Source organism: Amia ocellicauda, chromosome 15, assembly GCF_036373705.1.
Source record: "Amia ocellicauda isolate fAmiCal2 chromosome 15, fAmiCal2.hap1, whole genome shotgun sequence".
In the NCBI taxonomy this organism is placed as follows: Eukaryota; Metazoa; Chordata; class Actinopteri; order Amiiformes; family Amiidae; genus Amia; species Amia ocellicauda.
In genome coordinates, this window is record NC_089864.1 from 7,038,087 (window position 1) to 7,182,265 (window position 144,179).

At 37.6% G+C, this 144,179-nt stretch overlaps 1 protein-coding gene across 3 annotated transcripts; it reads left to right on the forward strand.

Annotated features, from left to right (window-relative positions):
* The first annotated feature begins 5,185 nt into the window (after window positions 1–5,185).
* On the forward strand, window positions 5,186–101,613 carry LOC136771849 (chemokine-like protein TAFA-5). Of its 3 annotated transcripts, none has more exons than XR_010822381.1 (5): window positions 5,186–5,941; window positions 65,400–65,549; window positions 90,633–90,760; window positions 97,290–97,440; window positions 100,013–101,613. XR_010822381.1 is itself a non-coding variant. In XM_066724391.1 (4 exons), the coding sequence occupies exons 1-4, from the start codon at window positions 5,830–5,832 to the stop codon at window positions 100,019–100,021; spliced, it is 399 nt and encodes a 132-aa protein (XP_066580488.1). In that variant the 5' UTR covers window positions 5,186–5,829; the 3' UTR covers window positions 100,022–101,613. The 3 variants fall into 3 exon arrangements, 1 of the variants encoding a protein (XP_066580488.1); XR_010822382.1 differs by lacking the exon at window positions 5,186–5,941 and adding an exon at window positions 40,163–41,147; XM_066724391.1 differs by lacking the exon at window positions 97,290–97,440.
* The last annotated feature ends 42,566 nt before the right edge of the window (window positions 101,614–144,179 follow it).

Below are 144,179 nucleotides of genomic sequence, written 5' to 3' on the forward strand. Positions count from 1 at the left end.
TTAGCATATGTTAAATGTGTGCCAAATACTGAAACTGCGAACAAAGCAATGCTCATTTAAATAGATTATTTGTTTTGACTTTCTCTTTGTTTCTAATGGTTAACGCATTTCCTATCACATAAAAAATACCTTTAAATGTATGGCTGATTATATTGTATTAATCAGAATAGCTATCCTTTCACAGCCCTGCATTCACAGACATGATACATACATGTTCTTATGCTGACAACAAAATAACATTCTGTAGCCATTAGTTCTGAGAGAAGAGCTTGCAAGAGAAATGTCTTGCAGTTCACTAATCGCTAATCAGTTTTGTGAGCTTGGGTTATACAAGCCAGAGATACAGATTATTATGCAATGTGTTGTGTTCAGGGTTTAACCTGCCATTTTACTCCTGTTGCATCTCAACAGCAATCAGAAATGGATTATGATCACAATTGCCATCATCTATTGTGTTTGGAATGAGAATCTGAGAAAATGACCCTTTTTTCTGAAGATTTCAATGTGTTTGTTTCCCTGGAAAGAATGAAAAAACTCTAACAGCTCACTCAGAGGTTTTGCATGTTAGCCCTCATACAATTCTACACAACAATTTGTGCTAAATTTAAGGTCTTGAAGGGGTTAGTTTATTGTTTTGCTTCTCCCCTCCACATTACAAACAGAATGACTGCAGAAGAATGAATCAATCCTTGATCGCTTGCCAGTCGCAGATCTCCTGCCAGTATCGTCTCCACTATCAAAGGAACAAGAATGGAAATAAAAGCCCGAACCTGTCACTGGTGCATTGCTTTTTCAACAAATGATATCCCAGGATCTACGTGTGTCTTAATCATATTTATAGCAAATTTAGTTGGCAGGCATTCAGCTGTAATCCTGAAGGTTTGCAAAGCATCTCTGGTAACATTTATTGTTATACATGTTCCTGGATCACAAAATGTTGCTTTATTTATATCATGTCATAAACACCTCGTACAGAATGTGTGGTTTGACATTATATTGTCATATTAACCACAGCAAAGGATAATATAGTATATCTGACACTGGCATCAGTAGATCTGTAGCTATTGCTAATGTAACAGAACTGTTTGAGTAAAATAATCCAACACCATACTGGGGTATTAGAGGGAAGTGGGAGAGAGACTGATCTGTTGCCCTCTTGTTTCCACATTGACACACACTAATGGTGGTGTATGTTCTAACAACAGGACCAGGATTGCCTGAAGCATCTCACAGGGGTTAGTGATTGTTAAGTGAGGGTTGTTCTGCAGTTTCTGTCTGACTCTTGATAGGATGTGGACACCAGGGAGACTGGTATCAGGGGATTGTGAGATAAGCTTGCTTATGAAAAGATTGAATAATGTGAATAACTTAATGATAAGAGAGAGTGGAAACACTTAATCGTGTGATTTAATATCCCACTATGGGATCCCAGTTAAGCCATATAACCAAGAGCATATTTGTGGCTGAGCTCTCAAGCATGCAGAAGATACACACCACAGCTCTATCGCCCCAGCATGATGCCAGGTGACAGGATATGGATCTATCCATCGTGCGCAGACCCAGTGTTCACCAGTGACTAGAAGTAATCCTGAATATACGATGTGTGCCTCTGCAATGTTTTGTACTGAGTATGGATGAAGGGAACATTGTGGAATATACACAATTAGAACAACACAGATTGTAAGTGCTAAATTAATTAAATGTCAGTAACTTATTTTATTTTTTCTCACTGATAAATACTTTCTAATCTAAGTCATTTGGATAGTGTGGAAGCATGTATATCTAATTCAAAACACAAAAGCACATCATGAGAAACATTGACATACCAAACAAATTCAACCACATCAACATTCCTCAAAATATGCATTCACTAGAACCTGACATAAATTCAACAATACATTTTCCTTTCCTTTCCTTCCATAAAACAGGGGAAAACAGGGTATATTATTTTCTGAATCAATATTGTGACTAAAATATATACTCTGATATCCCTAATGCAGTGTTCTTCAAATCTGGTCCTTATGGATGTGAGCACTTTTGGTGTTCATTCGACCTGAATTAATTTGTAATTAGTAAACCTCTTTCAGACGTCTAGTGCAGGTGATGATTTAGGATGGTCCATAAACCCACTGGACTGCTGGCACCGAGCACTGAATTTGATGATTGATACCCTGTTCCCTGGGCAGTTTTAGGCAGCACTCAGTAAACAGAAGTTAAGACTGCAAGTAACATTTCTCAGTGAAGGGTTCAAGCTCAATAAAATGGAGAGTTATCAATAGTCCCCTTGGTTTCACTATGTTTGCTAATTCCATTGTCTAAACTAGGGGTGCCAAAGTCCAATAGGCTTTCCCTGAACCATCAGTACATGAGAGCTTTTGTAAAATCGCTCTAATAAGCCAATAATAAATATACTTAGGTAGTTTAGAGCTCACAATTGGGTATTTAAGAGCCAGAAGGCACTTAGAATAAGACTTGTACACACTATACACTATATGCTATATTGGGCATTGTATGTACATTAAATCTCTTGAGTCTTGTTCTGCGTTAAGACAAACATTGTATTTTAGAGCCCCTACTGGTTATACTAATGAAATGCCACCGTATCTGACTCTCATCCAGTTGATTTGGCTGGGTGCCTACTTGACTTGGATCTCTCCATTCCTCAGTTAATCCAATTTAAATGTTAGCCTTTTATTGCTTTACTTTATAGTGGGAAGGAAGGAAGGAAATCTCTCTCCTTCTCTTTTGCTATAATAGCAATCATGTTTTTCACCTGGTTTTCTTCAAGAACAATAAATGCAGACGTCAGGGATAATTATTCACAATGTATAAGCAGATTACTTCAAATAAGTAGTATAAATATAGTTTATGTAATCTATTAATTTATCTTAATAACTTAATAACTAAAATCTGATACTTTACCATCAGCTGGTTTAGGATTGCATGCCCTACAGCTGTTGTTACAGAGTGTGGAATTAGTCAACCGATACTACAGGTGTATATGAAATTCATGAATTCAGAGTAAACAGACACATATTGAGTAGATACATATGTTTCCTAAGGACGCATAACTGGAGGTGGCTGCACATGATTTATAGAACAGCGTAAACTAATAGATAGAACAGATTAACCACAGGATTATATCCAACAATGTGATACTCGACAACTTTAAAAATAGTGAATGTAAAATGCCAATATGTAAGATGCTCATGAAGTGCATTTATTACTGTGGACAGACTCTAAATTAAAAGTAATTCATCCCTTTCTTCTCTGAAGTATCCATTTGGTAGAACTATATGTTGCACTTACTAACATTTACCTGTAATAACATGTTTGTCCTGTGTGTCATCCACAATTTAAATAAATGTTCCATTTTAGTTCTCTAGAATTTACTCCAATTTGCTCAGAAATAATGTTTATTTATTTTTTTATAATTTTCTTCTTTATGTAAATCTATTCAAAAATACACCAAAATACAATTTAAGAAATGAAAACGAAATCTGCAATTTAACAAAATAAATGTATTTGAAATAAAACAACAGCAACATAAGAAAGTATTATAATATTAATGTTTTACAGCTCCCAATATCATAATTTCTGTTTCATCTGAGATTTACATAAAAAAAAAAAAATCTTGGACTCAGCTATACCAGGCAGGATTTAAGAATGTTTCATCTGCAGAGACATACGGTTTCATGGCTACATCTAATTGATTAACCATCTGCATAGCTATTGCAATAGAACAATATCCCCCGGAGGATGTTTATGGAAAGCAAATCACATCAGGCCCAGACTGCAGACTACACCACACTGAACCCCCTATAAACAAGTCTGTTGCCAAAGTCTGACTGAAGCGGATCTATTTGAAGCATAATATCTGAACCAAAACTGAACACATTTCCGCAGACTGTCAATGATCCCTGGTGTGTTGATGCCTACATCTGATGGTGGCAATGTTTTATTTAATACCTTAGGAAGGGCTGTAAACCAGGTTGGATTTATTAAATGCAAGATATGTATTGAGTTGAATCATTAAATAAGCATAACATTGCATGGATTTGTTGCAGGTTTCTAACAATACTACAAGACAGACAGCTATTTGTGGTATTTAAAGCTGTTGCACCTTTGGTCGTCCCAGGATTCCTTGCGAATCTCACAGGCAGGCACAGGGTCAGACGGGAGTATGCTTGTGGGATGCTGTGTTCACACAAACTACTACGCATTGCATGTCGATATTTTTTACACTTATCTTATTTGGGACATGCTATATCCCAAAGTGAGCCGGTAATTACTGTCATTTATAATGTAACACGATTTTCTCCGCTGAAACCCCCTGCAGGACAGCACGTACAGCACGTCGTGGCGCTGTCCCCCAGCTGTGGTGCTGAAGTGACGACACAGTGCATAGCATATTAGTTTTTCATGAATAGTATAGTAAATTAGAACAGTTAAATTAAAACAAAATATATCATAAAGTAATCAACAAGTTTGACACAAACGAACAAAGATACAAGACTTAAATCAAACTATGGTTTATTTATGTGTGTGTGTGTGTGTATATATATATATATATATATATATATATATATATATATATATATATATATTAAAACAAATAGTTTAAACATAAGCCAGGATGCAAAAGATCTTAAAAGTGTTTTTTTTAAATTGATATCATATTATGTTGATACATCAGCATGAGTGAATTGATTAAAATTAATTAACTGTTGAATTAATCAAATTATGATTATTACTATTGTTGTTTTTGTTAAGATGATGAAGATGATTATGGAATATTATTATATTAACAATTATGAATGCCTCATAGACGCAATTGCCTGCTTACTAAATATACGCAGCTACACACACACACACACACACACAGTTTTGTGTCTCACCTGTGGGCGTGATTCACTTTGCCTGCTGGTTGCCAGTAAGGAGCTGCGTCAGAGAGCAGGTTTTATTCAGTGCAGGGCAGCAGGCAATGTAGGCATATGAGAGGAATGCCAAAATACACCCCAAACAGTGACAATATTTTTAAACTGCAAGGCCCTTGGAGAATACTTTAGGAATCCGGACCTTGTGGACTTGTTCCCCTCCTTCACTCTCTCTTTCTCTCTCTCCGTGCAGCCGTGCAGTGAGAGCTTGACAGCCAATATTTTTATTTTCTTTTTCATTAGAAGGGCTCTCACGTTGCTTTAGATCACCATTTCTGGTCTCTGTGTTTAAAGTCTGTCGCCATCCTCAGGCACTGGTGACGATTTCCTACCATCTGTGGTCGGATTTGAGAAGACCCCGCCGCCTTTTTTTTTTTTTCCTGTTGTTCTTTTTCTTTCTTTTTTTTCTGAGGAGTTACAAGCTGTCCTTCACAGATCTGCCGTGGCCCCAGGTGTGTCGGGTGAAATGCTCAAGGCTGCGGTAGAAACGGTCACATCCTACAGCTATTTGAATGATGTTTATGTTCTTGCCTGGGAAAAAAAAACTGGAGCTGAGTTTTGCATAACCTCGTAGGGATCTGAATGCCTGTCTGCATAAACTTGTACTGACACGACTTCTGTGGGATTATTTATTCTTCTGTATTTGCATCTAGGATCCATTTAGAGTTCTTATACGCATCCTGATACAGACTTTCTCTGCTGCAGATCTAGGCACAGGTTTTTTTCTCTCTCTAATACACGGTGGTGGTTGAGCACTGGGAGGCTGCTGATGGACTGCACCTTTTCAAGATGTCTTTTTTAGGGATTACACGTGGAGACCGGCGATCTGTGAGGGGGGGAGTTGGCTGGTGAAATTGACTGATTTATTTTCGTTCAGGGGGAACTGGCACCAATGGCTCCGTCTAGCAGGTTAAGTGACCGAAAGGATGCCAACGCCTGGCCGAGCATGTCCTCAACTTTCTGGGCGATCATGATCCTGGTGAGCCTCCTCATCGTCTTCTGCAGTAAGTACCCGTTTAAAAGGGAGACTTCAATTAGTTAATTGGACTGGTTTGGTTGGTACCGGTGCTGTAACGTCTAAAGTCATTCAGGTGGAAGATGTGACTCTGCTTTGCGTTTGGGTCAGTCAAAGCAATTCAAATTGTGAATGTTTTCCTTTTATACATGATCTATTATTTCAGGAAGTTCTGGAAATTAAGGTGGGAATGAAACAAACCAAAACAGTGATGCATTGATATCATGTGAAAGCAGCAGAGGTTGCATTGCCAAGAGTGTGATATTGGCTTGGACCAGAACCCATACATTTTAGCAGGCTGTCCCCCATTTAACTCTACTGATGACTGTCTTACTTGTGCAATGGTGGATTCCCCACATCCTTGCTAACATGGACAGTATATTTGTACACACTGATTAATAATAATTGAAAAGTGTCTTCTGAACATGTGGAGACTTATTTTCTTGCTGCTGTACTCAGTTCAACTTTAGCCAACAAGTTACTAGCTCTATTGTAATGAAGACCATCTCTTCAGCATGGAGAAAATCAAGACATCTTTCAAATAATGTCTGTATCAGAGCATCTTTTATAAAAGCACTATACCTTGTGTTCTGATGCACTTGCCCATATCTTAAATGTATACTCACCAAGATATATAGATAAAATGACAAACTATTCCTCTTTCAACTGTAGGGAAGATGTTCGCTTTTGTGACGTATGACGATTTGCAAAAGCTGTCATGTTGAGCACAATCTGTGTGAATCCTCGACTGAATGGTAAATGGTTTCTGGTTTTGAGTGGAAGCCTCATGCACTATCTTATCTTGTCATTTCTTCTTGTTGGGATTCTCGGGTTTACCCTCACTCAGCAGTCAGACAGATGAGATTGCAGTGGTCAGGTGCAGAAGTACCCTGTGATGTATTGTGATTTTGTATTGTCAAGATGATGATTGCAATTCTAAGAGCTGTAGTAGTAATAATAATAACAATAATACACATTTATTCAGAATTGTAAATATCACTTTATGTGGAGTGTGTGTCTATCAGAAAATACAATATTTTTCTCGATTCGTACATTGATATGCAATGGATGTACAGTAATAGTGAATTGTTACACATTAACCATATACATTGCATCTATTTCAATGCACAACAACACAACATTGATCAGATTTCATGCAGCATTACTTCACATAATCTTTTGTCACAGATAGCAGCCTGTTTTTTATTGCTGTGGAATGATTCTGTCATAATGCTGGTACATTTTGTCAGTAAAATCTCATAAAAGGTATTTCAAATCATCAGTTGCAAAGGTAAAATCAAATTGATTTTACATGCAATTTTAAAAACAAACAAACAAAAATATAAACATTAAACTTTCCTATCAAGTAAAGGAGGACATGCTTAAGATTTGTAATCTAAATGAGCTCAAATCATGCTTTTAAATGGAGTGCTGTGTGTTGTGTCCATTGGATTCATTTTAGTATGTTTAATGTTTTGTATTTCGTGTAACATCAGTTGTACAAGCTGGAATAATGTGAACACTAGTAGGTTTGATATTCAGAAACCTTACTTTAGTCTCAACACAAGTCATACATATTCATGTGTGTGCTTGCATGGGGTGTCATTTCCTTAAAAGGAATAGCTATTTTATATTAAAGGAAGCTAAAATATAATACTGTATGTATATATATATATATATATATATATATATATATATATATATATGTTATCTTAAAATATTTGGTTTGACCTGTATCTCGTAGGAACTTGACATACCTGAAATAGGTTGTAAGGGAATTTTGGAATTTCAGGAATAACATTTTTACTCAATGTTTCAAGTGTGGTCTTTGCTCAAGGCCAAGTATAGTTCCTTGGTTCTTCAAATACAACTTAATTAGAAAAATACATAGAACCTGACTGACCATTTCCTAGTGTACACAAACTCTGGGTTGTCTCTTAGCTTCACAAAGCCACAGGCAATGTAAACATATAGAGCTGAGCAGTATGCAGGCGGTAGTGAGCAAAAAAAACTGTAGACCAGCATTAGGGTTAGTGTTATGTCTTCAGCTTTGTATTCCTATTCTTATTCTAGCCTTATGCTAAGAAGGAATGTTCAAACAAGTTATTTGTGCACAAATTACATCATGCAAACTGGATTATTTGCATCATAAACATTATTTGGTATGTAGTGTTTTAAAAAAAGTGTAATTATGTATTTCATGCATTGATTGAAAGAAGTTAAGAACTCTCTGCCACCCATGAGTTAAAAATATCACAATTAGCTGTACATTTCTTGAAATGGTTTCTGTGGAACATACTGCCACAGTCACTAGAAATGTACCATTATGCCGTCTTGTATAATTTGAAAGCAGTGATTCATCTTCTGTTTCTTTCAATCATTGTAGGCTGTGGCATTCTTCAGGTCAGTAACCTGAAGCAAATACATACTCCGCTCGTTTTAAACTTTTCTTGGCCATTCCTGTAAGTTTTTTCTACAGTTGATCTTTAAATAAAGCCTTCATCAAGTTCTAATATTTGAAACCTTCTTCGGCACGTCTCATGAAATAGAAAATGTGACGTTTTGACTCATTGGCGAAGGCAGAAGCGATGTATTTTACGGCCGAGAAACCTACACGGCTGGACGTATAGGAGCAAAGCACGTATTGTAACAGTAAGCTTATCCTCATAATAAGGTAACGTCAAATCTGTTCTGGTTGTAAGTTTGACTTAATGTTGGGGGGGTGCCATTTCAATTTAATGAAAGGTTGAAATCTGTCCCATTAAAAATCAGTATATTTTCTTTGCACCTGAGACAGATACACCCAGTCCCACTCCCATCAGATACACACCTGCTTTTCATATTTATATTTCCAGGGTGACTTACAATAATTACACTATATGACATTATTTTTACATACAATGACTCATTTATACATCTGGGTTTTTACTGGAGTAATCTAAGTACAGCTCCTTACTCAAGGGTACAACAGCAGTGCTCCCCACCTGGGATTGAACCCACAACCCCTCCCCTCCCCTCCCCTGACTGCTACACCACAGTCTCAGCTTCAGACCACATTGTGTAGAAGGACTTGTCATCTAGCCTGGCTCATGGGCAAGACTATTGAGCAGAGGATGCCACTGATTATTTCAATGAAGGGGTGTATTTAATGTAGTGACTCATGGTATAATGTTGCCAGCTGGTTCTTAAATTTAGCCAGCAGTGCTTCTACTTTTTCTCTTTTTTTTTGGGCCCCGGCCTGAAATAAACAACAGGATTAAATGGGCATTTATCTCATGTAAAGTAGATAACAGTTCAATTATATTAAGTTATTGGCTTCTTCTGCAGAAATGTTGCATTTGCAGGTGCATTCATCCTCAGTGCGAATCGTGCGATTAGCAAGTTGTTGTTTCTCAGCATAATGACCTTTGTGTAATGGATAAAAATGAGAGATTTTGTGCTGATGGCATCTCGGTTTTATTTTGTATGCTAGCTCCCTCGTCTGGATGAAGGCAGACCTGCATTTTTATTTATTTATTTTATTATATTTATTTATTTTTAAATAAGTTTGTGTTGCTATAGGAACACAGGAAATATACCAGGCAGCATGCAAAGGTAGTTGTTGCAGTCTGTTAAGTGTCTTGTAGAATAAACCTCTGGAAAATATTGATATACTGTATATAGCAAATACTTGATTGCTAAACTTTATAATTGGTAGACTGTACTGAAAGTTGCCCAAGAAAAATATAATATTCTATAAAAGAGAAACCAGATGCATTATGCATATGCGTATCTCAAAAATATATTGAACAGATGTGTTTAAAATTCAGAGTCTGTTTATGTGGTATAATAGAGAATCCAAATAATGGCGCCTTCAAAGTAGTAAACAAAAAGCTAGAAAAATACATATTTTAATCCCCAGCTGAATTAGTAGGAGTCTGTTTCTCTTATTAAAATACAGCACGACATGTATTATACATGACTGTGTGTTTCATGGATATTTAATAGATAAGAGATGCATTTATTTTTAATGTGGGTTACATACACGTGTTGCTTTTTAATTTAACACAGACCTACTTGTAAATTAGTTTAGATGTTCTTGTAGATGCCACTGTCTTGTTGTCTTGTCATCTGTACTGTAATGTAATGCCAACCGGCTTCACTGGGGGAGTTTGGTTATGAGAAAGAATAGTTACAGTTACAGTTGACACCTCATTTATAAGCCTGTGCAAAGTGTATTTGTGAACAGATTGTTTACCCTATCCAGCTTCTCGAAATTAAGTGTAATCGTTTTTATAATGTGCATCTTATGCATATTCACCTTGATCACCAGCAGTGATACACATATGGTTGGTGATTTGCCATTTAAATTGTCTTTCCTACTTCATATTAATATTTGATCATAATATTTAATACAACTTAAATTCGCTGCTGTAGAATGTATTTGGATTTCACATCTACACAATAGGAAACTAACACAAACATTTGATAGGCATCTTTCTTCATATGACAATAATGGGACTGCTTGGAAGTTTGGCGTATTCGGCTGTTTACATGTAACACAGACCTGAACTCGTAGGTTCAACTCAGGTAGAACTGATGACCATAGTTAAATCCTGTTTGTCTCTCCATCTTCCAAGAGGAAATAAAAATGGAAGTAAGAATTGAGGGTGAAACAGATCTTTAATAGACCACTGAGATCTGTGTTTTTTGGTCTATCTGAGTTTAATGCACCCCTGTCTATTGTGTCGTAAACCTGCTACAGAAATGCTGGCAGGATAAAAAGAAAAAAGTATATTCATATAAATTCTTTACCAACCAAACCTTCTGAATTTTATATGGGAGCCCATAGTGCAGTGCTTTTAAGTGGATTCAGAAGCCAGCAACTATCCTTTACTTTTACCAGTTTCAGACATTTATAGCACTTTACAGAAAAGAAAGATGTTTTCTGCACCACTGAGTGGGGTTTTCAGAAGGACTGCCAGGACACAATGTTATGTCTAATCCACCGATGTGCCCAACAAAGATGACACAATAAGGAAAAGGAAAGAGAAAAAAAATAGTCTGGAGAGGACTACAGTATGTTATAGTTGCTGAACATTCACACAGCTGCTAGATTGTATGATTAAGTGTGATGTGTAATAGTAAACTAATTCTCACTGTGTTTGTCTTGAGAACATGCTTGTTGTTGTGAATGTTTGTGATCAAACTGAAAGTGAACATGAATGCACACATTTTGCCGTAAGAAAGGGCCATTCACTCCTTCGGAACTCACTGTTTTCCATGATTTATATACATTTAGTCCTAATCACTTCATCAACAAGCTCCCTCGGTTAAGATATGTGCCAAGATCAAAGGATGCCAAAACTAGAATGACACAAGGTTATTGTACAATGCTGAATGCTCAGTTTCATTGCTCTTAAAACCTTCGTGCTTTATACCCCAGTGGAAGCACTTTTGATGTTGCTGGGGTAACTTGTTTATTGGTTGTCACCAAAGCTTTTAGAAGTCTACAGTTAGCAGTGTAACCCCCCCCCCACACACACACACACACGTCAATACACGAGATGTTCCATACCACCATATTTATGTTTTGGAGACCCTGGATATTTACATATTATAGTGGATGGTAGTAACCAGTGATAAACTGCATCACCATCTGTTTGTTTGTGTGTTGTTTTATTTTTAGCTATATCTGAGGACAGGGGCAATTAAACCTTTCTTTCCGACGCAGGTTTATAAGCAAGGACTTCACGCTTGAGAGTGAGACCGTGTACTTGGGTTGGATATTTAATTTTCTCTTTATAAAAAGTAAAATAAATGTAAATATCAAGTTCCAAATCCAAATGCACCCCCAAGTTTTCTCTCTATGCATTAGTAATTCCAGATGCCTTTTCTCTTCCATGTATTATCAGTAATAAATTGCAGCATTTCAACCGCCTACCATTTTATGGCCCTGGCTCCAGAGAGAGGAGTGGAGTTTGTACTTGTTACATTTTTTTAAATGCATCAATTGGTCTATTAAATGGCTTTAAAAATAAAACAAAAACATAAGTGGTGACTCCAGATCAGAGACATTACACTGTTGGACTCAAGTGCCCCCCTAAGATGTTTTACCGGAGTCTGTCCTTATGAATTGGTTGTGAATGTTGCAGCTGTTTACTCTCTCTGTATTCGTGCTATTTTACACACCATGGGATTTTTAAAATGCTTTAATATTTCTCAATATGGAAAATATACAGTTTATTAATGTGTGCCATTAACTTATGAATTTGATTTCCAATCACTACCTATTGAGTCACAGAAAATAATGTTATATAATCTAATTATTAACAGACAACACATTATACATGTGGATCATCTGAGTTTGATGATATTATCATATTAAACATGATAAAGTCACAGATATTTAAAACTAGGTAAGGGTAAAATATCGACACATATGTCTGTAGCGCACTAATACTAGATTCTTAAAATCAAGCACATGAGATGTGAGGATGCCATCATAGTTTTAGAGCTGTGGACAGAGAGGGGTTTAAAAACATGCACCACCAAGAACAAGAGTTAAGAACATAAGAAAGTGTCCAATCGAGAGGAGGCCATTCGTCCCATTGTGCTCGTTTGGTGTCCATTAATAACTAAGTGATCAAGGATCCTATCCAGTATTTTTGAATGTTCCCAAATTGTCTCTTCAGCCACATCGCTGGGGAGTTTGTTCAGATTGTGACGCCTCTCTGTGTGAAGAAGCGTCTCCTGTTTTCTGTCTTGAATGCCTTGAAGCCCAATTTCCATTTGTGTCCCCGGGTGTGTGTGTCCCTGCTGATCTGGAAAAGCTCCTCTGGTTTGATGTGGTCGATGCCTTTCATGATTTTGAAGACCTGAATCAAGTCCCCACGTAGTCTCCTCAAGGAATATCAAGGAGTCTGCTTCAGTGATGTGCCTGGAGAGTTTGTTCCAGACCAGCTCAGCTTCTCAGAACAGTCTTCTGTTGTGATTGCCTTACTTAATTAGTTTCCAATTAGTGTCCTGGGTGTTTGTTTCATCGCTACTCTTAAAGAGGTCATCCGGATTGAAATGGTCAATAATTTTCCTGGATGTATAATAACATTTAATCGTTCTCCTTCCCAGGCTAAAACGATTCCATTCCCATAATCTGTCAGAGTATGACTTTAATTCCAGACTTGGGATTGGTGTAACCTGGTTGGATTTCATTTGAACTGCCTCTGGTGCAGCTTTATCTGTGTAGTGAGGAAACCAGCACTCACTGAACACAATATTCCCCAGGATGGACTGGTGCATTGTGCTCAGTTTGTAATCCACATCCTTACACTGAACTGGACTCCCACACCTTTTCATGGTAGGATTAGTCATCTGTGTTGAGGTTAATCCAAAAACATAATTGTGTAGGTCTTTAATTAGCCACTACTGCAATCTACTGTTTAGTTTAGATGTTCTTCTGATTTTTTGTCTTATTTTGTTTTCATAATTGTGCAATGTGTCTCATTGGTCTATTTTTGTGTTCTCATGGCCCCTTTAATACGTGGCCCTGTTTATGCTGATCTGTTAGGATTGTTTGCGAACCTGAGGCACGAAGATGAATTCATTATCTGATGAGGTCTTGCTATGCACCTGACCTGATGAAAGATTTAAGAGCTGACGTATTAATGGCGTTGAGGAGATGTAGATTTATTGTAGCAGTCCATGTAGTGGAACCATCTACCAAGAAGTACAAGTATCTGCATCTGAGCCTCGTGCAACATGTTTTAGGGATGTTAATAGTGAAGGGCTTATTGACTTCATGCCACGTAAGGAGAGAATTAAAGGTCAGTATTATGCAGGCTTGATTTGGTTCAGTGATTTAGGACCACTCCCTCATCTCCTCCCAGGGAGTTTGATCCTGCAAGTGTGACATTTGACTGCACAACCGGTGTCTGATGTAATTCCACAATCATTTCCAATTTAGTCCATCCCTTAGGCGGAATTAGTAGAAATAAAATAGAAGAAGTGGATTTGAAATTAGATGCACCCACCCACCAATTGCAAATTACAGTGACATTAATTGATAGCGGATTTCTGTTTGACTGAGACTCGTCCCTTCTACCTAATGCAAAGCTACCATTAAGAACTGAGGATTTAAATTGGCAGTGGATTTAATTAATTTTCATACAAAATGAATATTTAAATTATTTCATTATTTTAATGATTATTTCTTTCTATGTTCAGCATCTGGAAGATTCCCAGGTAATCCCACTTTTTCTGATCAGCACTGTGTGTGTTTTGCATAAGAAGCGTAAACTGTAATATATTTTTCTAAATAAAATCTCTCTCTCTCTCTCTCTCTCTCTCACTCTCTAGATACATATATTAAATAGGGCAATTGCTCAAGAAAAAACAACTACTTTTTTGATCATAGTTGTAATATGAAGGTTTTTTTTTTTAGTTTAGCAATTGCTTGAAGCAAATTCTTCTCTGTGTATCAGTTCCAAGAGGGGCACATAAATATATAACCGTGCTCTGTGTTATCGTGGTAATTTCTGAATAGTGAGGTAGCTGGGAGACAGGAGAAAGCACAAGGAGTAGGTAGATGAATGAAATTGTTCAGTCTTCACATCTGCAGTCAGGGGAATAAACTGTTTTAATACAATAAATAAGGGAGAAGGAGATTGGGAGAATTTTAAAAGTGGAAACTCATATTAAATCAAAACAGACAGGATCATTTATCATGCAACTTGAGAGGTATTTACTTTTTGAACAGCAGCATGGCTGAATTGATGTGTGTTTGTGAAAAGTTAATGGTATTGAACTCGACTCAATTCAGAGCTGTTCTCCATCCTAAAGCGAGTCTCAAGTGTAGCTTGTTTGTAAATGTATCCATTTCAAGTCGGCTCTTTCTGTATTGTCAATATTTCTTTATGAATAAATAAGTCAAATGAATGAAGAAAAAAGCCACATGGACATGAAATATGTAATTCAGTGTCTATCAAAACATCGTTTGTATACATTGCCAGAAGGATATATATAGTGTGTGTAGCTGTGTGATGGAAAGGCAGCTTTTTTAATGCAATTCAATTAACCAAACGTGTCATTCTGAGAGCAAGACTCCCACAACAAAGAGAGGATGCCAAAAATAAATACTGGTCAACAATCAATAGAAGAAGCTGTGGGAATTTAAACCAGATCAAACCAGACAGACAGAATCTCAGCTGAATTTCTGAATCAGGAGGGGAAATTCATTCAACTAAAATCTACACACAGTGAATACCCAAAATGGCATTGTCCTGATGTTTTATTTCATACGTCGTGAAAGTGGATCACAGGGGAAATGTTCTATATCTGAAGTAAAAAAAAAACAGGTCATCGTACTATGCTGTATCTGCCATGGGGGGAAATCTTTCCTCTATGGTTAGTACAGTACATGGTGAAATTCAAACTAATTTTGTTTCTTTTCAGGAAAATCGTATGTTTGGTCAAGTCACGGTTTAGTCACAGTCACAGTGCTTCATAAGCATTGTTTTAATGATTGGAAGATATTTGATGTCGTTTTTAGATAGCAGCTATATATGTGTCTTTTCTCTGTGTAACACTGTAAGATCGAATTCCAGAATCTTTAAAATTCCCTTTCTTATATGATCACAGTCACAGCTTATGGTTTTGTAAATATTGCCTCAGGCAAACACAAATAAACTAATTGCTAATAAGTTCTTTACCATTCAAGAGGATTTCATCTTTCCCCATCTGTTATCGAGAAGAAATAAACATCATTCAGATTGATGCTGTTGCTGCGAAAGATCATTGTGCCTGCGCAAAGACTGACCCGATGAAATACACCCCTAATGGCATATGTAATAGAAGGTAAAAAGAGTATATTTAACCTTGCCAGAGGGAATGATGACCTGGCCATGAGAATGAGGCCCCAAACTAGGTAGATATTTAATATTTAGTCAATATTGAATAACTTTGATATAATACATGAGTGATTGTGAATACTAATTACATTTCCGAATGCCAGCAATTTATGAAAGAACTACTGTGACAGACAACCTCTGCTAATTCACTAAAACTGGCATCAGTCATTAATAACTAATGGGAATGTTGTGTGTTGTTGTAGAGACGACAAATCTCAGATTCACTTTCAGTAAATTGAGGACTTCTGGTCAGGTGTTTTGGTGCTCGTAGGTGACTATTGAATTTGGACAACTTGCAGTAACTGGAAGCCCAATAATGTAATCAGTGTGCCGAGGATGTCTCTTATGAGAAAAACATTGATGTTTCTGCCTGCTCTCTTTGTTGTACCCTATCCGAACAACAAAGACAGCAGTGAGTACAACATAATGCACTGTAATTCAATTGATACCAATACATTCTGAAAATATTCTTCATGCTGTTGTTTAACATCGTATTCTACAACAGAGAGCGTATTTCACATGTGTACTAGTGGAATGAAAACTCTCACTTTTATGTGCATCTGCCGTGCTTTTTTTTTTAAGCTTTTGTCTTAGCTACATGACCTTGAATGCAAATAATGTCTTCCTCTCATTAATTAGTGTATTTTATCTCGGTGCTTATGAAGAAAGATTTTGTGAGCTATTTATAGTTTGAATAGTATTTGCTTTGTGTCAGTTACTTTCTCCACACTTCACAGCATGGACTAGATGAAGGAGCTTCTCTTCTGACAAGAGTTAATGCAATATGCAGTAAGAAATAGACAAAAAGACCTGCACAAAAAATGGTTTTGAATAGTTTATTGAGTTTGTTAATCGACAATTTTGAAAACTAGTACGGGAATGGTTCGGAAAGATTAAATTATTTAAAAAAATGTATGTTCTACATAAAATTAAGTGTCTGTCTATTTGAACTGCAGGTTGATGCATCTGCCAAGAGAACACAGTAATTTTAGTGACCCCTCCAGGCAGGCCCGATGCCGCGTGTCATTTTCTCAAAACGTTTTGACAAGACGGGGGAAGCAATCCAAGACAAGTGGATGTAGCTTTGGCACGATGTGTAACTAAGCATATTAATGTCAGCAGAACAAGTGTACATTATCCTTTTACCTCCAAAACCCAACATCCAAGGAGGGGAGGGGGGTGCAAGGACACTGTTTGGAGACACGCATTGGAAGATTTATCTCAGAGACATCTGTGAGCTTACAGGGTCTATGAGGAATTGTACTGCCGGCACCTTTAGATCAGCCACTTGTCAGGTAACAGATGGGCACTGTCCAGGTCTTGGGATGCATGGATTTCACCATCAGCTCTTATTATTAATCTGCATGTGAGAGTCTTGTTCTCTTGCAAGATCTTTAATATTATTCAGTCTGTCCAAACACTCTCTCCTCATACAGTTCTTGTGCTACACATACCAAACGTCATACAGAGCTTCACCATGATACCTAGTGTTGTGTTTGTGCTTTTTGTATGGATGTGATAGATAATTACTGATTTATAATCAATCAAAAACAAAAATCCCATTGGCAACAGTGGTGGAACGTGTAAAATTCAATTCTCACACATTCCATTCCAAGGTTGATAGCCAATCAGAATTGAGCCACACATTCAATAGCCAATCAGCAGTAAGGGCTTACAGTGATTTTGAAATTGTGGTCCTAATACCGTACATTAGACTTCCTGTTATAATACTATTATACTAATACTTATATGACTACTACTTATAATTATGTGTAATGCAATTAGAATATATGGGGCTTTAGTATTATTTAGTATTATTATTAACATTATTATTATTCCATACCAACACACTCTTATAACTGATGCACTAGGAAATGTGGTCAGAAGAATATAATATAATATCAAAAAACTGCTTAAACATGGTTTTAACAATATTTTACCATGTTTTTACTACATTTCCCTGTGATTGTACCACATTTTTACCATGTTCTTCCATGATGTTACAATTTTATAACATGTTTTTATCACGATTTTACCTTCTTTTTACAATATTTTATCAATATTTTTTTATCATGTTTCAAAAGGAAAAAATATCAAAACATATATATTTTGTGAAACATGCCGTCACATGCAGAGTATCTTCAGATACTTTACATTCCAAATATCATATTTTCCCCAAAATGCAGGAAATATTACTAAAACACACTCTCATTTCTGTGAACATTTATTCCCCTCCTCTAAGGACATTCTGTGAGCATTTTACTGTAAATGTTTCTTATGAAATTAGTTGTACACCTTTGTTATCTTCCTTATACTCTGAGTGATCGTTTGTGCAGCTGCAGCAATATATCACCGCCTATGAGTTTATTTGTAATTGTCTCCCTCATCAGAGTTAGTAACCTGTATGAGGAAATTGCATGATGTTGACGAAGCCTAAATAGTAAACAGTCTCCTTTCAGATTATATAATTGATGCAGTATAACGTAACATTCAGAACTTGCACGTTGACAGCTTTCCCTGGTTACATTGTTTTGAGGTCTGGAGGTTTTGATAACTATCATGAAGGTTGAGCTGATGCTTTGGTCATAGACTTCAATACATACTTTGGATCATTATTCTGCTGGAAAAGTCCAATTGCACCTAAGCTAGGACTGATTCTCACACAGCGCCAGGCTGTTGTCTTACATGTCTCGATCCACCCCCAGGCTTCACAGCGTGGATGGTATTATTCTTGACACTTGTTTAATTTTTGACTGCCATGTTATAATTTTTTTACAGCGGTTGTTGAAGGTTTACAAACCCCCTGTCTTAACTTGGTTCAATCAACTGAAATCTTTAGAGTCTTTTCCAGGCTGAATCAGTGATAAGTGAATTAAACTGCTTATAGTACTGATTTAAATATATATATCTGGGTGTATTGCACTAGTATCTGTACAGGATTGAGGACAGAAAGCTGATTTCTACCTGTATGATCTATAATAAAACAAACTCTGCTTGTATTAATTCACTACGAGTATGAACACAGCATAATAAGAGACTTAAAATAATAATAATAATTCCACGCACACCTGTAATGAAATAGTTGATGAAAAATTCTGGTTGGAGCCATATCAGTATAAGCTTATACTCATTCATTAAGAAGTATTATTTAATTAGTCAGTTGTTTCAAGTCTGCAAGGCCCTGACATTTACTGTGTTTACAAATCCTTTTTTAGCTCAGACGTGACGTTATGCTGCATTTCCCTGCGGAGATTTCAATGTGTGTCTCTTTTTACGCATCCGTTCTGGGCCCCTCGATTGCATTACCGTCCGTTCAGCTCCTATTAATCGAGAATCCTTTGTATTGACACTCCTTTAGTTCAGCTTGTCAGGCAGGGAGGTCTTTTCGATCTCAGCAGGACAGGATTGCAACGCCGACCCCGACGGTCTGGCCTTATTTAGGCAGCAAACTTCTGAGATGGAATTATTTTATGGCAGTTGCAGATAAGACAATTTCGAACTGTGGCTAAGATGAAACGCATATTGCCTTGTCAGACATAAAGCTCCTATCCAACTGTGCAGGTCATTAGTGCTGAACACGGCACTTATATACCGTGATGAATCAGGAGGGAAAACCTACTAAAAACTCGTTTTGATGGCCCCCGTAGGACATCAACCCTAAAGATATGTCTTCAAAAGTAACCGTGTCATTCCAGCCGATAAATGCATACATACCAAACATGGCTCCACTAAGCTTGCATGGCCATTTTTTGGAAAACCAAATCTCTCTTTAATAAAAGCAGTGATAAAGTATTTTATTGTGATGCTGACAGGGATGTGTGAATTATCAGAAGGGCACTTCAGAGTTGAAATATTCATTATGACTGTACCACCAAACCCCTGCTGATAACTAATAATTTGCCAAGAACATTAATGCAACTTCAGAATGTAAATGTAATGCATCTGGTGTGTTGCCAAACATTGGTCGTTGTGTTTCTTGTAGTTATCACCTGAAACTCCAAGGATTTATTTACTATTTAATGAGCAGCGGAATATGGTTAATGTTATATGATGCATACATTGAAATCATCATAATCAAATTTTTTGGTTTGTTTTTGCACATTTACTTGCATAAGATGATGTAAGGATGTCATTTATCTGGGGGTATAACTGTAAAGAGACCTACAATGCCTTTTTTGGGGGGATGTTTGCTATACATTTACACTTACATTTACACTTCTATCTAGTTTGCATTTTTGTTTTGTTGTAATTCTTATGGAAATATGAATGTAGCAGGACAAGGACATACATTGAATACTATAAACGCCAACTGAAACTTTCAGAAACGGAATACATTATTCAGTGGTGTAAAAACGCAGCACATGAAATAAATACAAGGGAAAACTTTTTGATCTTTTGCCTTTCATTAATATTGAAAGAAATTAAGTCTGAAAACAAATGTTTTGACATCTGTTGTGTGCACTGTTGTAGGGGAGGAGGTGATTATGAAAATTAGTTTCATTATCTGTTAATCCTTGACAACACTCAAGACAGATGTTAAAAAATTAATTACAAAATATGTTTTTTTCCCTCACCATTACTGATATTTTAAGGAAATATGTGAAGAATCATACTGTGGTGGTTGAAATGTGTACATCAGTGGTCAGATCTCTGGGAGAATCATACAGCACATGTGCACTTATACTGAAGATTGTATCTCATTTCCTTGATTGATTGTACAATTGCTTTTCCTGAAAAGGTAACCATCTCCTCTTTACAACTGTATAAAAAGTGGATGAAAATTAATCCTGCAGCTAGGAAGACCTGAGTGTTCGTCTTGTGCTACAAAAGCTGTCAACCTGTCCAGGGTGTTTTCTGATAAACATTCAAATAATCAGGTTTTAGTCTCTTTATTCTCCATGCATATCACTTTTGCCTTTCAAACTGTGTAAACAATTTCATTCTACTTTATTTGGCTGTGTTTACCAGCTGGCAGAAATGATTATAGGATGTATTTAAGGCGATTACGGCAGGTTGCAGTTCAAAGCAGTTTTTAGTTTAGAATTTAGTTTTAAAGCATTTTGAATATGAAATAAACAAAAACAACACAGCAGAACAAAACACAAAAGTCCGGAACAGAAATGGTTTCATTAATTGCATTTGTGTACAGTATTAGTATTACTTATTTGATGTATCGATATGCAGCTTTTGCATATGGCATGTATATTACTGTGATTTAGATTCAGATCAAATCAAATCATATAAAGATCTTTAATCTGTGGCCTTGAGGCCACTTCGGTTATACCACAATTCAAAAAATGTATGCACATATTTTCACATCTCACCCTGTTGTAAACGTATGCTCAGATATACACTCACCTAAAGGATTATTAGGAACACCATACTAATACTGTGTTTGACCCCCTTTCGCCTTCAGAACTGCCTTAATTCTACGTGGCATTGATTCAACAAGGTGCTGAAAGCATTCTTTAGAAATGTTGGCCCATATTGATAGGATAGCATCTTGCAGTTGATGGAGATTTGTGGGATGCACATCCAGGGCACGAAGCTCCCGTTCCACCACATCCCAAAGATGCTCTATTGGGTTGAGATCTGGTGACTGTGGGGGCCAGTTTAGTACAGTGAACTCATTGTCATGTTCAAGAAACCAATTTGAAATGATTCGACCTTTGTGACATGGTGCATTATCCTGCTGGAAGTAGCCATCAGAGGATGGGTACATGGTGGTCATAAAGGGATGGACATGGTCAGAAACAATGCTCAGGTAGGCCGTGGCATTTAAACGATGCCCAGTTGGCACTAAGGGGCCTAAAGTGTGCCAAGAAAACATCCCCCACACCATTACACCACCACCACCAGCCTGCACAGTGGTAACAAGGCATGATGGATCCATGTTCTCATTCTGTTTACGCCAAATTCTGACTCTACCATCTGAATGTCTCAACAGAAATCGAGACTCATCAGACCAGGCAACATTTTTCCAGTCTTCAACTGTCCAATTTTGGTGAGCTTGTGCAAATTGTAGCCTCTTTTTCCTATTTGTAGTGGAGATGAGTGGTACCCGGTGGGGTCTTCTGCTGTTGTAGCCCATCCGCCTCAAGGTTGTACGTGTTGTGGCTTCACAAATGCTTTGCTGCATACCTCGGTTGTAATGAGTTATTTCAGTCAAAGTTGCTCTTCTATCAGCTTGAATCAGTCGGCCCATTCTCCTCTGACCTCTAGCATCAACAAGGCATTTTCGCCCACAGGACTGCCGCATACTGGATGTTTTTCCCTTTTCACACCATTCTTTGTAAACCCTAGAAATGGTTGTGCGTGAAAATCCCAGTAACTGAGCAGATTGTGAAATACTCAGACCGGCCCGTCTGGCACCAACAACCATGCCACGCTCAAAATTGCTTAAATCACCTTTCTTTCCCATTCAGACATTCAGTTTGGAGTTCAGGAGATTGTCTTGACCAGGACCACACCCCTAAATGCATTGAAGCAACTGCCATGTGATTGGTTGGTTAGATAATTGCATTAATGAGAAATTGAACAGGTGTTCCTAATAATCCTTTAGGTGAGTGTAGGTCCCACTTTGATTTGCTGTCAATCACAAATTAAAACTTAAATAAAGCTTTTGTAACTGTATTATCTTTTAATGTTGTGCACAGTAGTACGACAATAAGACTATAGCTTAACTACACTATGGGCAAAGCTCGGTGATGTATAACCAGAACCTTGCATTTAATTATGTGAGCTTTCTGCACTTTTCTGCAAGTATGCATAATCATTTTACATTCTGTAATATCATCTGCTTAATGTGGTATTTTACCATACAGTTAAACCTAGGAGATAAATCTTACAGTGCTTTCCTTTAATAGAGCCAAGCTGAATGATGCTCACATTAGAATAGGGGCAGAATTCTGATGTGGAAGAAATATACATTTAGCTCATAAAGGATTCCCTGCGGAATAAGTCTGCAGCTTCAGCCCGTTTTTTTTGTGTCTGTTAAGTTCGCTGCGCTTTTCTCCGTTTGCCCTTCAAGTACTTTTGTTTGCGTCTATGTTTGTTTTCACTCAAAGCCCCCTCCCCCAAGAAAAGCCATGAAAAAAATCACACATAAATCAATGGAATATTAAGCAGCTGCTGGTATTGGTTTGTATAATAGGATGAATTAATGAAATGGAATAATAGTTGTTAACTTGAAAAAAAGTATCATATTGGCTGTGTGCAGCATTTGCTGGTAGTATCCCTATGGATGAATGTTGAAACAGTAGATTTAACAAATGGGAGCACATTGTGTTTTTTATTTTCTTTTAAAGTTACTTTCTGAGCAATTGTTAGGAATATAAATAATAAATACATGCATACATAATTGTGTCCTAGTAAAGTGCACTGTTATTATGCCTAAGGAAAAAGTTGTAGTATGTCTTAGAAATATGTACAAGGGTAAAATCATAATTTTCTTCTTATTATATCTCTACATGGACTCCAAACTGGTAACCATAAACCTCCAGAGTCTTCAGATGCATATTTTGCAGAAGACTAAAAATTGAAATATGCATTTTATTTCAGTTATGCTTCTCCTACACATCATCTTATGATTCTCCAGTACGAATATTGTAACCACCTCATTTTAATGTAACTATTCAAATTTTAAGCACTTTGGATTTTACATGAATATCCTTTTTCCTAAATCACATACCGAGGGTTGCAAAACAAAAGCAGAATTAAATAACCAGCTTGGATTGCAATGGCCAGACTTATTATTCAAAGCCCCAGGGTAGCCCCCTGTAATGTCAACACGGTCTCTGAGTCAGTGAGTCTCTGAGTTAGGCCTCCCAACCTAAACTATACTATTAATTTATGTCGAACTGAAGATCGCTGCTCCATTTCATGTTTGTGTCAGTGTGAGTGTCAATCAGGGCTGATTCACAGATCCAGCACTCTCACAAAAACCCCTCACCTTGATTACTGTTGTCAGCTACTCCTTGCTCTCAGATAATGTGGCGTGGCAGAGAGTAAAACAAGGAGCAATGTTAGCTGCATTTCTGAAACTATATCTACAGTAGCATCTATTGGACAATGGAAGTCTAGCTCAACAAGGAAAAAAGGACTTCAGTTGTGTCTGAAGCAAGTCAGCAAATGGACATGACAACAGAGCACAACCAAGGCTATTACACAACCATTGTAGAGCAAAGTAAAACGTTTATTAAACCAGATGGAGGCACAGAAGTATCTCCACAGTCAACTCCCTGGCTGCATGGATCCTTAAAGTGGAGAACTCTATATGTAACCCTCTTGAGAAGAAGAGCGTGCATCGTCCCTAGGGAAGAGAATTGAAGAGTCACCCTCTTTCTGTCCTATGAGACTGTGAGACTAGAAAGAATCACCATTCAGTAAAACAACCAGGGGAGAGCCAAGAGTAAACAAGGTAGAGATGCAATTGCAGAAAGTAAATACATCTCTGGCCAATCTCACACCTTATTGCGTTGAAGTGTCCATTGCACTCTGGGAACAGTGTCCACACAGAAGCGTTGGAGTGAAGTATGTAGACCTAGGCTGCATGTAAGGCTTCTGTAACAATTGTACTCAAACAACCCGGTCATTCCATCATAATGACCTGACTTATCATTCCCCCTGGGCGAACTTGTTTCTGTCCCTGTATTTGATTTCTGTATGCCTGCCACTGTAAGATTTAACAAGAACATATCATCCCTGTTGAGCCTGCGATATCTTTTTGCAAGACAGCTTTCTCTGCAAGCACTGCCAAACGATTTTGAAAATGTGTTAAGAGGGCCATATCTGAATAACAAAATCCCTTAATTAATGGCGAATGCTTGCTTTCTTTTACTTGGGATTCGTATGAAGTGTTGATACTTCAGATTCTGGTTTGTAAGCATTTTGACTTTCCCATACTTTAGAACTCAAAACAAAAGAACTGGCAATTTAAACTATATTCCAGGGTGTCCTCATATTGCCTTACTGTATTTATCATGCAGGATTTGTAGGTAATTTATACAGTACTGAGTCCTCAATAATGTTCCTTCTCCGTGTATATAAATGTTTTGTTTCTGTGAGATAATGCTGATTGGTGTCAAAAACTTTTTTGGAAAGTGTCAATCCTTTGAATTCATTTTCATTTTAAGAATAATAATTCTTCGGGATAAGGATTCACCCCCTTTTGCTACAACACTACTAAAGAAGCTCACTTGCAACCAATTGCAAACCAATTCACATAATGATTTGAATGAAGTACATCTGTGTGCCATGAAAGTGGTTCACATGATTTCAGATTAAATACACATCTCTGTTAGGTCCCACAGCTGGGTAGTGCATTCAAACCAAAGAAGACCAAGGAGCTTTCATAACAACTCCGGGATACATTCATGGAAAGGCACAGATCAGTGGAGGGGCATAAAAAGATGTCAAAGGCAGTGAATATCCCTTGGAGCAGAGATGGGGGACACTGTCCATGTGTCAACATTAGCTCAGGTACTCCACACATCTGGCTTGTACTGAAGAGTGGCAAGAAGGAAGGCATTTCTGAGAAAAGCCCATGGAAAATCCCGGTTGGAATTTGCCAAAAAAGTTGTGGCATATGATTCTGTGGTCTAATGAAACAAAAATTGAACTATCTGGCCTAAATGCAAAGTGTAATATCTAGCTCAAACCCAACACAGCACCATACCCTGATAACAATTTCCCTTCTGTGAAAGATGAGGGAAATACAGACAAATCCTTGAAGAAAACCTACTTCACTATGCAAAAGAACTAAGACTGGGAAGGAGGTTTACCGTTCAGCAGGACAATGACCCCAAACACACAGCCAAAGCCACACTGGAGTGGATGGAGGGCAGTGAATACTTCCTGTAGCCGTTGTGTATATAAAAGTTTTTGGGCCTAATATTGAAAAATACATTTATTTTCAGGGCAAGAAGTATAGTTCATTTCTTGGCTCTCGGTGTGATATGATCATTAATATGATTTTGAACAGTTCCACTGTCAGATACGGGATCTGATTAGATAGCGTTGGTTAATGAGTAATAAGTGAGTGTTGAATAGTGCTGATGAATCACGAGCCACAGGCAGCAATCCCTTTATAAAACACAGAAATCACAACACTATCTTAATTTATGAATGAATGAATTCATTTAATAACGTGGAAGTGTGAAAATTCAACAAGGAGACATTAACAAGCGCCTCTGTTGGGTACAGTGAGGCAGGGCATACGAGCAAAGCATCCTTTAATGTTAATGCGCTTGTACAATTCATTTAAAATATCATGATCCCTTTCTGTCAGCGTGTCAGAAGAAGGACACCGCTGCCTTGGAAAGCGTTCAAAGGAAAGCATTCACTGTTTCAAAGGAATGTCATACACGGACAGGTCATAGGAATGGGATCTTTAAGTCTTTAACAGAGGAGATTACAAGGGGATTTGATTCAAGTATTCAGCATCCTGAAAGGCAAGGACAAAGTCAACCCAGAGGACTACTTAGAGTCCAGCACTGGAAACAAAATGGACCAGAGATGAGATCATCAGACTTTGCAATAATTGCATGTAGGTGTGAAATGAGGAGACACTTCTTTATACTGTAACTGGATACAAAGCCATTTAGATGAAGCGGATGGCATATTGTAACAAATATTGTGGATGAAATTCTAAGTAAGATTAGCTAGAAACCAAACTGGTTAAAATGGATGAAATGGTGTCATTTGTACGATTTTTTTGTTCTTCTAATCTCATGTTCTCTTCATTAGTGAGACACACAGTGCACTACGCAATTTTTTGTGTCATTATTTATTTAGCTGGTCAGCAACATTGTCCAGATTCACACAGGAAATACAATTCTGCACCACAATCAGTTCTGAGATATGACAGGTTGCACTACCCTTTAGGAATTGCTTCCAAAAATCATCTCCCTGGTGAGCTGGCTGATCCTTAGGCTGTAGATGTGTCTGGCCTTATGTTGATAAACGAATGCTTGGATGTCCCAGCATGCCAAACGGCCGAGGCAGAATGTAAATGGCACTGAGTAGAAAACATGCACTGCCCCGGCCTTGAAAAAGACTGAGCATCTATGAGAGCAAGCCAGAGCTTTTCCCTGCAAATATAAACACGGAGGAAATGGAGGGCATCTATATTCAGAAACAAGAAATATTTGCTCTGTTGCTAAACCATGAAAAATTAGCTATATGCAGCCAAAATCACATTCTTATATTATGTTTTCAGATAAATGAAGTAATCTTACACATGTATGAAGCTTTCTATATAGTACTCCATAACCAAACTGAACTGCCCATGATTTCTGGCATGCAGATATGTATTCACATCAGTACATTATTAAAAATGCAGTGAATAACATTGTTAGGCTGATATAGACATCTATATTTTAAAGTACATTCACATAGAAATAGAGAGTTGTGTTCAGGGCGTGGATGGCAGTCAGATGAGCTTTTAAGCAAGGAGAGAATATAATCAACTGCTGGCATTTGGATAATGCATTTGCTGTGATAGTCAAAAATATACATTCAATTAACTGGAATCAAGGCTGAAGTAGTTATCTTCAAATGCAGAGACTTTTTAATTGATTAGTAAGTATAGCTTACTGGACAATATTTATTGAACTAAACGAATCATCAAATAACCTTGTTTCTACTGAAGGATAGGAATACTTCAGATGGCAATTCTACTTCATAATGTCCATCAATTAGTTAATGCAGCCCCAGCTTTTCTAGGACAGTGTCATGTGATGAGCACTATAAGCTTGATAATGAACTGCCCTTAATGTAAAGTCAAGGATGTTGGATATTGTCCCTCTTTTTATTACACTGTGCTGCATGTATAATTCAGCAAACTGAACACAAATTATCTCTCTTTGGTATCATGGAGGAAACCGAAATTGTTCATGCTTCATGCAGGCTGTTATGAGATCCCCAGCTGACCTTTTAGTGATATATGTGCTGTTAGAATTTAGTAGGAATCCAACCACAATATTCTGCTTCTCGTGATATGGATCTGAAAAATCCCACACCACGCAGAAATGAACCGTCCTTAAATAGGTAAACATTAATATTGATATACGTTTGCTCGGGCTTCAGGCATTCAATATAAAATTTAAATTATACCTTCATATTTGCTTTACAGAGAACATGTGTGCCTGCCCTGTGGTGTCTGTACCGATGGGAGCCCTTTTTGATCAGTGGCAGATAGTCATGGTTCAGTAGAGCTACACAGCCACTGATAGAGCAGGGAATAAACAGTCGACTGGCTTGGGATTTTTATCCTTGACACGGGAAACAATATGGTGAGAATATATAAATTCAGTATGGAATACAAGGGCTATACATATACATAGATACATAATCACTTGCACGACAAATTGAGTTGGGGATGTTGATTTACTTCAATTATGTACCTGTGTATGTTTTCTCCACGTATTCTAACGATCAGTCGAAGGTAGGGATTGGAGTTGCTCATGGCAGTAACACCAACACAGCAGATCAGTAGCGTACATATCTTGATTCATTCCGTCTTCTCCTCAAGGCCCTCCGTAATTAATTGGGCTAAGTCTGCGATTCCTTCTGACTAGTGGCACGTGATTGGCGTTCGATTTCGGCGAGAGCCCCCAGCCATCAGTCAGAGCCCGGCGCATGCCGCCCGGCCCCTCGGCACGATGCTGTCCTCGATGGCACCATGATGACTGTGTCTCGTGTCCCGGGGTTGTGAGCCTTACAGTAAGTGATGTATTGTTAGCTCAGATGACAGTCATGGAGCATCGCCACACTTCCACTCTTCAAATTAGATTTTCCAGGATGAGGAGGCTTAGCATGCTTGTCTAAAGTTGCTGCCAGACAACTGTGTTTAAAGCACAGATGGAGGCTCAGCCCATTTTTCTCTCTTTCTTTTTTTTCTTTTTGCTGCAGTGCTAGCTCTCTCTCGGTTGCTGGCAGATGATGCAAGAGAACCACAGGGAGAAATCTGCATACAAATGTGATTTTTAGAGAGGCAATTTACACATGTTGTTTATGGATTTGGAACTTTAAAATAGGCAAATAAATAAATAAGTCGATCGATCAATTGATACACATGGAAACCTCCGCATGAAAATGTACAAACATGTAAATGGCTGGTGCTTTCAGAGACTACACCTATAATGGATACATTTTCTCATTATGTTGCATATGTGAGTGTTTTATATCAGAGCTTTATAGGTTTTATGATGCAGCTGATATACTATTATGTGCCACTCAAAATTGGGCTACTACTTTTTTAACAGTAGGCTAAAACGTGGGGACAGAACAATGCATGCACGGTATGGATTTGGACTCTATCGTTTTTGTTCCCAACTTCAGTCATAAAGTCTCTCTATCTTCTATTTCCTTTTATTTTATTTTCTCTTCGTGGAGGGGAGTTCATGCCTCTGTGAGCCTGCAATAGGATTCAATATATCCCATCTTGGAGGCCAGCAAAGAGGGTGGCATCCTAATCCCATAGTTGGATCATGTCAGAGCAGTGACAGCTGTGTCTTTTTGGGGAACCAGAATCAATGTTGTCTTTTCGGAGGTGGAGGGAAACTTCAGGACTTGATAGGAAGACTTCTCACTGATAAATAGGTATTATGTATATAAACACACTTAATTCAAGGGACAGGTTTGTTATGATATGATGAATGTCCTGGAGAAACTAAAAATAAAGAAATTACAATTTCATGAATGGAAGTCTGCTCACCCCCTATATGAGAGTATATCATGGTACGCTCCTAAGGTCAGTGTGACTCAATGAATACCACTGGAGTATAAGGATAATGTTACTTTTATCTTGAAACTGGCAGTTGGGTCAATGTTTTGATTTGACCCAAGCCTATGTAAATGTTATCTTTGTTGGGTTGAACGTATAATGTATGCAACATTATGTCCCTCTGCGCATTGATTTCAAGGGGTAATTTGTCAGGATAGGTCAAAGCTCGATCCCAAATCTGCTACATATTCGTTACATCCATGCTAACAAATGCAATATCCTTTCAATGAAAGCTGAGTGGTAGAAAAACAAAATCCTATAGCTGTAGATTGATTTTAGTTTTAAAGTCATGTTTTTTATATATCATCTGTTTTTGATTTTCACATACACTCACCTAAAGGATTATTAGGAACACCATACTAATACTGTGTTTGACCCCCTTTCGCCTTCAGAACTGCCTTAATTCTACGTGGCATTGATTCAACAAGGTGCTGAAAGCATTCTTTAGAAATGTTGGCCCATATTGATAGGATAGCATCTTGCAGTTGATGGAGATTTGTGGGATGCACATCCAGGGCACGAAGCTCCCGTTCCAGCACATCCCAAAGATGCTCTATTGGGTTGAGATCTGGTGACTGTGGGGGCCAGTTTAGTACAGTGAACTCATTGTCATGTTCAAGAAACCAATTTGAAATGATTCGACCTTTGTGACATGGTGCATTATCCTGCTGGAAGTAGCCATCAGAGGATGGGTACATGGTGGTCATAAAGGGATGGACATGGTCAGAAACAATGCTCAGGTAGGCCGTGGCATTTAAACGATGCCCAATTGGCACTAAGGGGCCTAAAGTGTGCCAAGAAAACATCCCCCACACCATTACACCACCACCAGCAGCCTGCAAAGTTGCTCTTCTATCAGCTTGAATCAGTCGGTCCATTCTCCTCTGACCTCTAGCATCAACAAGGCATTTTCGCCCACAGGACTGCCGCATACTGGATGTTTTTCCCTTTTCACACCATTCTTTGTAAACCCTAGAAATGGTTGTGCGTGAAAATCCCAGTAACTGAGCAGATTGTGAAATACTCAGACCGGCCCGTCTGGCACCAACAACCATGCCACGCTCAAAATTGCTTAAATCACCTTTCTTTCCCATTCAGACATTCAGTTTGGAGTTCAGGAGATTGTCTTGACCAGGACCACACCCCTAAATGCATTGAAGCAACTGCCATGTGATTGGTTGGTTAGATAATTGCATTAATGAGAAATTGAACAGGTGTTCCTAATAATCCTTTAGGTGAGTGTAGGTCCCACTTTGATTTGCTGTCAATCACAAATTAAAACTGCAATACCTGCAGGTAGATTTGTGTTTGACAAAGTATTCTTCCTTCTACTATTATGCAAACCCACCATCAACAATTGTATTTTAATTGGCATTTAGACTGGTCAATTTGGCAGAGGACGCTGAATCTGTTTTTAGGTCTAGAAGTCTGTATTGCTATCATAAGCTAATACAAAATACATAAAAACAACAACAGGTCATACAAAATAAAATTGTACTTGGAATATCTACGAAAAAGATTTCAGGAATCCTGTGATGGGGCTCAAAAACCATAAATTAGGAGGGATGATATCAAACCCTGCATGATAAAGTGAGAAGATACTGCATTAGATAAACCACATTCTTTGTAACAAGTCTATAGCCAGCAGCCAAGAAGAATCGTTTTGTGCTACAGCGCCTGATACATCTGCAGTACAAAGACCCGGCGACGGTGCCTTTTCTCAGCCCGGGGATACAGATGATTTGCCCATGTATACTGATATTGATGGGCCAGGTATGCCTTGGATAAATCTTTCCTCCACAATTCATACTTTCGAGTTCTCACTCCGAGTTGACTGGTGGAATAGGCATGATGGGTTTCTGAGGAGCGAGATGCAATAGGCTGCTATTTCATCTACTTATCTGATAACTACAAACATGTCACCTTTCTTTTTATTACTATTATTATCACCGTGCCTATATAGATCCTTGATAGAATCTAAACCTTAAATATGGACAGGGTTGCATAAGGTGGCTTATAAAATACTTGCTCAGCGAGCAAGAGAGGTTTCAAATTTGAAAATGGCAGGGTATGTTCTTTTGGAGATAAACAGGGGGGAGGAAAGCTCAGCAAATCCAGGTTTACAGAGGTCATAAATGTCACACACCCAGTCATGTATTCGGCGAACATTTAGACAGTCATTATCACTCGGGCACATATGCTGGATGAGATTACATTTCTATCTTATCTATTTGCGGTCTGTTTTCGGTTGATGCATAAAAGGCATTGGGACTTTTGTGAGATATATTTCACTTGATGGCTTATCACTTTCAGTAAAAGCATGACAGGTTAAATTGGTGGCTACATGTTTATGGAGAAATTGAAACTGAAAGTTGTAAGTAAGAATACTATACAGAACGTCAGTCATAATAGAGAGCTGATATACGTGCCAGGGGTATTGCCACCGAGTTTTCATAACACTGCAAAATAATGTATCAGCAACCCAACCTGGGAACCAAAATCCCACCAAGTCTAAACAGTCATGTGAATGTGCTGATTTTTTCACATTGAAACCTCATATCCTTATAATATTATAAAGTTTTGTTAGTGTAAAGTATGACTGGAAACTGCCTACACATTTGAAAGTGTACATTGGTTTTCCTTTCCTATTATTGGTTCATTGTCTTACAACTAGACTACATTGAAGATCTTCCTATTATTTTAGCGTACCGTCTACACTGCAGGACCAAATGTAAATCTTAAGTATTTGAATGCAAGATGTTGTCCCATTTCTGAACAGATAACACAAACTAGAGAGAAAGAGAGATATTTCCCATTGCAAATCTGATTCCTGCAGGTCTGATTATATGCATATATAGTGTCTATTATGAAGAGTTACAGAGTTACAGCAGGCCAGAGAAGGTATTGTTTGTGATTATTGTCAGAGGTATGCGGTACATTATCTTATCTTATATTTAAAATTATTGATTGACTGTTAAATGGAGCACTTTCACAATGGGTATTGTATGTTAAATAGCCATAACTTTAGGGAATCTGTAACTGTCACTTTTCTTCATGAGAGCACAGTGAGAGTTATATGACTTGGCAGCATCTCTTCTCTTCTTGGAAATTTCGAGTTGTAAATATCTCAGTTGCATCTGCTGGGAAAGCAGTCCAAAATGTTACCACTCTTTCTGCAAGAAGCTTCCTTCCACCGTCTGCCTTGAAACACAATTTCTACTGTTTCTACCCACGACCCCGGTTTTCTCATCTGTTACCGAAAGCCATACCTTAATTAATTAATGCAGAGACTGACCGACAAGAAGACAGATATCTGAAGCAAGAATTGATGTGATGAAGGGATTTCAGAAAGTGTTCAATCTTTAGATTCCATATCTCATTCGTATGATATCTATTATTAGACATAAATCTAAAGAGTTCTTCAGTACCAACAACGTTTGATGATGTTGTTCTGGTTCACGATTCCTATTTGTTTGAAATCATTTTAGTTTTTTTTTACTGAAATTATAATATCATGTATTTCACATGAGCATGAATTAAGTTTCTTGTTGGAAGGCTCGTGATTTGGAAGCAGTTGGAGAATTAACAATCCTTCCATAGCACTTAGTGTGATAATCTTTCATTTTCATATTCTCTGAGGTCCAATGCTTACTTTTCAAAGCCGTGTTTTAAATCACTGTGAGTGCTGTTGCCATATGTACTGGTCAGCATAAACATATTGCTATCATTATATGTATTGCCAGTGTCATCTGTGTAATGCGTGGTATTGCCAAATTAGGATTATACTGAAAAGCTGGCAGCAGAGAAGATAAACTATTTAAAGCCTTGGCAATAAATGTCTTAAACAGAAGTTTTTTTGATGATTGATGTTTTTGGATATCATTGCTTTTCTTCCATCTTCAATAAATACTAGGGTTTTTACAAGTAGATTTTTGTGACCATTTGAATATACACGCTCCAGTTATTTCTCTCTGTTCTGCTTTCCACACCATCGAGAAAAACAAATGATTTGTTTATGTAACAGAATCACAGCAGGTAATGATTAAAGGAAAAGCTCAGGTATGTTTTGTCCTGTTCTTAGTCTAGAAAAAAAGGAGATTTTCCATTTTAACTCTGAAAAATCACCTTGAATCTTTACAGTTTTCTACGGGCTGATTCCTCAAGCTCTGTATGGATATACCTGATAAATAAACATAGTTATCTTTCAGGTCAAAAATAGCTCCCAAACAGGACATTGTACACAGAACAGGAAGTAGTGAAAAACTCATAAACAAAGCTGCTGATTGTCCGGTCTGTGCTGTCACTCAGACAAGCCCCTCCTCCTGTCTGGTTTATCTATACATTATTGTGTTTCTACTAAAAGAAAAACTATTTTATGTTTCACTGGCCACAGTCTTTGGCTGAAAATTTGGCAGCTGCCCCCTTCCCTGCTGTGTCTATGTCTTTCTATATATATGAACCAATTTATACTCCTTTGTTTATTACTTACTTTTAATAACGTTGCGGGGCTCTGTGTCTGTTTTTCTGAGAATGTTTTGCATTAAAACACTTGTTTACTTGCTAATTCAATTGCTTGTTATCTTGTTGTTGTAATGTAATCCCCTTTTCTTTCAGGGTTTGGAGTGTGGGCCCTGTGGCGGCACCTGCTTCTGGTTGTTGTGTTACTAATGTTTTTCCTTTCGCTTCACTAGAGTCTCAGGACCCCTTTCGGGCTCCCTGCTTTTGATTGTGTTTTGTCCCCAGTTGAGCTCGCTCCTGGAGTAATTGCCTTTCAGAGTCGTACCTGGGCCCCTTGGAGGCCCCCAGCTCCTGTATATTGTTCTAGTCCGTAGTGAGATACTATCAGTGTAGGTTACAGGCCTCTGATTTCAGCACTGTCAGTCAGGATCTTGACTCTGTAGTTGTGTACTTTATTCACATATCCTTGCTCCAGAAATACAGTCCACTATGATGTAAAATACAGGATTTTATAATAACAGATCTGGGACCAAAGTGTAAGCGTAGTGTGCTGCTCACTCTGCTGTGTTACAGGTAGGTTTGTTATGAATTATTAAGGCGTTCTGCCATATTTATAAGTATGCAGATTTTTTCACTACTGTGGAGCTTCTACTTGGCTCCTCTCCCTCTGCCTTGGGCTCCACTTCCTCAGACAGCATCAGCTCCCCTGCATGCCTGCCTCAACAATGTCGGTGCCTGGCAAAGGTGTCTTCTGTCTCGTGTGTAGTTACAACTCCACACAACCTGACCGCCCTCCCGTCCCCTGCCGCAGCAGCTCGTAGACGTGTGAGGAGGGCTAGGCCGAGGCCGAAGCCTGGCCCCTGAAGGCCTCCGTGTGTCTGTGACCCGGCCATCCTCTCACCTGCAACTCTTCAATTGGAAACACAGCACCGACGACACCTGGGTGGTCCAGATTATAATCAGCTGTCCCCTGCAATTTCACTCCTGCAATCCTCCCCCTTCTGACCACACTCTCACACAATTGTCAATACAATAGTTAAATGAATGATTTTCGTGGACTGAATATTTCTTCTTAGAAAGGTAGAGGCTATGATCAAGTGATAAATGCGGTTCATCACACATGTACAGGAATGATACAAATGTTAGAATTCTACACGTTTAGGTAAATGTCTTTAACGGCTGTGAAATGATACAAAACAGAGCAGTCTCTGTTGAGCTAATGTTATTGTACTGAGTGTGTTGCTCTTGTTGCTGGTAGCTCTTGCGGTGGAGGGGAGCTTTGTGTAAGAATACCACAGTTTAATTGGCTGTTAAAGAAACCATTTGTTCCACAATGAGAAATTACACTTTGACAATACATGGGTTGGAGGACTTTATGAAAAAATCAATGCAGTGGGATTTTAGCAGAATATCTGATTTCATAGCACTTCATTATTTACAGTTTGTTCATCTTTCCCAGTTCACCAGTGCAGGTCTGTGACAAACGGGATACGTTTTAGCTCATAATTGTGCTATTATAATCTATAAATACTGGATGGCACTGTATCAGCTGTTTTAATTTAGTTGACATTTTTTTTTATTTCATAAACCCTTAAAAAGATTAGATGAAGTTTACTTAACATTAATAAACAATGGTTTCTTCCATTCTGGATATTTTTAAATCCAATATTTTGAGGTGTATATTGTGGTTTATTTTCCAACCAAATTTATTTTAAAAATACATTATCATTTTTTAAATACATCCATCGATATTTCAATTCTTACAGGTGGGTTTGTTCAGTTCAGTACTATATGCAGCGGTTTGTAAAAGATCGCAGCAATCTACATTTGGGGCTTGCAGTCAAATGGTGAATTTGACCATATTTAATGTAATTATGTAAATGCTGATTGATTAAACAACAGCCCAAGATTGGCATACAGTAAAGTAAAAAAAATGTGTTTGTCTTAATTGCTTACTGCACAATTTTTCAAGTTCATTATCAGTCAGGGTGTAAGCAAAACTCTCGCTTTGCTATCGTATCAATTCAATATGTGTTGGCCAAGTATGGGAAGTCTCTAGTAACCCATTACACTGTTAATGTAGGTTACACACAAACAGCCAAAGGCATCAAAAACTGTATGACCTTCTGATGGATTGATAAATAAGAAAGCTTCACCAATTATTGAAAGATACATGTAGATTTTAACAACAGAAAATGTACTCATATCTCATATGATCCAGAAGTAATAGCCTGTTTTATTTATGTATGTATTTGTTACTCATATTAGGTAAGTCACAGTTCAGAGAAGTTCTTGACGACTGAGTGTTCAAAGAAAATCCAGCAAGACCACCTAACCTACATTTTCTGGCAAACTCTAGCAACGATAAGTGCTTACAGCTGAATAGAGCATTAGTCACTTTGTGGCTAAGTATGACACATTTAAAAAAGCATTTCAGTATTTGTTTTAATGTACATACATACAATGACAAAAGAACCATTGACTTGAAGAGGAGCTGATACGTCGAATGTATGACCAGATGGACTTTCAACGGGATGTGATTGGCAGACCATAATCCACCACTCCAACCACTCAATAGACTTCAAATATCAGTAAATGACTGGTTCCATCGGTAATTATCCTATAATGTAAAATAGCTTCTGTTGCCCTCTGTAATTTCCCACAAGGCCGGTTCAATGAAAGTAACGTCAAAAAGGTGAGCACTTTACAGCAAGAGCAGTTAATTTTTGGTCACAGGGCACGGCCTGCACGTGGTGTAGGCTCATTCCCATGCACGGAGGCTCTCGTTTATTCCAGGGGGATGTCAGGGTATGCGCATTGTCAATACTCCCACACATAGCTGCAAATTAATGCAAAAAACACACCACTATTTCACTTGACAGAGCAAGTCATATGTGTTTATGTGGCAGGAGTTTCAAACATCCTTTATTTTGAAGTGTTTATGTTCATTTGAATACTATCTTTTATTTTTTTTAAGTGCGGGTGTTTTCCACAGATGCCACCGAGCAGTTTACAGTGTTTTAGCACATATTTTAGCCCAATCCAGAACTTACCTACAGTGAGAATTTGCAGCAGGGTGTGTAAGATTTGGTGCAGAACACCATATTGATGTGTGATTGTGTTGGGTTAGCGAAGAAACTTTTTAAACAATGTCCACAGCTATTTGCTCAGTCTCAGGGCTCAGCCGTTCATAACAGTGCCCAGTGAAGCTTTCTGAGCACCATGACTGGGTGACTGGTGATGGGAAATGTGTTGTGTCTTTCTGAAGTGAAGATGTTGTAGCTGGGTGGGTGTCCCTCTTTACTTCTGGAGAACATATAAGGCTGCTTTTTTGGTTTGTCTGGTCCTGTGCGTTTTGTTTTGCTCGTCTGGTTGACATCGGTTGGAGATTCCTACAAAAATGCATTACTCAAGACCTTTTCTCTCTGTTATGCCTGTCCGTACGCTACCACAGATTGTGTACGAGAAGCCACACACAATCGCACAATGCTTCAACCTTGAGGTTTCTTCGGCAGGCAGAACAACTCTTGATTCACTAGTATTGTCATTGCATATGCCTCTTCATGTGCGATCCTCTGTCGGTCGGGTGTCTCTGGTGGAGCTGGTTCTTTTGCTTTGTTATTCTACAGCTATTATCGTGGGAATCAGGCTTGTGCAGGGATCAGAAGATCAGGAGATGACTAATTCTTACCATAATGCAAGTGTAGCAAGTAGGGCTAACCAAACAAAAATAAAGCATAAAAAAGATGCAGAGGCAAAAACAACAACTTTCTTAAATGTATATATATATATATATATATATATATATATATATATATATATATATATATATATATATATATATACTACGGAAGTAAACACAATTATAACGATGAATTATTTTTACTGAAGTGAGGTTATGTTTGTAAAACTAAAATGTAATTACAGTAGAATGTTCTCTGTAAATCATTTAATACAAATAATGGATTAACTTAAAAAAAATCAATACAAGACTTTAACAACAGTTTAGTAATACACCTCAAAGCTAATTATCTCTTCCATTATAGACTGGCAGGCACAAATTATGCAGATGTCTTAAAATGTTAGTGAAAACAATAGCAAAGCAAGGAACAAGCTGAATAAACTTTCGTTTTTTATGCAAATGCATTAGCCATTCCAAGAGAAAAACACAACACAGAATATACTTTATACTTTGTAGCACAGAGGTTTCTCATCAATCTGTCCCCACTCATACGTGGGCACAACATCTAATCTCAATAGAAAATAAAACATCATAATATCACCTATTTATGTCAATTCAGTCCAGATAATCTCTCAGGGTATCAGTATGCAGGATTTATTATTTTCTTTCTATCTTTCTTTAGCAGACACCCTCACACACAAAAAAGTAACGAGGTCAGTAAATACAATAAGTGCAATACAACATACAATAAGCATGCATCCTTGTGCAAATTAGCTTAAACAAGTGCCGAATAATAAAAGGGTTCACATCCCTGGTGTGTGCCAAGGGGGAGGGCAGATATAAGTACAGAAGTACTTACAGTAATATGGTTAAAAGTGCATAAGTACATAAGCAATCAGGAGCCAAAGGGAGCAGTGCAATCAGATTGTGTGTGAGTGTGCCGAGCTGCCCCAGAGATGATACCCTTTATGGTGCCAGCAATGAAGGTTGAGGCTTGCAATCTCCTTTGGGTCATTGTTTTGCTGGGACAATAATCCTCTTTATTTCAATTCACTTCTCTAAAAGTACTGTATTATGCGGCTGAATTGAATTGTCTTTCCTCCTTGGTGTCACCTGCTCTCGTCATTTTGTGTCTTGAGGTTGGGGGAAAATATTACCAGTTGTAGAATCTATTAAAAACTGTTTGTCAATCTTTCATCTATTTCCTTCTACAGTGGAGCTGACAAGTTCAGCCATTTTATAACTGGTCCAGAACTCCAGTGATTCTTTGTCCAGTCTTTATGGTTAAATTTTGAAACAAAGACCTACTTTCCCTTCTGTTTCCATTGCATCAATAAAGCGACCAACGTGAAATAAATACATGCTCCAAGTATCGGTTGTTGTTTTAATATTCCAATGCACACTTTATTTAAATACACTAATACACTAATTATTAGATATTTCCAACGTAGAAGATGGAAATAGAAATTACTGATAAAATGAAACAAATATAGAGACAGTGCGTTAATTGTAAGCAAAGAATGATCAGATACTTTTCTTCTTCAGTTTTCTAAACCTGCTTAATGTTAATAAATCCATGGGAGGCGCCAAAGCTTTAGCTTTGTTTCACCCTGGAACAGCACCGTTTTCAAAATGGTATCTCAGAGCTCAAGTTTGCAGCTTTAGCCGAAATAGTTCCTACAGTGTGAGCCACACTATTTGTATTTCACACACGTGGCTCATAAGACATAGTTACGTGCATGATTAATCTAATGAGTCATATAAATATAATAATCCACAACACTTAACGCGACCAGAAGGAAATCTACATATTGCTTTTAGGACGCACTATTAAAAATAAAACCATGCATGTGCAATTATCTCATGCCTGTTAAAGAGATACAGATGCATGCATGGGATTTGGTTCTGCATACAAATCAATGGATTTGCAACATTGCTGGGGAGTATAATTTAGTAGGAAACAGTTTATTAGCAGGCTGATTTATATGGTAGCTACCTTAATCATCTGTTGGATACAATAATAGCTTGTTTCTTTCCCCCCGGTGTAACTGTTGCTTTTTATGTAAACAAGCAACATGATCAGTGTTGTGCAGGGTTGTTTCAGCACTGGGAATACACTGAGACAACTTGTGCATGTTTTTTTTTCCTGGCGCTGGGATTTATAAGCTCCTGATTTAAATATGAATATGTGGATATTGTCACTTCTGTATGTGACACGCGTCCTAACATGCGGGTATTGGATTTGTAGCCAGTGCATAGCTACCCAGGTAACAGTTTGACATTGCACCGGCGTTGTTAATCGTTGCAGAAACGTTGTGTGTTACTGGGGTATAACTTGTATCTGCCAGCGTCTGGGAGAGACACACATTTCAGAGGCATGACGTCAGCGGGAGAGCGGAGAGAAAGTCGCGCCTGGATCTGCGGCGTTTAAATAACAGGGGCAAGTCTGGGTAGCTGGCAAAGAGTGAGAGATCAGCCTGCAACACACTGGGCATTCATTGCAACTTCTCTTTATTCCGACGAGCAATCGGGACTGCACAGCGCACAGCCAACCGGTTTGAAAGCAAGCAAGAGAAATATACCTAGACATGGGCATTTGTGCAGCCACTTGCGATCATGCCAGACGCGTCAGCCCGAGATGCGAGGAGGAATTGAATCCAACTGGAAAAAAAAGTCTCCAAGAGGGAAACTACAGCGAAGTGAAGATGGATGCATGTTAACACAGCAGCCCCGGACTGGAAGATGTATCCCCATGCGGAGGAAACAGCACATTAATTTGAAGCATTTGCTGCACAGGGACATGGTGATGCAAGGCGGGTTGTGCGCCCGGGTGATGTCTGCGATCCTGCGCGGAGAGGTGTGAGCTGTGGGCACTGAATCCCGGTGCCAGCCTTTACAGAAGAGCCCGCAATAACTGGGGATCTGGCAGGTGAAGGTGAATATTGTCGTGAGAGACTCCCTCCCTTCAGGGATGCTGACGATGCGCATTTCCTTCGGGATTTTAATTGAAAGGTTGAGAAGTTTGCACTTTTTTTGTCCGTATTGCTGGACAACACTTTGATGCGTTTGAGCTCCTGTAACGCAGGGGAAACGACTGAATAAAACGCGCAGAGGACATCCGTGGATTGCCCCCGTTTGGATGTTTTTTTTTTTTTTTTGCATTGTTTTTCTTTCCAGTGCGTAGTGAACTAGGATTGGGATTTTAAGGTGTTTTTTGTTGCACAGGATGGATGTCCCATTAATCCTGTGAAGATCCCTGGCTCGGCTTGGGGGGTGTTTGAGTTGCAGACCACGATGCAGCTCCTCAAAGCGGCGTGGGCTTTAGCGGCAGCGGCAATCTGCTGTTTTGTGATTTTTTTCATCCACTCCCAGTTCCTTAAAGAAGGTAATTGCTTAATTGATTTCTCACGCTTGTGCAAGGATAATGCTGCACCCGTTTGGCAATCTCTCGCTGTTGAAGTGCCTAATGTTGATCTTATTGCTTCTTTTTTATATATATAAAATTGGCAGTAAGTACCTGACAGCTTTAACTGTTACTTTTTAAAGCAACATCATCACCATGGAAAATAGATTTTATACAGCCCACCCCCCTAAAAAACACAAACAAGACCAGACAAGATGCAATGCGTACATAATTATTAATTGGATTGTGTGTGTGTGTGTGTGTGTGTGTGTGTGTGTGTGTGTGTGTGTCACAACAGGTACAATAGGATATGGACAATGTGATATTGTAACAATCTCATGATACATTTCATGTGCAACTAATAGGGATTCATGCAAATTCGATGATAATGTGAATTAACTTGTACATTAAAATGAGAGAGGACAAAAAATGAAACGAAGCAGATTATTTCTCACGCTATTCTTCAATAGATGGCACTAGAGTCTTTCTAAAGGGCACCACTGGGGTCAAAATGCAATTATTTCCTTATTATTATAGCCACGTTTTCAATAGATAGACGTGCTTCCCAATAGACTCCGGTTTTATTGTCGTTTATTTATTACACATTTGATCTGCAGCTTTCATTATTGTTCAGATATATACATACCGTGTTTAGAAATGAAGCAAATAATAAAAACTATTTTGTTACAATTTTAAGAATCGTGCATCTATATATCTGTCTATCATCGTGTAACGATATTTATTATAGCAGAGAGCTACGGTTTTCTTCATGTTTTAAAGAATTGCTCTGTGGAATTACTGCTTGTTATAAATGCAAAAGGCATTTATCAGATTTATATTGAGTTTGTTCTTTGTGTTTTTTATTTTTCTAGCGCATTGTTGTCCTAAACAGTGAACAAATAAACGCAACCGGGGAATGCAACAGTTACTTAAGGATTGTTTTTATTGCTGTTGTTGTTTTCAGCATTGGTGATGTATAGCAAAACAGACATCCTACAATGTAATTTAATTTGGCATGATACACACACACACACACACACATATATATATATATATATATATATATATATATATATATATAAAAGTATCTTAAAATTGTATTTTCACAACTTGATTATATTTGCAGCTTCCCTGGCAGTCGGGCTGAATACAATGAACAATCGTCACTTGTTCCTGGTTGAGTGGGAAGCTTTTTAAAAGGCCATTTTTATTTCTGTGTTGTGGTGGACAGGGAGAATGGGTGTTGTGGGGTGCCACTTTTCCACACTTGGGCCTTTGTGTGAAAATGCAGGTCATTCGTTGGCTAATCCTTCCCCCAGTGTCCATTCTATCTTTCCGGGTTGAAAAGGGATCCTAAGCTGTCAGGCAAGAAAGACCCATTGTGATCTGTAATTGCAGTTCCATGCCTGTCTTACATTTGACAGAAGAGATTTAGTGGGATTTCACAACTTTGTTAGAGTACTAAAATCGCTAAGTATTTATTTATTTCTTCTATGGGGAGGGTTAAGCATGAGTTGAAGTGGCTCTGATACTACTAATAAGAACATTTAGAAAATGGGCCCACTTTTTAAAATAAAATTATTCCACTCAATAAAAAGGATTTAGCAAGATCACAGATAATAAGTGTAAGTTGCCTATTTACTAAAATAAAATAAATGATATTTCTTTATTAGATAGTAGATTGTTTATATATATATATATAAATATTGTTTAAACGCTCCCCCATTTTGTGATACAAGCTATTCACTTGTGTTTCCTAATTGACAGTTTTTGATTATGGTAATTGTGTATTTATGTATTGTGATATGTGTATTATTGTTTTCATTCTTTTTTTCAAGACTTCTCTAGGTGGTAGTATTGATGTAAATGCTGTAAACAAATGTAGTTAACACTACACAAAGTTAGTGTATGATTTCTTTAGCAGATACTACTACAAAACATCATGTAAACAACCAACCAAACACATACAATACTTAGTGGGTTTGTACTGCATTGTTTTACATCTATCACACAGTGTATGTCATGAATATATTTTGGCATTGTGATTTTTAATAATCATTTTATAAATAATCATTATCATATTTTTAAATAAACTATGCATTTTCTCAAAGTAAACATGTAAACAATAATATAATATCATATATATATATATATATATATATATATATATATATGCAGTCATGTTTACTTTGAGAAAATGGTTTAGAAGTCATGAATATACATGAACGCTAATTAGACACCTGAATTGCAATGTGGCCCATATTTGTAGTCTTCTAATGGTTGAAGAACTTAAATAATCGCATTACAGGTGCAGCATTACAAACAGACAGTATAATGCTGGTGGCAAGTAGGTTAGTAATACTAGGAGTTGCACAGGTATTATTGGCTTATTTTCTTCATAGCAAACCTCAGTAATGCATGTTTTAGAGAAAAAAAACATGGAGGAACAAATATAAGGAATTAATCTGTAATTGATCTTTCCAAAGTCAAGATTCAGTCAAAGGTTATACTACTCTAATAATCATGCTTAATAAATGTCAATAGGTAGCAGAGATATGATGTAATTAATTATGTGCCTTAGGAGACAAGTGTATCAATAGAATGATTTCCATGTCCTTTTATGGTGTTGGAAACTGCAGTGTGCGTTCAAGACAAAATTATGTTAAAGCCATGATTTCTTAATGGGTTTTTTTTCCAAATAGACCTTCTATGTATGTGCAGGAAGTGGCAAACAATTGATTTCCCTGCAGATGAACCCTATTAGTATCCCTGCAACGATGCACCAGTCGTGGCATTGGTGGCTTCCCGAAACCTCATCGCTGAACATTTGCATGCATCTCTGCTTAATATGGGCTGCAAATTTCCTTGTTGTCTGTTTGGCAGTTCATTTCTTCAAGTTCACGGCCTGGCAGGGACCTCAGGCATGTGACTGGAATTCACTGAGGCGCGCTGAGTGCGGCTCCGGCAGGCCCGGGGTCACTCTGTCTTTGTGCTCAAGAGGGAGGCCGCTGCCCGAGCGAGAGTCGGGCTGAATGGAGGGGGATTGAGATATCCGAGTCCAGTTAATCCAGGTCGTCTGGATCAGGAGCCGGCTTTCACTGGCTCGGGGACGTGTGTGACCTCCCCTCTTCGTCAGCCAATCCCTGTCGCAAAGTGACACGAGTTACCTGCTGGCACTTGAGGAAATACATACCAAAGGGTCGGCCTGCATCGGCAGACCAATATAGCTGTGTCTAGTATTGCTTACAACACATAGCTTACCTTGCAAGCTTTCTGACTATACATTTTAAATATCTATTAAGTATATTCTGCAGCTGTGTACTTTTTTGTGTGCATGTTCATATGAAGGTGAAACCAAGCAAACGATGGAAAAGCACTGAAAGAAAAGGCTGTCATACATCATGGAGATTAAATCTCAACCTCCTGAATGAATGCACCAAATGACACTTGAAAACAATCTGATTAAAATGTTAGCGTCCATAATGCCATCGTTAAACGAGTCTTAGCATAATATTTTAACAATTCTAATTGAAAATGGCCTTTTTATAAAATATTTGTTGGCACCCATTACACACTGAAAGCGTAAGTCCAGCATAAAACAGCTGAGATGAAAAATCTCACCATAGATAATCGCTGAGTAATAGTATATGTGATTTACAGATGGAAAGCTTTTTCATTACCGAATACAGTTAAATCTCTTCAGACAGAAATATAAAGCCTTTCAGAAGAGGGATTTAGTCATTTTTCTCTTGAGTAATGCTTCAAGCTGAAGTGACATAAAGATAGTACTTTGCGTTTAAAGTACTAGTAATGCTCTTTAGTACATAAATGCAAATCAGCTTATCATTATTATACTTGAAACGGCTTTTTATCATAGTCAAACAACTTAAGCTGCTGATCTCTGAAAGTCAAGGACTGCCGTACTTCAGGACAGTAAGAAATTCAACAACTGTAAAATACGAATAGGGTTACAATTGTGATGTTGTTGTTATGGCTAATGTGACTTTAGTAAATAGTTTGAAAGAAAATCAACTATTGCATTTGTCAGGGAGTGTTGTAAGAAATGTATATTCAAATGCATATGTATTCATTTATTTATTTCAATCCAGTAAAGCTTTGAAAGTGATGTATTGGTGTTATACAAAACATAGTTTAGTATTGTATTGGCCTTCAACATTAAGATAAATGTATAATTAACTGTAATCTGCTTTCCATGACCTCTGTCTGACTTAGAATACTATTTAGGTTTATTTAAGAAACAATGTAATTCTGGTACTCCATTACGTACTGTTATGCTAATCTTAAGAAACACCACAAACTATAATTATTATCTTAATAATCAGATAATTCAGATATTCAGGGAAATAGTAACCCATCTTATTTTTTGCCTCAGATGTTCCCTGGAGAGTTTATTGATACGAGTGACAGTGTCTTTTGTTTGATGGAAGATTAAATTTGCTGTCAGGTACAGTGTTTATAATCTGTGATTGGTGGGTGGATTGAAGTTTTGATTTGGTCCTGGATGGGGGCTGAAAGGATATCTGCAACTGTTGCTAAAAGAATACAAAGTAATTTAACTAAAACCTATGCACACTCAGCCTATAATTACAGTCATATTGATGGTTATGCTTCACTGTGCTATAACTATACATGCTTGGCAATGAATAATACAAAAAACACTGCACTTGTACATAACACTCAGTTATAGCTTATCATAGAAATCCAGCAGCATCCATTATTAAAGTCTGCTCTCCGTGTCTGCATGCTATATTCGCAGCACATATTGCAAAACTGTTTTCTTATCAAAATGTATTTATATAAATAAGGAATATAGTTTTATATGTTTATTGAATTCCCTAACGTCTGTTGGGTAGGGACTGGAAACCTGAAATAAGGAATTAATTACATTTGTAGTTGAACATCTAATAATCATTTTCTAGTTTATTGGTAATTTGATCTGAATTCTGGGTAGTATTATAGTAATTCAGTAATACAGTAATACAGTAATATAGTAATACAGCTCCGGTGACAGTTAAAGAAAATTAATTATTAATTGTATTCTGAGCATTGCAAGCCTAGTAATGCATAGTTTGAATTTCATATCAGCATCATAACTGTATTAATGTAAAATCTGCTTTTTGGTGTTGACACTGCGAGACAAATGGAAAACGCGTTTGATTTTTTATGATCTTTACAGTGACCTGAATATAACATTTCCTGTGCTATTAATAGATGCCGAGATATTGGTGGTATGTAAATTACATGAAAGTAGAATGGTGACAGAAGAATGAAAGTCTAAGGCAAGATGAATTATAGTCTCAGATGAATGACAGCACCGAGTATTACTGGGGGGGTAAAATCTGTGAACTCTGTGAGTGTTGAGCATGATCTTGTGTGTGTGTGTGTGTGTGTGTGTGTGTGTGTGTGTGTGCGTCCGTGCATGTTTACTAAATCCCACTGTGATTATTTAGAATGTTTACTTCATTTGACCAGTTAGTAATGATGAGGAAGAGTTTTATTTTATTTTATGTTATTTCATTTTACATAATATCTCTTGAGGAAGAGTCAGGGGAAAAAAAGCCCTGATCTTTGAACCGCTGATCCAATCCTTTGCATGTTGAATACAGTCCTCTGCATCTCTGGAAATGTTATGCGTATGATTTAAGAGCATTCTAACTCCTAACGAGGTTTCTGTTTAATTACATTTGAAATGATTATGAACCTAAGACATAGCATAAAAAGCATCAAAGTAGTAAATCAGTGTTGAATGCATATCCAGTCAAGTGGAGAAAGTATAAATCTACTGTGCCTCTTCAGGACAGAAAGATTTAGGGAGAGGCCAACATCTGAACAGTTTTCATAGCTTCCTTTTTAGCTGTGAACACTGAAGCTTTCTTCTCAGTGAATGGGGATAAGTCTCCGTCTGAGGAACATATAGCAGCACAATGAGAAAGGAAAAAGACTGCAAAAGGGAGGAATGCAATAGCGTGACCTCTGAAAGTATTGGGCAGATAAGAAGACAACACTTAATGTGTCTTTCTGTACAACTATTCTTCTTGAATTCGCAATACTGAGTGTTCTGCCATGTAAATCGCATACATAGAGGATTGAAAAGGAAATATTCCACTTCTGCATATTTTAAATACTGGTGGTAGGATCTTGTTTCGATATTCAGAAGAATTTCGAGTCATGCAAATGGCCTAATCCGAAATGTGAGGTCTATCGAACACAACCCCCCATGTAGACTGTAAGTCAAGCTTAGATTGTATTGATGCTTCTGTGAACTTAGATCTCTATGATGCGCACAGCAACAGTTTATTTCTCTCCTTTAAAGACCCACCCATTCGAAACTAAGGTTATTCGTCAGTGAAGTCACAGACTCCGTTATGTCACGAGCTATAAAACATCAAGCCACTTCCTACATATGGCTTCTCTTTATGATACTTTTTTAATCCGGAGAGAATTAAAAAGAATACTAAAACTGCCATATAATGAATATCTCATATCAGGGAATGTCAAATTCTCTTACGTCCTCACCCTTGAATAAATTGCATGCCTGGTATAATTTTATCCTTTGTGCCTGCGATTGAGAAACAAGGCATCTTGTACCGTAAGAAGAAAGTAATATAATTGCTAAGCATATTCCACATTTATTCTATAATCTCATTATTCATGAGCTAAAGATGTTCACTGCATAGTAAAGCAGGGTTTCTTAATTTGTTCTTATTTAACACTCCTCTTTGCACTTTTCCTAATCACACCTTGCGGACATTGGTGATTATAGGCTTATTTTATGGAAGTTATGGGAAAAAAGTATTTTATTAATCAATCAGGGTAAATAAATTAATACATAAGTGATATGATTACTTTTAGAAGAATGACACATCTTGGGAGCTGCCCAGTACTACAGTTTGAAACAGTTGAAATGTTAAGCCCTGGTAGATCCTTCAAGACAAAATAAGATACTCATAATCATAATAATCATCATAATCGTAATAATCCACTAGTCCTTAAACAAAGACCTTCAATAAAATAATAGAGCAGCAGTTCATTCATTTTCCTAATCATACTGGTTGCTGATGTATGGAAGTGCCATTTCGAATATTAATCGATATGTTGTACAATCTTCAGAAATACAAGTTTAATCCATACAAACTCTCTTCTCCATTGATTCCAGTGTTCCTGCAAACGGATTGGGTATTTGGTGAAAGGTGTCACGACTGTCAGCTCTGATACTCTTCATTGGAAAGATGTTTCTTCTGTATTTGATGGCAGTTTCTTCCCATTGTTTAGTTCTCTAAGTAGACAAAGTCATGTTTAAAAATAGCATAAGTGTCTTTTTTATAAACGACAGTATATTCACATGGATTTTTATAGTGGCGTTTGAGTTGAGTTTTGAATGCAATAAATAGTACTTTCTGTGAAAACAACAATGGGATGCTTAAGAATGTCATCTTAAAAATAAAAAAAGCTTCAGAAACAGAATTAAAACTCTTATCACTGCTGTTTCAGTTGGGTAGCTTATATACATCTATATATGAAACAAAATGTTACAGATGCTCAAAATTATGTATGTAAAGCAAATGAAATATGCCAGGGTAGCACATTTCTTTTGCTGAGTAGACAATAAATCATTTGGTATATGCTATTACAAGCCCACGGACAATATCACACCCAATAAAACTAAATAAATAGACTTCCCAGATCCAAATATAAAACTGCCTCTGGTGCAATCAAATGGGAGAGGGAAACATTCAAATGTATGTGCTATTACAGCTATTTAGCTCAAGGCATCTCCGAGACACACCGCCATGTTTCAGTCTGCAGTGTTTCTGGCAGTGAAACATGTCTGACTGTAGCCAGACTTCTTTGCCCGTGAAGAGATTTGTTAGATTGTAATCATGAAAGAAATAATGAAAAAAATTGAATTAAAATGTAACAATTTTTTGTCTCTGTCCAACATGAAGGCCTATTCTCTTGTATGCAAATCTACAAGCACAGATTAACCTCATTATTGATAATGGAGGCCTTAGCAAAAGCCTCATAGTCCGCTTGGAATTCGCTCATCGGCGTCAAATCTGCGTATTTTTCATTTTCGAGGCTCGTTTTCACTGTGACTGCAGTCAGCCCTGTAGAAATGAATCTTGATGTGTTCGACGTGTGCCGTCTCAAACTCAAAAATCTGAGGGAAGATATATTACAGACCCGACCTCATAATGATTTGGTCGCTATTCCTTAAGGCACTGAAAAAGCTATTAAAATACTGATAAAACATCAATATGGTTATTAAACGATATGTTCAACATTAGCTACTGTGGATGGTTTTCTTACCATGACCCAGTCCCGTCAATAATCCACAGATCTTTCAGAAATTAGTCTGAGCCCATCTGGGTTTGACGTTATCTTCAAAAAAAAATTATGTTGACGTTCAGTGTAATATGTATACTATGTGTGTAATTAAATCAACCAGAAAATAGTTCCTTTCATGTTGCCACTAATATCTTTGACCTGGTATGACCTATGACCTATGAGCTATGAGTTTTTACAATCTGGAACAAACCCCCCAGCGATGTGGTTGATGCGACAATTCGGGAACATTCAAAAACAGACTGGATAGGATCCTTGGATCACTTAGTTATTAATGGACACCAAACGAGCGAATGAGTGATGGGGCGAATGACCTCCTCTCGTTTGTAAACTTTCTTACGTTCTTATGTTCTTATGACCTATAATGAAGTTTTACTGCACAAATATTGAGATTTATCACAACATTTTGACTATAGCTCTGAATGCAAACAATTCAAACAATACAAACACGAATTTACTGAAGGTTTACTGGGTTTATTGTATCTTCAATCACAACCCAGAGTGATCTTTAACTAGACTATTTGAAATCTATAGTCACCTCCAGAATTACTGGCACGCTTGATAAATATTTTCTTAAGACACAATAAATACAGCTCTTAATTGCAGTTTAAAAAAGAAAAGAAAAGCATTACCTTTTTCTATCTTTAACCCAAATCTCTTAATTCAGTCCATGCCCCTGGGTCCCGCTGCTGGCATTAGGCGTCCATGGACCTTTACAAATTAGGGCTCAGCTACAGGTAGAAAACAAATCACCGGTCTGACAATGATCCTCATTGGCCAAACTCTTATAGGCTTTGACTGCATGACTGGCCGGCCTACTGGCATTTTCCCTTTCGATCAGAGTTGCTCTTTGGATTTTGAAACTGGAAGGAGACTGCCTGACCAAGCCATCTTTTTATATTTGTAGTTGTTCTCCAGAATATCAGTGAGAATAGAAAGATTAATATCTAGATTGACTGATGCATTGATAGATAGATAGATTGATAAATTGATAGATAGATATCCTGTTTTATTGTTACAGAATTGTTCAGTGTATTTAGACTTTGTAACTTGAGGAGCAGGCCGTAGTGAACAGGCACTGATGTATACATTACTGATTAAATGCAGTCGTAGCAGTAAAGGTCACAAACTATACAGCACCCAATTCACATCTATCACTTGCGCAAAGGGTTATCTAACTTCTTGACTGACTGAGCTAATGGCTGTGCCAATAAACTCGTTAGAGTCTGCAGCTGAGCCGTGCCTTCTTAAAGAGAAACAATACAATTATTTGGTTGCCACAGCAATGTGGCTTTCAAGAAAGATCATAGTAAGGGACACAATTAATCGCATAAGGAAGCCCGAGTCATGGCAAAGTTCAATCTGAGATCAAGTATGCGGTATTTCACATGTAAATATAAATGATAACAGTGATTCCGTAAATGCAATATATACATACACAGTGGCATCTTTAAGTTTTTGCACACTGGCTTTTTTGTGCAACTGCAAGCATCGATTAGAAAATAATAAGATATAATAATATGCATGACTCAATACTCAATACTCAATAATTGTTTAGACTCAATACATTTGAAAGCATGCTTGAGATGAATTGTTGAGATTTTCTTTTCAATCTTCATCACCTTTGCTATTTGCTATATGCATACTTATATATAACTATGTTCAGTATAATAAATTATCACCACTGTTTCCTAAAGAAGAAGAAGAAAATAATGATTTGTTAATTACTGGTAGTAGAAGAATGTAAAAGCATTTCTATTGATTCGCTACAGTGTTGACTCCAAACCATGCTGTGTTCAAAGAGAGCAGAACTGTTAGCATATGGTGCATAATGCTTGATAGGTTTGACCCAATGTGCCTCACGAGCATTTTGCATATTGAATGTCACAAAATGGCACAGAAATGGCATGGAAGAAGAGAAAGGGAGTGAGGGAGTTTGCACTCTAATTGTAATCAGGTTGTTACTAAAAAGGAGAGATTCACACCATCACAATCAATATCATTTAATTTACAATCTATAACGCAATTTTCAAAAGTCAATGTGCTAAATCCAGAATCTATTCTCCTGTTTTTTCCTTCGTAGCTAAGTCTGGTTTAGAAAGCCTTTCATCTAAATGAACTGCAGCAACAAAACAGGGCTCCATTTTTTACTTTATATTTGGACACTGTCTCTCTAAATGACACACACCATGTAAGTAAAAGATGTTTACTACAATGCTAACTTACTAATGAACCATTAGCAACACCTTAGGGCATCTTAGAGTATAATGACTACTTTGGGAAATGGGGAGGGAGAGTATTGACAGCAGAATGGCTGGCAATTTACTGGAATCTTGCTGCGATACTTGCTGGTTACTATTGGTAACAGATAAGAGTGTTTCCTCTCTCATTCTTAAAAAAGGGAAAAAGAAGTTGGGTGGGTTTACATCAGATTCATGTACTATGAATACCAATTAGACCTGCACTCTACATACGGACTCGAGTTATTTGCACTGACGCGGTCTTGTTGTTTGTGCGCTGTTTCGTATGGAGCCATATGCTATTTAAACAAATAAATCATCATCAACACAGTGATAAATAATAAGTATATAAATGCAAGAACCATAACAGAACAAGTGAATTCCTCACCTACAAATCCCATGATGATAAAAGCCGAGGCGCTCGGCTCTCTGGACAGCAATTTGTGTCGTGGATGTTGACTGACTGAGACGTGTTCTTCTCACAATAATGCACTATAATGATTTTCTAAAGAATATATTACTGTGCTATTGTTGTTTCTGTATTGAGGTCGGTTATCTGCTGACCTGGGCTGTTAAGTAAAAAGCATTACATTGAAAAGGAGACACTATGAATAGGGGAAATAAAAATATGATTAGTGTATTTTGTAGGTTCTTTCCTGTATCCCTGCTCAGGTATTTTAAGATGGAATTTCACTCTTTAATGATTAAATGATCCTTTCACTGTCTAAATTGATATTGGTCCATTATAGTAATACTACATTTCAGTAGGTTGAAAGACTTAAATTAACAATTATTATAGTTAGCTCTCAAAATAGTACTTGTGGCATTCTCTGTGTACTTTTTATAAGCAGTAGTTATTATAAGCCTGCTTTTTCAATTAGTTATTTATTCTCAAACAAGGTACAGAATACTGCACAGTCAAAGGTTCTATTTTCAATTGCAAATGGCGACACAGCCCAAAACTTGTTTTGGGTCTGGAATTGGGTATACACTTTTAACGGAAAGAGTCATATAGCGTCTTGTACTTCATTACTGAAGTGTTGGATTTCGAACCTCAGTTAAAGCCTATTGTCTCCTGCTTCCTGCCAAAATGTATTGTTAGCGCTCGGGATGAAGAATCTTCTGTTCATCAGACGAAAGCACAGCTACTCCTGAGAATACAGTCAACGTGTTTGGAGATGTATTTTTGGATCAGCACACTGCTTGAGTTTTATTTTATTTTAGCATCCATTATGGCTCAGAGAAAGTGGAAGTAGGGGGCCAAGAATGTGGCTTCTTGGCTGTTTGAGTCTCATCAATATGGACCAGACTTTAAGCAGCTCCGATGACAGGACTCCTGGGCAGGTCCATCTCACAACCTTTACGTAGGATGTTTGATGCGATACTGAAGCATTTAAAACAGCTGTGACATTGTTATCCTTCTGGTTTCGGAGTCCATTGTGGATCCAACATACCATTCAAGCACATTATTCTCCAATATGGCACAGGATTGAACTTTTATAATGTACTGCTGGGGATCAGACAAACAGACAAGCTTGTTACTGCCTCGCCAAAACATAAAAATAAATCAGCTGATGCATGCTTTCAGTCTCTCAGGGACTTTGTCATTGGCATGCTGGTTACACAACTAATGACAATCAAACTTTTTCCATAACGGGAGAATGTTTTGGGGATCGCTGTAGTGTCATACAGTGTCTTAATTGGGACATTTTCTTCACCACAGAGAAAAGATTAGAATATACAGTACTGTACAAAAGTTTTAGGCAGGTGTGAAAAAATGCTGTAAAGTAAGAATGCTTTCAGAAATAAACGTTAATAGATAATATTTATTAATTAACTAAATGCAAAGGGAGTGAACAGAAGAAAAATTGAAATCAAATCCATATTTGATGTGACCACCCTTTGCCTTCAAAACAGCATAAATTCTTGTCTGTACACTTGCACAAAGTCAGGGATTTTGTAGGCATATAGTCAGGTGTATGATTAAACAATTATACCAAACAGGTGCAAATGATCATCAATTCAATATGTAGGTTGAAACACAATCATTAACTGAAACAGAAACAGCTGTGTAGGAGGAATAAAACTGGGTGAGGAACAGCCAAACTCAGCTAACAAGGTGAGGTTGCTGAAGACAGTTTTCTGTCAAAAGTTATACACCATGGCAAGACTGAGCACAGCAACAAGACACAAGGTAGTTATACTGCATCAGCAAGGTCTCTCCCAGGCAGACATTTCAAGGCAGACAGGGGTTTCCAGATGTGCTGTCCAAGCTCTTCTGAAGAAGCACAAAGAAACGGACAACGTTGAGGACCGTAGACGCAGTGGTCGGCCAAGGAAACTTACTGCAGCAGATGAAAAACACATCATGCTTACTTCCCTTCGCAATCGGAAGATGTACAGCAGTGCCATCAGAACTGGCAGAAAACAGTGGGACCCTGGTACACCCATCTACTGTCCGGAGAAGTCTAGTCAGAAGTGGCCTCCATGGAAGACTTGCGGCCAAAAAGCCATACCTCCGACGTGGCAACAAGGCCAAGCAACTCAACTATGCATGAAAACACAGGAACTGGGGTGCAGAAAAATGGCAGCAAGTGCTCTGGACTGATGAGTCAAATGTGAAATATTTGGCTGTAGCAGAAGGCAGTTTGTTTGCCGAAGGGCTGGAGAGCGGTACACGAATGAGTGTCTGCAGGCAACAGTGAAGCATGGTGGAGGTTCCTTGCAAGTTTGGGGCTGTATTTCTGCAAATGGAGTTGGGGATTTGGTCAGAATTAATGGTCTCTTCAATGCTGAGAAGTATAGGCAGATACTTATCCATCATGCAATAGCATCAGGGAGGCATCTGATTGGCCCCAAATTTATTCTGCAGCTTGACAACGACCCCAAACATACAGCGACAGTCATTAAGAACTATCTTCAGTGTAAAGAAGAACAAGGAGTCCTGGAAGTGATGGTATGGCCCCTACAGAGCCCTGATCTCAACATCATCGAGTCTGTCTGGGATTACATGAAGAGAGAAGCAACTGAGGCTGCCTAAATCCACTGAAGACTGTGGTTAGTTCTCCAAGATGTTTGGGCCAACCTACCTGCCGAGTTCCTTCAAAAACTGCGTGCAAGTGTACCTAGAAGAACTGATGCTGTTTTGATGGCAAAGAGTGGTCACACCAAATATGGATTTGATTTGATTTTTTTCTTCTGTTCACTCACTTTGCATTTAGTTAATTGATACATATAATCTATTAACATGTCTATTTTTGAAAGCATTCTTGCTTTACAGCATTTTTTCACACCTGCCTAAAACTTTTGCACAGCACTGTGTGTATGTACTCCCAGCAGAGGTTAATCTGCTAATGTTTTATTTTATTTATTGTTCTGTTAACATCTGTTTAACATGTAATGTTGTCCTGCCTGTAAGCACATAACTGATGTAAGAAACCATCAACTGGGGGATGTAATAATTGAGATGCTTAATGTGTGTCTGCGTAATGTGCCCTTCCTAATCCTTCAGAAGTTTTCTTTTATTTTCCTGCCTTGAAAATTGGGTTTTTAAACTGTGATTACACTGGTGTTGGGGAGACAGAGGCATGCATCAGTGTTATCTTCATGTGAATGGTCTAGGCTGTTGACAGTAAGGGGGTTATAACCTTATCCTCTCACAGATGTATAGAAATGCTCAAGTTTTTTGATGCATTAACTTTAATGCGGCCCAGGGACAGGGAATCCACAAAGGAAGGTGATGGCTGCTCTAGTGTGGATTAGCGCATGAGGGATCATATCTTCGCAATGACTGGCATTACAGATGTTGGCGTTTACATGCAGATTGTACCGTTCTTTAACAGATTTTAGCTTTGTCAGTGTATGTGACAATTGTAAATAATGCGTACTGTAGTGTTATTTTAGGCATTAATTATCATATTTCATCATTTCTGAAGTGTAATTTTGTTGGTTCCACTAGTTATGTGCCACATCACACATATGTAGTCTTTACGTTGCAACACAGTTTTTTTAAATGTGTCAGCTTGTGACGTCATTGACCTCAGCTCGGGTCGTGCAGTGGAAACCGGCTCGGTTCAGGGTTGGGTCAGATGGGTTGCATGTGACAGCGAAAAAGGGGCATATGTATTTACTTGGTGGGGGTCCTCAAATGCGGTATTATCTCCTTTTCTCAGAGGCCTTCGAATCCTGTCAATGTACGGGTTACGGCTTGTAGAGCCACTCTCTCTACAGGTTGTTTGTTGCAGTATAAGATAGGGCTAGAGCAAAGATTTCACTCTTATGTTCATATCAAGGCCAAAGAGACAGGGATCTTGGCACACAAATCCATTTAATTTCTTGTCTCCCAAGTGACTACTGACCCAAATGGCTGCTCTACTGTACTTGTTGTTAAACTTTTGGAAACAGCGTAAATGTTATCCCATGTTTATGCTTCAAACTGGGTTGATAGACACTTTGTTGTTAAATGTCTTTCTTCCCCACCTGATTTGAGGCCCCATAAATTGATACTAACTGGTGGTTTTAACTGCGCTTCAAATCACTCCTTACATCACTTTTCTCAAATACCCATTTCTGTTTCAAATTTCACTCTAATTATGAATAATTTTCTTGATACATACACGATTGCTGATCCCTGGAGAGTTCATATCTACCTTGAAAACTGTATTGCTTCCTTTTCCCTGTGTGTTGCACTTATTCCTGAATTGACTATTTATATATTTATAGGACATTTCTGCCTTCTTGTAGTTTTTGTAGTTATCAAAGCGCAGTCACTCCTGACCATGGCCTTGTTGCTATGGATCTCGTTCTCCAGTGACACTGCTCCTTAACTCTTATTGTGCTTTCAGGGAGGAGTTTTGTCCAGTTTATTAAATCCATTTTCCCCTAAAACTAACATCAACCAAGAGATGTCCTCAACATCATGGGATACCCCTGAAGGTCTTCCTACTTGGCCAAATCATTTCATAATCATTTCAGGCCACGAAAAGCTGCACTATCTGAACTCATTGACCTGACATTAAGAGTGGATAAGCAGTTTCGCCCATACTTAAGGTCTAGAAGGAACTTCTGTCCCTTCAGAATTAATCTGGCATTTAATCCACAAAGAGAATTGAATATCAGATATTATACCACTTATGCCATGCTTCATATGAACATGGAGATAAAACCAGTTTTTTGGGCTTTAGCACCTCCAATTAGCAGCATTCAATGTCCAAAACCACAAATTCAGAAATAAACATGCCCCACAAACAGTCAATAATCTGCCATTCAAGGGATCCCCATACATTGGGGTTCAATGCTTTCACAGAAACCTTCTTGCTTGATGTTATCAGAGTTCTCCGAATATGTGGCATCCTTCATCCTGTTAAAAAAGGACGAGAAAGAACAAACACCCCCTTGGTTGTAGCACATATCGACCCATCTCTCTTATGAATGCAGATAGGAAGTCCTAGCACTTATCTTTAAACCTACTCCCCTTCCCTGCTTATCTTACCAGACTAGAAAGGGTATATCAAAGGCAGATAGTCACTTTTTCATTGTGTGTGTATTACATACAGCAACCTATACCTCTGTTCCTACTGAGGTTATCATCTGACTCAACGCAGAAGAGGCTCCTGAACTCGTTTCGTGGGACTATCACTTTGCCTATTCCCCTCTCGAAGCCTCGGTTCACACCAATCATGATCGTTTGACATTTCTCTCCACTTTTGTGCGGGGCTGGGCTGTCCGCTCTCCCCTCATCTCTGCCTTATAAAGCGCTGTCTGTCTCTTTATCTAAGAGCAGGCTTATACAGGTTGTGTGAAGGTGAGGAGCACAACGATTTCTCTGTACTCCGATGACCTTTGATTATATATCTTTCTCCCACCTTCTCCCTCTCTTCCCTGGGTACTTTTCTCAGTATTTCTTGGATGCTAGTATAACTCAGTGGTGTTTAAAGGGAACACTGCCAAAATGGGTTGATATTTTCAGCACATTCTACTTTTAGCAGCTAAATCTTTCTATTTTTACCCCTGACTGAACCGTTTTTTCGATTGATTTGGAAAAGAAAATAATCTGAAAAAGGCACCTGTATGAACGTCTGATCCTCTGAATGGAGCAGCCGGTAAACAGACATTAAGTTGTATTATTGGGAAACCACATTCACAACCTATGTTTCTGGCTGCAGCCTCATCCTCAAGAGACCCTTCCAAAATGGTGAGCAATGGAAGCCAATTCCTGTATTTTCTTAGGCTTCTCTCGTGTGCGCTCCCCGTCTTTTGTCTTGCTCTCATGGCAGTGCTAACCCTCTGTGGTCCATCATTGGCTGAGGATTTGGGCACGGTTGTAGATTTTTCTCACACGCTCCTTCTTGGTTTCAGAATAGTTTCCACCTGCTGTGAGATGTTCAGCCTGTAGGATCTGGCTCAAGCGTGGTTCTGAACGCCCTATTGGGTCTGTGTATGGGTAACACCTGCATTTCTTCTGCACAGCCCTCAGACAAATTAGACCATTTTCTCTTTCTGCACAGTCAAAAGATTTTGTTACCAATAATGTGGAATGATTTGCTTTTATTACCCCAATCCCCAGCTGAATCATTCCAGTTTAATTCTACAGATAATTTATTCTAAACTAAAAGTTGTAACGGTACTAGTGGCTTTAAAAAAAAATGATATAATTAAAAATGTTACCAAGCAACCACAGTTACCTTGTTAATATGCTGAGGAAATGGCTTTTAAGAAATGTTTCTGTAGCTCCAATAATGCGGCCTAGTCAATGGTGCATGTTTGGAATGTTTGCAATGTTTAACAGAGTCGCGGGGATACGAGTGAGCGCCTGCCGTTAGGGTTTGATAATCCTATTAATAATTATTAAAAGACTCATACAACACACACAAGTATACAATGATTTGACAATGTTTTCCCGGCGCCTCAACATAAAGCTTGCCATGATGTCATTGCAAATTATGCTGCAGTGCTTTAATAAATAGTAAGCTTCTTGCTAAGCAGAAAAACAAAGTAAGCGTTCATTAAGATGTTTTACTGACGCATTTTGACGCTGTTAAACATTTTGAGGGGTTGGTATATAGGAATTGTATTTAATTTACGTGTAGCTGTGCTATGGCAGTCAAAACTGGGGGAAACCTGTAAGTACAGCTGATAAGGGTAGAATGAGCATCTGCTGATAATGTTAAAATGTGTTCACTCTCACGCAAAGGTCATTCCCTAACACGCACATGCACACGCACACACACACACACACACACACAGACTTTCATGTGATGTTACATCCCCTGAAAAATTCATCTTGCCTTTTTGGGAATGCGATGCACATTTTTCTCTGTTACCTCGTGAATTGGAATACATGGTTGTCAGATGCTGGAATGACTTTACCCACGAGAACAGCTGCATATATAACTTATTTAAGGAAGCGCAGCATTTTGTGTAATAAGCTTTGTTGATCTTATTTTGAAATCGGTTTTACAAAATCTATATTATTCATACTTTTTAGACATTGGCATTCATATCAGATAATTTTGTTATTTTATTTTGGGCTGAAAAAAAAGTATTTTCCGGTTTAAACATATCTAGTGGTTATTTGTAACTCTCTATATAAAACATTACTTTTGGTGCTCGATTCACTCAATTCAGCTCTTAGTAATCCGCAGTTTATTTGCCCGTGGGAAGGGGATTTATTTGCTATCTGCAAATTGGTCATATATAAACGAGACTATATTACTGTTTTATTCTTTTGTAGTAAGGAGGTTCTGTCTGCAAATTTTTGATGCATTTCTGCTATTTGAGAGCTATTCTGAATTCTTCCATAAATGTCAGTCAGTAACCAGGGAATATGTTTTCTGGCTGACACAAGCTGTCACTTTGGTAAACCAAAGTCTCTCAAGAATGGACAGAGTGTCTTTGTTGGGGAAAACCTACCCTTTACTTGTCTGAGCAGCTGAGAATAAAATAAAATAAAATAAAAATGTCAGCAGAATAACTAAATAGTGGCCCACTTTCTACCATCACACCACAGCAATCAGATCTAATTGGAAAGTCATGTTTGTGCTAATACTTATTTTATAAACCATGGGAATTTGGGAATTGGATTCATCTGCACTGTCTGTGTTGAAAGGCATACATCTTCTGAACATTAGACCAGAGTAAAACGAGTAAAATATGAATTTACAACAAAATGACATGCAATTCAGCCTAAAAGAAATAAGGACAAATGTGTCTCTAGACCTAAAATAGTGATTCTTTACTATCTGGTCACACTGCCATCTACTGAGAATAAGGTATAGTAGAGCAATATCTATTTTCCAAAGTAGCGATAAGCAAAGACTTGCCTATCGATGTGTAGCATAAGAAAATTCAACACAAAAGCCTCCATATCTGCCCTCAGCAAACATCTGTATTCTGAGCTGTTGTTACTGTCATGTGTGTACCGAGTAAAAGTGACCAAATCAAGTGCTCCTCCTCATAATAATAATAATAATAATAATAATAATAATAATAATAATAATAATAATAATAGTTACTTCTTATAATAATAATCAACAGCATCATCTAATGTCTGTATGATCCTGGGTGTTAAAGTTATAGTGTGTTCGGACACGTATCTGTAATCGTGTGAGCCAGGGAGACAGTGACATTTGGGAGACAGTGTTAATTGTGTTTGGGTTGGATATTAATCAGGTGTTCATAATGGTTTCTGTTGCCTCTGTAACATCAAAGCATGTCTAAGAGCACAGAGTATAAACGCATATAATGGTGTCTTTATCATAATAACTCTTAAGAAGCGCCAGAAAGGATAAAAATAGCTTTTAAAGCATTCTGGGTAAACCTAAAACCGGAGCTCACTTTTGTAATTGTACAAGTTCATATTCTGTCTTAATTGAGGTTCTTGCTGGTTCATTGAATTTAAGCATATTTAATCAGAATTCTTGATTGCCTGTTTCCTTATTAAGGAGATAATTGCACTAATGATGGAACACAAAATACAATCATCATCACAATTATTATTATTATTATTATTATTATTGTTGTTGTTATTATTATTTAGCAAACTTGAACTCATAGATTAGGTCAGAAACTAAGACGTGTTTGTGTGCAATACGTCCGAGCAGAGGAGATCAGGTCAGAGAGGACACTCACACAGAACCAGCTTTTAGCTCGCAGGATAATTTTTTAATAACCCGCTCTTTAAAAAACATGAGCATGATGAATTGGAAAGAATTGCCTGTTTTGGTGCTGAGCGGGATCATAATTCAGCTACCTCTCTCTTCCTCCTTTTTCTGTTGTTATTCTATATGAGGTCACAAGGCAGAGAATCCCTCCGTGATTCAGAAGAGCAACGCGGTAGAATATTCCTTCCCCGTTGTCACTTATAATTTAGGATTTTGCTCAAACGTTTATGTATTGAATATCTTGGCTGTCTTTAAACAAAGATGTCGGTCACGAGATCACTTGATTCCCAGGAGAACCTGAGGAGTTTATTTGATTACTGCGCATTAAGAGTCATCATTATAAACTGTCATAATCACAACAGAAAAGGTGCCTTGTTCTATTTATATTTATGGCTGTATGGTGTCTTTGGGTGCTGTCTTGTATACTGTATAATGCTCTTCCTTTAATATAAAATCTACTTTCATGAGTGCTAGAATGCCTGAGGCTGGCATTAATATTCTGTGCCCTTCTTTATAATTTAATTTCGGTTAAACGTTACTGCTTTTGTCCGGGGCTGTACTGTGGAGGTGAAAGGTTGGGTTTAACGCCTCTCAGCTCTCGACGCGGTGGTCGTGGGGGCTAAGCAGTATCATACCGTCACCCGAATGTCTCCAAAAACAAGCCACGATGATGCACTGGCTCGGGAGATCGCTTTGAGTGAGGAGCTCAGATCCAGTATTTGTGAAATTGGACTGATGGGTGAGTGAGAAAGGATGTCAGTGTGTTTATCATACAGCTGTGCCAAAGCAAAGGACGAATGAATGAGATGGAGATTAAAGCCAGTAGTTTGAGTCTGTATTCAATCACTGCAGTCACTCGGTTTGCCTCCTGCATGCTGATGAAGCGCCATGAATGGTCTCATGTACTTTCATTCCAATATATTTCAGGCAGTAGTGATTATTGCTTATATGCAGCTAAGGTTGGAGATAAATGGCAATACTTTGCTTAGCAACAGAAGACACAGACTTGTCTCCCTTGGGCCCACAAAGCTATAATGTTTTACTTTCAGAAGTATTTAAGTAGTGAAACAGTGCAAGTTTAGACTCAGTGTGGAGTGTCTTTGGGTTTCCTGGGATAATAAATACTCTAAATTATATAGCAGTCTGAATGCTGCAAATGCATGTGCTCTCTCTCATATCTCCATCATAATGTTCATGTTTATATATATATATACATATGTGTACACAATCTCACAAACCTAGCTACCTGCCGGGTTGTAAATCATACAAACCTGTCTTTTTACTACCTGGTTATCAATTATTACTTAGAACATTTTTGATAAAACACACTGCCGTTGTAAACACACGTCTTTGGCAACCACACATGTGAAAATAGACTTACTTGTCGAGCTTCCTAACCTACAGTATACCGAGCTTTTACAGAACACAATAACACAACAGCACTTATTGAGGCGACTAATCTCCTTCTCATGCAATAACCCATTATTAAAATTAAACTGCTTTCTCCTGCTGGGGGTTTCTCTCTTACATTCATAATAGATATAAGCTACCTTGCAGGTTCCAATAAAAATAAATACAATGCACTGAAATATTTCAAAATTACAAACAGTGTTATGATATCTACAGTTCATGTGCAGATAGCATTTCATATCACAGCACTCAAGTTTCAGTTCAGGTTTAAAATGTACTTGGAGCTGTGTTCCCGTGGAAAAACAGATTTTGTATTTATTTTGTATCCCGGTCATATAGAAGTGCACGCCAAATGCCATCCAATATCCTGAGAAGTGGAAAGTAAAATAGTAGGCCAAAGCAACGCATGAAAGACTGGATGGCAAGTACAAAGCGATTGGGGATAACAAAAACTCAGAAAGAATGGGGATTGTCTGATAAGGCTTCCGTACCTCCCTTATCTGAACCACATGCTGACACATTTCTCGAGACACTTCGGGAGGTGGGTTCAGGTACTTGGACACATCAGTCTTCCAGCTCACAGAACAGGTTTTTCTTACAATAACTACATTCTCAAATCATTTACATATTTCTCATACATTAAAGGATAGTAAAGTGGTTATTTCATCCAGCTTGCCATTCCATGAAACATTGCATCGGTTGATATACTAGGATATGAAAATCAGGGCCATGGAAGCGGGTTTATCTGCCTTCAGACGTGTTGTTTGGAGGCTGCAGGCGGTTTCTGAGGAATGCTTCCGAAGTAAAGGGAACAAGTACAAAACTATAAAGGGAAGGGTTGTTCATAAACCACGTTTCGGCACTGTTACTGAAATGTGTGTCAGAAATATATTTGTGTGTCACAAGCGAATATGACAAGCGTTTCAAGATCTTTTTTTGCCAGTGTCTGGTGCAATAACAGAGCATATCTCACTTGAATATTAGTAGATATTAGTTTCATACTGTCTTTCCTTGGTCATGCCTATCCTGTCTCTGGGAATCTCTGGTATGGTGCCATTTTCTCTTCAGGACCTGGGGTTTGACTGACAGGAATGCATAGCTCTTGTTACGGCTGAAAGCCTGACTGCAAATATGTTAATATTAATTCAGGAATAGATATTATTGATACGTCAGTGAAATTAAACATCAGCAAGGTGTGGAGGATATTCTACGGATGTAAAATCTGAGATATACCCCGTAATACGCCTCGCAAACTTTAGCTTTGTAAGTGGAGCAGAATAGTTGTATATGATTAACACACAGCATAACTAGGTCTTGTAATTAGAAAGGCATATCTCATGACAAATTTACATATTATTGAGTCTAAGGGATTTCTAATTTTACTTGCTGTCCTTGTGTTCGTGCCCAGAGGGTCTAGGGTATTAGAAAGGCAGATTTTCTCTTTGGACGGCAGAAGATATGACTTTAAACTCAAGTAAAGGGTTTGCTGTTGTTGTTGTTGTTTTTAATAATTAGTTTCTGTAACATTCGTTAACACCCTGCCAATTTTTTCATTGTTTTTAGGGATACATTAAACATGGTAATACATTACTTACCTTCCCGCGCCCCCCCCTGCCTTGTCTGTTTTTGTTGTTGTTGAATCCTATTCATTGTGCATGTTGCGGGGGACTGCAGTATGTTTTGAATTAGAAAAGCCTCCACTTATTCTTTGATCCTCAATAGATGAACACACTGAGGCTTGGATATTGAAATGTAAACCAATTCAAGTGGTAACAATCCCAAACTTACACGGCCGAACTGTCATCATCCCTGTCTCAGGAACAACACACATCAAATGTTGTGTAAACGAATCACAATCAGCATTGCTTTGTTGTAACTGGTTTTGCTCTTTGAAAATATTCATGTACAGGTCTTTAAAATGCTATATTAAGCACTATTTGTATATTTTTATTCTGAAGTCATTTATCTAATACAGATATATTTTAATTCTATTTTTAGGAAGGCAGCATTAATTAATTAACAAGATAAATCAGACAGCATTAAGATTTATATCTTACATTCAGTGTAATGCAATCATTTCAGATAATTTTCTGTATCAGTTGACTGATGATGTGTGAGTTTAACAGTAACAGTAAGAGCCATACGAGAGGTGTATTGAACTGAATAATGTATATTTCATAACAAGATAATGTGAATTAATGCAGAGGAAACCGGTGAGATTGCCTCTTGACATCCAGATCCCTTTGTGACATTTCAGTAACAGCTTCAGAAAGCAGACTTAACACAGATTAAAAAAACACATAAACTCAACCCATTTGTGCAGACATTTCTGAAGGGAACCTTATTATTGAACATTCCCAGGTAGAACATAAGAAAGTGTCCAATCGAAAGGAGGCCATTCGCCCCATCGTGCTCGTTTGGTGTCCATTATTAACTAAGTGATCCAAGGATCCTATCCAGTGTATTTTAAAATGTTCCCCAATTGTCTATTCAGCCACATCGCTGGGGAGTTTGTTCAGATTGTGACGCCTCTCTGTGTGAAGAAGTGTCTCCTGTTTTCTGTCTTGAATGCCTTGAAGCCCAATTTCCATTTGTGTCCCCGGGTGCGTGTGTCCCTGCTGATCTGGAAAAGCTCCTCTGGTTTGATGTGGTCGATGCCTTTCATGATTTTGAAGACTTGAATCAAGTCCCCATGTAGTCTCCTCTGTTCCAGGGTGAAAAGGTTCAGGTCCCTCAGTCTCTCAGTAGGACATTCCCTTGGACCTGGAATAAGGCTGGTTGCTCTCCTCTGAACTGTCTCTAGAGCAGCGATATCTTTCTTGAAGTGTGGAGCCCAGAACTGTACACAGTATCCAGATGAGCTCTAACTAGCGCATTGTACAGTCCACATAGACTCCTAGGTCTTTCTCATGTGTTACTTCTTCCAGTTCTATTCCTCCTATTCATGTACATGTATTTTGACTTCGTATTTCTAAGTCTGTGACTCTTTTCTGCAGCCATCGCTTGCCCATGACGCACGCACTGACACGGACACCTGTCCCCGTTTCCTTTTTCAGGTCAACTAGCCGCTGGCACGTGCGAAATCGTCACTCTGGACAGGGACAGCAGTCAACCGCGGAGGACCATAGCCAGGCAAACGGCACGATGTGCGTGTAAAAAAGGACAGATCGCGGGGACGACCAGAGCACGGCCTGCTTGCGTTGACGGTAAGAGGCTAATGACAGAAACAGCTAATAATGACTGAATGAGCATCAATGTTCATTAGAGTGCCTTGTATTGTGTAGAGGTTTAATCTTATGAATCACACTGACAGCTGTATACAAAATACTTCAGTCTTTGCTTTATGGTGTTTAATTCAGTGCCTCTATACATTTACACTTAATTACTACCATGAGAGGCATTTCTCTGACACATTGTTTGACTGCGTCCAGTTGGCTTCACTGGGAATCATCTCAGAGCTCTTTTTTGCGGCGTTACTATTTTCTATTTTGGACACTTGTCCTAGAGTGGAAATATGTTCGCCAGCCACTTCCATCCTCAACAATGCTTTGTTGACATGAATGGATATGCAGTTGACCAAGTATTGAATTAGTCAGCAACAGGGTGACACCTCATCTCAACCTGAAAAAGGCCAGCATTGTGGAGTTAATGTATGTGTCCCGACACCCTCTGTATATCTTCTAAACAATGGACAGCTCCAAAATACTTCACCTTAAAAGCTAACCTATGTAAATCAGCGTGACATGGCATTCTCCTTCTTAGAGTTGTTGTTGGATCTCCACACATCTGTGTACCTGATTTGGATCACGTTTTCAAGCCGCGCTGGGTGTTTGTATTCGTGTTATTTAACGAAGCTAATTTAAATTGTCGCCGGGGAGAACCTGTACAATTGTTCCAAGAGTTAATCTTCATTTCCCAGTCGATAGATGGGTCACCGTGGCCTCTCCTGGCTGTGTCTTCAGTTTTTAATATGAGTATCACATAACATGTTAATATGGATTTGTGTTGCGTTTGATTATGTAATTTCACATTCCTCCGCCGTTTGTTCACTGAAATGAAAGTAAAGAAAGCAAGGCATACATTTCATCCCCCTCGAGGAGGAGAACAAATGAGATTTAAATCATTTTTAATCTTCGAATTCCCAGGTTAGCAATGATGATATAATATCGCACACTCCTGCTGTTACAATCCTGGGCTCTCACGCTCGTCTCGGAAGGAACGTGTCTGCATCAATATGGAAATGTATTATTAAACGATATTCTTATATATATGTTTACATTGCGAACATTATGTTGAATGTCATATGGTTTAATAACATAATAGTAATAGTTTAATAAACTCTTTAACTCCCAGTAGTTAATTGAAGGAAATTTATCAGACAATGAGAGAATGAACAAATTATGGTTTAGAAATGATCATTTAAGCAAGTGGAAACATCTATATACGTATAAATAAATATATAGATCTGGTCAAAATGTGGATTGAAAGTATAGGAGAGAAAAACAACAGCTGCAGTTCATGAGTCTTTAAAATGTTTATTTGTTTTGTTTTGTAATGGTTCAGTATTTAGTTCGCTCTTTACACAGAAGTTAAGGGTGATCCGAGTGTTGAATTTTATTCGATACGGCTGCCAGGCTTTGTACAATATAGAAGTTATGCCTCACAGTCTATATTTCTCCTCACCTGAAGAGAAGACGGTAGCAGACTTGCCCCCAGGAGAGCAGAGTTACCCGTCTAGCTAACAGAGTTACCTCAGTCCAGGGTTCAGGAGAACGACTCGGTCAGTTGGGCGGGCTTGTATCGAGAGAACTTTATAGTCAGCGGCCCCTGTTTGTATCTGTTGCAGACTGGATGCACTCCCAGATACGGTAAAGAAAGTTTATGTGAGCATAGGGGTGGTCGTTAACTGCATCAGACCATGTCTCGCACAAACAGAGACGCACACCCTCAAAGACGAAGGGGAAGGAAATGACTTATGAGTGTCCTCAGTGTTGAGTTATGGTCCTGTTGTGTTTTATTGCATTTTTATGATCTTCTGGTTTTGCTGCAGTGCTTCCTGGGTGCAATAGAGATCCGAAATGGTTCAGCAAAAACCAAAAAAAAAGGCCCTCTTGTGTATTCAGTGTTAATTCCAATAAAGACATTAATATAAAAATGCTATATCGCACGAAAGGTGATGATATAGCTTAAGAAATCATTTTTTTGACCTGCACAATTATTAATAAGTTATTATTTTCCTCCCAGGGTTTACAAAATTGTTTATCTGAAGTGCTGTAACAAAACATCAACCATAGCAACTTAGCAAGTCTTCCCAATAAAACTTAGAAAAGCAGTTGAAGGCTGAGAGTCACTTATATATATCAATGATCAGCGTAGAAAAGGTTTTTGCCAAGGCTTTTTCTCTCTTAATACTGCTCTACAATATGTATGACTGCGGTGGCACGACAACTTAAAATACTTAATCCAAGAGAGGACTTTAGAGCCATTGCCTTCAATTCGTGTAACTTAAATACGGGCTCCCTTATCTGTAATTTCATGCTTTCTGGTCTTTTCATCATTTGTGCCAATACGGCAGTGTGCTGATATTGATTTCTATTAAGACGAGAGAAAGGACCAGTGCCATTGTCAGGTAATCTTCAGTGGTGTAGCTGCAAGACTGATTAGAGCAGTTGTTGAAGTCGGTGCAGGATAAAAATGATATTGCTTCAGGAGGCTGGGTGGCACAATGGAATAATATATATTGTTTTCCCTCCACCAGGGCTTGCATCTAATATTGACACTGATTAAAATCCATGCAATAGCTAAGGCTTAGTAATAGCTAAGGTGACTGGGAGACAGAGGGTAGAGAGATGTTAGCTTTGACTCCTCTGTCTCGGCATCGATTGCAGGTACCTGATATGAAACACAGCAATACTGCATTTGAAGATGTGAAGATATAAAACTTGTATGAAAACATATGAGCAGTGTGCTTAAAAGTGCAGTACACAAACATTCATGGTTTCATCTTTAACACGTGAAAAGATCTACATAGTTTATAACAAGCACTGAATTACTGAAGTATTGTTACTTTAAATGTCTTTCTGTGTTTATTTTAGTATGTCTCCTGTCCAAATGAAACTAGAATGAAGATTGATAGTGAAATCGGCTGATATAACGGTGCATAAATCTGACAGAAACTTGTACAGTTGTATTGGATCGATAGTTTTTATGTATTATGTTGTTTTAATGAAATAAATGTATTTTCAGAACAATGGGTTATGTGGTTGAATCACTATAGTCCTGAACCATAAGGAAACAAAATGCTTGAGTTATAGACGTTCCTTCATGTTGCTCAGCAAATATATGCAAACCGAAGCATTGCGCTTGAACGGTTATCTTTTTTGTGTTTGCATGTTATTATATATGACTCTAATGTAACAAGGGTAATAATCCATTTTCCTTTTCATTTCGCTTGCCTTAACAGTGCCACATTTCAAAATGTATGAGCTAATATATAACATTATTAGAAGAAAACAAAATGGCTTGTTCGGCTGTCGGAAAGGTATTTCATTAAAGGCCTTATCAAGCTGCTTTACAGGAGAACCGATGAAATCCGCTCCCACGACGTAGGTGGTTTGTTCCACACATTTGTTTTTGTGAAGCAGGGCCTCCTCTGTACTGTCCCTGCACTTGACATCCATTTGTATCTTCATGCTGAGCCTCGAGTAGATGTCTGGGTTAACGTTATGCAGTCGGGCTTTTGAATACCTGAATCAAATCTCCACAAAGTGTGCTTCATATTCCCGAGCCACTGAACTGCGGAGAGCCTCTCATCTGAGCGCAGATTGGGCCGCCTGGTCCCGTCGCCGGCCGCTCGAGTCTGCGTCAAGCCGTAACTGACTGCGACGGGGATTCCTCAGGGAGCGGGACACAACCGGCCGAGCAGCCAGGGTTACCTGTCTGACACACCTGTCTGTCGTTCACTTAGAATTATTCTAGGCTGGGTTTTTAAATGCTTTTTGTAGCTGAAGTATATACAACAAATCTTTATCTGTACTTTTACCATTACTGTTTTTGATTTAAATGCTGTAATATTTACACAATAGGCTTATTTGGTTGGTTGTTTTTATTGTTTGCCCAAGGGTCTAGATCAATACATTAATTGATTAATTAATTAATTAATTGAGTCGATATAACCATCTACGCCATTTTCATTGGTTCAGGTTCCCTCTGAAATGTTTTCTTATTTTCTCTGATGCAGTTTGGTGTACTAATTGATTATTTGCAAGCATCTAATGTTTGGTTTTTAACCTCTATCTCAGAATTATTGCTGCTTGCAAAGTGTCTCAAACACCACTTTTCCCACAGATTTTCAGTTGAGTTTGGAGTCGGTACTGACATCAGTGAAATAGGGTCCTGAGTGACTTGCCCTTAATTCTTTACCCCAGATGATTTCCATTGAATTTCCTATTATTGTGTTTAGATTTCTCTGTGATTAAATTACCCCAGATCACCTGCTTTCCACAGAGCATGACACTAAATCTCCCAATCTAAAGAAATCAATGAGCTTCTCCAGACATCGCCGTGACAAACTCTTCAAAAAACCTTTCACTTACATGTCATTCTGCCACTTACTTCTCCTGGTGAAGAAAAATCCTGCTGACAACTGAAGTCAGTGGTTTTCAATTTCCAGATGGTGCACCACGTTACACATACATAAACATTTTTCATGCTCATTTGGCCCTATAAAATCATATTTCTCCATGCAGTGCGATCTGCTTATTGGAATACAATTTCATGGTGACTGCATTTAAAAACATGGCTGTGCTGGACTCCTGCGGACGGTTGATCATTTTAAGATTCCCCTAGATTGCCAGATTGATATCTCCCTATTCTCTAAACTGTATTGCAGGGTTTTTGTGTGTTTTATATATATTTATACAGTCACCAGATTGGCATCCTTGATAAAGCTGAGCAAGAAAGGCTGTATAAAATAAACAACACAGTTAAAGCTATATTTAAAAAAAAAAGGTGGGAAAACTGAGCAATTGTATAAAATAATAGGGAAAACGTTTATTTTTAACTATTTTGTTATCTGAAAAAGACAGGTGTCAAAATTATTGGCACCCCTAAGTTTCTTCTAAATAAAATGAAACCATATTATATCTGCACTGCAGTAAACTTCTACTTTTTAAATAAACTGTATTGTGGATGTCCATGGCTTCCCGTTTCACTGGGGGTATAAAAATGAGGTGACACACATCCGTTTGTCATCCATCACCATAAGGAAAGGCAAAGAACTCACAAATCAAAGAGACCAATAGTTGTTGACCTTCATAAATTAGGCAATGGGTGCAAAACAATAGCCACTGTTAGGGCAATAATTAAGAACTTAAAAACCAGTGGAACAGTGGTTCATCTGCCTGGTAGAGGACCCAAGTCCATCTTGCCCCCACACAGAGATGGTTTGGGAGGCAAAGAAGAGTCCAAGGGCCACAGTTGGAGAATAACAGATGTTAGTTACATCTTGGGGTCACCAAATCTGCAATTAGACACCACCAGCTGTTTGGAAGGGTTGCCAAGCCTTTATTTAGCAACCAACACATGTAAGAGCCTGGAGTTTGATAAACGGCATTGACACTTGGATGGGAACTGGGCGCTGTGTTCAGATGACAGGAGAGTACATAAGAACATAAGAAAGTTTACCAACGAGAGGAGGCCATTCAACCCATCGTGCTCGTTTGGTGTCCATTAATAACGGAGTGATCCAAGGATCCTATCCAGTCTGACATTAAATGTTTCCACATTTTCACTGGGGAGTTTGTTCAGATTGTGACACCTCTCTGTGTGAAGAAGTGTCTCCTGTTTTCCGTTTTGAATGCCTTGAAGCCCAATTTCCATTTGTGAGTAGAGTAGAGCTCTTTGGCCGTGCATCCCAGCGGTGAGGATTATTTGGCTTCAACTGTTACTTTTTTTATGGATAACTTGGCCACGGAATTAATCAAAACGCTGACCAACCATCCACATGATAATTTCCAACCTAGCACCTGATGAGTTTAATTTTCTTTGCCAGAAGCTTCTCGTCTCATCTGGCCCCAGCCCTGTAATTTATGATTGGCGGGCGAGTTCAGATTTCAATTTTAATCCGGCACTGCCAACGTGGCCCATTACATTTTATTAGCTGGATACTCTATCTAACATAATTTTTTTAACAAATTGTAATTTGTGGCTGGGATAGAGGTCCAGTGTATAAAAGCGTTGTCTTTTGATACACTGCTAATATGACGGCTGTTACTACAGTACTTCATAGAGACATGAATGGAGGGTTTTGGTGTGGGAAGCTCAACGTTTATATTATTATTGTATAATTGTGTGTTTTGTTGTCTGTGCAGGCTCTATTTTGTTATACGTTTATAGTAAGACACCAAACAGATGTTTCATAAGATGCTCTTCAGATAATACTAGTAATCTTACACAACAGCGAGAGTGGCTGTCATGTGACGGAAGCAAAAACATGCTATTAAGAGCTCAAGTATCCTATCAGCCTGGTTATGGTTGCTGTGTTACCTCCTTGCCGTATCGTTCACTGCGAACAGTGAGTGTTGCAGCAATAAAGCTGAATCGCACAGAATTTGATTTTGATAAGTCTTATGAGTGGTAAGGGAAACCAAATGTGATGTTTTTACTACTGTATACTAGATGGGAAATCAATTTAATGAAGGTAAATATGCTCCGATACATTACAGGAAAAGAAAGCCGGGAAGATTGCAGGGCTCTTGTTGCCGAACCTCCAATAATAAAGGAGTCATTAACTTTTATTGTGCCTCTTCATGTGTTTATGGTGGGATACAGAATTAGAGAGATAATGAAAGGAGTGCAAAGTCGACGTTTGGCTATTAATTTATTTTCTGTGCAAGTATGCCAAGGATTGATTTTAAATATCAACTCATAATGCACCTTCATCTGAGTTTATAGGATGGGCAGAGTCCACCGGCATTGTGATTGCCTTTTAAAAGTAAAGTAGGGAGAGGTTATTATAGTCATTCAATTTTAAATGCTTGAAATTACATTTATTGTTTTAATTTATTTTGTTCAAGGTATGATGTCCCATATTTCTTTGCTAAAGAAGAAAGTGTTTAAAACAGACCACAATATTGTAATCCCTTTGTAATCATTTTTGTTATTGTATCCAATGTATTATGGGATTAGACTGGTTTTAGATGAGGCATTACATCACTGTGACAATGATAAAACAGCCCCATTGTTATTACAATATGGGAATTCACTGAAATATTTGTATTTGGAAAACAGATTACAATCTGTGAGTGACATCATTAACTGTACCCACTAAATTACTACCACGAACAAACAAACCAAAATATGTCTTGTATCACCTGGAAGAACGACAGGATTTCAGTAACAAACATACATGTGGGGAAAAAACTCTGGGCTCTTATCCAAGTACTGTATGATTCCAAAAAGCAATTTCACAATTAAAGTGAATATGCAGTGTGACTCTACATTGTTCAGAGCTTGTTAAACACCGGTTCCACTGCACCTTGGCTTTATAATGGCTCATAGGCAGTCTTTGGAACAGTTGTGCACCTTTTATGTTGCACATACTTTGCACTAGATCAAGTTAGGAGCAATTTTAATTCCGCATCAAGTCTTGAGCGACAACAGACCAGGGTGATGCTGCGACATCCTTTGCACTCAGTGTCGGCACTAGTTACAGCATTGTGTGTCTGCCGACAAAGGTCCGGGAAAAGGTGGTCTGCATCTCATCTCGGTCCGTCGCAAATGATGATTAAGAACACAAGAAAGTTTCCAATCGAGAGGAGGCCATTCAACCCATCGTGCTCGTTTGGTGTCCATTAATAAGTGATCCAAGGATCCTATCCAGTCTATTTTTAAATGTTCCCAAATTGTCTCTTCAGCCACATCGCTGGGGAGTTTGTTCAGATTGTGACGCCTCTCTGTGTGAAGAAGTGTCTCCTGTTTTCTGTCTTGAATGCCTTGAAGCCCAATTTCCATTTGTGTCCCCGGGTCCGTGTGTCCCTGCTGATCTGGAAAAGCTCCTCTGGTTTGATGTGGTCGATGCCTTTCATGATTTTGAAGACTTGAATTGAATAGCAGCTGCAGGAGAAATTAACAATAATAATAATAATAATAATAATAATAATAATAATAATAATAATAATAATAATAATAATATAAATAATAATACATCATATGGGATCACAGTTATTAGAAGTTCTTTTTGAAGAGTTATTCTAAAATAATTCATAGTGTCACTTGTCCTACAGTTGAGCACATCTTTAAAACCCTGAGAGGGGCATTGAGGTCCACTGATTTAAACATGCCAGCTGTCTGTCTGGGATCTGAGACAGCCTCCCTTTAGCGGTTGTATTTAAAATGAACCAGCAGGAACATGTGAACTACAAAGAGAGACGGAGAGCTATCTCTCTTGAGCGGCGAGGTGTTTAATATTCTGTACCGGTGGATCTTTTCAAAGATCTGTTGAATCTGCCACAGGTATCAGTTAGGACGCCGGTGTACGGAGCACAACACGGATGTGACAGTAGGCTTAGTAGATTATGTCACTGCCTGATTGGTAAAAACACGTAACATTTTGAAGTGGTGGCTGTTTACAACCCTATTTAACCTCAGTCCCCCCCTAGGCAGGGATGTCTTAGTGATATACATTTTACAAGAGATATTTAAATCACTTTGGTGGCAAACTGCAAGACACACCGCTAGTGTGTTGTAATTATCTGTATTCATTTATTATGCAAATGCCTTTACCCTTGTTTGTTGTGTAAGCTAACATCTCTGTGATATGACTGTGTAACTTTCTGATCGCTTGCCTTAAAACACATGCCAGTACGCTGATGTAAGCCGCTGTAAATTCAAATTCAAGTCTTGTTTTAATATTTACACCCCTCAAATGTCTTTTATGTGCATCAGCCCCGAAATCCCCAAGGTGGCATTTATGACTCCATACTTCCCAAGATCTGAATAATCTAAATCACCACACTCATGCATTTATACATCACAGCGCTCAAACCATACATTTGCATACATCGCAAATGTGAATTGTCAATATAAGGAGAACATATGAACATGTAACTATAGGTATATGGACTGTATTCTCCTCCATTCAAAGTCGGCTAGTTATTGTTGGTTTTAATTATACTTCTTCTTATTATTATTATCGTCATAATTATACTTATTATTGTTGTTGTTGTAGTTGATGTAACAGATTGGCTTTGTGTGGGCAGTGATTGCTTGCCATCAAATACAAAACCGCACTTTTAAAGTGAATGTTTATGAAAAACAAGGCATTATATTGAAATTATAATTCAGCCCTCTTCATCCTAATTTGTTATCACCTGTTACGCATTTGTTTTGCTCTCGTCTTTGTTTTTTGGTCTGCAAATCTTACTAAGTTGACATGGATCTCTCTAGTTATTGTGTATGTTTGTAATTATGTGACGTGTGAGTGCTGGGATTGATGTGCAGTCTGACGTATCGGAGGATGTGGCATGGATTGCGAGAAGTGCTGTACACTGGATTAATTAGACTGCCTGGTGTATGGAATGGAGGCAACATTGAGAGACAGCCTATACACGTCACTAATGCCAATTCTACAGTCTACACTTACTTTAAGCAAATATTTTATATCACAGAATTTTTTTCATAGATTTCAGGCTATAAACAGATTGAGGGCTGTAGACTTTTCTTTTTTTTTATTTCTGCCACAGTAAACTGCTTAAAAATGAAAATTAAACAATTGAACTGCCTATAGCCACTCCTACATTCCCAACCCTACATTCAAGTGACACTTTACCACTTATTTCTGTTGTTGTCTGATTAGGAGAAAGCAAGTGTGTAAACTTAGCCTCTTAACCTGGTGGTGAGCACTGTATGCCTATGAGCCCAAATTCCACTTACATCTTAAAAGCTCATTTCATTTATTCTTTTTCAAACATAACCTGGTTTCAGCACAGAAAAAAAAACACAAAAAAGCCTTGCAGCGAGGAAAGATGACAAGTATGTATTTTTCCCTGTTGCAGCTGAAAATACTCACCAGATACAATAATGAATCCACAAGCTACAAAGATACAAATATAGTTTTATAAGAGATATGTAGCCTTGTCTGATGTAGGGCATTTGAAAAGGAAAGAATGAAACTGAACTGGTAAGTTATGTGGCATTTAAATTTGCCCACGGACTCAGAAACCAGTATTTAACAACTGGTAACATCTGCCCTCTCCAGACCGCAGCCCTGTTCTACCACGGGCGAATGAGCAGTCATTATATCATCCTTCCTCACACAGGTGTTTCTTATTGTGTAACAAATTGTTGTCATGTACTGACTGTAACACCTGCTTGCACAAGGGTTTGAATTGGTTATTGTCTCGTTTATTTTGAAAGGCACACTGATGATGCTTATTAAGGCTACGCTCTTCTTTTAAACTCAGAGATGTTAGATATACAGCTCTGGAAAAAAATTAAGAGACCACTCCATGTTCAGAAATCTAATTTTTTTCCAGAGCTGTATATATGCTATGAATTAAAATTAGCATATCCTAAACTTCACCACACAAAGCAGTGTTAACATGTAGGATAACAGTATCATAGAAAGGACAAGAGCCAAGTTGAGTCGGGTTACTTAGGGCATAAGCAAATAAAACATTGATAAAGTCAGATCTGTACCCTTAAACAATATAATTTATTGTTAGAACCCACTTTCTACTATTTATAAATCAATACTGGATAGGTAAGAACTTCAGACTTTGCGATTGGCGGGTGGGTCACAGGTTTGAGTTGGTCTAACCCTCAGTCTGATTATGGGGGGAAAAAATAAACAATCGGAAAAGGCCAACCGTCTCGTGCTGAAAAGACGTGTGAGAGGAAAGACTGTTCCTCCCGCAGCCTCTTACAGGGCTTGCATGTGCAGAATTTAAAGCTCCACATCAGGTTTTTCGAAAAACATCATTTGCATTTTTATTTTTAGTACTCTCATTATAAGCCGACGACAACAGCTGGTTTTATTTGTGGGAATAAAGATAGAATAGGTGCGCCTCATTGTCACAGGAATGATAAAAAGCATGATTAGATACTGTCACATGCTTCTAGTTTTCACTTAGTGTGTGCATTCATGCAGATGTGCCGGCCTGCACCGCTTTCGTTTTTATAGTCCTGCGGTGTGCTCTTCTGCCTGCAATACGATTCAGAGGCTGAGAGGAAATACAATAATTTACCAAAACACTTATTATAACAATTGTGTTTGTTTTTTCAACACTTTTTGGATGAGTTTAGTTAGAAACAGTGTGCCATGTATACAGTCAATATGTCTGATTAAACAGTAAACTAGACCAGTGGTTCTCAAAGCTGTGCTGGATTACCACCTGCCCTGCTGGTTTTTGTTCCAACCGAGCTCTCATTTACTTAATTGAAGCCTTAATTTAAGTAATTTGATTACATTTGACTCTTTAAATTGTGTAACTGATAAAAAGTTGCCTCCTTAATAATTTCCTTATACAATTTTATACTTAACTTAAAACACCTACTGTTAAAATAAATAAAAGGCTCTGATTTAGTAAATTATTAGTTCAATTAAGGGTTCAATTAAGTAATTGGTAGCTAGTTGGAACAAAAACTAGCAGGGTAGGGGGTACTCCAGGACAGGTTTGAGAACCACTGAACTAGAGCGTTTTAGTTGATAAAGTAAAATAACTACACTTAAAAAATGGAAAGGGCTTGAATATAATTAGGTATGAGTTAATTTCTCACTATGATATTCATTAAGAGTAGCTTTACCTCAGTTAGAGTTTGTATGAACAATCTACAGATAAATGAGTTATGCTGTGGAGAATAAGACAATCTTGAATAACTTATGGACTGGCAAGGTTACTTTTAATGAGTTTTTTAAAAACTTGTATCTGTAATATGTTTTGTAATAATAACTTAGGCTTTTATTAGAGAGATGTTTGCCTCAGTGGTGAGTTCTATAATTTCAGTCACCTTTTGGAATGTCTTTTTGATTAAAAAGCAACTGTACGGTCAGTATAGTGATGCCTGATTTTACAGTACAAAAATTTATTGCCTCCTAGACGTTTTGACTTATCGATCCTTTGGTGCAGTTACTGCGTTTGTCCTGCACAATTTTATAGATATAAAATGTAGTTTTTTTCTGAATAACAGCATATATATATATTAAAGATATTTATTTTATTTTTAAAAGTGTGCTGAATCACCAATGGTTGAATTAGATGCAACATTATACAAAGAAGTCACTGTAAAGCTGGAACCAATTGTTGGTCTTGGAAAGGACGATTTCTGCTAAATGTGACATGACACCCTTAATTAAGGCTCATTTAATTAAATTCAATTGGTAATTCATTTTTTTAAATTAAACAAAAAAATGAAAGACTTACTGTTGGAAGAAAATTCAAATGATCTCTAGACTGAAGAAAGATATATTAAGAAGTAATTATTTTATGTAAGGAGAACATTTAGGGACAATTAACATTTAACAAAACAGAGTCAAATTCTATTAAATGGAGAAAATGTCCACATCACAGAGACAATTGTAGATTCTTTAATCAACATGTTCTGTGGTGTAGTGGAAATGCACAGGGCAAAATTAGTGAGGCAGAAAATGACTTAAACCATATGGAGAAGTCTAGTCAACAACAAGCTCTACGAAATGTAATGCAAGACATGGAGCCCAATTTAACTCTGTGGGCAAATTGCCAGTGTAATTAATTTACTTTGCAGAAGGCAGTTTGCCCGCAGTTTGGCCACGGTGAAAAATATGGACACTGGGCATTCAACCCGCTGATAAAGGGGCTGCAACTGCTATAAATGACACTATCAAATAAGAACAGGATACGCGGGAACAATGAGCAAATACACATTTGTGTTTGAAGTTCCAGTAAAAACTGCAAACAGGTTCAAATATTGAACTACACAAAATGGCATTATGTAGCGGTAATTAACAAATGTCCCCCCGGCAGAGGTGGCACAGCCGCACTCGGCACATTTACCCCAATGCGCCACTCTGAAGCGTGCATGAACTACTCTGAGTAAAAATAAAGAAGTACATCAATAAATATAACTCTGTTTGTGTGTCTGTTTTGCTTTTTTAATTACGGTTGATTTTTGAAGACAAAATCTTGATATGCGAGGTCGATAAAAACTCACATGGTTATATATATGTATATAACTGTTTGACTGAGTAACAGCTGATGATATATTGCGTTTTCAGTCCTTACCTGATCGTCAGCACACTGCTCAGTCCAAGACAGGTCCAGCGCCCTAGCTATGTGTAGTGAGATTAAACAAGAGTGTGATTGTAAGTGGGATTAGCCAGTGAATGCAAAGAACATGTTGGAATGATTTAGGGCTCAAGGTTATCGAGATACTTGGTTGCCTTAAGCCAATAACAATGAACGATGGGCTTTGCAAAGGAAAAAAAAGAAAGCAAACAGGAAGGAACTTAACTCTATGCATTTGAAGTTATGTTATTCACAGTGTATAACAATGACAATTAATTAGATTTCATGAATATATAGTTAACCTACATCTTTTATTTAGGCCACATTTGCTGCTGAAAACAGTGACTTTCAGATTATTATTTTTTACCTGGTGTAAATGTGACTTCATTTAGTATAAATGTAGTTATGTGAGTTAAGGTTTTTAGCTTGATTATGTGCCGATCTGATTACAGCGAGAGTCTGGACAACTGTTTGACTGCACCTCCTCAGCTGTACAGACACGGGAGGAATGCCAGTTTCTCCTCCTGTATTTCTTTCCCTTTTTTACAACGAGACATAAAGGGTGAATCTGAGTATATGTGCCAGTTACACAGTCAAAGAATTGTTGAAATCTGTCTTCAAAGACAATTGCATTTATGTCTCTGCTTTCATCTAATTATTCTCTGAAGCAGTTTTAAAAAGAGAGAGAGAGAGAGAAATTAGAAGTCATCGCAGTAGCTGTCCTTGGAATCTTGTGGTATTCCAGTAATAAAAAATGATGCTTGCATATGGTCCCTTAGTGAATAGGGACATATATCATTATCTCCCCCCCATCCATCTAGTTGCTGAGCCCGTTTAAGCATGTAAAAAGTGTACATCCTTCCTTGTTGTCACAGAGGACAATCTTTATAACAGGGTGCGATAGGACACCGGCAAACTGGAGACGTTGGATATTCTCCTTTAGACAAAATAACAGCAAACCGATATCAATGAGGGTCTGTACGCTGGGAAAAGGAGAATACATTGAATGTGCATTACAGTTATTTTATCCTCACGATGGGTCTAATTGATTCTCTTTCTTCTTCTGCGTCTTTCTCTTCTTCTTTTTGTCAATATTTTTAATAATATCATTATTGTGTGTCTGATCAAGTCTCTACATTCTAGAACTTCTAGAACACCAGGGTTTCAATACTTGGTAGTTGAAAGTTTTGTTTTCTTTATCTGACTGGATACCCCCAAAGAAACGTTTTGGCCCTGAATTGGTCCCAGTTTATCACAATTATAATTAACTTACCCATGTAAAACAGTGACATGCATCATTCTGTTCTGATGTTCATGCATCATTCAAGTGTTCTGTTTGAATGATAGTATATACAATTAAACAGTTAGCCTCCTGCGCTTGTTGTTGTTTTAATTATTATTAATTTTGAAAAGAGACGGTTATAAATAAATTAGCATTTTCAGAGTTAGATAATGTTTGTGAAATGTTGAGCCCCCAACGATACAAAGTTATACAAATCCACCTCCATGTTAGCGACACTAGCAACTTAATCGAAAGGGTTTCCTTGACCTCAAAACAGATGATTAATTTTTAAATAATGATGGATAATGCAAAGCTATGTGTGTAGTTGTGAATGTGAATTATGCCAAAATACGTGAATTAACTACACTGTAACCGGATTTAGTATTCACTTTGATTCTATATTAACCGCACAAGGATTAAGTATTCGCTTTGATTCTATATTAGTGCCACGTTTGCCCTTTACCCAGAGCTCTGACATACTTTACAGCAATGCTTGTTTACACTAAAATATTCTGTGCTGTCGGAGGAAGCATCTCTCTGTTAATGATTGCTTAATAGGTTGTAAATGGTCTGAAGATCTTGTGAAGAATGTATGAAGGCTTTGGAACAACAATGCCATATCCCAATGAAAACAATTATATATCTAACCGTCAAATAGTACGTCATGCAGAATTAAATATCCGTTTGATCAGATATATTATTATAATCATCTGGAAGAATTGGGTAAACAGGGACCATATAACATGTTGTATTTTATATGTAATACAGGGTCAAAATGGCACTAGATTAAATAATGGTAGCATTTCTAAATAGTTAATCGTGTGGCCTTTGGTAAAAAATTGATGTAAAGATGCTCACATTTACAAGGCTGTTGAGATTCTGCAAAAAACAAAGAGGCACATATATATTTATTCTCTGTAATCAAATACAAGTGTAGGTTGTTTTTGCTAGAACATTGCATATAATTGACTCATGCAAAAGGTTTTTCATTTGCTCGGGGACAATAGAGCTTCGAGAATAATACACCTGTCAGTTCAACAGAGCTTCGGCTGTTGACGAGAACATTCTGCTATCCATTTAAACGCCAAACACCATCACGGTGGTGAGGGAATTCGTGTGATCTTTTCCCTTTTGTGTGTTGTTCAGACTACCTTCGCAGAAGCACAAAGTCGACCTTCTGCTTTCTTATGAAACAATCACTTCATCCAAATTGCACCGGGTCTCACCGGACTCCAGTGAACCTAGATTGATCAGTTCAAGCGAAGATGAATAAAGAATAGCCGTTTTACCCACTGGACCCGTGCCAAGTCGAGCACTAATGTGATAACGAGAACATGCTTTGAGACAAATCGCAACAGGAGCCGTGGTGCTGGGATGTGGGTTCGATCTCCAACACAACAACTCTTTTGATTGCCAAATGGAGTTTATCACGTTTATTTGTTCACTTGACTTCTCTTCATGAATTCACATTTCTCCAATCTGCCGAGACGCCGTTTGGGGGAAGATTCAGAAAACCGCGGTCAGGAGACTATCAGTGTGTCGCCAGAAAAAAACCTTCCCTCCCAGCAAACGCACAGCCACGTTTTGCAGTGCTGGTGGTAACAGTTTGCAGGATAGAAAAGCTGAACTCGATTTTTAGACAGCAGATACATCCTGAGGAAGCAGAGCAAAGAATATGCAGTGTGACATTCATGTGTAGTTAGCAGGGTTAAAGGGTAAAATGCATTTATTTATGTTTTGGCTTTTAATGGTAAGAGGGGATATTATTTGGGACATTTAAATGCCAGTGCCGGCACGGTAAAGAAGTTCAGAAAATTTAGGGATGATCTCAGGTTAGTACTTATGATCCCATCCTCACCATTTTGAAGAACATTTCGGCGACCTTTTCTTTTCTTTTCCCAAGTAAAACATTCCGATAACAAGGTAAAGGTATTTGCATTAAAAAAAAAGTGACAATTATTCTAAAAGAACTGGTGCTTCGGTACATTTGTGAGTTTTAAGTTCAGTCTGTCTGATTTCACATTTTCAGAGAGTAATAGTGCTGTTTTTCTCTTTTCAGGAAAATGTTGCAGGTCAAATGTTGAGGCAATCTACTTAATTAAGCGCAGCATTATTACATTATTTTCTTCCCTTCTACACCTACACTCTGTGGCTTTTATTGCTTACTCAAATATTCATCTCACAAAGCCAGCCCTCCCTTCTGTTGCAATGCCTTGTGTTTGGTGTCCCTCTTGCTGTTTTGTCTATCGGAAACAGATGCAGCTTCTCCTGTTCATTTTCACTGGATATATTAACCTTGGGCTGTGGCTGGCGATGCAAAATAAATCACAATATTCCTCCAAATTAACAGTAGAGTAAACAATTTACTGCTAAATATATACAAAGGCAGCCATAATTATGGGTCACATGGATATTTAATTGAAATCCATCTCAGAAGGACAGAAACTGAATTTGCTTTGGTTTGGATTTAAAGCCGCACAACTCTTGAGGTTTATTTTTAATTTGTTGATGGCAACTCTTTCTTAAAACAATATCATGTAATAACATTGGTGTGTTGTGTAGGTCAGGCACCTTTGCAGACCAGAGCGCACACTTTAAAACACTTTATTCTTCTTTCCCGAGGGCCATTATTATTAAAAGGATATTTGTTGCTTAAATAAAAAATAACTTGTGCACATGACCCTGACTTAGTTATGAATATCATGATCAAGCAATTTTTTTTTCCTGCAGTCAATAAGAGGACTATTTAAAGCAATGTACACTAGGTATTTGTGTTGGTCTGCATTAAGCCTTTGAAGACATCAAAACATGCTGCATTCAAAGATTGCTGAGTCTGTAAAATCTCCCACACTATGAACTCTTTGATGAAAGAAAAAAGTTTCCAAATTAATTATTGTGCGCACATCCATTTATAATGATACACTCTTTTTTTGGTATTCCTTTGTTTTAGTTTCACTGCTTTTATTTTTGTACCCGCTACTCTGAGTTATTGTCGTCATTGTGTGTTTGCACGACGTGAGAATAGCAATTAATAGCATGACCCGAGTGAAACGTACTTTTAGATTATTCTTATGTGGACAAAACACATATTTGGCAAGAGGTAACCCGCGGTTTTACATCGAGTTTTATGTGATTGAGTTACATAAAGTCTGAAAGATTTTTCCATTACTTTCAAATATCTTTAAGATGTAAAAAAAAAAAAAAAACACTGCAAAGGGAGCAAAGTGTTTACAATTTAACTTCTGCTGTCAAAAAACAGCCAAACAGCATTTTTGTAAGTCAGCAGTTCTGAGAGAGAAATCAAAATCATCCCGTAGGAAAATCATGCTTGATCTGACAGCCCTGGCAAAACCAGCACGTTATAAATAATTTCTCAGTGCATGGTACATATGTATTGTGTAGATGTGTCTTATACGTACAGTATGGATGATGGTTAAAATTGCATTTCAGAAGGTCACAATTATCTGGACCACTTAACATCGATTAAAGGTTTCTATTTCAACTATCAGACTGTGGAAACTAGCTCCTGGTTTCAGTATATTGAAATAAACTAAATACACAGAACGTAGTTTCGGACACAGCCCATGGAATCTGAAGGGAGTGTGTCCACTTTCTCAAGAGCTTTAAATATGATCACACACATATCAACCATCTCAGGGAAGATGTTGTGTAGCACTACTGCATACCTGTCAATCAGCAAATCCCTCTGGCAAAATGACAGGTGTATTTTGTTGCATAATAGCACAGACATGGTAAGGAAATTATTTTTCTGTATATGTTGCTTTGAAAAGATGGCAGATTATATATACATCAAAAGTATCATGAAGTGTTGTATGTTGTGTCTACAATACAATGTTATATACGAATGTGGGAGAGGTACATCATTTGAAGCAAATCCAGACTGGCACAAAGTATGTATGTTTTGTATGTATCTATTTAGATATAAATCCATATGCACAGATTCAAATCGAAAGAGCTGGAATTGGTACCTGTAGTTCAGGGGGATTTCTTATTAAATCTTTTAAAATTAAATTGCTCCTGCCATGGTTGACATTTTCCTCCTGTAGCTTAGAGCTGAGGGAAAAATGTCAGAGTTCTCCTGTTTTTGAGAGATAGCACATGGGACTCCAACACTTCATCTTTATTTTGATGTGACTGTTGACTCCTATGGCTTCTATTGATAGTAATATGAGAATGCTAATAAATATTACAACGACACAAAGCAAGACGGGCGAATAATACGGGCAGGTAACAAATGTCATTTCCTGAGGGAAGGAGTGTCTCGTGAAAGGCAAATGTTACATACTATTGAACGCTATTGATGATGTCACATGATTCAACGACACCTGATGTATTAATGCAGTGTGTTATGGAGTATAAGTTGTGCTGTGTGGGATGTTTTTAAAAATACGGACAAAAACGTCAGGTATATAAAATAGGTGTGTTCTTGTAACCGTAATCTCGTTCGGGCCACTGCTCGGGTTCCCGGGTAAAACACTCGGCAGACAATCCAGTTTAGCAAGCAAGTTTTTATACATTGGGGTCGATGGCCAGTCCTACATCGGTTATCCAATTTGATATCCAAAATACACAATATCCAGAAAGTCAAAGTCATGATATATTTCCCCGGCATGACGATAATAGTTTGTGATTTGAATGACAAACTCGATATGTCTGTACAGTATCTTTACATTCAAGACATTCTGGAAGCAGTACCTCGACTCTTTATTGCGTTAGAGCATTTGATTTAGTCTTAAAGCCTTCTGTTGTTATTTACACAAATAATGGGAATTGTAATGCGTCGCAAGCACAGTGAAGGCTGTGACATTTCCTGAGCGCCGTTCGTGCACGAGAGTGACACTGGGAAGCAGGACGCCTTGACAGCGTGCCACTTTCCACCGCAGAGACTGTGAAATTAAGATGTACCAAATTTGCTTAAAAGGGTCTTTCAGTTGTCATTATTGTGCTAATGCCACTGTGCATATTAATGGCTCTAAGTAGGATCTAGGCACAGCTCCAGCTAGATAGGTTAAATGAAGAAATTTAAACCTAGACTGAAAGGAGGGATGACTTAATTGACTTCAGGGGATGAATGTAAAACTTAAACTTAATTGCTAATTAAAAGTACGCAACTTAAATTATGTGCTTTTAATTATTTGTCCTCAATGATAACTTTATCAATGTGTTCATTATTGCAGTTGTAAGGATTGGTCTGGATTATCCCAGCCTTTATCTAAAACAAATAAATGCCTGTCTCTGCTGGAGGGATTAAATGATCGAACTATACAGCCCATATCTTGTGGATTGAGAGGTGGCTCACTACCCTTCCTGTCATTAATTTTAGGACTAATTCCTGTATCTTTGGAGGGGGTTGCTCTGAGATGTATTAATACTTATTGAATGATATCAATCCACTCCCCCCTGCTGCATAATGTTTGTTATGCTCTCTGTTATTGTTTTGTTAATTCTTTCTACTAAACCACATATTGGACGTGACACACATTTTTCACTACCCTCTGTAAAGTGGGTTCCTTGGTCTGAATCAATAGAGAGTGGTGTTCCTCACAGAGCTATGATTTTATCTGCTAATACTCTAGCAACAGCTATTGCTGGATTTGTTTTGGTATGGAAAACTTCAGTCCATTTAGTGAACTTATCTATGATTACCAGACTTTACTGATACCCCTTATAATAATTCCTTCTTGCATCTCTATGTGTGGTCCATCTTTGAGTTCATAACACTTCCTGGTGTTGTTTCAAATCAATGGTGACTGCCGCTATTGCAGAAGTATCATTTCCATCCCATAGTTGTCCTGTTAGTGCAGCTTATCTTCAATGTCATTGGATTGTTCTTGTTCAGTTGGTTCTTTCTCACCACCCAATAGGTGAGGAAAAACTGCCTCTTTTAACTGTAATGTCTCTTACGATGCAGTCTGCTCAACCAGTCGAAACACCTCTTTTATCTTGCCTTCCATCGACATCTGTACAGGGCTATGATTGCTATATACTATGATAGTTTAAACTCCTGCAATGGGTTCAGTAGTCTCAATTAACCAATGGATTGCCAAAATCCGCTTAGTGCATAAATCATATCCTTCTTCCACAGGAGACATTTTGCGACTAATATTAGGATTAGGTGCCAGACTTTCTTTTCGTGCTTCATTTAGCAATTTCCTCGCACCTTTCAACCATGCATCCTCTAAGCCTTTTCCATCTCCCTTTCCCACAGCCGTCATTCATTCAGAAACCAGGAAGGGAGTCTCCCTGTTATTGGACTGGTTTCTATGGGATAGACCGGTTCTACAGAGTACTATTCTGTAGCTATGTAATCCTAACTGATCCTAACTATCTAAAAAGGCCCAGTCCTACCCTCTGTGACAGGATGATCAGAAGTTGGCTCAGAGTTTCAGCAACATGTTTTGGGAGCTCTCCACAGAGACACTCAAGCTACTGTTGGAAAACCCACGTTTTACACTACCGGTCAAACGTTTTAGAACACCTCAATTTTTCATTTTTTTATTGAAATGTAAGCAGTTTAATGTCTCAATGTACTCTGAAATTAAAGCATAGAACAAATAAACAATTGGAGATAAAAAGGAAATCATGGAATTGTTTTGTTTAACAAAATGTAACCCCTTAAGCTCCCCTTAAAAGGGAACCAAATCCATGTGCTTCTCTTTAATCCCATGTGTACTCTTCACTGTTGTGTTGACTCTCAGCTTTCTAACATTTCTAACGAAGCATTCTCTGATGTGAAATGTTTTTATAAACCCCCGCATTTATGCCCCCTCCTCATTCTGAAATTGGGGATTGGGGGGATACATGGTAGGAATACAACATCTCAGAAAATATTGACAATTATGACATATTCTGGAACCAGACAGTCTACTGATCAAAACAAGACCGTCCACGTTTTGGTAGAAGCAACACACACCCGTAGAGAATGAATGTCAAGATGGAAAACTCTGTTTACAGTTTACTAATAGAACTGATAGAACAAAACAAGCCTATTTGCAAAGAAATCCGATCGAAACAGTGATCTGTGACCGTCTGAATTCTTGATTTTCCTGGCACAATCTCAAATTTCTGCCTTTAAATGGTCAACTTTTTGTCAATTATTCTCAATTTGTATAGGTTTCTGGTGTTCTTTATAATCAAAAATGTTCCTGCTCTGTCAAAAGTGTTGTATAATATAAATTAAAGCAGATATAGGTGAAGGAATTGACTGGGAATTTATGAATTAGATGGATTCTTCAGAATTGGCCAAATCTCGGAATCACTGCGTCTGCATTAAATGATTCAATAAAACAAATTAATAACATGATATATATTTTTACAAACCAACAGGTTGCTCTCTCAACCTTTTAGATCAAGCGAAACCACAACAAACAGCAGTTTTAAGACTGGTGTTCTTATCTGAGAATATACAACTCGTCCACTTTTGACCTTATCAATATTATCAATATACCAAAAGCAGACAAATATACTTCTTAAGTCCTAAGTGCAATATTAAAAAAGGCAAAACCAGACCACACTGAGAGAAAACAATTCCCTCCCAAAAGGGAACAAAGTCATAATTCCTTTCTCAACCTTTAGAATATCAGCGATGAAGTCTTTCTTCTAATTCCATGGCTTATATGGTATTAAATTGAATTTACTGAGGACGGCTTATAGCTGTTGACATGATCGTGATGTACTATTTCATAGAGATAGTGTCCTACTGAGGATGTAATGATGTTATTTCTGTCTTATCTCCCCAAGATGAACCGTGTGGTAATATGTTTTTAAGGTAGATAAGATCCAGGTTGTTTTTATGTTCATAATAGGAATCACCACGGATTTGTTCCATCTGTTTTATTGAGCCGTGTGACAGAAATGACTAGATAATGAAGGACACAACGGCTCATTTCCGGAATTGATTAAAATGTTATCTCGGGTTTATGTTGTCTCCAAAGGCTTATGTATTGGTGATATATAACACTCCTACAATCCCTATCAGATAAGGCATGTGAAATGTAGGAATTTAATTTAATCCAATTGCTAAGATGTAAGCAGGTCTCTTCTTGTTTTATATTAAATTGGATTAATAATTGGGGCTAACAGGCTATCACAATCTAATTGCTAGTTGCAAAACACTTCAGGACGCATTACCTTATTAAGCAGCTGCATAACATTTAATTTCCTTTATCATTCTCTTTCCAGTAAAATTGTAATTTAGCCGTCGACAATAAAAGGCCCGTTACAGTGGGTAAATTACTTAATCGTTGCTTTCCTTTTCAGATATTTAGATATCATCTTCAGATGTCTTTAGTGTTTGTTGCAATGTTGTGCGCGCCGCGTGCGGAGACGTCTACATCTGATTTGTGGCGCCCTCTGATCGCAACGCGCCAGTAAGGCACTGATGTCAAATGAAGACTTGACAGGCATTTTACCAGTCACATGATATGCGGCTTCATATTAAATGGATTTAGAAATCTTTTGTTGCTTACAGGATCAGAATATAAAACGGATTATAGAAATAATTGAGTGTGTGGCTGTAAGGTTATAATGTGAACATGGGGGGGGTTGGAAATCACTATGCTTAGTCATACAGAATGTTCTTGTTTAACTGTTCCCATTATTCTACTACAACAATGATTAGAAAGGATTATTTCTTGTTGCTCCAAATCATTTAAATGAAAAACACAGTATAGAACGTTCATGTACTGTATTCAAATTCTGTGCATTCTGTTATTCTAATATTTCCCTCCAGCTACCAGTCAGCTGCTTTCCCACGTACAATACATTCGATCTGCTTCCGCTAAAATATTTAAACATTCAAGGACTAGAACAAGATTGAAAACAAATTAAAGAGTGAAATCAACTTTCGTTATGATTGTCATTGCAAACTAATAAAAGTGTATTTCCCGATGAGTCGCAAGTATTGGTGTATTTATATATTGTAACATGTGGCACTGACTACTTCTGAAACTCATTGTCCACAGTCACAGAAACATTTGCCTGTTTGTAACAATGTATCATTTGACAATCAATGTTCCATTTTAATAGTGGATTGACTGGTTAGATTTTGTTTCTTGGTTTCCCTTCTGTTTTGACTTACCAGTGAGACAATTCCCTGTTTCTCAGAACATGTGTTTTTGTTTATTTGGTTGGGTTCTGACAGGTTTCAGTTTTCCATGGGTTTAAGGCCACTCAATCCCTATTGTAAGAGAGTTCCAGCAGTATGAAGTAATTTTAGTGAGAAAGGGTTTTACACAAAAGGGAATTTATCCCTATTTTTAAGTCTGCTGAGGTTCACGATTTATTGAACAGCACCTGTGTTTTGGGGAACATGATATAACCTCCATAACCCTAAAAGCATTACATTTTGAGAACTGTTTGGTGTCTCTGAGAGGTACAGGTTAGACTAATGTAATTAAAGCACTGAGAGATGATATGGAGACATGACTAGCTGCTTATTTCAGTAAAGTTATTTCACAAAGGGCTGCGACCACAACCACAAGAGGTTCATGAGAATCATGACCTATCAGATATAGTTAATTCATGAAATATAGTTTCTCTTTAAAGCTACTACACTAGAATCATGGGGGATGTTAGGAAAAAACACACATTTTAGGTTATATATATTATATTTGATTGAATGAACCATGGTCTATGTAATGTATCCCTTCATAAAGAACGCAAGTATTAATTATTTGTGTCCATCATGTCTTGAAAATTATATAGTTCCTTTAACTACCTGAGACAGGTTTGCTGTCAAGCCTAATGGAGCCATAGATGTTACACTTTTATACTTTATTCTTTACAAAAAGAAGTACAAAATCCATCACAGAGTGGGTGAGGGAGATCATAAATAAACGCAAAAAAGAAATGAGAATACGTCTATTTGTTATGATTATTTTGAATGATTAATCAATGTGAGACCCTCCTAAATGCAGCAGTACCGTGATAATTGTTCAAGACGTAGAGATATACCATATTTGTTTACATATAAGACTTCCTGACGTGCATTGTCTCGGGCTCAGGAAAGTGTTTCCCTCGATATATTGTTGTCTCTAACACAACAATGGTTTGGAAATACGTGTGCGTTTCACCGCTCTCCAAGGGCTAATTCAGGTGGCATCATATGTAAATGTAGGTAGATGAGTGCCCTACTTTTTAAAAATAGATATTTGAATATGTTAGGATAAGATCATTTATTTTATATTGTACTCGGGAAAATATAAGCTGTATTACTTCTGAAATCACTGCATTTTCAAGCAGCATTTGATTTTCAGCCTGAGTGTGTTTTATTATAAAAACATCCTTGTGCTGTGTAATTTACACTTTTAGCATGAGCAAATTAAGTTGAGCACTGGGCTGATGCCTGCATTTGATTTTGCTAATTTCTGTCGGTGTGCCACAGTGGCAGTGCAATGGCGTTTGCAAGCGCTGAGCTGTTGATACAGTCGAATGCATCTCTTGCAGATGAATTGAGCTGAGTGAAAACCCCTGAAGCTACTTGTGCCAAGGAGTCTTTTTTGCCTGGTGCGGCAGTAGCATTTTTCCCTGCAAGGTGTGGGGTTTGCTGTCTATTGGTGGGTTTTAAATGCATCACAATGCCAAAGCACTCCTCTGTATGATAAAAATCTGACCACCTATTAATTTGCATTGAAACAAATGGTAACCGTCATGTTATAAATCATTTGTACACTTTCTTGTTCAAAGTAGAAAGCTAACATGCTTTTTGTTTCTCTTTGCAGCGCGAATTGTAAAGGCAAAGCAGTGGTGTGAAATGCTTCCCTGTTTGGAAGGTGAAGGATGTAATTTGTTAGTAAATAAATCAGGCTGGACTTGTACGCAACCTGGAGGCCGAGTTAAAACAACAACAGTAAGTCACTCACTTTGTTTTAATCTGTCGGGGTCCCGTATGTCCTTAATGTCTCCCAGACTTAAACTCCTCTTTGTCCCGCTGAAAACATGCAAGGACTTTTAAACAAGTGATGCATCTCTCAGTGGTACCAGGCTATTTGGGGAAGAAAACAAAAAGTTATTTGGCAGCCATCTGCATGAAAGAATTCCAGAATATTTGCATATTTATGAGATGATGTATTCCTGGAGAGTTCCAAAATAATTTAGTAAATCTTTTGTCAGAAGGTAATTGTTAACCTGCTGCATGCACTGATTTTACAGTTCTCATTTCCATACACTTCATGTCAAAACTTCTGTGACGGGACTGTAGTCGGCAATAATAAATTAACACATCAACTATTGTGCATTGATCAAGTCAGTCCAATGATCATTTGTATTTCTGAGGGACGAAACCTATTCAAATGCTATTCACTTTTCAGGTCATTAATGTGATTTGGAAATACGTAAGAATTATGGGCAAATAATTGGAAATGTGTATTTTTATGTGTAGTAAATAATGTGATTTGCTTAAATAGATGTATGTATGGATACAGTCACTTCAAACACTTATGATATATGTTCATTCATAGTACAATAAATAAAGACAATAATGTGCCAATTCAGTGCCTTGATGGTGAACAGTCGGTGAGAGCAGTGCATTGATTATTCAATTACATATGTTTGTATTAATTTGACTCCTCCCCCCTAAATATATCAGCACTTGAACTTATTTCCTAAAAGGACCAATTAAATATATTGGGGGCAAACAAACAAGTACTTATATTAATTCTCAATATTTTAAAAGGTGCTTAATCACTGTTAGAAAATATATTTACATCTTACATTTCATATTTCATTTATGCATTTTAAATATTTTCAAGTGGGTGACGGATTGCATTATAGACACATATTTACCTGAAAATATGCACACGTTGTTTTCAATAAGTATTTATTTGCAATGATTCATGTCAAGATAATTGCTTTAGATTTCGGTCAGTCTGGTTATAATTGCATACTAGAGGAAAGTCGGCTAACTTTAATAAAAATTAATCTCATTATAATTAAAAAAATCCAATTCAACACAGTTGTCATAAAAATCGAAAGACCGGCTTATTTTCTTCATGGTTTTGTGATGGCATATATCCCCTGGCTGCAGCCTTATTTTTCACTCTCCGTTTAAACTATAACATTTAAATGACATTAAGTGTGATCAGACCTTGCTTGGATTGCATCGAGGGCAGCTTGATATCTATAAAAATAATATACTGCCGAACACATTTAGTGCCATTTGGAAGAGTTATACATTTGTGTGTTTCCATGGAGACACAAATCAGTCCTTCAAAACTTACTCGTTACAGAATACTGTTAACTTAAAGGAGACTGTACTGCTAATTACAAACGGAATTGGGAAAAGTGGTTGTAATCCCTACAAGAAGGGGGTTAACAGCCATATATGCAGGAATTATAGTCTCTCTTAAAATAGGTTTATTATGACCATAATGTCTTAGGGTATTCTGACTAGTGGTTATTACTTATGACATTGTGAACAAAGTGATCGCTCTGTGGCAGCATGCAGTATCTTCCAAAAGCAACATTAGTGAAATGCTTTAACACAATAAATGTAGTTTACTAAGGCGGTAATACCACGGCCTGGATTGCAGCACTAAGAGAGGATAAATGGTATTGTTGAGGGAATCACTTACTGAGTTATATTGGTATATACTTTGCAAAGAGTCATTCATGATTAGATTGTCACTACAGCCATAATTCTTTAGTGTATTAGGTGGCATGTTACTGTTTATTAATATGACTCCCTGAACAGATAATAATTCAGTGTGGCAGTAAAAATAGGATTCTTGTTGTGGTGTAAAGATGTTCATGGTTAACTTTGTAGAGTGAGGCTCAGCGTGTAATGGAACAGCCGGAGCTCAGATCTCCGAACATTATAAATTGAAATGCCGGGGACTCGTACATGCTGTATATAATGCATGAATTATCTGGATACATCAGGGTCCTGGGTACTTAAATGCTGCGCCAGAACCAATTTCAGACATATTCATTAAGTAAGGTATTGTGTGACAAAGCCATTTAATACAGCTGGGTTAAGGACACAAGTGAAGGCAGTGTTAGCAATACAACCAAACTCTGGATTATTAGCAATTCAGGGAAGGCAGGTTGTAGATGATTCTAGATCATGTTTGTGTGCGAGTACGTGATTTGAGTTCTTGTTATTGCAGCAGCGCAGCGTTTTAGAGTCTGTTTTCGAATTCAGCCATACTCTTTGGGGAGATCATGTGATAGGGAAAAAATGGTCTACTGGTAAAAATTGAGTTCAGAAGGAGGGATTGGTTATGAGAGTCGTATTTGTTTTGGCCCAACTGTTGTATTAATACAGAGTTGTTAATACAGTGAAGTTAGCTTCTGCTCATCAGCAGAAATTGATGTTTTTCAAAACGTTTGTTGGAACGTAGCGGAAGGAAAGTGTCCAAACTGCCAGGAGAGGTGATATATTCAAATTTCCAAACACTTCAGAGATTGTTCCATTTCAGCATATTGTGAGGAAGAGGAGAGGCACTTGAATAGACAGAGTATAGATCAGGTAGCAATCTTCACAGCTTCACCAGATTAAAACCGCGCAATTGACGCACAATAAATCCTCTCTCGTCCGCAGTCATTCACTGCGCTAATTGATCGTGGGTACAAATCTGCCACGCTGCAGAACAAAATGCAATATAACTCAGCCTCTATAACTGACTTTGTGGACTTGGCGTGTTCCCTTCCCTTTCTCCGGTTTCCTCCCACCTCCCAGACACATACTGGTGAGGCAGATTGGCATCCCGTCCAAGTGCTCTCCGTCCTGCCTACATTTCCAGGATAAGATCTTGCTTCATTGCAACCCCTTTTGGGATAACCGCTTGCTGATTATGCTAAATTATGCTATGCTACGCTTTTATCCGTGATCTGCTATGTCAGAATTAATTGTGTAACATTAAACAAACATAGCAGTAGCTCTTTGATGTTCTCAGTAGGCACGGTTTTAAATATGTTGAGATTCCTTTCTTTTTTCGACTCTGGCTGGGTATGTAATGCCAGTTTTCCGAGACACTGTTGTCCGTATGAGATTGTGACGGCTGTCCCTGTGGCCCCCGATAAGGAGCACACTGAGGAGGACAGCCCTTTCCCGCTATTCGGCAAAGTGTGTCCAACCTTGAGTGGATGCAAAAAAAATTGTTGGGGTTGAGACTGTAGCAAATTCTTGCAGATATAACGTGTAGAACAACAACCCAGACACTAAATGTAAAAGAGGGACATTCCTAGGTGGAGGCAGCTCCTCGGACCGGACAGTGCTTCAGTGCTGTGTCTGTAGCTGCTGCACCTCTCACGCTGTTCAGCACAGCCAAATTTAGCTGCTCCTTCAAGGTTACAGACAGGGTCTAATTCTCAGCAGTCGGTGCTCTCTGCTCAGCAAGTTTGCACTTGGTAATCAACCAAGAAGCAGACCGAGATAGCTAACTTGCATTGAATCATCATTTCATTAGTCTTCAGACACTCTAGTGCAACATTCTTCTCATTGACATAACTTTAATGGGTTAAAATTGCTCGTACGATTTTAAGAAATTCAAGGTATAGACCAAAGTTCTTCAAATTCAATCCTGTGTTGGCCAGAGAACTCATTTTTCATTCCACCTGAGCTCTTAATTAGGTAATTGAGCTAATTATTTACTTAAGTGAATTAATTTAACCATTTTAATGGAAGTGACCTGTATAACCTATCGGATTGTGGCCCTCAAGGACTGGATTTGAAGTCCAGTCTGTTGATACTTTTTGTTCTTTGCGGGTACACAGAGATTGTGTTGTGAACCAATCAAAGTATATTACGCATTTAATGCTTAATGTTGTCTTAGTTTTCCTTTGAGGAACAAAATATTGAGTGTAGTACTTTTTCATATACAGGACAATTGCATTGTAAAACAATTAATAATGAAAATCTTTTGCAGATTAAAGGTCAGTTGCTTTTTTTGTTTTTCGTTTAGTGTTAAATCTTTGAGTTCTAGATTTAATATTGTTCAAGCATTGCATATTGGTTTAAAGTCCTGAAAGAAAATAATCACTTTGTTGCTATGAATAATTATTTGCTTGATGAAAAAAGTAATATTTAAAAGATATGTATAATGTATTGGGATTTTGGAAACTAAAACTTTCTAAACTGATCCAATTAATCAGATTTTATAATAAGAGTTCAAATGGACAGAAAACCAGAAGAAACTATTGCCTTGATCTTTCAGAGATGTTCAATCCAGATGTGGATGTTTGGTTAAACTTTTCTACGGGAGTTGGTCAATTTGACTGCTGCTCAATTTGCAAAACTCGTTAAGATAGTGCTCAAAATGACCATGTCAATGTGAAAGTGCTGAATTGAATTTGAAGAACCAAGTAAAATAAGTAAACATTTCTTGATTCAAATAAATAAGTAAATACGTACACTTCAAAATACACTGTAGTGGAGTAAAAGTTTTGAGCTTTAAACCTCATAAAAAGAAATGCGAAACACACACAAAACAACACATAAAGCACGCCTTGCATGCCATTACAGAGCATTGGCATTCATATATGCAGGTGATGCCCGCACTGCAGTTGTGTGACATACAGTGATTTATAGATTGAGTGCAATCCATCTTCACCTATAGTGCATACATGAGATACTTCAGTAACTTGCAGTTTATCTGTATCTGGGAAGCATAATACGCCTGCATTTTATGAACACTACCCGGCGTGGTAATCAATGCGATAAATAAGTCCCCTGGACAGGAGTGCTGTGTCAACGGGGACACTTAATTGTTATCGTTGCAGACTTCTCTTTATCCAGTAGCACTTATAAACATATGGTGGCTTTTCTTCTAATCCTGTAGACAGTTACCAATGGATATATGCTTTGCTGCATCTTTCAATACAGGTAAGCAGATCACTTAGGACATTTGTACTGTATTTCAAAAGCTGAGGTAAAAAGAAAAACCTCAGATGTATGCCAGCACTTATTAATAACTGTTTAAAAAAGTGAAGGGGTTGGTTATGGAGAGAACATATTGTAAGAAAAGCCATAACAATAGGAGGCATTTGGGCCTCTTGTGTTGTTCCTGCTTCCTAATTGATCCCATTGGGCGGCTGGCACATCGGGGCACATTAAGATGAAGGGTTCACAGAATCCGAAAATTTGGGACAGCTGGTAGTTGATGCAAACTACAAACGAGGTTCTCCAAAATGTGCCGGCTCACCACCGTACCATCACGATCATCTCCTTTGAAGTTGTGAAGTGCGGGAGATCTATGTGAAGGACACACAGGCAGAACAATCAAAGTTACAGTTTAGACATGGACGAATTCAGTAATAATAGCGGTACTGCTCTCACCGACTAGTTGATTCCATGAAGTTAAGTAAAGGGAAGATGCCTTTGTTATTGTAATAGTAAAAAGGCTACATTTGTTGATACATGTATTATTTTTAAGGCAGTCAACCTCCTACATTGCAAAAAAACAGCATTCTTTATCAGCATATGTTTATCACAGCATATATTCATAACAGTGCATTTATTACTGTTTCCCCCAAGAAATGTTATAATGTATCTTGGGTAATAATCGTGTTTATTTTGTTTGTTCTTTTGTAAAACATTCCCGACATTAACTTGTACTGAATAATAGAGAAACCACTTAAAAAGTCTGCCACAATTTATTGTTGCACTATTCCAAAGCAAATAATGAATCCCATGCTAAAATACATTCTCTGTAATATTAGTGTTTTTTAATTAAACACCCAAATCATTTCCAGCAGAATCTGGTTCTGTTTGAGATCCGCGTTTGCTACACAGTCACCTCTGCTGTGCAGCTAGCTGGGCAAGATATCCGCAGATATATTTAAGCTATTTGCTCATACCGTGATTCTTGAGACAGATATGCTTTGTTCGAATATTAACTCAGAAATAGCTTTGTGATGAATGGCAGCGCCTGTACCTCAGTGGAGTTGACTAATGACACTGTCACCACCGTATCCTGCTCCCTGTCACCAGCCAAGCTTGTTTGCTTCTCAGGTTGATTTCATTTCATTGGCGTTGCTGCCTCGTGTCCCAGTAAGGTCAGGCGTGACCTTTTCTGTTAGGACACGCTAGGAATTCATTACAAGGCATTATGATTACAGTGTAGCTAACCTTCTCCTACTGTATGCTAACATTTAAATACATTTGCATTTCTATCACCTTTAGAAAACCGAGGGAGAGCGAACGGTTTAGATGCATCCTTAATCCATCGTCACTAATTGTGCTTTTTTTGTGTGTGTGTGTTCATAGTATCATCACAATCCCGCTTTATTTGTTTCCAAAGACTCGGTAGAGATGTGCCGAGTGTGAAATACCATGATTTGATTATTGCTGTGTTTGCCGCTACGATTTATATCCATCTGACATCATTTCCCTCCCATAACTGACCCCCAAACTACCCAAACCATACCTGTGATTTCAGGCACTATGACGTGATGGAATCCCCTTTCAAATCATAAACAAACATGGTGGAACGCTTTGCGAACTCGACTGACAGCGAAAAACAACTACTTGTCGAGAGCAGACATGAAAAAAAACAACAAAACCAATATGGGCCTTAACTCCATTAAAAGGTACAAATTCAACTATTTCCAGTTAGACTAACCTGCATGTGTCATTTTGGTGAAGTCTGTATTTGCACAAAATGGAGGGAGATGCAATGTCTGCTATTTAAACATACTTCACAGTTTAAACTATTGTCTGTGTAATTTATTATGGCAGAATGATCCAGGCTTGCATCATATTAACTAACTACATTGTCTAGTTTTTCTTAGTTTGATGTAATTTGTCATATATTGTAGAATATATACTTATATTAGAATGTCCCTCTCAGGTTCTGTGAGAATGTTCAGATGGCAAAGGGTTTGTTTACTTGATTGATTGATTATATATTTTTTGACATGTCAGGCATGCTGATGCATCATAGTGTAAGAAAATATGATTAATTTACAGAATCTAACTGAATTGTGTGTGTGTGTGTTTTATTGTATATGTATATGTATATTGTTGTATGGCAAGTAATAATACGGCAAGTAAGCAAATAGTTGCAACATCTACTGATTTGCTACATTTTCTAAACACTATAATATTGGCGAAATGATTAAAATATAATAAAGCATCACACACACATAGGTGCATTGCGATTCAGTACCTCTAAAGTTTGAATCTGCCTTAATTAGCGTTTTTTCTCCTCTGATGTGTCATACCTGGGGACTAACGTAATTTGTATAAAATTGACATTAACGTGTTTTCACTGTATCCTAATTGTTTCCTTATTTAATAGATTTTTTTAATCAGTTTAAAGAAATATAGGTCTCATTATCAAGATCTTTTTTTTCCATCTGAAGAGAATGTTTTTCTTATTTTAGAACTAAATGCATTACACAATCAATATTTACGCTTGTGCAAAACAGGACCATAATGTATATGGTTTATAAGCTATGTATTTGCACACAATCAGAAAAACAATACAGTTAAACATTTTGTATTATCTTGTATTCCAATTAAACATCCTGTTTATATATCAGACTATAATATGTGCACTTCTGCTTTCATTTTGTCTCAGTAGAAACACAAACAGATTGAGAGACTGAGAGACTTTTTCATATGCTTTTATGCATACATAGGCCTAGACCAATTCCAGACTCGAATCTGCTCGCTAATCGCAAATTGCAGACTTGTGCCCCATCGTGTTTTTGTGTATAATTACTAGAAAATGGTTTCAGACAAATAATTAAACTGCAATCTCGTAATTTGTGATTTCCACGCAGGTCAGAGTTTTGCTTTGCTCTAGGCTGTGGTGTTGCCGTTTCCACAAGCTTCCATAGTCTCGTGCTGGTGTGGTGTGTGAATGAATCGCACAAATCCATAATGAATGATCCTTATAGAGAGAGAGAGAGAGAGAGAGAGAGAGAGAGAGAAAAAAAACGTCAGATTGACATTCTCGTGAAGAAAAGTGTGTGAGAGAGTAATAAAAGCATTAGGAGAAAGTAGCTCACATTGCCTACGGAGCAGCTGAGTTAATTTGCATTTTAATTCCATTGAGATCTGTTCGAGCTGTCTTGCTAAGCATTGTCATTTTTTTATTATTTGTGTTAATTCAAACATAATTACTACAGTATCGCTAGAGGGCACTGCAGATCACATTATTTCATATGATAAGAGGCATGAAATTGCAGACTAGCAGCATGTATAATGTACCTGATAGCCTTAAATAGAGATGCTTTTGTGTGATAAGTAATATAACATGGTTTTTAACCTCAGCAATCCAGGTTCATCTTGAGCGACTGCTAAAGGGGCAGCGTGCTATTTTAATTTAAATGGGGCGTGTTTAAAAGCAGGTTTGTCTCATCCTTGTCCCCACAATCTACCCCCACAATTTTACAGATTACAGTACTTGAATTGTGATTAATTCCTCTAAGAAGCAACTTAGAAAGATCTTGTTGTGGGAATATAAGCCTCACGCTGGCTAGGAGTGACACAGATGGCTATAAGTAAATCAGTAAGTAAGAAATGGAGGCCTTAACAGCAGGGCTTGCAAATCAGAACTTCCTCCCTCTCTGCTTGGTGTGCATCACCACATTAGTGTGATGCATTATGGGAAATTAAATAGCATCTATATGTTTTTCTTCGGGGAAAAATATTTGTATTTCGGTTCAAATCCTCAGAAAATGGTCCTGAAAAACTGTAATAGTTAATATTCTGCATTTTTCCAGATTAATTATTATAAAGTATTATATTTCACAGGTTTAACCTATATTGTTAATGTTGTTGCCCCCCAAAAACAAAAACCTCCATCCAGTACCTCCATTCTATAATGCAGTATGTAAACCTATATAGTTATTTAATGAAAATACATAATACATACAATTATATACAGTATATAACACTGTGATCATGTTTCTACCTATAAATCCAAATTATTTTGATTTTGATTTCTGAAATTGAATTTAAAATATTTCAAAATCAGGGGTCCCCTTTCCATTTGCATATTTGTATCACCTTGAAGATTGAAAGCAGTCTGGACTCTAGACTAGTGGTGGTGTGTTTGATGGGAAGCTGTATTAATCCCAAATGTATAGCACACACACACAGCATATTACTGAACAGCAAAATGTTTACCCGTGTTTTCTTATTGATTTGCAGGTCTCCTGACAAACGTAGCAACAGCGAATCCTCAGAGGGGCGGTTTAGACTCTGTGTGAGCTACCTACCTTAGTCAAGTTTCACTGCTGGATCATCTGTTGTGTGTCATCAGCTCAACTGTCTCTCTGTATTGTATAAGACAGCTTAATTCCTTCTGCTACGAGCTTAAGTCTGTTCCACACCGCGCTGGAGTACAGGATCGCAGGAGGCCGACCTCTGAGATGTTGACTCCACACTCGTGCTACACAGTGGATCCCACACAGGATTGCCCCCTGCCGTTGGATCTCATGTGGACCGCATGGCCAACGCAGAGGAAACTGGTTTGCCAAGGACTGGACTCATAGTTCTGCGGGCCCAGCACCACACACGGGACAAACGGACCTATTCCTGAGTGCGGGGGCCTTGAGGAGACTCACTCTGTCGCTCTCATGATATTTATGCAGACCAAAGAACAACAAGAACAACAAAAGGATGTTGAGATGGGCGAGGTTCATTTGTGCATCGCCAGGGTCCTTTGGAACATTACAAATGAAGCCTTTACTCAAGAGCTACACAACGGAGGTGTCATGGAGTTAAAGGTCCGAGAACATGAACTGCTCTGCTGTGATGGAGTGCAGTCGCACCCCTGTGACAGTACTGACCTTCTAAAAGGAGCACCTTTCATTCTTTGCTGACTATTTTTTTCTTGGACTGAATTCATTACTCTATTTTGAACCTGAAGACAATATATGCGCAACACACGCACACACACACACATATATATATTTGTTTATATGTACGAATACATATATACATATATATATATAGAGATAGATAGATAGATAGTTAGATATACTTGCAAAGTTGCAATTTTTCAAATGCTACATCTGGACAATTTGCAATAAGCATGGATGGGTTACAGTAATACAACGATCCCATTTATCACCACAGAAGAAATAATTAAATGTTTGGGGGAAGAAAAAAATCATTAAATGTATTTTGAAAAGCCTAAAGTTATATATTTAACAGTTTTATATGTTGTATCTTTGTAGAAAACCTTATTTAACACAAATAATGTGGTCACTATGCCAGTCATAAAAAGTGGATACAAGAAGAGCTTGGTTTTCATTCTGCTTTTCTATTTCGTTTTCTTTGTTTGTCACAAAAGTGGCTGTTGAATTATATACATTTTTTTTATATCTCCATTGGAATATTTGAATTTAAAGATCATAATCAACAAGAACTTGTAAAAAAGAATATCAAAAATCAACAATATAAGTCATACCCCATTAATATATTGCATCACTGCCCTGTTTCTAGGCATATCTGTCCGATTGTACTGTATATTACCGTGAAATACGTCACTAATTGTCTCATTTTCATTTCCTTTTTTTCTTGTGTTGCACAGCGCAGACCTCAAGAGTGATGATACTTGAATGGATGAATGAAAAAAATAGAATCATTTGCATTAAAAAATACTTTTTTATTATAAAATATTTTAAGAAAGAAATAAATACATGAAACAACTATTACTTGCCAAGCAGAGATGTTCACGGATGACTTGATGAACCGAGAGAGACCAACATTAAGAACATATTCACGATGCTTCTCTGAGATTCTCATATTGTGTGAGTTATGCATACAGTCTATTCAAAATGTTTATCATTTTTTGTATTCCACTCTATAAATACACTATAAATGAAAACTGCAGTGAGGAAAATCAGAAACTGTCATGACTACAGATAATTATTTGTTATTCCGTACGTGTCCGCACATAATACAGATGCAACTAAGGAATAGAAAATAGACATTATCATTTCAAATTGCTTCATTTGAATGGACGAGAAAGTACCTACCTATTTAAAATAAATACATTAATAAATAGACAGAATAAGAGACTTAACAATCTCAGGTTCTTTGGGGGGGAAATTACTCTTGAACCAAATCAAAACTTTGACCTACCTGTGAATCACAAAGTACAAACCTGTACTCCACCTTATACTATGTATAAATGAAAATATTATAGATAAACATTTGGTAATTTGAGATTTGCAGGTGGGACGAAGTTTTGATTTTGTCCAGCCCTTAATCTGAATCATATAAGGAAAGGTTAGACATTCAACAATGCCCTCAAAGAAAAAGAAGGAAATGTCACCTGACTAAAACTTCTTAACTCTCAGCTGAAATGTTATAAGCATCCATAGGTTAGTTCAAATTAGGTCCCTTTTTCTTAATTATTGTGTAGCATTCAATCAATCTCTGTATATCAAAAGCAGCGTACAATTAGTCTTTTTGATAATTTCAGAAAATATGGTCAGCTTATCCACCTTTTCTTAAGCGGTGCGATTTACATTTCTTCTGTACTTATAGGTACAGTCAAACACACATTGGCACTCAGAATTAAATATATGAATATATATGTACTAATGCAAGCATTGGGTACCTGCTTTTAAAATCTGAATCAAAATACACAATTCATTATTGAAGAAGACCTGAAGTCCTGTCATACAAGTTTAATCCATTGCAACAAAAGACGGACAGCCATTTTGGACTGGGTTGCCCTTTTTAGTGTGGATCGTCATTTTGGCAACAAGGCAATACATTATAAGGTAATAAACTTTAAAAATGATATAGAAAATTAATCTCCCAACTTCTGAAGCCCTATCACTGCACAGCACAAAATAAAAAAGACAGAAATCAGGTTTGCATTAATGGGCAAAGATGAAACAAGATCCATCAATCAGAGGCCGACTTAACATTCATACACTTTACGAAATCATTAGTGTAAATCATGTCTTCAGCGTTAACTGAAACAAAGCCGTTTTGACACTGTAACAAATGGTAAAAACCAAGATCTGCGTGCAAACAAGCTGTTCGTTTTGGATGCCTTTGTACAGTTCATTCAAACTTATTAACACCATATGTCGCCGGGTCCTCTTCCCAGTTCCACCGTGAGCCAAAATCCATACGATTCCGGGGTCATCCATATTTTTTTCTGTACTTCTCTAAACCTCAGCATCCAGATTTCTTTGGCAACACTCTACACCCATTTCCATTTAAATACCAGATCCAACATGATGTGTTACAATTACAATACAACAACTGCCCCGGCTGCATCACCCCAGTTCCTGTTGGAAAGACTCACGTGTTTCAATAAAGGCTCATGCTTCAAAGTTATATTTTGCAATGGAACTAAATGGTAAAGTACTGTTGTCTAAATGGGAAGTCGTTTTATTTGCAGTGATGCTATATCTGGGCTAGAGAGCCAACACTGGCATGGGGACACAAGTACACGATACTGAAACTTAAACAAATCGCCTATGGTGAAGTGTATTACAGTGATGGAAAAAAGTATTTGATCCCCTGCTGATTTTGTACGTTTGCCCACTGACAAAGAAATCATCAGTCTATAATATTAATGGTAGGTGTATTTTAACAGTGAGAGACAGAATACCAACAAAAAAATCCAGAAAAACGCATTTCAAAAAAGTTATAAATTGATTTGCATGTTAATGAGGGAAATAAGTATTTGACCCCTTCGACTTAGTACTTGGTGGCAAAACCCTTGTTGGCAATCACAGAGGTCAGACGTTTCTTGTAGTTGGCCACCAGGTATGCACACAACTCAGGAGGGATTTTGTCCCACTACTCTTTACAGATACTCTCCAAGTCATTAAGATTTCGAGGCTGACGTTTGGCAACTCGAACCTTCAGCTCCCTCCACAGATTGTCTATGGGATTAAGGTCTGGAGACTGGCTAGGCCACTCCAGGACCTTAATGTGCTTCTTCTTGAGCCACTCCTTTGTTGCCTTGGCTGTGTGTTTTTGGTCATTGTCATGCTGGAATACCCATCCACGACCCATTTTCAATGCCCTGGCAGAGGGAAGGAGGTTCTCACCCAAGATTTGGCGGTACATGGCCCCGTCCATCGTCCCTTTGATGCAGTGCAGTTGTCCTGTCCCCTTAGCAGAAAAACACCCCCAAAGCATAATGTTTCCACCTCCATGTTTGACGGTGGGGATGGTGTTCTTGGGGTCATTCCTCCTCCTACAAACACGGCAAGTTGAGTTGATGCCAAAGAGCTCGATTTTAGTCTCATCTGACCACATCACTTTCACCCAGTTCTCCTCTGAATCATTCAGATGTTCATTGGCAAACTTCAGATGGGCCTGTACATGTGCTTTCTTGAGCAGGGGGACCTTGTGGGTGCTGCTGGTTTTTAGTCCTTCACAGCGTAGCGTGTTACCAATTGTTTTCTTGGGGACTATGGTCCCAGCTGCCTTGGGATCATTAACAAGATCCTCCCGTGTAGTTCTGGGCTGATTCCTCACCATTCTCATGATCATTGAAACTCCACGAGGTGAGATCTTGCATGGAGCCCCAGACCGAGGGAGACTGACAGTTATTTTGTGTTTCTTCCATTTGCGAATAATCGCACCAACTGTTGTCACCTTCTCACCAAGCTGCTTGGCGATGGTCTTGTAGCCCATTCCAGCCTTGTGTAGGTCTACAATCTTGTCCCTGACATCCTTGGACAGCTTTTTGGTCTTGACCATGATGGAGAGTTTGGAATCTGATTGATTGATTGCTTCTGTGGACAGGTGTCTTTTATACAGGTAACGAGCTGAGATTAGGAGCACTCCCTTTAAGAGAGTGCTCCTAATCTCAGCTCGTTACCTGTATAAAAGACACCTGGGAGCCAGAAATCTTGCTGATTGATAGGGGATGAAATACTGATTTCCCTCATTAACATGTAAATCAATGTATAACTTTTTTGAAATGTGTTTTTCTGGATTTTTTTGTTGTTTTTCTGTCTCTCACTGTTAAAATACACCTACCATTAAAATTATAGACTGATCATTTCTTTGTCAGTGGGCAAACGTACAAAATCAACAGGGGATCAAATACTTTTTTCCCTCACTGTATCTGTTTAAAAATATATAGCGGTGGATATGGTTCACTGGAATGTTTCCTCAGCTACGCACATGAAACGTTTGGTCACCCTTTCACCACCGGCAGTTTAAACGCTCCTAACAGATGTATCCCAAAAGACTGCAGTTGGGTTAGGAACCAGCAACGTTCGCCTCCTTCCTCGTCTTGTTGATTTAAGCCATTTCAGGTGATCATTCCATGTGTTTGGGATCATTTTCACGCTCCAAAACAAAGCAAAACCGAATGAAATGTTTGCCGATATGTCGCTTTGCTGGGGCTACTGCGTAATGATGAAGAATGTATTGTTATAATTCCTTTACATGTCTTACTGAAAACATTCATATTCACACCTCATTGAGCAGGAATGCGGTTTTGTTTAAACTGCACTGTTTTGACATCCCAGAGGTAAATGGATATTTTCCTGTTAGGAACAAAGTTCTTATTAATCTGTTAGTAGTTGTGAAAAGAACATCTTGATCAGGTAGGTACAATCTTCATGGATACACAGAAGCTGGGGCCAAAACTAAATATACTTGGCCTCAGGGGGAGACTAAATATTTAAGAGGACCTGTCAGGTAAGGGTGGGATACAGTACCTGTCCTCATATCGATGGCAATTGGAAACATTTATAGATGTTCCAGACCTCCGAGTGATGTTCTTGGCGGTTTAGTGCGATCAAACTCACTGCTTTGTTGTGAGACCAAACCAGACCAAAGCCTGGTCTGTGAAGCAACCTTTAAAATGCTTTTACACCATTGATTAAATGTTTTAAAACCAAATTTCCTGCTTTTGACCACTCTGAGATTAGTTTCTGGTTGACCAAAACATTCCATATTAGAATATGTTCTATTTAAATGATTAAGATCCTGGTGTTTTTCTGAAAGAGATGGCATCTTAAACGAGCTTCTGAAAATCCATTCCAGCGTGCTTGTGATTACTCAAACAATGTCATGCACGTCTGAAGAGTGACATTACATCATTCAAATCTGCCTGCAGTAAAGGAAAAAACAAGAAAGACACTGAGGAAGTCCATACAATAAGAAGTAAGTGGTCTCTCACAAGATAATGTAATGCTTTATAAAGCCAGGTGTCTGAGTGTATTATGGAATAAAACTTGAATTTCCATTTTATTTAAATTTTTCCATTCTGATGATAATTCAAAGTGTTTGAATGAGGCTAGAATTCTCTTTCTCTCTCTACATATATATATATATATATGTATACATACACACCTATATATATCTTAATACAAGCACTTACTGTGTATTACATTTCACTTTTGTATTGTATTAATGTTATTGTCATTTGTATTGTTGAAATGTCTCTATACGAGTTTAATTTTAATTTCAACTTCAATAGAGACCAAAGCTCAGTCAAACGTCTAGGAATCTGTCACAAGTTCAGGTGGAAAAGTATTGGTTCGACAAAATGAAAAACTCACCATTTATATCACATCTAAAGCACAGCAACAGCAATATAACAGTAATAACCAAATCTATCATAATTTAGTTAGAAGGATAACACTCAGCTGTTAATAACAATTTCATAGTGTAAGTTGTTATTGTTTACAATATAAATCTAATTAACAGTACACACAAAGATTGGGAGGCAATCAATATCTCATGTTTTTCACAGCTGCTTTGCTTGGGAGAACTAACACAACACAAAGATTGCCAATACTGTTGAACCCAAACAATATTTGTTTTGCATGTCCAATGATAAAGGCAAGGTCAGAATTAAGGCACAAATCACTTTATTTACGGCTGACAATCAACGTATCCAGTGTGCACTGCCTTAAAGAAAATGGAGCCAGAGCAAATTTAAATTATTATTTTCCTGGACAGCAGTTCAAATGTATTTTGTGATAATGTTACAAACACATGCACAACATCATGAAAAGGTTATACAAAACATTGCCAGAATGAGATGTGTTAGCTGAGTATTTATTTATCTATTTTTTGTGTATTATGTTTTTAATAGCAATGCAAATCTGCTGTTCTGTGATGAGTTTTGTCATTGGAAATGTCAGTCTGGTAGCTGAGCTTTGCCTTTGAAATGCATCTAATGTAGAATGTGTCTAATTGCTCCTCTTTATTGGGGGATATTATAATTAGATAGTAGCTGATGTGTTGATTACTGTATTATTGTCCAGATCAGTTTCAATTGTGTGGCTTGATTGATATCTCTCCAGGTATCAGACAGAATACCAAGCGAGGGATATGTTTGGTTGTCTCTGTGAATGTCACGGGGCCCAGCGCATTAGTTTGGGGGAAAGTGTGTCTTTTCACTGTAGTTCTGCAAATAAAAAGACATGAGCACTTGTTTAAAAAGATGAACATATGGATAAGAGAGCTGAGGAAAAGCAGGTTGCTGCTGGAATTGGTGGCACAGTAGGCTAATGCTGGTAATTTGTGGGTGCCCAGGTGACTCCTTACTTCTCATTAGCCCAGTCCACTCAGCTATGCACGAGGGCTGAGCTGTCGTGGATGCACAGCACATTGGTGCATTGGTTTCACTTCCACAGAAATGTCAGCTCCATTTGCCGGTCTGACTGAAACCAGGAATAAGACCAGCCCTCATGAGCCACAGATTTGAGAGCCTACACACTCTGTACATTCTAGAACTAATTATAGTCTAGATTTTGGACAGAACACATTCATCACAGTTGAGCAGATGTGTCCTGTCCTTCTTTTCTTTCTTCTTCCTAATTTTATGTGAACGTTTTGCATACGCACAGGTGCTCAGCAGTGGGTCGATATCTCAGTGAAATCCTCTCTTGACAGCAAATACATCTGTCTTGAAGTTTTGATTTCTAATGCACAGGAACAGCAGTCTTTTCCAAAACCCAAACTGTGAGGTAACTGTTTCCAAAAGAGCGTTGTTTTGTTCTGCAGTGTCCAGTAGAAGAAAGAGTCAAGCGTTCACTTTTTCATTTTGTGGTGTTTGACTTAATTAACAGTTGCAGGATTGTGCTTGTAGACAACCGTTGTGGAGCTGAAGGTTAAATCATTTATAAAAGGTGATTACCCGACTCCACAGAGCCTTACAGAGCAAAGATGGAGCTCAGACCTGAAGTCTCTCCAGGGAAGGGATATTTGTCTCTGTCATCTGGCCTTTAAGCTTCATTTAACATCTTTAACAGGCTGTATATATTACATATTTTTATTAGTTACAGAAATCTAAGATAAAAGCATACTACCTGTCTAACAAAACTGAATTCATAAATATATTGAAATATATTTATTGACACTGTGGGGGGTTTGACACAGTGTCGGGGCCCACAAGGCGGGGTCTAGGAGACTCAAGGCGGGGTACTGTGCAGCAAAGTGATTTATTAAATACAGTGTTGGTGAATCAGAAGAGACCAACTCACCCTTTCTGCTTTGATCAAATACTTGTCTCTTGAGTCAAACGGGTAGATTTCCTTTCAAAAGTGTACGGTTTCTTCCAAATGCACTCCATCCCATTTTTACTCTTCATTTGATTTCTTCCACAATATCTCCATCTGCACAGATTTGTTGTCCAAGGCAGACAGAACGTTTGACTTCTCCGAGCATCTGTTGATCAATGTTCTTAGATCTTAGATTCTGCAAGCTGTTAAACACGACTTTGGTTTGACTCAGCTTCTTTTTGAGTCCAGTTTTCATGCTTGCATCTGAGAGTTCTTGAAATTGAAGTTCATTCAAGTGTTGTTGCAAAAAAGACAATGTCAACTGTAAACTGTAAGTTGTTTGGATAAGCTCTGATTGACATGATACCTTTTTCTAAATGTCTTGATCTTCTAGAGTTGCCTGGAAGAGTTTTAGAGTGATTAAGAACATAAGAAAGTTTCCAATCAAGAGGAGGCCATTCGACCCATCCTGCTCGTTTGGTGTCCATTAATAACTAAGTGATCCAAGGATCCTATCCAGTCTGTTTATAAATGTTCCCAAGTTGTCTCTTCAGCCACATCGCTGGGGAGTTTGTTCAGATTGTGATGCCTCTCTGTGTGAAGAATTGTCTCCTGTTTTCTGTCTTGAATGCCTTGAAGCCCAATTTCCATTTGTGTCCCCGGGTGCGTGTGTCCCTGCTGATCTGGAAAAGCTCCTCTGGTTTGATGTGGTCGATGCCTTTCATGATTTTGAAGACTTGAATCAAGTCCCCATGTAGTCTCCTCTGTTCCAGGGTGAAAAGGTTCAGTTCCTCAGTCTCTCAGTAGGACATTCCCTTGGACCTGGAATAAGTCTGGTTGCTCTCCTCTGAACTGCCTCTAGAGCAGCGATATCTTTCTTGAAGTGTGGAGCCCAGAACTGTCCACAGTATCCAGATGAGCTCTAACTAGTGCATTGTACAGTCTGAACATCACTGCCCTTGTTCTCAATTCTACACTTTTGACAATATACCCTAACATCCTGTCTGCCTTTTGTATTGCTTCCCCACATTGTTTGGATGGAGAAAGTGATGAGCCTTTACAATCTAGATCTTGTTAGTGTCTTGGTGGAGTCAAATTGTTGATGTATCATTGTTGTATATATATTTAATATGAGTTATATGATTATGAGAAAGCATCTGATTCAGTATATACAAACTCAGTCATCAGAGCTTGAAGAAATCAAAACATTGAGGAAACCTATATATAAATGAAATGGATAATGGAAGATAATATATAATCTACTGATAATATAATATATAAAGATTATGGGAGATTAATGAAATGAATAGATCTGTGAAAAAATTAAAATATGTGCCATTATTGAAAGAGTGAAAATAATAAAATGGCAATAAAATAAAATATTGCTTCTGTTGAAAGAAGGCTGTGAAAGATTAGTGTGCTGTAATTAGAATAAAACGAGGCAATGATTATGTGAAATAAAGAATACACCTTTATTACGATTAGAAAAGAAGTTTGCATAGTCAGCTGCAAAGCATAATTGTCCTTACATGCCAAGTTAGGATCGCAATTATATATTTCCAATGTAACACTGCGTGAGAGAACAAAGGAGGAAGTGACCAGACTGTAGGACTGGAACTCAATGCCGTCTATAGTATCTATATTTATTGATATGTATTTAATTCACTTGTTATCTGATTCAAGACCTACTGTGTAACAAACTCACTAAACACTTTCAGGAAATATAAAGTATTTTTAGTATTTTTAACACAACAAGTTGTCAACAATTAATTAAAACAATGTTTGCTTAAGAGATAATTGTATTACTTTTAAATATAAAATTAAATAGTTTCCTTTTAAATATTGTGACAGGTTTGTATGAATTTAAATCCTTTTATAAACGTGAGCTGAAATGTGTCCTTCCATGTTCACATTATGCTTCAGTGGATTTTCATCATTGCATTAAAGCCAATAAAATGTGTGTTAATGCATCTGAATATACTTTTATAGGCTTTCATTTGAAGAGACCATTCCTGTGATGGCAATACAAACTCTAACAAATGCTTAAGGCTATTAAGATGTGTAACAGCATCCTCTATTCTATTATTCTGTTGTAGAAATGTTCTTCATATTGTTTTAATATTGTACCATTGCTCAGTCAAAGCAGTGCCAAAAAATATTCTCTGTAGGAAAACATTTTTCAGTTCTAAACATTTTACAGGTTGTTTGGTTTATATTGAAAGATATATATATATATATATATATATATATATATATATATATATATATATTGGTTCCTTTATTGCAGTTTGTTATCTAGGAAAATGTTGTAGTCATAGTAGAGAAACACACAGTGACTCGGTTATTAAATAAATTGTTTAAAGTTGGATTATGCATTGTGAAATTACAGTGATTATAACTCATAGAGTATTTCTTTAGTGTGCTTAAATTAAGAGGGGTTCATAGAAAGGAGTGTTCAAAGACAGAACATTATTTCCCAAGAGAAAATGTAAGATGGTGTAGATATTGTATAACAGAAATATCCTAAAAAATTCTGTAAATATTAAAAGATGATAATTCAATCAAATAGTGTAATCTAAAGAGGTTTATGGTTAGTTTTACAGCCCTAGAACACAATAATAAAACCAAACATCCTAACTTAATTAAATTATGAGCATTGGGAAGAGAAACTGAATTTAGCAGAGTCACAGTTAACATCATAAACCAGAAAATGACTGCAACTCATTAACATGTTACAGATGTCTAGATCAGAGTGCTATCCCTGCTTTAATTTAGTCCTCAAGCTTTACTGAACCAAGCTGTAAAAGACATGGGCAATATGTGCCAACAATGAGACCTATCTGGGACTTTGCATAAACAACTAAGGATAATGACCCTCCATTTAGAATAGTTTTATGCCTCTTTTACTTTTACACAGGCACTCTGTATAGCTGCGCATTCTTGACTTCCATCCAAATGGGCGACTCAAGAGTTCAGAGAAAAAGCACAGATTGCTCTGGATGTTGCCAGCAGCCTTTTTTATTCCTTCTTTTTTTTCTTCATTGAGCAAACCTGTGATACAACCTTCCTCCCTGCCACCGCAATAATATGAGAAAAAAAAAAACTCAGTCAAGTTCATAATCATGTCTTGATATGTGGAATTTAGTTTCAGAATTCTAATGAAGCTCAGCAGCTGGGAGACAAGCAGCTCATCTGAAGATTAAATGAGAAAAATTACCACCTTTGCCAGTTCCTTTAAAAACTAATTTACATTCTGTCAGCTTCCATTAGGAATGGGGACAGAGAATATAGAAGGAAATATGCATGAATACGGCCCCATTCTGGCCAATCGCAGCGACTCTCGCCCCGCTTACAAAGCTGCCAGGAGATTTTATGGTGCCGGATCTTCTCAAAACACTGGATGATAATCTGTCTGCTTGAATTTTTACCTTAACAGCATTATACAATTATATGCACCTAAGAGTATCTACAGAGGATTATGCTTTGCTAAACGCTGAGTTATGAATAAATTATTCAGAGGGTTTTTGTATAAGCAAGCTCAGCTCACAGACACTGCAATCTCGTTCCTGGATAAGTGGGTCTTGGTATTGTGCAGCCACTGTGAAATAAATTTGTGTTATTATTATTATTATTATTATTATTATTATTATTATTATTATTATTATGTTTACATATTGAATAATAATAATATAATAATAATAATAATAATAATATTTCCAAGTGTAAAATCTAATTCTGCAGTCACTATTGTTCTAAGGATTTATAATTCCAATTCCTTGTTCTCAGACAGAGATAAACACACAGGGGGAGAAATAGGCATTTTGAGCATCTTTAGTAATACATATGTATTTTGTTGCATTGCTGGATTAAGTGTGTATGCCAAATTGTTCATGTAATAAGACACTGTCATTACAGGATCTGTGAAATTGGAAAATAATGAGGTTTCTTAAGAATCTTCTTGTAAAACTTTTTATTTCCAGAAAAAGTGTTTATTGATTTGTTTGCTTGTTTGTTGTATTTAGTTTTTTGAACAGGCAAAATTATAAAGTGCATTTTGTTCTGGGTTATCTTCTGTGCTGTTTAGAAGTTTATGATAAGATCAGTTCACACTTTGCTGCGCTTATGTAACCAAGCTGTGTCCTTCAATAACTACCACAAAACATGCAAATGCATAAATCACATATATGCAGTCCTAATGAGTGTACAACAAATTAGTTACCACTGCTTTGAGGATGAAAACTTAATAAGTATCTATCCATACAAAATTCACAATTAAAGCTTATTTAGTGACTACCTGCAACATTGTCCACAGTCAATAGATACCATAAAAACACATACAGAAAAACAGGTAGCTATGCAAACCACAAATTGGAAGACATCATGTAGGGTTGTTTTGCTGACCAACATGAGACACAATAATCAGCCCATATCATGTAATGCCCTCGGGAAGGGCTGACTGGTTTGTTTTCAAACATACATGCTAGCTCACTCAAATGAGAAATAATAGATGTCCTGGTTTCCCTTAAACCTTAACCTCACTGAACTGCTGTGCACAGAGCTCGACAGGAGTGAAAAGATCAGCAAGTAAAAAGATGTGAGGAGAACAGACTCTGACAAACCACAGGAGTTGTTTGACAGAACACAACAGATGATTAGCATTTCCCATCATTTGCATTTTCTTTCATTTCAATAAACGTATCACTAATCTATGGAGGGGTTACTATAGAATAAAACTGACAGCACATTCTTGATAGAGAAGCACCTCTAGAATTAGGTGAAAATTGATACTAATACTTATGAATTTATTAATTATAAGATATGTGTTTTAAATAATTGTACCAAGCCAATCACCAAAAACAATACAAAAATCAATAATTACATACAGACATACATACATACATTACATAGATGAATGCATACATTAATGTGTTAAACACTAGAGTATTAATGACAAATTGAAACTAAAGACAAATAGGAAATATATTGCCTCCCCTATTTCTGCAAAGCTATTAAGATTAAGACTGAGCTGTAAGGAGTGAGTTCAAGTCTTATTGAGGAGTTTGAGAGGTCTGGGCTGTGTTTTTGTGTTGGTTTGTGGATAAATTAATCAGTTGTTCCTTTAAAACAGGTGTGCAGCACACAAGACAGACACATACAATCGGAGGTTGTTTGTTCAGCACTCTTACCCACTGGTTGGTCTTGCAATGAAGGCTAATTAGGTGTATTTAAACATGTTGATATAGCACCATTAAAGTGCAGTTACAGTGCAGTCCAAGTGGAGATGAGGTAAACATAATGGATACAATTAAACTGTAACTCTACTCTTTGTTTGCTCATGAGAGATGGAGAATGCCTTCTTATTTAATATATATTTAACAAATACTCCTATATTCCCCATGATGAAATGGTAAACAGATAAATAATCAAAATTGGTTTAATGGTAACTGTCAAAGGCTCTACCCATTTCTCTTGGTAATGTATTATTATTATCTATAATTTACTTAAATTACATTATTGAAATGTATGCATCTGAGGGGATTGTTGTTCTTTTCTATTTTGTGAGAGAACAACGCCAAACTAAATTAGAAAAATATTACCCATACCCTGCAAGTTGTTTTGCGCTGATTTAAAATGTTGATTTCGCATTGCCTGTGCTAACACAGTTATCTGAATTCAATTAGATATATGTTTGCCTGCTTGCTTACATCAATATATTCTGTTGTGTAAACACACCTTGCATTTCTCTTTTCTAAATTAAAACCAGGCAATGCATTTTTCTGCAAGAACGCTGAATGTTGTGGTGTATGAAGAGCAAATATATTTTAGGATGTTGCTTCAAAGTGGTTTGCGGAGGAATTCTATACTGCAAGATGAAGCCAAAAGAATAACCAGTATTCTAGTTCTAGAATACTAGTTCTAAGTGCTAGTGGTTAATTGCCATACCTATAGATCTTGAAACAAGAGGTAAACATCAAACTTAGTTAATTAGATGCATCATATGGACAGATAGAACATTTTCCATGAACCGTGTTATTGTACAGCCCCAGTTCTAATATCATATACAAAACTGGAGCCGGTTTGTGTTTCAGTTGGCTCATCTATTAAAGCCAGTTTCCTGATTGCTGAACTCTTTTGAAAAGTATAATCTGATTTGCAATGCAAACAAGGAACAATTAGAAGAATAGCAAACGTACAACAATTACTTGCTCCTATTGCCCCATGCTTAAAATGTCAAATTAAATTACTGGGGCTCAGCTGTACATGGGAACAACATTGTATTATCATCAACAAATATGTTTTGTTTTGTTTTGTTTTCTTCCAGAAAAGCGACAACAACGACAACAAGTTGTTTCATACATTACGATAATCATAGATCTGAGCTCCTACTTTTTATAGTGCAAATTTCTATTATGGAACATGTGAATACTGGATTATTTCCATTTCTAGTCACCCTGTTTGAGTGAGCAATCATGTATTACCATGATAAAACCACAGTAAGAGCAGGACTAAGAATTGTGTACTTGTGCAATTGCTGTTGTAAGAGGGCAGCAGATGTGTTTTACTCAAAATCAGAAACCACAAAGAAACATTCAGAATTTGCTGCATGCTTATATGTCACAATCGTTTGTATGCTGGTAACCTTATTATGTTCCCACTAAATTAATATTTTTATCATTATGAATGACACTGTTAAAATAACTCAGATGGATGCATTTAATTTGTCTTTGCTAAATACATTTCTAAAATGAATAAATATTAGGATGGGTGTCTTTTTAAATAAATCATCCCACACTGCTATGGGGAAAACAACATTTTTGGAAAGAGAAAATGATAGCTGGCTAATCCTCTTTTCTCAGTTTCCGTGGCACAAGCTGATTGGAATGACATTCCCTTGGATAAAATACCAGTGTATTGCAAGTTAGACCCCAAAACTCAAGGCTGAACGATGAAAATTCAGATTGTATAGGAAGTTTGGGCCTCGAAGTTCAATGAACGTCGAGGCCCAAACTTCCTAAACAATCTGAATTTTGAAATCTATTAATATTAGTTCTACGTCCCTCTGTTCTCCGGTTGAAAGAGATTGTCTCCCTGACCTCTGAGAATATGTTGATACCAATTAGCATGTGTTGTTAACTGAGCACAATAGGTATCTGTTTTGAACAGCAGCACGCACTAAATGATGTTTGAGACCCAATAATCTAATGCTGTCGCTTCACTCTTTTAACAGTGTAACACAAGAGCTCGCACTCAGCGGTAGAGCATCTTAAGATCCCTCAGGGAACATTCTGATGGAGTTACTGGTAACGGCGTAGAATATTATCTGAAATCACTGGGGTCCTATACATTTAAATGGTCTAATAAGTGATAGTTTGCGTTCCAATATGCATTGGGTTAACATAGCAGGCTGTTCTTGTGCCCTGTCCCCCCTCCTGGTGGGTTACCAGACTGATGATGTAGGATGGCTGAACAAGGTCTACAAACTTTTTATTTGAAGGAGAGCGCTGTAAAGAACAGGGAGCTTTTGTTACTAAACACAAACAGATGAAATTACATGGTGTCCGAGGAAATTATTAAAATACCAAACATGACAGCACAGGATAGTACAGGACTATAAAGGACAACAAAGTAGAATGTAGGACAACATAGGACAACACAGGGCAATGTAGGACACTGTAGGGCAACATAGGACAATGTAGGTCAACACAGGACCACATAGGACAACATAGGACCTCATAGGACAACATAGGACCATGTAGGACCACATAGGACGACATAGGACAAAACCTGACAACGTAGGACCACGTAGGACAACACATTACAATGTAGGACAACACAGGACCACGAAGGACAACACAGAACCACATAGGACAACGTAGGACCACATAGGACATCACAGGACAACATAGGACAACATAGGACAACACAGGACCACGTAGGACCACATAGGATAACACAGAACAACGTAGATCAACGTAGCACAACATAGGACCACATAGGACAACACAGGACAAAGTAGGACCACGCAGGACAACATAGGATAACAAAAACCTACTCTGGGTCTGACGTGCTATCAACGTCCTTACTGCAACACGAAGGATACATAAATAAAGCAAGAGCACCAGCGGCTAATTGTACAGGCTAATCAGTGACAGGTGTGCTTACACCCCCCACCCCCATCGAATCACTCAGCTGCAACACTTTACACTATATAGGTGGTCACAATCACAGGGTCACCTAGAAAATCAAATTGAAACCATAAATGAATGGACGACCACAGAAAACACATAGTTACAGAAAAGAACAGCACTTAAATAGGGCAGAATGAAATATATCTCCAATCACAACATTACACTTAAACCTGTTAACTGCAAACACTGTGTAACAGCTGGGGTTATATTTCTTCATTTAAAACACAACTTCAATAATTGATATGCATTTTTACTTGTGAATTATCCTTTTCCCTAAAGCCTTTTACCTTCAAAACGAGGTAGTTGCTGGTATAATAGATATATTCCGCTAATGTAGCTCATTCATCAACCGTTTTTTGTTGTTTAATTTACTCTTGGAAGAATATTGCACAGTTTGGGAGATGACTTTAACAATGTATTAAAATTACACAGCAAACACTGAGCATATTCTCCCCCAAACCATCACCCATTAGCGAGATGCAGGGGGCTTCTGAGTAATTCAGTTGCTCAGTCACTATCTGAGAAGAGGGATTACAGGTCAGTTCACAGGCACTAGAAACAAGCTAATTAATTTCCTTTGAACTAATAAACCTTTAAGTAAAAGTAATTTGGGGACAAATATACTTACTGGGAAACATTATGTAATAAGGATGTCGAATGTATGGAGAATAACCAAAAAAACACACCTTTATTTACAAATAAACACATTTAAATGGTGGAACTCTGTATTCATTCTTGCCTGGTGTGTTTAAAATGACGGGTCGAACAGTCACCTTTGAACAATTGTCATTTCTGTCTGATGTATCTCATCATCTCAACTCTTGAGCTCGTGATCATGGGGTGAGTGGCTCAATCAGTAAAAGCCTGAGTTTGAGGCGAGTCCAGACATAGCTGGACTTCCGAGCTATGTTATATCAGACTGTGCCTGAGTTGCTTTAAAGTGGTTTACAGAAGTGTATCTGTGTTTGGGAGAGCCTGCAAATCACATATTTGTCAAAATAGCAACAGAAGTAGGATAATGATTATTGACAGAGGTTGGGCCACACTGGTAAATGTTTCAATGAGGATTGGGACGTTTCCCTGATGGCCAATGATGTACCAAAATGGACACCATGAGTGCAACTGATATTTGTATTTCTGTGTGGGAAACTCAGTGTGTTAAGGCAGAGATGATCACAAAAGCCGAGGCAGTGAGCTATACTGTATGTCTGGAAAGTAGAAAGCAATTCCATTGTCAAATCAGAAATCTTTTCAAAGATTTTAGTTTGTGCCACATTTAAGGTATTTTAGATGGAAAAAAAACTCTATGATTATATCTCTCACTAAAGGTATCTGAGCACAGCAGGAGACATGCCCTCCATTTGATATATAATTCTTTGACAAGAATAATGAGAGAGTGACCCCCTTTTGCAGCACAGTTTGTGCTCGTGTTATTTGTCATTCCTGCCATCATGTCAGCATTTTCAAATTTGAAAGTTAAATTGCTGCAAATTGTCAATGTGATAGTTCACAAAGCCTATGAAATACACTTCTGTGATTGTTTTTGTAAACGGTTCAGCTGGAAAAGTATTTTCTGCTCAGTGGAGAATTTCACCGCAGGGTTCACCATATTAATTTGGAGAAATAACTGAGTTGATTTGTGTATAAAGATTGCTCTTGTCCATATAAATATGTATGTAAGGAAAAAAAGAAAAAAACTTCCAAGCCCCGTCTGTGATTTACAGAAAATTCTGCATCTCCCCTCAAAGTGATACTCAGATGAGAGTACGCGAACAGAAAATGCTCATTAATTTCTTTCTGTGTTTCTTGAAATGTGTATATTTTGTGACAGCTGTAAGTCGCCCTGGGTAAGGGCGTCTGCTAAGAGAGAAATAATGTGATGTGGGAAAAAGCCTGACAGTAGATGTTTTTCTAAATAATAACAAGCATGACAAATTAAAAAATTCTATCAGGATCGGGAGAGAGGGGGTTGAATTTTTACATTACAAACCTGTTAACTGTTGATCAACACACGGTGATTGTGAACACGAAACTTGACAGGCAAGCTCTCGGCATGGAGGTCTTCCCTTCTGCTCAGGTATGGCCAAATACAACAGTGGCTTCTGTCTTTACTGATGGCCTCTGCGTCTACTTTGGGCCCAACAGGTGTTCTGAGAAAATAAAACTGTACCGAGTCCAGTGAGAAGTCCAGGAAGCCACTGAGAAGACATATGTTCACTTGTTGTTTTATTTTTATTGTTGCTATTCTATTTAAGTATTCAAAGTTATACGTGAATTGTCTTATTTTATTGTATTGTTTTGGGGTGGAGTAGTATGGCTGTAAAATAGAGGGTTCAATTTAATACATTACATGTATAAATGTTAAAATATTCACTATATATGCACTGAAACTATAACATAAATATTAATACATAAATTATGAGGTGTCCGCAACAACATGCAGTTTCCATAGCAGCAAGCTCACCGACTTTTGGTATGGGAACCTATTCACCATCCTATAATATAATTATTCAGTGTAAGAATATTGAATAATCCTATTGCTAGCATTTGCACTTCCTGGAAAGCACTGTAAAATGTGAGTGAACTGCCTCATGTTGCCCACAGCTATGAAAGGCATTTGAACGGCCATTTAAGAGTTAGACTGTGGTCCACTTTGTGTCCGTCTGTGAGAAGGAGACATGATAACTAATGCAGTAAACTACAGTAAAAATCTGAGAGTCTAGGACTGTGTCTGGAATTATAACCTACCCTTCAGGTACCTCACTACCTCGGCCATTAATCATCTTCTCTTTGTGTCACAGTCCTTCAGGAGTACAAGAAAGGGGCCCTTCAAAATCTCTCTCCGTGCCCTTCAATATCCCCCTATGAAGAGTTGAAAAATGATGCACACTTTCATAAACTTTTTTTGGAGGGAAGTGTGGTCCAACGACACACACACACACACACACACACACAGTGGAGCTGTGAGCGGTTCACACAACTATGTAAATATAGACGTGTTGAAAAGATGTCACTACTTAAGTGCTGGGGCAGGGTGAGCAGTTTAGTCTCACACACTCCTCCAGCAGGTGTGAAAAGGGGTGAGCTGTGAAGGGATTAGAGGATTTAGACCGTTTTATCAGACTAGGCTGATTTGAAACATGGCTTCAGGAACCAAGCTCCTCAAAAAATAAAACAGAATTTTAACTAACATATCTGTATGACATATTGAGATCTGCGGTTAGTCTTGAGATATCTGCTAATGGTTTTCCGGTCTCCTCTAGGTATTTGACAATATCTGCAACTGGAATCGGAGATATCTCCAGCTGCTCGGTTTTATTTGTCACTTTAACGTGGCTCTCATGCTTTTCGAACTCCGTTAATTCAGACGTGGCTGTGAAGTTTGGTGGGGAATGATGGAGCTACGGCTAGGACTGGCTGTTATAGGGACAATAATGTATTACAAACTTATTAAGATCCCATTATCTGTGCAATCTTCTCTCTTACATACTTAATGATGTATGCATATCTCCTGCCTCGTATGGAATTTCAGCTGACATATTAAAGATGATAAGTTTCCATTCCTGAAGGGATACTCAGGCATAAATCTTTAATTAAAAAGGTTACTGGGTAAAGGAGGTACCTCATTAAATGGGCCTTTTGTGATATATGTAACTTTGGAGGTCAACGTCTTAATCCGACTTCGTTAGAGCGAATGCCCATTTTCAATCCTCGGCTGTGTTTGTGGCATCATGCGCAACATACTTACTCAGAACAATCCTGCATGTGTTACATCACAGCAAAGTTGAATAAGAATGTGTTGTGGAAATTAATTATGGAGAAAGACAGCTGCTTGTTTTTTTATAATGTAGGCACACACAGCAATGTAAATAATAGCTGTTGGCGCCATCACTTGGATTAATGTTGGTTAAAAAAAATAAACAACGTGCAGAAGTCTTATTGGATGGGCCCATTCTATCAGTCTCTGCTGATTATTTTTTATTATTTCCATCGATGGGCACCGCTGGGGGATGCGTTTCCTTTCAAAAGCGCTGCCGAGTGCGTCGCGTGGGCTGCCAGGGACATTAGCACTGCTGGGATGCTTTAAAAGGAATTTAATCATATGTGCATATTGAAACATTCAGTGGAGGCAGTTTGGTGTAAATAACAGCCAGGACAACAGACTTAACTCGAACCGAAAACCGTGGGCAAGACAGAGGTTTTATTTAATGATTAATGACAAGATTGGCAAGAGCAGCCTACACAGTCTTCTGCAGTCGTCCTCTCTGGCTCCCAGGGCAGGGTCCGGGATTGATGCTGGGTCAATGTCTCCATACGGCTCAATCCACTTCTGTAAAGCCACTTTTCTACTCCCACCATTGCATAATTGATGGCGTGGACCCAACTGTCTCTGGGCTTCAGTCACTTATCAGCGGTCTAAGGCTAGTAAATTAGTGTGTGATGTGTGGAGGGCACAGTAGGTGCAGTATTTGCTGCCATATTCCCGACTAATGAAATGCGAACTTAATGAACGGTCAATATCTAATTTACATCTGCTACAGTATAGAGTACGCAGCATGCTGGAATATTGGTCACTCAAGGTACAATACAGGAGGCTGTACTGAAGATGTAACATTGGCACAGCATTTTGTGCAAAACAATAAAGAATCAGGCACCAGGACCTCAGTCTCAGGTTTTGTCAACAGCAGAAACCTCCGAAGGACACAGATCAGGAGCTCAGTGTAAATCAGAAGAGTGGTCGAAACTAACACGGGTGCATAAACAAATGTGACAAAAATCATCGTAAATGTATGGTGCCGCAACTTGTTCAGGACGTCCACAAGCTGTTCAACAGGTGTCCTTCCCCTTGGATGAAATAACCCTGATATAAGAGGCACAGCAAATTGAAAGACAAGCATGCAAGTGAACAACTAGATATGTTAGACTTCACAGGATTATAGTTTAATGCCTGGAAGGACTGCACACTGTTAGTGCTGAAGAGGATAAGAAATATTTCCTTTTGCAAATGACTTAACATGAGTTTTCTTTTAGTTATCATTGAATAGGATTTCTGTAGGATGTTCAGGTGATCCACACCATTCAGACTGTTACATTAGTAGTCAATTAGTCAATTAATAAATGCCGTATCCTGCCTCAATCATGCAAACATACATGACTCACTTTGGATTAACAAGCAACATGTTAGCATATATTCATAAGCAGAAGTTGTTCAGTTGAGACTGATAAATTATACACGTGAGTATTAGAATGAGGAGGGTTAATTCTGAATACTGAATGATGTGCATGAAGCTCAATATATTCCTTCTTTGTTTCAATAAAATATTTTGTAAGCTTTTTAAAATGTCATCTAATTATACACTGACCCACACAGCAATTAATTTGACAGAAGAGCTTACCAGTACGTTTCTCTTTCTAAAGCTTCAGTAAAGAAATATCCTTTCTACTCAGGGTTTTCATACCCTATCCATCACGCTCTAGTAATGATTTGGTCCGGTCCCCTGTATCCAGAAATAATGTGTTATACTAATTAAACGGTGCTCAAACTATCATGGAAAGCACATATGTGTACCCAATGAAGTGACCCTATTCGACCTCGTGCAAAAACAGAATCAGATCGCCGATGCCATGCCGGTAAACCTTGACATGATCGCTCTTGGTGCACAAATGCGCTCTCCTGTGTACTGGTTGTTAAGGGTGGCTGAAACAAGTCTAAAGCAGCCGATCTATACGTCCCCAGGCCACATGTGCATTGATAATAGGACATGGCTGAAATTAATATGGATCTAACAGCGTCTCGGACGAGGAGGAGGAATTCCTCGAAGAGCCACAATATGCAGCTGCTGAGCTCTACTGGAGACTACCCCACCAGCGCAAATTTACAGAGCACATCAGCTGTCATCTCCCTGCCCTTCTTGAAGAACAGGATGTCCTCAGCCCAAGACTGCCCTCCCAGGCTTGCGCTGATTTGTGAGACACGGCACAGTCTGCAAAGATGTAAATGCTTTTAAAATATAAACCATTAACTTTAATGGTGTTCACTTTTAAGTATATGCCTGGAGTTCACACCCCTGGAAATACCTATTGTCAGGAATCTACTAAATCTAATGTGTTTTTGTGTATTATTACAGTGACTTTGCAATGCTCCGGTATTTTAATAAGACATCAGTATTAATGATGGGTTTTGTTTTAGTTCAGTGTTTTCCTCTTTCCTGAAGCCAGGATTCAGTCTGTTTTATTTTAATGAAAAGGATGTCAAATTCAATTCTGCTAGACTGTGTGTTTGCATGCATAGCCACACAGGTCATTTGCTTTAAAAAATAATGGAAATTAATTCAATATAAATAAGGATTTCAGTGTTATTAAAAAAATTGGAGCTATACATCTATTTAGTATGAACTCAGACAAATGGTCCAACAGCAAGTCTCAGTGATCCTACATAGTACCAGGAGTCAACAGTTATTTTCCCTTATGCATAGAGATTTATCAATCTATTACAGTTAAACAAATACACAAAATATATCCCAAAATACATGCAACCAATGGTCACCATTTTACACAAAGCAAAGACACATCTCACCAGCTAGAAAACCTAAGAAAAATCTCAACAGATGTGCCAACTGAACCCTACGTTAACCACAGCTGAACGCAAATATATTCCATGTATTTATATTCACGATTCACCTTAAGATGAACCTTGATATAAATCTAGACCAAATCAGCTCACAGAGGCTGACATATACCGATACATGTCTTGCTAAGCCATCCACACCACTTAACTTAAGGAAAGCACTTTAACCAAAATAAATTAATCTAGCATGTGTGCTGCCTGGAAACAGAATCAGCAACTAAGTGAGTTATTCTTTCAACCTATTTAACGGGGATGATTTCCCCCTCTTAATAAAGTTAAATGTGTTTTTATCAAATGTGCTTTGTAACTACATCTTTTCTAATCTTTTAATACTTTTCATTTTCACCACCTTGAAATTGAAATCCAATTGTCTGGTTAGCTACATCGGGAACATACTTGCATTAAATCAAGTGACCTAGTTTTGAGAGTTGTGTCTTAGTAAAGGTAATCTAATCTATCCATCTCTCAATCAATCAATCAATCAATCATAGGTAAGATGTAGCTTTTGCAAGTCAAGTCATAAATGTATAAAATCAGCCATGTGCAAATAGGATTTATCATACCATTAAGTCTCAGCCATAAAGTGTTCTGCTTTGAAAAGATTTATTGTTGTACGTCTGATATTATACACTTTTGAAGGTAATTATTTTGCCTGGTGTGTAATATTATTGATGAATGTATGAAGTGCAAAAGTACTGTTATTTTATTGTTTAATCAAAGATGGATATTAGGGCTCTTTTAGTGTCTTATATGTACAATATTCCTTGGCCCAGCTATCCAGTTTCCTTCAACCCATGACAAATGATCATATGAAGCTTTAAGTACAGAGATTAACACTCTGCTTCATGTGTCTGACAGTCCCACATCTTCATTAATGATATCTCCAGATAGCTGAATGTTAATCTGCCGCACATTAGCGACCAAACAATACATGAAAAAATGTGTTAAGCAGAATCAAAGCCTGGCTGTATGTGCCTCGTAAAGACGTGACAGGTTTGTAACACAAAAGCATTGTGTAGTAAAAAGTGATGACATTTTTAAGTGGGAAAGAATAAAGGCATCTAAAGATTTCATTTGATAGACATGTACAATGTATACATTCACACATACACATGCTAACTGCATTAAAGTGTTGGTTTTCTTTTGTTTTTATTATTTGTTGTATTACTTGAACACAAAATGATATATTTTTCTTCAGAGATTTCATTTTCAATAATGCTCGCTACATTTTAGAGGGTAATCTTTTTTCCGAAGCTGAGTGACAGTTCTCATTTGTTATCAAGGGATCAGAGGTGACTTGTTTCTTTTATTTTCCTGACAGAGAACAAATTGTTTGGATTATGAATATCAGCTGGGTGCTGACAAGTGAAAGACATTGCAAGAATACAATGGCTGACTAAAATAAAACAGTATTGACCTTGAAAGAGGAGAATACAGAAATAGAAAGTTCAATATTTCTTTTTACATGACAGTTGAAATTCAATACATCTTCTTGGCATATATGTCCATGAATTAAGCTAAATAAATCCTACACTATTGATTCTGAAGATATGGGTCTTTAAAAAGTCAATGTAACTTGTGTGTTAAACATTAACCAGGAGTATGCGGTGAAATACATTGGGGAAGCCATTATTGTGGTGTTAATTTATTAAAACTAAATTAAAAGCATGAATATAAGAAGAAGAACGTTGTCTTAGAAGAAAATATGATTCACACAGAATCAAAATCCATAAACGTCTTATGCATTTGAATCTATATATAGATACATATACATGAAATAATAAATAAAATACACTATATATTTTAACAAATAATGTTCAAACTTGTTATTAATAATGATTGAAAGCAGGAGACCTTGCTTGATTGCTGTGTAGCTAATAATGATACATTCAATTGGGTCAATCGATATCTTGGTATCAATGCATCAGTTCAAGCACCAGCACTGAACAAACAGCTCTTTTAATAAACGTTATACATCTAAAGATCAGGGAAATGAACACTTATGTATGGCATTGTCATACATATTAAACACAACCTGAGCGCATTTAGGGGGAACCACAGTCATTAAGGTATGGGTTGTCTTCCCACGCCAAGCTTAGGTCAACCACACAATATACACAACAGCTCAGGGTGTGCGCTGGCGCATGAATGTTTATATGATGAGGGATCCCTAGACACGCTGACTTCAGTCCTGCTAGCACAACGTGATTGTCTAGGGAAGCTTCTCAGTGCTCCTGTTTCTTCTGGATCTCACAGCTATTTATCTCTCATGAAGCTTAGGTTCTCTCGCCCTTAAATGAGCCTGGGTATCTTTCCTTGGTTTCAGAAATAGCCTGATTGATGTAGGTGTACAAATTAGGTTTTTAATCAGATGCAAATGATTGATGTGGATTCACGGGGAATTACACCCTTCCAAACAAGTTCATAATGACCATGGCTATTTCTGCGTGGGCACCCATGCTGTTCAAAACCCCAGAGTGAATGGGCTTTCAGAAACCGACTCCTCGTGCACAGGTTACGCGCGCAATAGAAACGGTTTTAAAGCTAAAAATAGCTCACAGAATGTAATTAACTGAATGGTAAATACGTTCACCAACGTTATTCAGAGCTCAGTTGAAATGGAATATCTGTAGACATGAAGGTGCTAATTAAATAACATAGCAATTAACGTTTCTCTCATCTTTGAGTCCATCATTTCACAAACAAAGAAAGGACATAAGTCAATTACACAATAAGTCATTTATGTGTTAGTAGTCGAGTCTTAAAATACACTCAGAAATTTTTGTTTAGCAAATCAACAACTGCCTCTGCTTTCCATTAGTTGTCTGGGGTGGTTTATATGTATTTGCTTTCCTATTAATGGATGCTTTGTGAGTACAGGTGTGTCCAAGACAAGCCAATGTTCCTACATTTACTTTTATCTTATCAAAACAGTATTTAGTTTTGTCCTCTTACATATGCTTAATAGATCAAAGGTCATGCTTGCTTTCATAAATTTATTGAACAAAACATAAATTAATACATTCATACGCAAATAACAACAACCAAAACAGAAATACGTCTTACAGAAATTATAAAGCAAGACAGTCTGAACATGCATACTTTGGTGACGAAAATACAAATGATCTGTATCTCTATTTTTTTTACTCCCACTCCCCTCTAAGATAAACAATTAAATATGTATTACCAGTTGTGTGATATGATACATTTACAGCAGGTGTTGTACGAAATTCAATCATCTAACCATTAGTTTTTTAAGGCAAGCAGTTATTATTTTCTTTAGAAATAACTAATACAAGTTTATTCTGTTTTCTGCCGTGCAGCTGTTGTTTATCTTTGGACATGAATAGGTATTCAACACAGCGACACTTAATTGGTGCACTTTGATTTCTTTGTTTACAGCTTTTAAAATTCAATCAGGAAAGTGTACAGCTGATTAGGAAACATAAGGGGTACTTGTGTAACATTTTAAATGCACAATACAGGACATGTTGAAAGAGTATATATATATATATATATATATATATATATATATATATATATATATATAGATAGATAGATAGATAGATAGATAGATAGATATAGATATACATTCTCTATTACTTGAGAGCCATACAATGGTTGAAAAACAATATATTCATCAGTAAATGCAATGATAGCAATGAAACCTTAAAGGCCATTTTCTGATGGAATCATTTGTTTGTTATCTGGAGGGATTGTATCCATCTCATGACACTCATGATATATCATGATAACACAAACCCTGTGTGTACTATTTCTTCATCAACACATTCATAATTAAATATATTTGAGCAAAGTTCAAAATATATTGTATGTGGTCCAACAGTTCTGAGTGCACAGCAGATTTGTAAAGAGTTGAATTCAGAATTAACGTGCCTTGAAACACATCCGTTCTGCAGTGGCATCATTATTGAGCTCCTACTTTGAGCAACAACTTCCTTTAGCTCCCTAACGCAGTTTCGAGGTGACAGGTGACCGACTGCAATAATAACGGCAAGATTGGTGAAACCTCAGCAGGAGGAACCTTCAGATGATAAATGATGCTCATCGGCTTTTGGGTTTTTTATTTTAAGAACCCTCGTAGGTCACAAAAAAGCTGGACTTGGCATTTTTCCCCCTAATGTATATGCTAATATCCGCCAATCAATTAATGAGTGTTTCTGTTTCCCGCAGATGTAAATTGTGATTAGAAATTGATTGCAGTGCAAAATCAACAAGCAGCGCTGTCCAATGTTCAGGGTCAGGAGAACACGGAGATCTTTACCTTTGCCAGGAATCTGACAAACGGACCCAGGTGCAATATAATAGATGGACCGTATTGTATTTGTAATCATTAATATGTTAACATCGATACACAATATAAAATAACACATCAGTTTTTATTTTATTTTACGTTCACTAATGACATCTGGGATTGTGTTTACAGACTTCCAAACCTCTGAATGATGGGAAGTGTGCAGCAGCTCCTCTCACCATTACATTCACAACCCAGACCAAGTTCTTAATGAAGCATCATTTATTTTCAACTGCTGCCCCCAGTGTATCATATCATAACAGGCCACCACCCAGCCAATTATCTTAGAGAGGTAATGTTTTGATTACCTTACATCTGGACTGTGGCCCCAGTCAAGCATTGAGGAAAACTGGTGATAGAGACCAGGATAGGATCAGTGATAGATGGAGTCAAAGTCCAAAGTGGAAACCCCTAGGGAGAGCTGTGAAATTAGAGCGAATGTTGCAGAGGATGACTTCTGGCTATAATTATCAAGCCCTCTATGACACAGAGAATTAAAAAAACTAAATCACGCTTTTACTTTGCTATTCAAAACATAGACCCAGCCTTATTAATTGATCACCCCTGTCACTTCAATATAATCTCATCAGCATGCACTAATGTTCAACGTAATACAAAATTTAGAGTTAATAATATGTAATTAGTATTTGAAATATGTATCTAAAGGCCCTTTTTTGTTGCCCCAGTCATGAATTCTCTTCCAGCTTGATGCAGATGTAAATGTTTAATTCTGTGTGCAGCAGAGTTAGACACGGCTACTGCTTGTGACAGGTTTCTCAGAGATACCTTCTGTGTTTCTTCTCCTGATCGGCCACTCTTTCTACAAGATCGGAGCTCCTCCATCTGCCCAGTCAAGTGCTGCAGCTACGCCTCATTGGCCTGGTGACCTTTGGTGTAGCAGAGCAAGTCTACGCTGTGAGATTAGCATGTCCGACTAGGTGGTTTAGCCAGCGCAGCCTGACCCCGCTTGTACAAATCAGTTCAACGTCAGCGCCACTCCATTCAAAACAGGAAGAGCAATCTTTTATTGAAAGATCTGCACAGGCTACACGCTTTAATGTAATTCTGTCTTCCTGGTGTTTCTCTCCGAGCCTCAAGCTTCGACACAATATTTTCATCCCCATATTATAATTCGTAGATGGTATAAAAAGACAAATTTTTCCATCTTAGTTCAGCAAATGGTAAGAAATAGGAAGAGCTTATGTATTTTTAAATGTTTGTATTTCTACCAACGCAGGACATCTATGGTTATATCTTTGAAAAAAATTAGATATATTGATTTTACATCCCATATGAAACTTTACCGGATAAAATTACTTGATTTTTCACATTTAAAATAAATAGACAATACGTTTTTTTTTTCTTTCTCCAGTGTGACAACTGAATAGTCTGCACTAATGAAAGTTGTCGTTAAATAGACAGAACAATAGGATAAATTACATTCCACTGAGACCTTCTGACAACCAGCTTACTTCAAGCACTTCTGTTAAAAATAATGACCTACATAAAAAGAACATCAACATTATAACTCTATTGTAGCAGAAGATAGCACTTTTTTATGGCTTGGTAAGAACTGAATTACAGATACTTAAAATATGTGTTGTATGTTCTTAGTTTGGAAAATTACAGAAAATAGGGGAACAAGTGTGGGTTTGGAGGAGAAAGAAAACAAAAACATAAACCCAACCACATCCAGTCGTCTACTGGAATTCTCAACCAATTAGATTGATATTCCTCTTTTAGTTTGAGTCTTGCTACACCAGAGAGAAAAAACATTGAGCAGAACACCAGTCTTACTCCAAAACTGAATCTCCACCAGGTCGGTGCGTAAAAGGTGGATAAATGCAGCCTATTTTACTTTTAAATTGCTTAAATTCTAACATTCTCCTGAAATGCAACACAACAGAATTTGCAATTTTTCTCTTCTTCTTTTTGAATTTCTGATAGCAATTGGATGATTAATAATATTTCCCTGAAGCTAAATTGAAGGGGTGTGTTAAAAAAGGGACACATGTCCTTTAAACTTAGCACAGAACAGACCTCACATTTATTTTTCCTCAACTGGGTTGAATTTTATATTTTTAAACTAGTTTTTTAAACCTTGTTTTATTATTATCACTGTTACTTTTAATCAGGGTACATATAAAAGAACACTGGCATAATTAAAATAAAAAATAAAAAACAGAGCACCAAAGGGTCAATTAAAGTGCAGACTATTAATCTCAGCTGGGCCCATAGTGTGTGCTACATTGTCACATTATGTATCTTTCTTGTTTGTTTTCAGTTATTTATTGTTAATCTGTTACACATTCTGTCAATTCATTCTGCATTCGGGGTTTAAACTGGGAACTCTTCTCAATGTCTATTAGCTCGGCTGTTTAAAGGGCTGCCAGAGCTGCAGTTAGAGTGTGTGAAGCACAGTTTTTGGGCTCGGTTCATGGAGGCTGATTATATAAGCCAGGAACGACCATTAAATAGTATAATATTGACCAAGCCAGTCCTCCCATCTTCACAAAGCACATATACGCAGCCAACTGTGGCCTGGAAGGGTCAAAACATATTGGGAAACATAATAAGAAAACAATCAGACTGTACAACATCAGATTTACATTCCTTTTTACTCACACAGTCACAGCTGAGATTGTTGCTCTTCCTTAATGTCATTTATATGTAATCATATAAATATTAAATATTAATTATTTATTTCCCTAATAAGAATCATGTGTTTTACAGCGATATTGAAGGCTGAACTGTTTATGATTAGGAAAAAAAAAAAAACACCTAGAGAATTATGTTATGATGAACTCATGCACAGTTCTAGCAACAGAGGTCCCCGAAGCAGCTGTGTCCCAATTATGAAATTCTCACTTGAGTGGCTTATATTTACATTTAATTAAGACCCCTATCTCTGTGTGATATAAACAGAATGCATGGTGGCCATCCGTTAGAGGGTAATAATGTAAAAAAGTGTGCCCCACATGCGCTGTTCAGAGCTGCTTAGTGTTAGCATGTGGTCTGGTGCTTAACTTTCAGAGACTGTCATACTTTCCCATTATGTTTTGTATTAACACCAAAGAAAGCATAATCATAACAAAAGCATCGGGTCGGAGTAAATGTAAAGGTTGACACACAGTTATATTAATGGATAGAAGATAAAAGCAGCAAAAAAAGGTAACACTGCATTAAGTGTCCATAATTATTGTGTATTTACACTGAAATTACTTGGTAACTACCAGTATAATTATGCCTAGTTACACTGTATTTACATTGTAATTGTGCATGATTAAAATGTTGTTGCTGTTCTAGGGTAACACTTTACATGTAGTGTCCCTAATTACTGTGTATGTACTTGGTAACTACCAGTGTAATTATACCTATTTACACTGTAACAAGTCATTATAGTGTAATTACACAGTAATTAGGGACACTTAATGTGAAGTGTTAAGAATGACACATACAGTATATAAATGTATATCTGTAATCGGCGAAGTGATGGACCATTATATACAGTGGTTTCTGTATTGACAAAATGGCCAAACAGGTCGAATTTAGGGGGGTTAAATATATATATCACCCTTGCCAGTCTTTCCTAAGCAGTTCATATCCCAACAAGTAGAATCTTAATCCCAAAACTGCTGCCTAAGATCTTTACGGGTTTCTCAAATCTGACAGAAAATGGATAGCAACATATTTTACAGCACAGTAAACATTTTTTTTTGTAAATATAGAAAACCATGCAGTGCACTGTTTAACCTCTGAGAGAATACAGCAGCAGAGGGGATGTCCTATCCCACACCGAGTGAATCACAATCCATCATAGCAATCAAATGGATCTAAAATGAGGTCTCTCTAGAGGAGAATTTCGAGAAGTCAGCACCATTAGGATTAAAGTTGTAAAACCTAAACAACTGGCAATCAGATGTTCAGCATCTGCAGGGCAAGGATGAGAATTAACATCTTTGAGGAATCGTGCCGTAGAAAAGTCTATGCAGCAGTCTTCCTGATGTTGCACTCGCCCCGCTAATCGCAAAAGTAAAGAATCAGGGTTATCCGACTTCCCTGAAGACCACACCACTGAAACGTATCGAAGCCATCATCTTAGCTGCTTGCGACTTCCTATTAAGGAGCTTTGTTACCATATGGTTTTAATTTAATTAAATTTATTCAGTACCAATTTGTGCAGCTTTTGTGCGCTTGCATTAATGTATTAAATGTGATTATATTGAATATAATGTTTGTGCTTCTGTTATTACAGTAATAATAATTTGAACAAAATGTTTTAGAACTTCACCCGTATCATCTAAAGTACCAGTAAACTGAAACACTGATGTTCTTGGGTAAAATCTTCTAACTGACGCTCATTCAATTTCTTCCAGCCTCCAGACTCCCTGGCTCACTCCCCGAAGGGCTGAATGAAAGAAAACCGATAGCACAACCAGAAGAAAATATGCATCCCCTGGTAATCCTCACTCCCAGGACCAGGAAACGTTGCCCATACACGCACGGTCAATTGATGCAAGGGCCCTATGGGCTTTCGATATGATGTGCGCATCTCATCTCACTTATACATCGATGACAACTTTTGAGCTCTCTGTAGTAACCTTTAGTGATGACCTAGGTTCTTCACAGAAAGGCTAGAGACAGGATTATAGACCATCAGCCCTACAGGAAGAAAACTTGAACAAAAAAGTGTTCAGTTTTCAGATTATTTAAAATCATGCAAATGTCAGTTTGCCAGCAGCGCAGACCGGATCACACCACTATACTACATTATGTACAGTACACTATAAAAGCATTGAAATCAGTTTTAGCTCTATTCTACATTTCATAAACATGCATAGTTGGCTCTGTAGACATATTTGCACATTGTGAAGTGTTTATGTTTTATTTTATTCTTACAGATAATCTGATTTCCTGTTGGAGTTGTCTGAGTAACATAATTTGACACTGACAGACTGACACCTAACCTCACAGCAAACTGGAGATATAACTGCCATATACCAGTTGTCCCAGGATCTATAATGACACCAATAAATACCAAAATGTTTAAACTGATAAAGTGTATCTGTTAAACTGATACAGTTAACAAACAAGAGTTTGTAATACCTGGTCCAAGTTTAAGACATTGGCAGATCTATGCATGTCTTCATATGAATGCATTGTAAAGTAATATGAATTAATGCAGGTCTTTCAGGCGTTATTTGTGTTTTTGTGATGTAACCCTCTTTTCTGGAGGCTTTATACTCACACAGTCAATATTTAAATGCAGTGTTTAAGCACTTACAACAAATCAAGGTGCTCACACAATGGTCCGGATTAAATCAAAACTTTGACCCAACCGCTAATAGAAAACTACAGAACTGTACTCAGTTGCAGCTTCATTTTTATTTAGATGCCACTTTCTTATAATCAGAAATGTAACTGCAATGATGTACAGTTTTGTAGTTTGCTATTAGCGGGTGGGTCACAGTTTTGACTAAATCCAGCCCCATGTCTCCCGTTCTGAATTGTAGCATTATGTTGTAACTTTGTATTGATAATGTAAAAAAAAAAACACAAACCAATCTCAGTGTGTGTCTTAAATTTCTGTTGATCATTGAATGTTTATTCATACTGAAAAATATTTGTGTGAATTTTATCCTGGCATAAAATCAATTACCAGTTGTTAAACACAAAATACACACATAATCAATTATGAAACAGCATGGCACTGTGGAGCAAGTGTGTTTGTAAGGCGTACAGATGAACCACACTGCGGTTTACAAATTTACATTTCATTCTGCAGTCTCAGTGTCTTCAGTTAAGAAAACACTTCCAGAACAATTCAATATTGCAATCGATTAAAAAATAATTTATTTTGTAATCACTGCAAATTAAAATAAAGTAAAATGATCCTTTATGATAGGTGGAGCCTAATAAATAATCACTGACCACTAGATGTGTTTAGAGAAAATCACTTTAGTGGTAAGTAATTATTTATTACAAGTAATTGAAAAGCCGAAATATCAGCAATATGGTTTAAAAGTGACGGTGACAAGGCAGTCAGCTCAGGCACAACTGGTAATTAATTTCCATCAGGCAAATATGGATGAAAATACATCGGCTTCTGACATTAGATTTGTCATAAGAGTATATGACACACTGAGGCCACTGCCCAAATAAGATATCAGCTAAAATATCAATTTTGCACATGGTTTCACTTGGTTGCCCCCATTCCTTCTCTGTGCCAATGGTTTCATTTTTATGTAATTAGTAAATCTAATTGATAAATCTAAAGGGAGTGGCAGAACAGTTTAATGTTTGGAGCAAAACAAGCCAGCCTAATTTATGAATAACAATACCAATACAATACACACACACACAAATACTGATTGGCGCTCCAAACAGGACTGATTGATTTGTGTTCCAGCACACATAGGAGTATTTAATTCACTATAAATAACGATCTAAAGCCTTTTATGTGTTCTGCCATTGTTATTGCCATAGACAGTTTTCTACGTGAAACAAATGGGCTTTGCACTGTGAACTGCACACGAGATATGACATACATCTTTGGATAGTATAGGCACCATTAAGTTTATTTTGTCACTTAATTATTCCTCAGGAGAGGTAATTAGCTACCACACAGCACTGAAGACTGCAAGACTTGAAACAACTTCTACAGCAGCATAATTATATAGCCATCTCGGGACTGATTTAGAGCAATGCACATAAAAAAAAAGGTTAAAACATGATCGTTTCTCCCCTTGAACTAAATCGATGTTATTTTAAAATGTGCAAATAATTACATAAAATAGTATTAATCAATATTTATATTTGTGTTTGAAGTACATCAGAATGTAGTTTTTTTTAAATCTTACTAAAGCAAACACACTTTTAGTTGTTGTTTGTTGTATGTAAAACTGTACAAAATTCAGCTGGCAGGAGAAGCCATTAGTGGTAAATTCGCAAGGTATCTGTACACCTGAAATAACTACAGAAGAGTAATTCCTAAGTAAATAAACAATTTGAACGAAGATGTTAGTGTCTATTGTACATATTTTTGCATTTGAATAAGAATAAAATACATTTTGAGAGCAGACCATTTTTTATCTTTTGGTTTGATACGCAAAGCAGAGAATTGTGTGTCTCTGCACCGAACAAGAAGCCTTCAAGAAAGATCAGCTGTGCAAAGGCATTATTGGAAACCTAAGATGTCCAAAATTACCTTCACTTGCTTTGTCATTTCTCCTTTTTTTCCCCCGCAGTATTTTGTATAATATTCAGAGTACTTTCTCTGTAAAACATAATTTTGCCAAGCCCCTAAGTTCACCTTCAAACACCTTATAACAATGTGTCTTTTTATTGATAGTAGTAGGAATAAAATGAATTCCAATTTTTGGCAGCTTATTTGTAAAGGTTATTAAGTACCCACTTATACATACCTTGCCTTATGAGTATCCATGCTATGACATTTATCAAGAATGTCCAGTTAAATGTCACAGAGGAACCAGTCCTGTGTCTAATTAGGACATGAAACTCCTAGAAAATTCCTTTTATTTTCCTTTTATTTCAGGCGAACATTGATCTATTTTATTTTCCCTAGCAACATTCAGGAGTGCATGTTAAGCAAACTTTCTTTAACAATTGATACAGAGAAAGGATAAAGCACAGACAAATGGGAAAGGATGTACTTCATTTATCATGAGGAGAAGACTCATTGTTTGCAGATTTTAACCTATAGGAGCCTCCTTCCCCAGTGAGACTCACAAATCTTGCACAGACAAGGGAATTCGGTGGCGAGAGAAGTATGAATTGTGAAATTCTGCAGGAGGAGAAAGGTCTTTTTTATCTTTTTCTAGTCTTCCACATATGTTAGCAGTCTACATCAATGGTGTCCCCCCAATAAATAAATAAATAAAAGGTGAGAATTGAACTATTTGAATGTGCATTTTAGAAAAACAACATATCGAGACCTGGAGTCCTCAGTGGTGAAGCTCACTTGAGTGTCACATTATTTATCTTCTGTATCAGCTGTGCATCACACTGTTGTCTGAAGTCATGGTCTGGTGTGAGTCAAATTGTTGGGTTCATTCTCCACGCCTCATCCCGCCACAGTGACCTGTAAAGCTGTACTCTAAAGCTGACACATGATGCCAGATGGTAAAGTCTCACTTATAGTAGAGGGGTTGATTTGATCATAAAATGGTACCTCTGAGTGGATATTTCTCAGTGAAAAACAGTGAATGTCCTGATTATCCAATGTATGTGAAAATAGTAAATCACATTCCTAATTACAGTTGTACAGTTTACTCTCTCCACCCACATGGTGGTATAGCTACGCAATCTGCACGTCTTGTACAGGAGACTGAAGTTGAAATAGATCAGATGGAAAGGCAGGAATGATACGTCTTTTAATAGTTGCAATATTCTGTATACATATAAGGCCTTATTATCTCGAACAATGTTAATGTGTCTAATAATGAATAATGTGTCTTTAAGTAAACACGCATAGCTATTGACTCTCTTTCTCTCCCAAACTATTTTATGTCTGTCACTGTGAAGTGCAAAATAACACTAACAGGTTCTGTCAATGTTAACAAGTGCAGCTGATTGAGTTGTCATATTCACACAGTCAGATTTAGGTGAGACTAAACCTCTTCCATTAGCTTTTCCCAACAGACCAGTTTCCTTAAATCAAGTGAATTTTGATCTTCTAGGAGAAAAACACACCTTTCACTTTATGGAAGTAAAGTTTAAAAGGACACATTTTCTAGATTACGTAGGAAGCTAAAGCAATGTATGTTCATCTCCTTTCCAGTTGTGCATATTAGAAATGTATTGACAGCCGAGTTCCTGCAAAACAAATAATAAATACATTAAAAAATATCAAAGAACAATGCTTTCTTCTGCCAAAGTATGCTTTTGAAATGAATTGCAATTTCTAAAAACCAACTTCTGCATTATGAGTCAGTGTTGAAACAACGCGAATCCTCTGTCAATTCAACATCAATTGAACGACAAGCCGCCGTTTATTTGTCAACACCAGTGTGTGCAAGCATACCTGAAATTGTTTAAAAATACAATCACCTTTATGTTACTTACTTAATTTATGTATTTGTGTATTGTGTGTGTGGAGGTGGGGAAACTATGTTACAGCAAAAAGACTCAATTAAACTAATCGGCTGGGAGTTTCTGTCCGAACCGGTCATTTTATTGGAAGTTTTATCTCTTGCCTAATTAACATAAGTTAACATATGGCAAACTTCTCTTTATCTGGAGCATAAACTGTCTTAGGAGCTTCTGAGGTCAAATTCTGGCTGGAATGGAAATAAATCTCTTCTCAGTCGGGTGCCCGATGTGGGACTAATGTTACCCCTGATGAGGTCTCATGTATCTGTAGGCCAGACCGTTGGTGAGAGAAGTCTGTGATTCTTCAGCTTCTGGGTTCTTGGGGCCCAATTTTCTCTAAATGGGGGAGCTATATAACCTAACCTGGAAAGTATATATATCAGCTGCAGGTGAAAGCAACTTTAAAGTGAAATAGTGAATACGATTTGAGCAGATATGACTCTAAAATTGAAACCATAATAAAACAAATTGCATACATTTCAACATATGCAACTTTGCACTCAAGCAAAGTAAATAAAATACAAAATAGGTTTGTTTTTATTGTTCTTCACGAGCACAGAGGTGAAAGCGAGACTCTCCCACGAGGTTGGGAGTGAGATTATCCAACGATGGGAGGGATCTGGGTAAGATTTTCCAACTTGGCAAACATGACATCGAAATTGTCGAATAACACCCGATGTGATTGCATCACAGTGTCTCCTCCCTGTTTGCAGCTTGAGATATTTTAGATTTTATACAGTCAGCAGAGATGCTGCTATATTCAGACCTGCGGTTCCTTCCAGCTTCTCTAGAGAGCAACATGCGAACACTGTTAATCTGGCCCTCTGTTAGTGTACTGATCTTTAAAGACATGTACGTATATATATATATATATATATATATGCTGAGCACTTTAAGGAACACGTGTTAATTCTGATTAATATTTCACCATTCTTGACTATTTTGGGATTATTATAATAATAATAATAATAATAATAATAATAATAATAATAATAATAATAATAATAATAATAATTTGCACTGTACTTCTACTACTAATGTTACAATATTATCCTAAAAATTATTAACTTGAAACCAGGCAGACCAAAGAACTGTTCCTTTGGAAATGTACCTACTGTGAACATAAACAAGAACAATGTTGAGGTCTATGGGACACTCACAAAAATACTAATAATAACTAACTTTAAACTCTAATTTATCTTAAAAAAAAACTGCCAGAAGTGCTGGAAGAAAAATTACCATTTTAATGATTGTGCTCTACCCCAGCATGGCTCGAGGAATCAGAGTATTATAAATAACTAATCTTGCCTTTCTGACGCTGCGTGTTATTTAGTGAAAATAAATGACAAATCAGAGCCTGGCTTGACAAATTGTCCCCATGATACCTGCATATGCAGAGATCAATATGCTGCCTTTATATATGTGGATTTAAAATGTGTGTTTTGAATTTTCACTTTGGGCAACCAAAACAATAAAGACAACTTAAAGCAAAAACGAGATTAAGAGAGTTTTACAGACATACAATTACATGGTTCTGCTGATGGGAATGGTGTCGATGATTATTTTTCTATTCCTGATCAAACAAGGATTCTGATGCCAGTGGAAAACTGTTTAAGATCAGAACATACGGTAGACTATATTGTGGTACTGATGGTGTTTCTCAGTGAGGAGAGATCTGTCTGAAGACCCAAGGAAAGAACACAGAGATCCAAGAACATCTTAAAGCTCATAGTCTCTCAATGGCAGATGAAATTGATAATTAATGGTTAACAAGTGCTGATCTTTACAGAACCACCAACTTTAAACCAAAGAAACATTGAGTTATCACGTTCTTGAAAGCCATTTTATGCTTTTCCATCTACTGATAATCAACCCAAAAACTCACCATGTTCTCGCATTCAAACGTATTTATTATTCTCTTTTGATTACAGACTGATGAACATGAAAACTGCCTAGAAACATGTCACATTAAACAAGGAAAGTTGATATTTGAATGAATCATCTTTTATAATTATATAATAAATAAATGAAATGTTAGCTATTGATTTCTTTTAGTCCTGATCTACTTCAACTCAGATTATTTTCGATGGCTGCACTGAATTACGCACAACACTGAAGATTGTGCAAAAGTGAAGAGGGCAGATACAGTGTATCCTAAAATCAGTGTTCTTCTGCAAAATTGCTTAGCCATTTGTTTACTAGTTGCATCAGTTAAATATGTTTTATATAGAACATGCCAATACTTGAATCAAGTAGAGGTATACAGCTCAGTTTAAAAATAGGAAAACTACATGAAAAAAACAAACACTTGTTTAAAAGTAAACACCACTTTTGACAGCTTATAAAATAAACTATTGCTTAATTTAAAACAAAAACATATATATGCACAAGGGTATAAATAACACTGAGACGATCAATCAAACATTAGCCAAGTATTCGTGCGCTTTGATAAAGTACGGTTTTACAGATCATTTCTAAAATAGGAAATTTGCATGGAAAAAAAACTAAAAGCAAACCAAAAAAACAGCTATTTTGACAGCTTAACATAATGTTATGGATTTTATTACTTTTATTTATTTTCCAGAAACTTGCCTGTTTTGACTTTGTACTTTCCACATTGTCTATGTTATCGTTTATCTAAAATCAGAGTAACATTTCAAAGTTAAATCATCAACCAACTTTAAGCTCCTCAGCTCCTCCTGACACCCGCAACACAAACAGCATATGGAGTTGTTTACATCAAACTTCTTCTCTTGGGGAGGTTTATATTTAGTTGTAATACATGGACCCAGAAAAGATGATTTCCAAATGCAAAGACATCGTGTTAGGTTTAGATTTGCTTTGAATCTGGCTTTGTGCGCAGACAGAATATTGCATTAAGAAATATGGTAGAGAAGGGCTATCGGTGAGGAAGATGGTGCTATTTTAGGAAATAATAAAGGTAGCTTGAGATAGAACAAAATCACAAGTTCCCAATCCATCTGCAGATGAAACAGACTCAGGAGACACACACACACCGAAAGAGGGGGGAAAATGAAGTCAAGAGAAATTAAGGATTACATCTGAGGATAACTAAATCCTAGTAGAATTGGTTTATTTCAGCGCCGCAGTCAAGTAAATTATATTTTGCTATTTTAGTTGCATGGTATTCTTTTTCATTACTTCCAGCTTTGGTTACTTCAATATGAGATATGAGATAGATAGAGATATCTGATATCAAATATGTGCTTTATGGACATCTTATAATACATTATGTTAATTCAAGCATGAATTCTATTATTTTATATTTTATTATTTTATATACATTATTCCAAATCGATTTTAGAATTGTACACAGTGAATATCTTGGTAAATCTATTGTTTTAGATGGAAATGTTTGCTACTGTAGCCCTCCCTGGCTATGCATGAATGAGGTGGCAAAGCAAGAATTATGTTTTTAAATAAACAGCGGAGTTGAATATTTGCTGTTTTAATAGAATTTACTTCCACAAATGCAGCCCAAAATGGCATATGGAGTTATATGGTCAGGGTTCCTTCTTTTTTCTTTACAAGTATTGCGAAAGGAAAGATACTTTTGCTCTATCTCAAAGTAAAAATATGCACAAGGGCATGAATAAAACCGAGGCAATCAATCAAACATTACAGTAATATACAGGGGATTTTACCAAATGTTTGTTAGCAAAATGGCCCTTCACATTTGGCATGACTGGTGCATGCGTTATATGTAGCTCGGTGCCTTTGAGGTACACTTTAAATCCCTTTTAAGAAAATTTGCTAAAATTACGTTCATTAGTTATTAAATGCTGTCAAGAGGAGATTTCCTCTCCATTGATCATGCATAGTGCTTTGACGCTGTGACTAGCAGAAGGAAAATATACATGTATCACCTTCTTGTTAAAGATCTATTAAGAAATGTACAAGGGGTTTAGCAAACCATTTGCTTGTGGTTTTATGAATTATTATATTACTAAGGAGTACATTTATTATATGTATTTTGTTGCCTGGAAGCAATTTCCTGTAGCCTCTTTCTAGACTAGTTGGAAATCTGATGGATGCTGGTTTATCTGCATTGTCAGAAGCTGGTGTCATAATAATTTATCTTTTTTTTTTTTAATTATCTCTAAATGGAAATATTTATAAGTATATTCAATTCCCTGAACTGTTTACTAGTCCAGGAGACCTACTCTTAGAGTATAGAAGTTGTCGATGGGAATATGTTCTCAGAAAATATCCAATTGTATTCCTTATGTGGAAATATTTCCCAAATCAAATGGATTAAAGGAAAATGCATACATGTGATTTGATGTTTCCAGTCCAGAGGTTGTGTTATTAAGCAGCTACATACATACATGTATCTCGAAGTGAAATTCCATGTTCGTTTTTTTTTGCTTTAGAAAAATCATAGTGTATTAACATGTGGACATACCGTGCAATATTTATCTGATTAAAAAACGTCCTGTACACACCAGCAACTGCTGAATGGGTTATTTTACAATCATCATAACAGTCTGGATGTTATTCTCAAATTGAAAAGTCTAATGGTATCATACGGCACCTGGAAAAACAAGGAACAAGTTGGAAGATACCTTTTACATACACCTTATAACATTATGACCACTGACAGATGAAGTGAATAACACTGATAATCTCATTATCATGGCACCTGTCAGTGGGTGGGATATATTAGGCAGCAAGTGAACATTTTGTCCTCAAAGTTGATGTGTTAGAAGCAGGAAAAATGGGCAGCGTAAGGATCTGAGTGACTTTGACAAGGGCCACATTGTGATGGCTAGACGACTGGGTCAGAGCATCTCCAAAACTGCAGCTCTTGTGGGGTGTTCCCGGTCTGCAGTGGTCAGTACCTATCAAAAGTGCTCCAGGGAAGGAAAAGCGGTGAACCGGCGACAGGGTCATGGGCGGCCAAGGCTCATTGATGCACGTGGGGAGCGAAGGCTGGCCCGTGTGGTCCGATCCAACAGACGAGCTACTGTAGCTCAAATTGCTGAAAAAGTGAATGCTGGTTCTGATAGAAAGGTGTCCGAACACACAGTGCATCGCAGTTTGTTGCATATGGGGCTGTGTAGCTGCAGACCAGTCAGGGTGCCCATGCTGACCCCTGTCCACTGCCGAAAGCGCCTACAATGGGCACGTGAGCATCAGAACTGGACCACGGGAAGAAGGTGGCCTGGTCTGATGAATCACGAGTTCCAGGTGTTGACTTGGCCTCCAAATTCCCCAGATCTCAATCCAATCGAGCATCTGTGGGATGTGCTGGACAAACAAGTCCGATCCATGGAGACCTCACCTCGCAACTTACAGGACTTAAAGGATCTGCTGCTAACGTCTTGGTGCCAGATACCACAACACACCTTCAGAGGTCTAGTGGAGTCCATGCCTCGACGGGTCAGGGCTGTTTTGGCGGCAAAAGGGGGACCTACACAATATTAGGCAGGTGGTCATAACCTGCTAACTTTAGGATTGTAACGTGTGCTGCTCAGAACTGGAACACAGCCTGTTGGAAGAGGGACTTGGGTGTTGGAGAGAATTTGTCTTTGTCAGCAACTTTGCATTGTGGCAAGTAGATATCAAGGCAAGGCAAGTAGAATATATCAGTGTATACAAAAAAGGATTAAAGCCATAGGAGGGTAAATAATTCCAGCCTGAAGGATCACAACAGAGTGTAAAACCCAAGTCTATATATTTTTTTTTTCCAAGAGTGTATGATGGCTGATGCAAGATCTGATTGGGAAAATGAACTGTAACAAATAATATATGTTTAACAGAACATTTTTAACCAACATCTGAATGTAATTAATCCAGGAGAATGCAGGAACCCAGGAGGAAACTCCCTCTTAAAGTATCAAAGAACAATCTGTCCATTTTGAAATGACGTGTATTTTATAATTCCACATCTGCTGTGCTGTGTTTTTATTTCATCTGATACATATAACTAAAAACCTGTATACATCAGTCAGTTGTTGTGGATAACATACAAATGTGAACTTTAATAACTGAGTTTAGTTAAAATCTGTAGATTTTGCAATTTTATAAAAGGCAAACCGATAAATTATTGGAAAAATTGAACCAGTTACGTTTCCGACTCTAATCCATGATTCACTTACATACTGTATTAGGATCACTTATAATATACTGTGAGGGAGAGTTATTATGGGCCGAAGAGACCCGCTTTATGTTCTTTGTGAGACTTCCTGGCTAAGGTCTCACTGTTCTTCTATTATTTGCTTTGGCGTCTGACAGTTTCATCGTATCACACCACGCCACGCTGCGGTCCCAACACAGAAAGCAAATTATCCACCAGCTGTGATTTTTTAACTAGTTTGTGGATAGAGTCTATGGAAATATCGGCCCATCTGGCATAGATGGAGAATAAGAGACCCAGAAACTCACCTGGTGAAGAATCAAGGACACAGGCCAATGGCTGCCCCCGAAATGCAGCGTGGTGGACACGGGGAGCCAATTTGTCAGAACCTGGTTGGAGCAGCTGGGGATCCGGGGATCTGTAGTGTGCAGGTTGTTAGGAGATTGTAAGCAGGGGAGAGACCCATGTGCATTGCTTAGTGTTATTAAGAAAAATTAATTGACTTTATTAGCTGGGTTTTAATGAGAGTTACAGAGCTTGACGGAGTAGCACCTGCGTTTGAGTACTGACAGAGTAAGGGAAAGAGTGCATTAAAGCCGGGTTGCAGTTGGAGTTGTCAAACTGTGAAGCGCCATGTGTGTTATTCTTCTCCGCTCCCCCACCTGTCCCACCCAGCTGAGTTAATAAGTAGGTTTAGTACGGAGCATCTTCATAACAAAGTCCTTTCACACCTGATGTGCTCTGTTAGATTTCCGTGTTTCAAAGGGAGCCAGTGTGAAGGCACAGTTTTGTTTTTCTTTCTTAGTTGTGCCGCAAAATACCAACAAAGAGTAACTTTTTGAAGTTGAATCACGTATCGAAGGATTAGTATTGTCTCATTGTTCAAAACATGAAGCAAAACACAACAAAACAAGTCATTGCATATGGGTGAATGTCTTTACAGGGATATTGTGTGGCTTTTTTTTCAAGCACTGTTAAGATATTGCTGACAAAGGGGCATATAAATCTGACGGCTGTGGTTTTTTACATAGCAGAGAGCTGACCGAAAAGCCCACAGAGAGAACGAGGTTGTCACCATTTTCATTTATATTTAACTCCGGAATTTTAGATTCTGTTAAGTGTGCTTTTGCATTTGCATGCATCGTGTCCTTCATGACATTTGAGCACTCTGACCATGAGCACTCTCTATAGAGTCGTGTGCGTTTGTACGTCTATCCTTTCAAACACAGCCAATATATTGCATACTTTCTCTTGACAAAACCTTGCTCCTGAAGCACTAATGTTCCTGAAGGCTCCACAAACATCTTGGAGAATCCACACTGAGATGTGGTGGTATTTTAAGACTCTGAACATGAGCAAAGCTCTTTTGCCGCCTGATCCAAATTTTAAATTTGATATTTCACACCAAATGGGCATGGCTTGAGTATTGATTTTCCGTTACTGATTCAAACAATGCAATTAACAAATCATAAATTACCACTCCAGTATAACAGCAGTATTAGTCATCAATCAAGCGTTTAC

Bases quoted from the DNA above. Each gene is read 5' to 3' on its own strand.
- LOC136771849 (XM_066724391.1), top strand. From the start codon at position 5,830: ATGGCTCCGTCTAGCAGGTTAAGTGACCGAAAGGATGCCAACGCCTGG. The intron at 5,942-65,399 runs GTAAGTACCCGT...TTCCTTTTTCAG, and splicing joins CCTCCTCATCGTCTTCTGCA to GTCAACTAGCCGCTGGCACG. The intron at 65,550-90,632 runs GTAAGAGGCTAA...TTCTCTTTGCAG, and splicing joins ACGGCCTGCTTGCGTTGACG to CGCGAATTGTAAAGGCAAAG.